Source organism: Streptopelia decaocto (genome assembly GCF_964273445.1).
Source record: "Streptopelia decaocto genome assembly, chromosome: 22".
NCBI lineage: Eukaryota > Metazoa > Chordata > Aves > Columbiformes > Columbidae > Streptopelia > Streptopelia decaocto.
This window is the reverse complement of record NC_138677.1, coordinates 105,031-249,209: the sequence shown is the minus strand read 5'-3', so window position 1 is coordinate 249,209 and position 144,179 is coordinate 105,031.

The window sequence follows — 144,179 nt, the reverse complement described above, 5'->3', positions numbered from 1 at the left end:
AAGTTTTGAAGGGAACTCCAAATATGTCAACATTGATTTTAAGAATCTCCACTGGAGGTTGAGAGATTTTGACGTGGAAGTGTCACCATTTTGCCGGGGATTTGGAACATTTCCTGAGCATTTCCAAAGTTTCCCCAGGATTTCCTAAATTTTGGAGGGAACTCCAAACATGTCACTATTGATTTTAAGAATCTCCACTGGAGTTTGAGAGATTTTGACGTGAAAGTGTCACCATTTTGTCGGGGATTTGGAACATTTCCTGAGAATATCTAAAGTTTCCCCGGGATTTCCCAAATTTTGAAACGAACTCCAAACATGTCACTATTGATTTTAAGAATCTCCACTGGAGTTTGAGAGATTTTGACGTGAAAGTGTCACCATTTTGTTGGGGACAAACATTTCCTGAGAATTCCTGAGCACGTTTCCGGAGAATTTCCAAAGTTTCCTCGGGATTTCCCAAATTTTGGCGGAACTCCAAATATGTCAACATTGATTTTAAGAATCTCCACTGGAGTTTGTGAGATTTTGACGTGAAAGTTTCACCATTTTATCGGGGATTTGGAACATTTCCTGAGAATTTCCAAAGTTTCCCCGGGATTTTCCAAATTTTGAAGGGAACTCCAAGCATGTCAATATTGATTTTAAGAATCTCCACTGGAGTTTGAGAGATTTTGACGTGCAAGTGTCACCATTTTGTCGGGGATTTGGAACATTTCAGGAGAATATCAAAATTTTCCCCAAGATTTCCCACATTTTGAAGGGAACTCCAAACATGTCACCGTTGATTTTAAGAATCTCCACTGGAGTTTGAGAGATTTTGACGTGAAAGTGTCACCATTTTGTCGGGTATTTGAAACATTTCCTGAGAATTTCCAAAGTTTCCCCGGGATTTCCAAAATTTTGAAGGGAACTCCAAACATGCCACCATTGATTTTAAGAATCTCTACTGGAGTTTGAAAGATTTTGACTTGAAAGTGTCATCATTTTGTCGGGGATTTGGAACATTTCCTGAGAATTTCCAAAGTTTCCCCGGGATTTCCCAAATTTTGGAGGGAACTCCAAACATGTCACCATTGATTTTAAGAATCCCCACTGGAGATTGAGAGATTTTGACGTGCAAGTGTCACCATTTTGTCGGGGATTTGGAACATTTCCTGAGAATTTCCAAAGTTTCCCCGGAATTTTCCAAATTTTGAAGGGAACTCCAAGCATGTCAATATTGATTTTAAGAATCTCCACTGGAGTTTGAGAGATTTTGACGTGCAAGTGTCACCATTTTGTCGGGGATTTGGAACATTTCCTGAGAACTTCAAAAGTTTCCCCAAGATTTCCCACATTTTGAAGGGAACTCCAAATATGTCAACATTGATTTTAAGAATCTCCACTGGAGTTTGAGAGATTTTGACGTGAAAGTTTCACCATTTTGTCGGGGATTTGGAACATTTCCTGAGCATTTCCAAATTTTCCCCGAGATTTCCCACATTTTGAAGGGAACTCCAAGCATGTCAACATTGATTTTAAGAATCTCCACTGGAGTTTGAGAGATTTTGACGTGCAAGTGTCAGCATTTTGTCGGGGATTTGGAACATTTCCGAAGAATTTCTGAAGTTTCCCCGGGATTTCCCAAATTTTGAAGGGAACTCCAAACATGTCACCATTGATTTTAAGAATCTCCACTGGAGTTTGAGAGATTTTGACCTGAAAGTGTCACCATTTCGTCGGGGATTTGGAACATTCCCTGAGAATTTCCAAAGTTTCCCTGGGATTTCCCAAATTTTGGAGGGAACTCCAAACATGTCACCATTGATTATAAGAATCTCCACTGGATTTGGAGAGATTTTGACGTGAAAGTGTCACCATTTTGTCGAGATTTTGAGCATTTCCTGAGAATTTCCAAAGTTTCCCCGGGATTTCCCAAATTTTGAAGGGAACTCCAAACATGTCAGCATTGATTTTAAGAATCTCTACTGGAGTTTGAGAGATTTTGACGTGGAAGTGTCACCATTTTGTCAGGGATTTGGAACATTTCCTGAGAATTTCCAAAGTTTCCCTGGGATTTCCCAAATTTTGGAGGGAACTCCAAACATGTCACCATGGATTTTAAGAATCTCCACTGGAGTTTGAGAGATTTTGACGTGAAAGTGCCACCATTTTGTCGGGGATTTGGAACATTTCCGGAAAATTTCCAAAGATTCCCCTGGATTTCCCAAATTTTGGAGTGAACTCCAAACATGTCAACATTGATGTTAAGAATCTCCACTGGATTTTGACAGATTTTGACGTGAATGTGTCACCATTTTGTCGGGGATTTGGAATATGTCTGGAGAATTTCCAAAGTTTCCCGAGATTTCCCAAATTTTGGCGGAACTCCAAATATGTCAACATTGATTTTAAGAATCTCCACTGGAGTTTGAGAGATTTTGACGTGAAAGTGTCACCATTTTGTCGAGGATTTGGAACATTTCCTGAGCATTTCCAAATTTTCCCCGAGATTTCCCACATTTTGAAGGGAACTCCAAGCATGTCAACATTGTTTTTAAGAATCTCCACTGGAGTTTGAGAGATTTTGACGTGAAAGTGTCACCATTTTGTCGGGGATTTGGAACATTTCCGAAGAATTTCTGAAGTTTCCCAGGGATTTCCCAAATTTTGAAGGGAACTCCAAGCATGTCAATATTGATTTTAAGAATCTCCACTGGAGTTTGAGAGATTTTGACGTGCAAGTGTCACCATTTTGTCGGGGATTTGGAACATTTCCTGAGAATTTCAAAAGTTTCCCCAAGATTTCCCACATTTTGAAGGGAACTCCAAACATGTCGCCGTTGATTTTAAGAATCTCCACTGGAGTTTGAGAGATTTTGACTTGAAAGTGTCACCATTTTGTCGGGGATTTGGAACATTTCCTGAGAATTTCCAAAGTTTCCCCGGGATTTCCAAAATTTTAAAGGGAACTCCAAACATGCCACCATTGATTTTAGGAATCTCTACTGGTGTTTGAGAGATTTTGACTTGAAAGTGTCACCATTTTGTCGGGGATTTGGAACATTTCCTGAGAATTTCCAAAGTTTCCCCGGGATTTCCAAAATTTTGGAGGGAGCTCCAAACATGGCACCATGGATTTTAAGAATCTCCACTGGAGTTTGATAGATTTTGACGTGGAACTGTCAACATTTTGTGGGGATTTGGAACCTTTCTTGAGAACTTCCAGAGTTTCTCTGGGATTTCCCAAATTTTGGCGGGAACTCCAAACATGTCAACATTGATGTTAAGAATCTCCACTAGAGTGTGAGAGATTTTGACGTGAAAGTGTCAGCATTTTTTCGGGGATTTGGAACATTTCCTGAGAATTTCCAAAGTTTCCCCGGGATTTCCCAAAATTTGGAGGGAACTCCAAACATGTCACCATTGATTTTAAGAATCCCCACTGGAGATTGAGAGATTTTGTCGTGAAAGTGTCACCATTTTGTCGAGGATTTGGAACATTTCCTGAGAATTTCTAAATGTTCCCCGGGATTTTCTAATTTTTGAAGGGAACTCCAAGCATGTCAACATTGATTTTAAGAATCTCCACTGGAGTTTGAGAGATTTTGACTTGTAAGTGTCACCATTTTCTCGGGGATTTGGAACATTTCCTGAGAATTTCCAAAGTTTCCCGGGATTTCCCATATTTTGGATGGGACTCCAAATAAGTCAACATTGATTTTAAGAATCTCCACTGGAGTTTGAGAGATTTTGACATGAAAGTGTAACAATTTTGTCGGGGATTTGGAACATTTCCGGAGGATTTCCGAAGTTTTCCCCCGGATTGTCCCGAATTTTGAAGGGAACTCCAAATGTGTCAACATTGATTTTAAGAATCTCCACTGGAGTTTGAGAGATTTTGACGTGAAAGTGTCACCATTTTGTCGGGGATTTGGAACATTTCCTGAGAATTTCCAAAGATTCCCCTGGATTTCCCACATTTTGGAGGGAACTCCAAACATGTCACCATTGATTTTAGGAATCTCCACTGGAGTTTGAGAGATTTTGACGTGAAAGTGTCACCATTTTGGCGGGGATTTGGAACATTTCCTGAGCATTTCCAAATTTTCCCCAAGATTTCCCACATTTTGAAGGGAACTCCAAGCATCTCCACATTGATTTTAAGAATCTCCACTGGAGTTTGAGAGATTTTGACGTGAAAGTGTCACCATTTTGTTGGGGACAAACATTTCCTGAGAATTCCTGAGCACGTTTCCGGAGAATTTCCAAAGTTTCCTCGGGATTTCCCAAATTTTGGCGGAACTCCAAATATGTCAACATTGATTTTAAGAATCTCCACTGGAGTTTGTGAGATTTTGACGTGAAAGTGTCACCATTTTGTCGGGGATTTGGAACATTTCCTGAGAATTTCCAAAGTTTCCCCGGGATTTTCCAAATTTTGAAGGGAACTCCAAGCATGTCAATATTGATTTTAAGAATCTCCACTGGAGTTTGAGAGATTTTGACGTGCAAGTGTCACCATTTTGTCGGGGATTTGGAACATTTCAGGAGAATATCAAAATTTTCCCCAAGATTTCCCACATTTTGAAGGGAACTCCAAACATGTCACCGTTGATTTTAAGAATCTCCACTGGAGTTTGAGAGATTTTGACGTGAAAGTGTCACCATTTTGTCGGGTATTTGAAACATTTCCTGAGAATTTCCAAAGTTTCCCCGGGATTTCCAAAATTTTGAAGGGAACTCCAAACATGCCACCATTGATTTTAAGAATCTCTACTGGAGTTTGAAAGATTTTGACTTGAAAGTGTCATCATTTTGTCGGGGATTTGGAACATTTCCTGAGAATTTCCAAAGTTTCCCCGGGATTTCCCAAATTTTGGAGGGAACTCCAAACATGTCACCATTGATTTTAAGAATCCCCACTGGAGATTGAGAGATTTTGACGTGCAAGTGTCACCATTTTGTCGGGGATTTGGAACATTTCCTGAGAATTTCCAAAGTTTCCCCGGAATTTTCCAAATTTTGAAGGGAACTCCAAGCATGTCAATATTGATTTTAAGAATCTCCACTGGAGTTTGAGAGATTTTGACGTGCAAGTGTCACCATTTTGTCGGGGATTTGGAACATTTCCTGAGAACTTCAAAAGTTTCCCCAAGATTTCCCACATTTTGAAGGGAACTCCAAATATGTCAACATTGATTTTAAGAATCTCCACTGGAGTTTGAGAGATTTTGACGTGAAAGTTTCACCATTTTGTCGGGGATTTGGAACATTTCCTGAGCATTTCCAAATTTTCCCCGAGATTTCCCACATTTTGAAGGGAACTCCAAGCATGTCAACATTGATTTTAAGAATCTCCACTGGAGTTTGAGAGATTTTGACGTGCAAGTGTCAGCATTTTGTCGGGGATTTGGAACATTTCCGAAGAATTTCTGAAGTTTCCCCGGGATTTCCCAAATTTTGAAGGGAACTCCAAACATGTCACCATTGATTTTAAGAATCTCCACTGGAGTTTGAGAGATTTTGACCTGAAAGTGTCACCATTTCGTCGGGGATTTGGAACATTCCCTGAGAATTTCCAAAGTTTCCCTGGGATTTCCCAAATTTTGGAGGGAACTCCAAACATGTCACCATTGATTATAAGAATCTCCACTGGATTTGGAGAGATTTTGACGTGAAAGTGTCACCATTTTGTCGAGATTTTGAGCATTTCCTGAGAATTTCCAAAGTTTCCCTGGGATTTCCAAAATTTTGACGGGAACTCCAAGCATGTCAACATTGATTTTAAGAATCTCCACTGGAGTTTGAGAGATTTTGACGTTAAAGTGTCACCATTTTGCCGGGGATTTGGAACATTTCCTGAGCATTTCCAAAGTTTCCCCGGGATTTCCCAAATTTTGAAGGGAACTCCAAACATGTCAGCATTGATTTTAAGAATCTCTACTGGAGTTTGAGAGATTTTGACGTGGAAGTGTCACCATTTTGTCAGGGATTTGGAACATTTCCTGAGAATTTCCAAAGTTTCCCTGGGATTTCCCAAATTTTGGAGGGAACTCCAAACATGTCACCATGGATTTTAAGAATCTCCACTGGAGTTTGAGAGATTTTGACGTGAAAGTGCCACCATTTTGTCGGGGATTTGGAACATTTCCGGAAAATTTCCAAAGATTCCCCTGGATTTCCCAAATTTTGGAGTGAACTCCAAACATGTCAACATTGATGTTAAGAATCTCCACTGGATTTTGACAGATTTTGACGTGAATGTGTCACCATTTTGTCGGGGATTTGGAATATGTCTGGAGAATTTCCAAAGTTTCCCGAGATTTCCCAAATTTTGGCGGAACTCCAAATATGTCAACATTGATTTTAAGAATCTCCACTGGAGTTTGAGAGATTTTGACGTGAAAGTGTCACCATTTTGTCGAGGATTTGGAACATTTCCTGAGCATTTCCAAATTTTCCCCGAGATTTCCCACATTTTGAAGGGAACACCAAGCATGTCAACATTGTTTTTAAGAATCTCCACTGGAGTTTGAGAGATTTTGACGTGAAAGTGTCACCATTTTGTCGGGGATTTGGAACATTTCCGAAGAATTTCTGAAGTTTCCCAGGGATTTCCCAAATTTTGAAGGGAACTCCAAGCATGTCAATATTGATTTTAAGAATCTCCACTGGAGTTTGAGAGATTTTGACGTGCAAGTGTCACCATTTTGTCGGGGATTTGGAACATTTCCTGAGAATTTCAAAAGTTTCCCCAAGATTTCCCACATTTTGAAGGGAACTCCAAACATGTCGCCGTTGATTTTAAGAATCTCCACTGGAGTTTGAGAGATTTTGACTTGAAAGTGTCACCATTTTGTCGGGGATTTGGAACATTTCCTGAGAATTTCCAAAGTTTCCCCGGGATTTCCAAAATTTTAAAGGGAACTCCAAACATGCCACCATTGATTTTAGGAATCTCTACTGGTGTTTGAGAGATTTTGACTTGAAAGTGTCACCATTTTGTCGGGGATTTGGAACATTTCCTGAGAATTTCCAAAGTTTCCCCGGGATTTCCAAAATTTTGGAGGGAGCTCCAAACATGGCACCATGGATTTTAAGAATCTCCACTGGAGTTTGATAGATTTTGACGTGGAACTGTCAACATTTTGTGGGGATTTGGAACCTTTCTTGAGAACTTCCAGAGTTTCTCTGGGATTTCCCAAATTTTGGCGGGAACTCCAAACATGTCAACATTGATGTTAAGAATCTCCACTAGAGTGTGAGAGATTTTGACGTGAAAGTGTCAGCATTTTTTCGGGGATTTGGAACATTTCCTGAGAATTTCCAAAGTTTCCCCGGGATTTCCCAAAATTTGGAGGGAACTCCAAACATGTCACCATTGATTTTAAGAATCCCCACTGGAGATTGAGAGATTTTGTCGTGAAAGTGTCACCATTTTGTCGAGGATTTGGAACATTTCCTGAGAATTTCTAAATGTTCCCCGGGATTTTCTAATTTTTGAAGGGAACTCCAAGCATGTCAACATTGATTTTAAGAATCTCCACTGGAGTTTGAGAGATTTTGACTTGTAAGTGTCACCATTTTCTCGGGGATTTGGAACATTTCCTGAGAATTTCCAAAGTTTCCCGGGATTTCCCATATTTTGGATGGGACTCCAAATAAGTCAACATTGATTTTAAGAATCTCCACTGGAGTTTGAGAGATTTTGACATGAAAGTGTAACAATTTTGTCGGGGATTTGGAACATTTCCGGAGGATTTCCGAAGTTTTCCCCCGGATTGTCCCGAATTTTGAAGGGAACTCCAAATGTGTCAACATTGATTTTAAGAATCTCCACTGGAGTTTGAGAGATTTTGACGTGAAAGTGTCACCATTTTGTCGGGGATTTGGAACATTTCCTGAGAATTTCCAAAGATTCCCCTGGATTTCCCACATTTTGGAGGGAACTCCAAACATGTCACCATTGATTTTAGGAATCTCCACTGGAGTTTGAGAGATTTTGACGTGAAAGTGTCACCATTTTGTCGGGGATTTGGAACATTTCCTGAGCATTTCCAAATTTTCCCCAAGATTTCCCACATTTTGAAGGGAACTCCAAGCATCTCCACATTGATTTTAAGAATCTCCACTGGAGTTTGAGAGATTTTGACGTGAAAGTGTCACCATTTTGTCGGGGATTTGGAACATTTCCTGAGCATTTCCTAAGTTTCCCCGGGATTTCCAAAATTTTGAAGTGATCTACAAACATGTCAACATTGATTTTAAGAATCTCCACTGGAGTTTGAGAGATTTAGACATGAAAGTGTCACCATTTTGTCGGGGATTTGGAACATTTCCTGAGAATTTCCAAAGTTTCCCCGGCATTTCCCAAATTTTGGAGGGAACTCCAAACATGTCACCATGGATTTTAAGAATCTCCACTGGAGTTTGAGAGATTTTGACGTGAAAGTGTCACCATTTTGTCGGGGATTTGGAACATTTCCTGAGAATTTCCAAAGATTCCCGGGGATTTCCCAAATTTTGGAGTGAACTCCAAACATGTCACCATTGATGTGAAGAATCTCCACTGGAGTTTGAGAGATTTTGACGTGAAAGTATTGCCATTTTGTCGGGGATTTGGAGCATTTCCTGAGAATTTCCAAAGTTTCCCCGGGATTTCCCAAATTTTGCAGGGAACTCCAAGCATGTCACCATTGATTTTAAGAATCTCCACTGGAGTTTGAGAGATTTTGACGTGAAAGTGTCACCATTTTGTCGGGGATTTGGAACATTTCCTGAGCATTTCCAAAGTTTCCCCGGGATTTCCCAAATTTTGGAGGGAACTCCAAACATGTCAACATTGATTTTAAGAACCTCCACTGGAGTTTGAGAGATTTTGACGTGAAAATGTCACCATTTTATCGGGGATTTGGAACATTTCCTGAGAATTTCCAAAGTTTACCCGGGATTTCCCAAATTTTGAAGGGAACTCCAAACATGTCAACATTGATTTTAAGAATCTCCACTGGAGTTTGGGAGATTTTGACGTGAAAGTTTCACCATTTTGTTGGGGACAAACATTTCCGGAGAATTCCTGAGAACATTTCCTGAGAATTTCCAAAGTTTCCCCGGGATATCCCAAATTTTGGAGAGAACTCCAAACATGTCAGCATTGATTTTAAGAATCTCCACTGGAGTTTGAGAGATTTTGACGTGAAAGTGTCACCATTCTGTCGGGGATTTGGAACATTTCCTGAGCATTTCCAAAGTTTCCCCGGGATTTCATAACTTTTGGAGGGTACTCCAAACATGTCAACATTGATTTTAAGAATCTTCACTGGAGGTTGAGAGATTTTGACGTGAAAGTGTCACCATTTTCTCGGGGATTTGGAACATTTCCTGAGAATATCTAAAGTTTCCCTTGGATTTCCCAAATTTTGAAACGTACTCCAAACATGACACTATTGATTTTAAGAATCTCCACTGGAGTTTGAGAGATTTTGCCGTTAAAGTGTCACCATTTTGTTGGGGATCTGGAACATTTCCTGAGAATGCCTGAGAACATTTCCGGAGAATTTCCAAAGTTTCCCCGGTATTTTCCAAATATTGAAGGGAACTCCAAGCATGTCAATATTGATTTTAAAAATCTCCACTGGAGTTTGAGAGGTTTTGACGTGAAAGTGTCACCATTTTGTCGGGGATTTGGAACATTTCCTGAGAATTTCCGAAGTTTCCCCGGGATTTCCCAAATTTTGAAGGGAACTCCAGACATGTCACCATTGATTTTAAGAATCTCCACTGGAGTTTGAGAGATTTTGACGTGAAAGTGTCACCATTTTGTCGGGGATTTGGAACATTTCCTGAGCATTTCCAAAGATTGCCCGGGATTCCCAAATTTTCGAGGGAACACCAAACATGTCACGATGGATTTTAAAAATCTCCACTGGAGTTTGAGACATTTTGACCTGGAAGTGTCACCATTTTGTCGGGGATTTGGAACATGTCCTGAGAATTTCCAAAGTTCTTCCTGGATTCCCCACATTTTGAAGGGAACTCCAAACATGTCAGCATTGATTTTAAGAATCTCCACTGGAGTTTGAGAGATTTTGACGTGAAAGTGTCACCATTTTCTCGGGGATTTAGAACATTTCCGGAGAATTTCCAAAGTTTCCCCAGGATTTCCCAAATTTGTAAGGGAACTCCAAACTCGTCAACATTGATTTTAAGAATCTCCACTGGAGTTTGAGAGATTTTGACGTGGAAGTGTCACCATTTTGTCGGGGATTTGGAACATTTCCTGAGAATTTCCAAAGTTTCCCCGGGATTTCCCAAATTTTGGAGGGAACTCCAAACATGCCACCATTGATTTTAAGAATCTCCACTGGGGCTTGAGAGATTTTGACGTGAAAGTGTCACCATTTTGTCGGGGATTTGGAACATTTCCTGAGCATTTCCAAAGTTTCCCCGGGATTTCCCAAATTTTGGAGGGAACTCCAAACATGTCACCATGGATTTTAAGAATCTCCACTGGAGTTTGAGAGATTTTGACGTGAAAGTGTCACCATTTTGTCGGGGATTTGGAACATTTCCTGAGCATTTCCAAAGTTTCCCCGGGATTTCCCAAATTTTGGAGGGAACTCCAAACATGTCACCATTGATTTTAAGAATCTCCACCGGAGTTTGAGAGATTTTGACGTTAAAGTGTCACCATTTTGCCGGGTATTTGGAACATTTCCTGAGCATTTCCAAAGATTACGCGGGATTTCCCAAATTTTGAAGGGAACTCCAAACATGTCACCATTGATTATAAGAATCTCCACTGGATTTGGAGAGATTTTGACGTGAAAGTGTCACCATTTTGTCGAGATTTTGAGCATTCCCTGAGAATTTCCAAAGTTTCCCTGGGATTTCCCAAATTTTGGAGGGAACTCCAAACATGTCACCATTGATTATAAGAATCTCCACTGGATTTGGAGAGATTTTGACGTGAAAGTGTCACCATTTTGTCGAGATTTTGAGCATTTCCTGAGAATTTCCAAAGTTTCCCTGGGATTTCCAAAATTTTGACGGGAACTCCAAGCATGTCAACATTGATTTTAAGAATCTCCACTGGAGTTTGAGAGATTTTGACGTTAAAGTGTCACCATTTTGCCGGGGATTTGGAACATTTCCTGAGCATTTCCAAAGTTTCCCCGGGATTTCCCAAATTTTGAAGGGAACTCCAAACATGTCAGCATTGATTTTAAGAATCTCTACTGGAGTTTGAGAGATTTTGACGTGGAAGTGTCACCATTTTGTCAGGGATTTGGAACATTTCCTGAGAATTTCCAAAGTTTCCCTGGGATTTCCCAAATTTTGGAGGGAACTCCAAACATGTCACCATGGATTTTAAGAATCTCCACTGGAGTTTGAGAGATTTTGACGTGAAAGTGCCACCATTTTGTCGGGGATTTGGAACATTTCCGGAAAATTTCCAAAGATTCCCCTGGATTTCCCAAATTTTGGAGTGAACTCCAAACATGTCAACATTGATGTTAAGAATCTCCACTGGATTTTGACAGATTTTGACGTGAATGTGTCACCATTTTGTCGGGGATTTGGAATATGTCTGGAGAATTTCCAAAGTTTCCCGAGATTTCCCAAATTTTGGCGGAACTCCAAATATGTCAACATTGATTTTAAGAATCTCCACTGGAGTTTGAGAGATTTTGACGTGAAAGTGTCACCATTTTGTCGAGGATTTGGAACATTTCCTGAGCATTTCCAAATTTTCCCCGAGATTTCCCACATTTTGAAGGGAACTCCAAGCATGTCAACATTGTTTTTAAGAATCTCCACTGGAGTTTGAGAGATTTTGACGTGAAAGTGTCACCATTTTGTCGGGGATTTGGAACATTTCCGAAGAATTTCTGAAGTTTCCCAGGGATTTCCCAAATTTTGAAGGGAACTCCAAGCATGTCAATATTGATTTTAAGAATCTCCACTGGAGTTTGAGAGATTTTGACGTGCAAGTGTCACCATTTTGTCGGGGATTTGGAACATTTCCTGAGAATTTCAAAAGTTTCCCCAAGATTTCCCACATTTTGAAGGGAACTCCAAACATGTCGCCGTTGATTTTAAGAATCTCCACTGGAGTTTGAGAGATTTTGACTTGAAAGTGTCACCATTTTGTCGGGGATTTGGAACATTTCCTGAGAATTTCCAAAGTTTCCCCGGGATTTCCAAAATTTTAAAGGGAACTCCAAACATGCCACCATTGATTTTAGGAATCTCTACTGGTGTTTGAGAGATTTTGACTTGAAAGTGTCACCATTTTGTCGGGGATTTGGAACATTTCCTGAGAATTTCCAAAGTTTCCCCGGGATTTCCAAAATTTTGGAGGGAGCTCCAAACATGGCACCATGGATTTTAAGAATCTCCACTGGAGTTTGATAGATTTTGACGTGGAACTGTCAACATTTTGTGGGGATTTGGAACCTTTCTTGAGAACTTCCAGAGTTTCTCTGGGATTTCCCAAATTTTGGCGGGAACTCCAAACATGTCAACATTGATGTTAAGAATCTCCACTAGAGTGTGAGAGATTTTGACGTGAAAGTGTCAGCATTTTTTCGGGGATTTGGAACATTTCCTGAGAATTTCCAAAGTTTCCCCGGGATTTCCCAAAATTTGGAGGGAACTCCAAACATGTCACCATTGATTTTAAGAATCCCCACTGGAGATTGAGAGATTTTGTCGTGAAAGTGTCACCATTTTGTCGAGGATTTGGAACATTTCCTGAGAATTTCTAAATGTTCCCCGGGATTTTCTAATTTTTGAAGGGAACTCCAAGCATGTCAACATTGATTTTAAGAATCTCCACTGGAGTTTGAGAGATTTTGACTTGTAAGTGTCACCATTTTCTCGGGGATTTGGAACATTTCCTGAGAATTTCCAAAGTTTCCCGGGATTTCCCATATTTTGGATGGGACTCCAAATAAGTCAACATTGATTTTAAGAATCTCCACTGGAGTTTGAGAGATTTTGACATGAAAGTGTAACAATTTTGTCGGGGATTTGGAACATTTCCGGAGGATTTCCGAAGTTTTCCCCCGGATTGTCCCGAATTTTGAAGGGAACTCCAAATGTGTCAACATTGATTTTAAGAATCTCCACTGGAGTTTGAGAGATTTTGACGTGAAAGTGTCACCATTTTGTCGGGGATTTGGAACATTTCCTGAGAATTTCCAAAGATTCCCCTGGATTTCCCACATTTTGGAGGGAACTCCAAACATGTCACCATTGATTTTAGGAATCTCCACTGGAGTTTGAGAGATTTTGACGTGAAAGTGTCACCATTTTGTCGGGGATTTGGAACATTTCCTGAGCATTTCCAAATTTTCCCCAAGATTTCCCACATTTTGAAGGGAACTCCAAGCATCTCCACATTGATTTTAAGAATCTCCACTGGAGTTTGAGAGATTTTGACGTGAAAGTGTCACCATTTTGTCGGGGATTTGGAACATTTCCTGAGCATTTCCTAAGTTTCCCCGGGATTTCCAAAATTTTGAAGTGATCTACAAACATGTCAACATTGATTTTAAGAATCTCCACTGGAGTTTGAGAGATTTAGACATGAAAGTGTCACCATTTTGTCGGGGATTTGGAACATTTCCTGAGAATTTCCAAAGTTTCCCCGGCATTTCCCAAATTTTGGAGGGAACCCCATACATGTCACCATGGATTTTAAGAATCTCCACTGGAGTTTGAGAGATTTTGACGTGAAAGTGTCACCATTTTGTCGGGGATTTGGAACATTTCCTGAGAATTTCCAAAGATTCCCGGGGATTTCCCAAATTTTGGAGTGAACTCCAAACATGTCACCATTGATGTGAAGAATCTCCACTGGAGTTTGAGAGATTTTGACGTGAAAGTATTGCCATTTTGTCGGGGATTTGGAGCATTTCCTGAGAATTTCCAAAGTTTCCCCGGGATTTCCCAAATTTTGCAGGGAACTCCAAGCATGTCACCATTGATTTTAAGAATCTCCACTGGAGTTTGAGAGATTTTGACGTGAAAGTGTCACCATTTTGTCGGGGATTTGGAACATTTCCTGAGCATTTCCAAAGTTTCCCCGGGATTTCCCAAATTTTGGAGGGAACTCCAAACATGTCAACATTGATTTTAAGAACCTCCACTGGAGTTTGAGAGATTTTGACGTGAAAATGTCACCATTTTATCGGGGATTTGGAACATTTCCTGAGAATTTCCAAAGTTTACCCGGGATTTCCCAAATTTTGAAGGGAACTCCAAACATGTCAACATTGATTTTAAGAATCTCCACTGGAGTTTGGGAGATTTTGACGTGAAAGTTTCACCATTTTGTTGGGGACAAACATTTCCGGAGAATTCCTGAGAACATTTCCTGAGAATTTCCAAAGTTTCCCCGGGATATCCCAAATTTTGGAGAGAACTCCAAACATGTCAGCATTGATTTTAAGAATCTCCACTGGAGTTTGAGAGATTTTGACGTGAAAGTGTCACCATTCTGTCGGGGATTTGGAACATTTCCTGAGCATTTCCAAAGTTTCCCCGGGATTTCATAACTTTTGGAGGGTACTCCAAACATGTCAACATTGATTTTAAGAATCTTCACTGGAGGTTGAGAGATTTTGACGTGAAAGTGTCACCATTTTCTCGGGGATTTGGAACATTTCCTGAGAATATCTAAAGTTTCCCTTGGATTTCCCAAATTTTGAAACGTACTCCAAACATGACACTATTGATTTTAAGAATCTCCACTGGAGTTTGAGAGATTTTGCCGTTAAAGTGTCACCATTTTGTTGGGGATCTGGAACATTTCCTGAGAATGCCTGAGAACATTTCCGGAGAATTTCCAAAGTTTCCCCGGTATTTTCCAAATATTGAAGGGAACTCCAAGCATGTCAATATTGATTTTAAAAATCTCCACTGGAGTTTGAGAGGTTTTGACGTGAAAGTGTCACCATTTTGTCGGGGATTTGGAACATTTCCTGAGAATTTCCGAAGTTTCCCCGGGATTTCCCAAATTTTGAAGGGAACTCCAGACATGTCACCATTGATTTTAAGAATCTCCACTGGAGTTTGAGAGATTTTGACGTGAAAGTGTCACCATTTTGTCGGGGATTTGGAACATTTCCTGAGCATTTCCAAAGATTGCCCGGGATTCCCAAATTTTCGAGGGAACACCAAACATGTCACGATGGATTTTAAAAATCTCCACTGGAGTTTGAGACATTTTGACCTGGAAGTGTCACCATTTTGTCGGGGATTTGGAACATGTCCTGAGAATTTCCAAAGTTCTTCCTGGATTCCCCACATTTTGAAGGGAACTCCAAACATGTCAGCATTGATTTTAAGAATCTCCACTGGAGTTTGAGAGATTTTGACGTGAAAGTGTCACCATTTTCTCGGGGATTTAGAACATTTCCTGAGAATTTCCAAAGTTTCCCCGGGATTTCCCAAATTTTGGAGGGAACTCCAAACATGTCACCATGGATTTTAAGAATCTCCACTGGAGTTTGAGAGATTTTGACGTGAAAGTGTCACCATTTTGTCGGGGATTTGGAACATTTCCTGAGCATTTCCAAAGTTTCCCCGGGATTTCCCAAATTTTGGAGGGAACTCCAAACATGTCACCATTGATTTTAAGAATCTCCACCGGAGTTTGAGAGATTTTGACGTTAAAGTGTCACCATTTTGCCGGGTATTTGGAACATTTCCTGAGCATTTCCAAAGATTACGCGGGATTTCCCAAATTTTGAAGGGAACTCCAAACATGACACCATGGATTTTAAGAACCTCCACTGGAGTTTGAGAGATTTTGACGTGAAAATGTCACCATTTTATCGGGGATTTGGAACATTTCCTGAGAATTTCCAAAGTGTACCCGGGATTTCCCAAATTTTGAAGGGAACTCCAAACATGTCAACATTGATTTTAAGAATCTCCACTGGAGTTTGGGAGATTTTGACGTGAAAGTTTCACCATTTTGTTGGGGACAAACATTTCCGGAGAATTCCTGAGAACATTTCCTGAGAATTTCCAAAGTTTCCCCGGGATATCCCAAATTTTGGAGAGAACTCCAAACATGTCAACATTGATTTTAAGAATCTCCACTGGATTTTGAGAGATTTTGACCTGAAAGTGTCACCATTTTGTCGGGGATTTGGAACATTTCCTGAGAATATCCAAAATTTCCCCAGAATTTCCCAAAATTTGGAGGGAACTCCAAACATGTCAACATTGATTTTCAGAATCTCCACTGGAGTTTGAGAGATTTTGACGTGAAAGTGTCACCATTCTGTCGGGGATTTGGAACATTTCCTGAGCATTTCCAAAGTTTCCCCGGGATTTCATAACTTTTGGAGGGTACTCCAAACATGTCAACATTGATTTTAAGAATCTCCACTGGAGGTTGAGAGATTTTGACATGAAAGTGTCACCATTTTCTCAGGGATTTGGAACATTTCCTGAGAATATCTAAAGTTTCCCCGGGATTTCCCAAATTTTGAAACGTACTCCAAACATGACACTATTGATTTTAAGAATCTCCACTGGAGTTTGAGAGATTTTGCCGTTAAAGTGTCACCATTTTGTTGGGGATCTGGAACATTTCCTGAGAATGCCTGAGAACATTTCCGGAGAATTTCCAAAGTTTCCCCGGTATTTTCCAAATATTGAAGGGAACTCCAAGCATGTCAATATTGATTTTAAAAATCTCCACTGGAGTTTGAGAGGTTTTGACGTGAAAGTGTCACCATTTTGTCGGGGATTTGGAACATTTCCTGAGAATTTCCGAAGTTTCCCCGGGATTTCCCAAATTTTGAAGGGAACTACAGACATGTCACCATTGATTTTAAGAATCTCCACTGGAGTTTGAGAGATTTTGACGTGAAAGTGTCACCATTTTGTCGGGGATTTGGAACATTTCCTGAGCATTTCCAAAGATTGCCCGGGATTCCCAAATTTTCGAGGGAACTCCAAACATGTCACGATGGATTTTAAAAATCTCCACTGGAGTTTGAGACATTTTGACCTGGAAGTGTCACCATTTTGTCGGGGATTTGGAACATGTCCTGAGAATTTCCAAAGTTCTTCCTGGATTCCCCACATTTTGAAGGGAACTCCAAACATGTCAGCATTGATTTTAAGAATCTCCACTGGAGTTTGAGAGATTTTGACGTGAAAGTGTCACCATTTTCTCGGGGATTTAGAACATTTCCTGAGAATTTCCAAAGTTTCCCCGGGATTTCCCAAATTTTGGAGGGAACTCCAAACATGCCACCATTGATTTTAAGAATCTCCACTGGGGCTTGAGAGATTTTGACGTGAAAGTGTCACCATTTTGTCGGGGATTTGGAACATTTCCTGAGAAATCCCAAAGGTTACCCCGGGATTTCCCATATTTTGGACGGGACTCCAAGCATGTCAACATTGATTTTAAGAATCTCCACTGGAGTTTGAGAGATTTTGACATGAAAGTGTCACCATTTTGTCGGGGATTTGGAACATTTCCTGAGAATATCCAAAGTTTCCCCCGGATTTCCCAAATTTTGCAGGGAACTCCAAACATGTCACCATTGATTATAAGAATCTCCACTGGATTTTGAGAGATTTTGACGTGAAAGTGTCACCATTTTGTCGAGATTTTGAGCATTTCCTGAAAATTTCCAAAGTTTCCCTGGGATTTCCAAAATTTTGAAGGGAACTCCAAACATGTCACCATTGATTATAAGAATCTCCACTGGAGGTTGAGAGATTTTGACGTGAAAGTTTCACCGTTTTGTCGGGGATTTGGAACATTTCCTGAGAATATCCAAAGTTTCCCCAGAATTTCCCAAAATTTGGAGGGAACTCCAAACATGTCAACATTGATTTTAAGAATCTCCACTGGAGTTTGAGAGATTTTGACGTGAAAGTGTCAGCATTTTTTCGGGGATTTGGAACATTTCCTGAGCATTTCTAAAGTTTCCCTGGGATTTCATAAATTTTGGAGGGTACTCCAAACATGTCAACATTGATTTTAAGAATCTCCACTGGAGTTTGAGAGATTTTGACGTGAATGTGTCACCATTTTGTCGGGGATTTGGAATATGTCTGGAGATTTTCCAAAGTTTCCCCAAGATTTCCCAAATTTTGAAGGGAACTCCAAGCATGTCAACATTGATTTTAAGAATCTCCACTGGAGTTTGAGAGATTTTGACGTGAAAGTGTCACCATTCTGTCTGGGATTTGGAACATTTCCTGAGAATTTCCAAAGTTTCCCTGGGATTTCCCAAATTTTGAAGGGAACTCCAAACATGCCACCATTGATTTTAAGAATCTCCACTGGAGCTTGAGAGATTTTGACGTGAAAGTGTCACCATTTTGTTGGGGATTTGGAACATTTCCTGAGAATTTCCAAAGTTACCCCGGGATTTCCCATATTTTGGACGGGACTCCAAGCATGTCAACATTGATTTTAAGAATCACTACTGGAGGTTGAGAGATTTTGACATGAACGTGTCACCATTTTGTCGGGGATTTGGAACATTTCCTGAGAATATCCAAAGTTTCCCTGGGATTTCCCAAATTTTGGAGGGAACTGCAAACATGTCAACATTGATTTTAAGAATCTCCACTGGATTTGGAGAGATTTTGACGTGAAAGTGTCACCATTTTGTTGGGGACAAACATTTCCTGAGAATTCCTGAGAACATTTCAGGAGGATTTCCAAAGTTTCCCCGGGATTTCCCAAATTTTGAAGGGAACTCCAAACATGTCACCATTGATTATAAGAATCTCCACTGGAGTTTGAGAGATTTTGACGTGAAAGTGTCACCATTTTGTCGAGATTTTGAGCATTTCCTGAGAGTTTCCAAAGTTTCCCTGGGATTTCCAAAATTTTGAAGGGAACTCAAAATATGTCAACATTGATTTTAAGAATCTCCACTGGATTTTGAGAGATTTTGACGTGAATGTGTCACCATTTTGTCGGGGATTTGGAATATGTCTGGAGAATTTCCAAAGTTTCCTGAGATTTCCCAAATTTTGGCGGAACTCCAAATATGTCAACATTGATTTTAAGAATCTCCACTGGAGTTTGAGAGATTTTGACGTGAAAGTGTCACCAATTTTGTCGGGGATTTGGAACATTTCCTGAGAATTTCCAAAGTTTCCCCAAGATTTTACCACATTTTGAAGGGAACTCCAAGCATGTCAACATTGATTTTAAGAATCTCCACTGGAGTTTGAGAGATTTTGACGTGAAAGTGTCACCATTTTGTCGGGGATTTGGAACATTTCCGGAGAATTTCTGAAGTTTCCCCGGGATTTCCCAAATTTTGAAGGGAACTCCAAACATGTCAATATTGATTTTAAGAATCTCCACTGGAGTTTGAGAGATTTTGACGTGAAAGTGTCACCATTTTGCCGGGGATTTGGAACATTTCCTGAGAATTTCAAAAGTTTCCCCAAGATTTCCCACATTTTGAAGAGAACTCCAAACATGTCACCGTTGATTTTAAGAATCTCCACTGGAGTTTGAGAGATTTTGACTTGAAAGTGTCACCATATTGTCGGGGATTTGGAACATTTCCTGAGAATTTCCAAAGTTTCCCCGGGATTTCCAAAATTTTAAAGGGAACTCCAAACATGCCACCATTGATTTTAAGAATCTCCACTGGAGTTTGAGAGATTTTGATATGAAAATGTCAACATATAGTCGGGGATTTGGAACATTTCCTGAGAATTTCCAAAGGTTCCCCGGGATTTACCAAATTTTGGAGGGAGCTCCAAACATGGCACCATGGATTTTAAGAATCTCCACTGGAGTTTGAGAGATTTTGACGTGGAACTGTCAACATTTTGTGGGGATTTGGAACCTTTCCTGAGAACTTCCAAAGTTTCTCTGGGATTTCCCAAATTTTGGCGGGAACTCCAAACATTTCAACATTGATGTTAAGAATCTCCACTGGAGTGTGAGAGATTTTGACGTGAAAGTGTCACCATTTTTTCGGGGATTTGGAACATTTCCTGAGAATTTCCAAAGTTTCCCCGGGATTTCCCAAATTTTGGAGGGAACTCCAAACATGTCACCATTGATTTTAAGAATCCCCACTGGAGATTGAGAGATTTTGACGTGAAAATGTCACCATTTTGTCGAGGATTTGGAACATTTCCTGAGAATTTCCAAAGTTTCCCCGGGATTTTCTAAATTTTGAAGGGAACTCCAAGCATGTCAATATTGATTTTAAGAATCTCCACTGGAGTTTGAGAGATTTTGACGTGCACGTGTCACAATTTTGTCGGGGATTTGGAACATTTCCTGAGAATTTCAAAAGTTTCCCCGAGATTTCCCAAATTTTGAAGGGAATTCCAAACATGTCACCGTTGATTTTAAGAATCTCCACTGGAGGTTGAGAGATTTTGACATGAAAGTGTCAGCATTTTGTCGGGGATTTGGAACATTTCCGGAGGATTTCCGAAGTTTTCCCCGGGATTTCCCAAATTTTGAAGGGAACTCCAAACATGTCACCATTGATTTTAAGAATCTCCACTTGAGTTTGAGAGATTTTGACGTGAAAGTGTCACCATTTTGTCGGGGATTTGGAACATTTCCTGAGAATTTCCAAAGTTTCCCTGTGATTTCCCACATTTTGGAGGGAACTCCAAGCATGTCTCCATTGATTTTAGGAATCTCCACTGGAGTTTGAGAGATTTTGACGTGAAAGTGTCACCATTTTGTCGGGGATCTGGAACATTTCCTGAGCATTTCCAAATTTTCCCCAAGATTTCCCACATTTTGAAGGGAACTCCAAGCATCTCCACATTGATTTTAAGAATCTCCAATGGAGTTTGAGAGATTTTGACGTGAAAGTGTCACCATTTTGTCGGTGATTTGGAACATTTCCTGAGAATTTCCAAAGTTTCCCCGGGTTTTTCCAAATTTTGAAGGGAACTCCAAACATGTCACCATTGATTTTCAGAATCTCCAATGGAGTTTGAGAGATTTTGACGAGAAAGTGTCACCACTTTGTCGGGGATTTGGAACATTTCCTGAGCATTTCCTAAGTTTCCCCGGGATTTCCCAAATTTTGAAGGGATCTACAAACATGTCAACATTGATTTTAAGAATCTCCACTGGAGTTTGAGAGATTTAGACATGAAAGTGTCACCATTTTGTCGGGGATTTGGAACATTTCCTGAGAATTTCCAAAGTTTCCCATGGATTTCCCAAATTTTGGAGTGAACTCCAAACATGTCACCATTGATGTTAAGAATCTCCACTGGAGTTTGAGAGATTTTGACGTGAAAGTATTGCCATTTTGTCGGGGATTTGGAGCATTTCCTGAGAATTTCCAAAGTTTCCCTGGGATTTCCCAAATTTTGCAGGGAACTCCAAGCATGTCACCATTGATTTTAAGAATCTCCACTGGAGTTTGGGAGATTTTGACGTGAAAGTTTCACCATTTTGTTGGGGACAAACATTTCCTGAGAATTCCTGAGAACATTTCCTGAGAATTTCCAAAGTTTCCCCGGGATATCCCAAATTTTGGAGAGAACTCCAAACATGTCAGCATTGATTTTAAGAATCTCCACTGGAGTGTGAGAGATTTTGACCTGAAAGTGTCACCATTTTGTCGGGGATTTGGAACATTTCCTGAGAATATCCAAAATTTCCCCAGAATTTCCCAAAATTTGGAGGGAACTCCAAACATGGCAACATTGATTTTCAGAATCTCCACTGGAGTTTGAGAGATTTTGACGTGAAAGTGTCACCATTCTGTCGGGGATTTGGAACATTTCCTGAGCATTTCCAAAGTTTCCCCGGGATTTCATAACTTTTGGAGGGTACTCCAAACATGTCAACATTGATTTTAAGAATCTCCACTGGAGGTTGAGAGATTTTGACATGAAAGTGTCACCATTTTCTCGGGGATTTGGAACATTTCCTGAGAATATCTAAAGTTTCCCCGGGATTTCCCAAATTTTGAAACGTACTCCAAACATGTCACTATTGATTTTCAGAATCTCCACTGGAGTTTGAGAGATTTTGACGTGAAAGTGTCACCATTTTGTTGGGGACAAACATTTCCTGAGAATGCCTGAGAACATTTCCGGAGAATTTCCAAAGTTTCCCCCGGATTTCCCAAATTTTGGAGGGAACTCCAAACATGTCACCATTGATTTTAAGAATCTCCACTGGATATTGAGAGATTTTGACGTGAAAGTGTCAGCATTTTGTCGGAGATCTGGAACATTTCCTGAGCATTTCCAAATTTTCCCCAAGATTTCCCACATTTTGAAGTGAACTCCAAGCATGTCAACATTGATTTTAAGAATCTCCACTGGAGTTTGAGAGATTTTGACGTGAAAGTGTCACCATTTTGTCGGGGATTTGGAACATTTCCTGAGAATTTCCAAAGTTTCCCCGGGATTTTCCAAATATTGAAGGGAACTCCAAACATGTCAACATTGATTTTCAGAATCTCCACTGGAGTTTGAGAGATTTTGACGTGAAAGTGTCACCATTCTGTCGGGGATTTGGAACATTTCCTGAGCATTTCCAAAGTTTCCCCGGGATTTCATAACTTTTGGAGGGTACTCCAAACATGTCAACATTGATTTTAAGAATCTCCACTGGAGGTTGAGAGATTTTGACATGAAAGTGTCACCATTTTCTCGGGGATTTGGAACATTTCCTGAGAATATCTAAAGTTTCCCCGGGATTTCCCAAATTTTGAAACGTACTCCAAACATGACACTATTGATTTTAAGAATCTCCACTGGAGTTTGAGAGATTTTGCCGTTAAAGTGTCACCATTTTGTTGGGGATCTGGAACATTTCCTGAGAATGCCTGAGAACATTTCCGGAGAATTTCCAAAGTTTCCCCGGTATTTTCCAAATATTGAAGGGAACTCCAAGCATGTCAATATTGATTTTAAAAATCTCCACTGGAGTTTGAGAGGTTTTGACGTGAAAGTGTCACCATTTTGTCGGGGATTTGGAACATTTCCTGAGAATTTCCGAAGTTTCCCCGGGATTTCCCAAATTTTGAAGGGAACTACAGACATGTCACCATTGATTTTAAGAATCTCCACTGGAGTTTGAGAGATTTTGACGTGAAAGTGTCACCATTTTGTCGGGGATTTGGAACATTTCCTGAGCATTTCCAAAGATTGCCCGGGATTCCCAAATTTTCGAGGGAACTCCAAACATGTCACGATGGATTTTAAAAATCTCCACTGGAGTTTGAGACATTTTGACCTGGAAGTGTCACCATTTTGTCGGGGATTTGGAACATTTCCTGAGCATTTCCAAAGATTACCCGGGATTTCCCAAATTTTGAAGGGAACTCCAGACATGTCACCATTGATTTTAAGAATCTCCACTGGAGTTTGAGAGATTTTGACGTGAAAGTGTCACCATTTTGTCGGGGAATGGAACATTTCCTGAGCATTTCCAAAGATTACCCGGGATTTCCCAAATTTTGGAGGGAACTCCAAACATGTCACCATTGATTTTAAAAATCTCCACTTGAGTTTGAGAGATTTTGACGTGGAAGTTTCACCATTTTGTCGGGGATTTGGAACATTTCCTGAGCATTTCCTAAGTTTCCCCGGGATTTCCCAAATTTTGAAGGGATCTACAAACATGTCAACATTGATTTTAAGAATCTCCACTGGAGTTTGAGAGATTTAGACATGAAAGTGTCACCATTTTGTCGGGGATTTGGAACATTTCCTGAGAATTTCCAAAGTTTCCCCTGGATTTCCCAAATTTTGGAGTGAACTCCAAACATGTCACCATTGATGTTAAGAATCTCCACTGGAGTTTGAGAGATTTTGACGTGAAAGTATTGCCATTTTGTCGGGGATTTGGAGCATTTCCTGAGAATTTCCAAAGTTTCCCTGGGATTTCCCAAATTTTGCAGGGAACTCCAAGCATGTCACCATTGATTTTAAGAATCTCCACTGGAGTTTGGGAGATTTTGACGTGAAAGTTTCACCATTTTGTTGGGGACAAACATTTCCTGAGAATTCCTGAGAACATTTCCTGAGAATTTCCAAAGTTTCCCCGGGATATCCCAAATTTTGGAGAGAACTCCAAACATGTCAGCATTGATTTTAAGAATCTCCACTGGAGTGTGAGAGATTTTGACCTGAAAGTGTCACCATTTTGTCGCGGATTTGGAACATTTCCTGAGAATATCCAACATTTCCCCAGAATTTCCCAAAATTTGGAGGGAACTCCAAACATGGCAACATTGATTTTCAGAATCTCCACTGGAGTTTGAGAGATTTTGACGTGAAAGTGTCACCATTCTGTCGGGGATTTGGAACATTTCCTGAGCATTTCCAAAGTTTCCCCGGGATTTCATAACTTTTGGAGGGTACTCCAAACATGTCAACATTGATTTTAAGAATCTCCACTGGAGGTTGAGAGATTTTGACATGAAAGTGTCACCATTTTCTCGGGGATTTGGAACATTTCCTGAGAATATCTAAAGTTTCCCCGGGATTTCCCAAATTTTGAAACGTACTCCAAACATGTCACTATTGATTTTCAGAATCTCCCCTGGAGTTTGAGAGATTTTGACGTGAAAGTGTCACCATTTTGTTGGGGACAAACATTTCCTGAGAATGCCTGAGAACATTTCCGGAGAATTTCCAAAGTTTCCCCCGGATTTCCCAAATTTTGGAGGGAACTCCAAACATGTCACCATTGATTTTAAGAATCTCCACTGGATATTGAGAGATTTTGACGTGAAAGTGTCAGCATTTTGTCGGAGATCTGGAACATTTCCTGAGCATTTCCAAATTTTCCCCAAGATTTCCCACATTTTGAAGTGAACTCCAAGCATGTCAACATTGATTTTAAGAATCTCCACTGGAGTTTGAGAGATTTTGACGTGAAAGTGTCACCATTTTGTCGGGGATTTGGAACATTTCCTGAGAATTTCCAAAGTTTCCCCGGGATTTTCCAAATATTGAAGGGAACTCCAAACATGTCAACATTGATTTTCAGAATCTCCACTGGAGTTTGAGAGATTTTGACGTGAAAGTGTCACCATTCTGTCGGGGATTTGGAACATTTCCTGAGCATTTCCAAAGTTTCCCCGGGATTTCATAACTTTTGGAGGGTACTCCAAACATGTCAACATTGATTTTAAGAATCTCCACTGGAGGTTGAGAGATTTTGACATGAAAGTGTCACCATTTTCTCGGGGATTTGGAACATTTCCTGAGAATATCTAAAGTTTCCCCGGGATTTCCCAAATTTTGAAACGTACTCCAAACATGACACTATTGATTTTAAGAATCTCCACTGGAGTTTGAGAGATTTTGCCGTTAAAGTGTCACCATTTTGTTGGGGATCTGGAACATTTCCTGAGAATGCCTGAGAACATTTCCGGAGAATTTCCAAAGTTTCCCCGGTATTTTCCAAATATTGAAGGGAACTCCAAGCATGTCAATATTGATTTTAAAAATCTCCACTGGAGTTTGAGAGGTTTTGACGTGAAAGTGTCACCATTTTGTCGGGGATTTGGAACATTTCCTGAGAATTTCCGAAGTTTCCCCGGGATTTCCCAAATTTTGAAGGGAACTACAGACATGTCACCATTGATTTTAAGAATCTCCACTGGAGTTTGAGAGATTTTGACGTGAAAGTGTCACCATTTTGTCGGGGATTTGGAACATTTCCTGAGCATTTCCAAAGATTGCCCGGGATTCCCAAATTTTCGAGGGAACTCCAAACATGTCACGATGGATTTTAAAAATCTCCACTGGAGTTTGAGACATTTTGACCTGGAAGTGTCACCATTTTGTCGGGGATTTGGAACATTTCCTGAGCATTTCCAAAGATTACCCGGGATTTCCCAAATTTTGAAGGGAACTCCAGACATGTCACCATTGATTTTAAGAATCTCCACTGGAGTTTGAGAGATTTTGACGTGAAAGTGTCACCATTTTGTCGGGGAATGGAACATTTCCTGAGCATTTCCAAAGATTACCCGGGATTTCCCAAATTTTGGAGGGAACTCCAAACATGTCACCATTGATTTTAAAAATCTCCACTTGAGTTTGAGAGATTTTGACGTGGAAGTTTCACCATTTTGTCGGGGATTTGGAACATTTCCTGAGCATTTCCTAAGTTTCCCCGGGATTTCCCAAATTTTGAAGGGATCTACAAACATGTCAACATTGATTTTAAGAATCTCCACTGGAGTTTGAGAGATTTAGACATGAAAGTGTCACCATTTTGTCGGGGATTTGGAACATTTCCTGAGAATTTCCAAAGTTTCCCCTGGATTTCCCAAATTTTGGAGTGAACTCCAAACATGTCACCATTGATGTTAAGAATCTCCACTGGAGTTTGTGAGATTTTGACGTGAAAGTATTGCCATTTTGTCGGGGATTTGGAGCATTTCCTGAGAATTTCCAAAGTTTCCCTGGGATTTCCCAAATTTTGCAGGGAACTCCAAGCATGTCACCATTGATTTTAAGAATCTCCACTGGAGTTTGGGAGATTTTGACGTGAAAGTTTCACCATTTTGTTGGGGACAAACATTTCCTGAGAATTCCTGAGAACATTTCCTGAGAATTTCCAAAGTTTCCCCGGGATATCCCAAATTTTGGAGAGAACTCCAAACATGTCAGCATTGATTTTAAGAATCTCCACTGGAGTGTGAGAGATTTTGACCTGAAAGTGTCACCATTTTGTCGGGGATTTGGAACATTTCCTGAGAATATCCAAAATTTCCCCAGAATTTCCCAAAATTTGGAGGGAACTCCAAACATGGCAACATTGATTTTCAGAATCTCCACTGGAGTTTGAGAGATTTTGACGTGAAAGTGTCACCATTCTGTCGGGGATTTGGAACATTTCCTGAGCATTTCCAAAGTTTCCCCGGGATTTCATAACTTTTGGAGGGTACTCCAAACATGTCAACATTGATTTTAAGAATCTCCACTGGAGGTTGAGAGATTTTGACATGAAAGTGTCACCATTTTCTCGGGGATTTGGAACATTTCCTGAGAATATCTAAAGTTTCCCCGGGATTTCCCAAATTTTGAAACGTACTCCAAACATGTCACTATTGATTTTCAGAATCTCCACTGGAGTTTGAGAGATTTTGACGTGAAAGTGTCACCATTTTGTTGGGGACAAACATTTCCTGAGAATGCCTGAGAACATTTCCGGAGAATTTCCAAAGTTTCCCCCGGATTTCCCAAATTTTGGAGGGAACTCCAAACATGTCACCATTGATTTTAAGAATCTCCACTGGATATTGAGAGATTTTGACGTGAAAGTGTCAGCATTTTGTCGGAGATCTGGAACATTTCCTGAGCATTTCCAAATTTTCCCCAAGATTTCCCACATTTTGAAGGGAACTCCAAGCATGTCAACATTGATTTTAAGAATCTCCACTGGAGTTTGAGAGATTTTGACGTGAAAGTGTCACCATTTTGTCGGGGATTTGGAACATTTCCTGAGAATTTCCAAAGTTTCCCCGGGATTTTCCAAATATTGAAGGGAACTCCAAACATGTCAACATTGATTTTAAGAATCTCCACTGGAGTTTGAGAGATTTTGACGTGAAAGTGTCACCATTTTGTCGGAGATCTGGAACATTTCCTGAGCATTTCCAAATTTTCCCCAAGATTTCCCAAATTTTTAAGGGAACTCCAAGCATGTCAACATTGATTTTAAGAATCTCCACTGGAGTTTGAGAGATTTTGACGTGAAAGTGTCACCATTTTGTCGGGGATTTGGAACATTTCCTGAGCATTTCCAAAGATTACCCGGGATTTCCCAAATTTTGAAGGGAACTCCAGACATGTCACCATTGATTTTAAGAATCTCCACTGGAGTTTGAGAGATTTTGACGTGAAAGTGTCACCATTTTGTCGGGGAATGGAACATTTCCTGAGCATTTCCAAAGATTACCCGGGATTTCCCAAATTTTGGAGGGAACTCCAAACATGTCACCATTGATTTTAAAAATCTCCACTTGAGTTTGAGAGATTTTGACGTGGAAGTTTCACCATTTTGTCGGGGATTTGGAACATTTCCTTAGAATTTCCCAAGTTTTCCAGGATTTCGCAAATTTTGAAGGGAACTCCAAGCATGTCAATATTGATTTTCAGAATCTCCACTGGAGTTTGAGAGATTTTGACGTGAAAGTGTCACTATTTTGTCGGGGATTTGGAACATTTCCTGAGCATTTCCAAAATTTCCCCGGGATTTTCCAAATTTTGAAGGGATCTCCAAACATGTCAACATTGATTTTAAGAATCTCCACTGGAGTTTGAGAGATTTTGACGTGAAAGTGTCACCATTTTGTCGGGGATTTGGAACATTTCCGGAGAATTTCAGACGTTTTCCCAAGATTTCCCACATTTTGAATGGAACTCCAAACATGTCAACATTGATTTTAAGAATCTCCACTGGAGTTTGAGAGATTTTGACGTGAAAGTGTCACCATTTTGTTGGGGACAAACATTTCCTGAGAATTCCTGAGAACATTTCCTGAGAATTTCCAAAGTTTCCCCGGGATATCCCAAATTTTGGAGAGAACTCCAAACATGTCAGCATTGATTTTAAGAATCTCTACTGGAGTTTGAGAGATTTTGACGTGGAAGTGTCACCATTTTGTCAGGGATTTGGAACATTTCCTGAGAATTTCCAAAATTTCCCCAGAATTTCCCAAAATTTGGAGGGAACTCCAAACATGGCAACATTGATTTTCAGAATCTCCACTGGAGTTTGAGAGATTTTGACGTGAAAGTGTCACCATTCTGTCGGGGATTTGGAACATTTCCTGAGCATTTCCAAAGTTTCCCCGGGATTTCATAACTTTTGGAGGGTACTCCAAACATGTCAACATTGATTTTAAGAATCTCCACTGGAGGTTGAGAGATTTTGACATGAAAGTGTCACCATTTTCTCGGGGATTTGGAACATTTCCTGAGAATATCTAAAGTTTCCCCGGGATTTCCCAAATTTTGAAACGTACTCCAAACATGTCACTATTGATTTTCAGAATCTCCACTGGAGTTTGAGAGATTTTGACGTGAAAGTGTCACCATTTTGTTGGGGACAAACATTTCCTGAGAATGCCTGAGAACATTTCCGGAGAATTTCCAAAGTTTCCCCCGGATTTCCCAAATTTTGGAGGGAACTCCAAACATGTCACCATTGATTTTAAGAATCTCCACTGGATATTGAGAGATTTTGACGTGAAAGTGTCAGCATTTTGTCGGAGATCTGGAACATTTCCTGAGCATTTCCAAATTTTCCCCAAGATTTCCCACATTTTGAAGGGAACTCCAAGCATGTCAACATTGATTTTAAGAATCTCCACTGGAGTTTGAGAGATTTTGACGTGAAAGTGTCACCATTTTGTCGGGGATTTGGAACATTTCCTGAGAATTTCCAAAGTTTCCCCGGGATTTTCCAAATATTGAAGGGAACTCCAAACATGTCAACATTGATTTTAAGAATCTCCACTGGAGTTTGAGAGATTTTGACGTGAAAGTGTCACCATTTTGTCGGAGATCTGGAACATTTCCTGAGCATTTCCAAATTTTCCCCAAGATTTCCCAAATTTTTAAGGGAACTCCAAGCATGTCAACATTGATTTTAAGAATCTCCACTGGAGTTTGAGAGATTTTGACGTGAAAGTGTCACCATTTTGTCGGGGATTTGGAACATTTCCTGAGCATTTCCAAAGATTACCCGGGATTTCCCAAATTTTGAAGGGAACTCCAGACATGTCACCATTGATTTTAAGAATCTCCACTGGAGTTTGAGAGATTTTGACGTGAAAGTGTCACCATTTTGTCGGGGAATGGAACATTTCCTGAGCATTTCCAAAGATTACCCGGGATTTCCCAAATTTTGGAGGGAACTCCAAACATGTCACCATTGATTTTAAAAATCTCCACTTGAGTTTGAGAGATTTTGACGTGGAAGTTTCACCATTTTGTCGGGGATTTGGAACATTTCCTTAGAATTTCCCAAGTTTTCCAGGATTTCGCAAATTTTGAAGGGAACTCCAAGCATGTCAATATTGATTTTCAGAATCTCCACTGGAGTTTGAGAGATTTTGACGTGAAAGTGTCACTATTTTGTCGGGGATTTGGAACATTTCCTGAGCATTTCCAAAATTTCCCCGGGATTTTCCAAATTTTGAAGGGATCTCCAAACATGTCAACATTGATTTTAAGAATCTCCACTGGAGTTTGAGAGATTTTGACGTGAAAGTGTCACCATTTTGTCGGGGATTTGGAACATTTCCGGAGAATTTCAGACGTTTTCCCAAGATTTCCCACATTTTGAATGGAACTCCAAACATGTCAACATTGATTTTAAGAATCTCCACTGGAGTTTGAGAGATTTTGACGTGAAAGTGTCACCATTTTGTCAGGGATTTGGAAAATTTCCTGAGAATTTCCAAAGTTTTCCCTGGATTCCCCACATTTTGAAGGAAACTCCAAACATGTCACCATTGATTTTAAGAATCTCCACTGGATTCTGAGAGATTTTGATGTGAAAGTGTCAACACATTGTCGGGGATTTAGAACATTTCCTGAGAATTTCCAAAGGTTCCCCGGGATTTACCAAATTTTGGAGGGAGCTCCAAACATGGCACCATGGATTTTAAGAATCTCCACGGGAGTTTGAGAGATTTTGACGTGGAAGTGTCAACATTTTGTGGGGATTTGGAACATTTCCTGACAATTTGCAAAGGTTCCCAGGGATTTCCCAAATTTTGGAGGGAACTCCAAACATGTCACCATTGATTTTAAGAATCTCCACTGGAGTTTGAGAAATTTTGACGTGAAAGTGTCACCATTTTGTCGGGGATTTGGAACATTTCCTGAGAATTTACAAAGATTCCCCGGGATTTCATAACTTTTGGAGGGTACTCCAAACATGTCAACATTGATTTTAAGAATCTCCACTGGAGGTTGAGAGATTTTGACATGAAAGTGTCACCATTTTCTCGGGGATTTGGAACATTTCCTGAGAATATCTAAAGTTTCCCCGGGATTTCCCAAATTTTGAAACGTACTACAAACATGTCACTATTGATTTTCAGAATCTCCACTGGAGTTTGAGAGATTTTGACGTGAAAGTGTCACCATTTTGTTGGGGACAAACATTTCCTGAGAATGCCTGAGAACATTTCCGGAGAATTTCCAAAGTTTCCCCCGGATTTCCCAAATTTTGGAGGGAACTCCAAACATGTCACCATTGATTTTAAGAATCTCCACTGGATATTGAGAGATTTTGACGTGAAAGTGTCAGCATTTTGTCGGAGATCTGGAACATTTCCTGAGCATTTCCAAATTTTCCCCAAGATTTCCCACATTTTGAAGGGAACTCCAAGCATGTCAACATTGATTTTAAGAATCTCCACTGGAGTTTGAGAGATTTTGACGTGAAAGTGTCACCATTTTGTCGGGGATTTGGAACATTTCCTGAGAATTTCCAAAGTTTCCCCGGGATTTTCCAAATATTGAAGGGAACTCCAAACATGTCAACATTGATTTTAAGAATCTCCACTGGAGTTTGAGAGATTTTGACGTGAAAGTGTCACCATTTTGTCGGAGATCTGGAACATTTCCTGAGCATTTCCAAATTTTCCCCAAGATTTCCCAAATTTTTAAGGGAACTCCAAGCATGTCAACATTGATTTTAAGAATCTCCACTGGAGTTTGAGAGATTTTGACGTGAAAGTGTCACCATTTTGTCGGGGATTTGGAACATTTCCTGAGCATTTCCAAAGATTACCCGGGATTTCCCAAATTTTGAAGGGAACTCCAGACATGTCACCATTGATTTTAAGAATCTCCACTGGAGTTTGAGAGATTTTGACGTGAAAGTGTCACCATTTTGTTGGGGAATGGAACATTTCCTGAGCATTTCCAAAGATTACCCGGGATTTCCCAAATTTTGGAGGGAACTCCAAACATGTCACCATTGATTTTAAAAATCTCCACTTGAGTTTGAGAGATTTTGACGTGGAAGTTTCACCATTTTGTCGGGGATTTGGAACATTTCCTTAGAATTTCCCAAGTTTTCCAGGATTTCGCAAATTTTGAAGGGAACTCCAAGCATGTCAATATTGATTTTCAGAATCTCCACTGGAGTTTGAGAGATTTTGACGTGAAAGTGTCACTATTTTGTCGGGGATTTGGAACATTTCCTGAGCATTTCCAAAATTTCCCCGGGATTTTCCAAATTTTGAAGGGATCTCCAAACATGTCAACATTGATTTTAAGAATCTCCACTGGAGTTTGAGAGATTTTGACGTGAAAGTGTCACCATTTTGTCGGGGATTTGGAACATTTCCGGAGAATTTCAGACGTTTTCCCAAGATTTCCCACATTTTGAATGGAACTCCAAACATGTCAACATTGATTTTAAGAATCTCCACTGGAGTTTGAGAGATTTTGACGTGAAAGTGTCACCATTTTGTCAGGGATTTGGAAAATTTCCTGAGAATTTCCAAAGTTTTCCCTGGATTCCCCACATTTTGAAGGAAACTCCAAACATGTCACCATTGATTTTAAGAATCTCCACTGGATTCTGAGAGATTTTGATGTGAAAGTGTCAACACATTGTCGGGGATTTAGAACATTTCCTGAGAATTTCCAAAGGTTCCCCGGGATTTACCAAATTTTGGAGGGAGCTCCAAACATGGCACCATGGATTTTAAGAATCTCCACGGGAGTTTGAGAGATTTTGACGTGGAAGTGTCAACATTTTGTGGGGATTTGGAACATTTCCTGACAATTTGCAAAGGTTCCCAGGGATTTTCCAAATTTTGGAGGGAACTCCAAACATGTCACCATTGATTTTAAGAATCTCCACTGGAATTTGAGAAATTTTGACGTGAAAGTGTCACCATTTTGTCGGGGATTTGGAACATTTCCTGAGAATTTACAAAGATTCCCCTGGATTTCCCAAATTTTGGAGTGAACTCCAAACATGTCACCATTGATTTTAAGAATCTCCACTGGAGTTTGGGAGATTTTGACGTGAAAGTATTGCCATTTTGTCGGGGATTTGGAGCATTTCCTGAGAATTTCCAATGTTTCCCTGGGATTTTTCAAATTTTGCAGGGAACTCCAAGCATGTCACCATTGATTTCAAGAATCTCCACTGGAGTTTGAGAGATTTTGACGTGAAAGTGTCACCATTTTGTCGGAGATCTGGAACATTTCCTGAGCATTTCCAAATTTTCCCCAAGATTTCCCACATTTTGAAGGGAACTCCAAGCATGTCAACATTGATTTTAAGAATCTCCACTGGAGTTTGAGAGATTTTGACTTGAAAGTGTCACCATTTTTTCGGGGATTTGGAACATTTCCTGAGAATTTCCAAAGTTTCCCCGGTATTTTCCAAATATTGAAGGGAACTCCAAGCATGTCAATATTGATTTTAAAAATCTCCACTGGAGTTTGAGAGGTTTTGACGTGAAAGTGTCACCATTTTGTCGGGGAATGGAACATTTCCTGAGCATTTCCAAAGATTACCCGGGATTTCCCAAATTTTGGAGGGAACTCCAAACATGTCACCATTGATTTTAAAAATCTCCACTTGAGTTTGAGAGATTTTGACGTGGAAGTTTCACCATTTTGTCGGGGATTTGGAACATTTCCTGAGAATTTCCCAAGTTTCCCAGGATTTCGCAAATTTTGAACGGAACTCCAAGCATGTCAATATTGATATTCAGAATCTCCACTGGAGTTTGAGAGATTTTGACGTGAAAGTGTCACGATTTTGTCGGGGATTTGGAACATTTCCTGAGCATTTCCAAAGTTTCCCCGGGATTTCCCAAATTTTGGAGGGAACTCCAAACATGTCACCATTGATTTTAAGAATCCCCACTGGAGTTTGAGAGATTTTGACGTGAAAGTTCACCATTTTTTCGAGGATTTGGAACATTTCCTGAGAATTTCCAAAGTTTCCCCGGGATTTTCCAAATTTTGAAGGGAACTCCAAGCATGTCAATATTGATTTTAAGAATCTCCACTGGAGTTTGAGAGATTTTGACGTGCAAGTGTCACCATTTTGTCGGGGATTTGGAACATTTCCTGAGAATTTCAAAAGTTTCCCCAAGATTTCCCACATTTTGAAGGGAACTCCAAACATGTCACCGTTGATTTTAAGAATCTCCACTGGAGTTTGAGAGATTTTGACTTGAAAGTGTCACCATTTTGTCGGGGATTTGGAACATTTCCTGAGAATTTCCAAAGTTTCCCCGGGATTTCCCATATTTTGGATGGGACTCCAAATACGTCAACATTGATTTTAAGAATCTCCACTGGAGTTTGAGAGATATTGACATGAAAGTGTCACCATTTTGTCGGGGATTTGGAACATTTCCGGAGGATTTCCGAAGTTTCCCCGGGATTTCCCAAATTTTAGAAGGGAACTCCAAGCATCTCAACATTGATTTTAAGAATCTCCACTGGAGTTTGAGAGATTTTGACGTGAAAGTGTCACCATTTTGTCGGGGATTTGGAACATTTCCTGAGAATTTCCAAAATTTCCCCGGGTTTTTCCAAATTTTGAAGGGAACTCCAAACATGTCAACATTGATTTTAAGAATCTCCACTGGAGTTTGAGAGATTTTGACGTGAAAGTGTCTCCATTTTGTCGGGGATTTGGAACATTTCCTGAGCATTTCCTAAGTTTCCCCGGGATTTCCCAAATTTTGAAGGGATCTACAAACATGTCAACATTGATTTTAAGAATCTCCACTGGAGTTTGAGAGATTTTGACGTGGAAGTGTCACCATTTTGTCGGGGATTTGGAACATTTCCTGAGAATTTCCAAAGATTACCCGGGATTTCCCAAATTTTCGAGGGAACTCCAAACATGGCTCCATGGATTTTAAGAACCTCCACTGGAGTTTGAGAGATTTTTACGTGAAAATGTCACCATTTTATCGGGGATTTGGAACATTTCCTGAGAATTTCCAAAGTTTCCCCGGGATTTCCCAAATTTTGAAGGGAACTCCAAACATGTCAACATTGATTTTAAGAATCTCCACTGGAGTTTGGGAGATTTTGACGTTAAAGTTTCACCATTTTTTTGGGGAAAAACATTTCCTGAGAATTCCTGAGACCATTTCCTGAGAATTTCCAAAGTTTCCCCGGGATATCCCAAATTTTGGAGAGAACTCCAAACATGTCAACATTGATTTTAAGAATCTCCACTGGAGTTTGAGAGATTTTGACCTGAAAGTGTCACCATGTTGTCGGGGATTTGGAACATTTCCTGAGAATATCTAAAGTTTCCCCGGGATTTCCCAAATTTTGGAGTGAACTCCAAACATGTCACTATTGATTTTAAGAATCTCCACTGGAGTTTGAGAGATTTTGACGTGAAAGTGTCACCATTTTGTTGGGGACAAACATTTCCTGAGAATGCCTGAGAACATTTCCTGAGAATTTCCAAAGTTTCCCCGGGATTTCCCAAATTTTGGAGGGAACTCCAAACATGTCACCATTGATTTTAAGAATCTCCACTGGAGTTTGAGAGATTTTGACGTGAATGTGTCACCATTTTGTCGGGGATTTCGAATATGTCTGGAGAATTTCCAAAGTTTCCCCGAGATTTCCCAAATTTTGGCGGAACTCCAAACATGTCAACATTGATTCTAAGAATCTCCACTGGAGTTTGAGAGATTTTGACGTGAAAGTGTCACCATTTTGTCGGGGATTTGGAACATTTCCTGAGAATTTCCGAAGTTTCCCCGGGATTTCCCAAATTTTGAAGGGAACTCCAGACATGTCACCATTGATTATAAGAATCTCCACTGGAGTTTGAGACATTTTGACGTGAAAGTGTCACCATTTTGTCAGGGAATGGAACATTTCCTGAGCATTTCCAAAGATTACCCGGGATTTCCAAAATTTTGGAGGGAACTCCAAACATGTCACCATTGATTTTAAAAATCTCCACTGGAGTTTGAGAGATTTTAACGTGGAAGTTTCACCATTTTGTCGGGGATTTGGAACATTTCCTTAGAATTTCCCAAGTTTCCCAGGATTTCGCAAATTTTGAAGGGAACTCCAAGCATGTCAATATTGATTTTCAGAATCTCCACTGGAGTTTGAGAGATTTTGACGTGAAAGTGTCACCATTTTGTCGGGGATTAGGAACATTTCCTGAGCATTTCCAAAGATTACCCGGGATTTCCTAAATTTTCGAGGGAACTCCAAACATGGCACCATGGATTTTAAGAACCTCCACTGGAGTTTGAGAGATTTTTACGTGAAAATGTCACCATTTTTTCGGGGATTTGGAACATTTCCTGAGAATTTCCAAAGTTTCCCCGGGGTTTCCCAATTTTTGGAGGGGACTCCAAACATGTCAACATTGATTTTAAGAATCTCCACTGGAGTTTGAGAGATTTTGACGTGAAAGTGTCACCATTTTGTCGGGGATTTGGAACATTTCCTGAGAATTTCCAAAGTTTCCCCAAGATTTCCCACATTTTGAAGGGAACTCCAAACACGTCACCGTTGATTTTAAGAATCTCCACTGGATTTTGAGAGGTTTTGACCTGAAAGTGTCACCATTTTGTCAGGGATTTGGAAAATTTCCTGAGAATTTCCAAAGTTTCCCCGGGATTTCCCAAATTTTGGAGAGAACTCCAAACATGTCAACATTGATTTTAAGAATCTCCACTGGAGGTTGAGAGATTTTGACCTGAAAGTTTCACCATTTTGTCGGGGATTTGGAACATTTCCTGACAATTTCCAAAACTTCCCCAGAATTTCCCAAAATTTGGAGGGAACTCCAAACATGTCACCATTGATATTAAGAATCTCCACTGGAGTTTGAGAGATTTTGATGTGAAAGTGTCACCATTTTGTCGGGGATTTGGAACATTTCCTGAGCATTTCCAAAGTTTCCCCGGGATTTCCTAACTTTTGGAGGGTACTCCAAACATGTCAACATTGATTTTAAGAATCTCCACTGGAGTTTGAGAGATTTTAACATGAAAGTGTCACCATTTTCTCGGGGATTTGGAACATTTCCTGAGAATATCTAAAGTTACCCCGGGATTTCCCAAATTTTGAAACGAACTCCAAACATGTCACTATTGATTTTAAGAATCTCCACTGGATTTTGAGAGATTTTGACGTGAAAGTGTCACCATTTTGTCGGGGATTTGGAATATGTCTGGAGAATTTCCAAAGTTTCCCCGGTATTTTCGAAATATTGAAGGGAACTCCAATCATGTCAATATTGATTTTAAGAATCTCCACTGGAGTTTGAGAGGTTTTGACGTGAAAGTGTCACCATTTTGTCGGGGATTTGGAACATTTCCTGAGAATATCCAAAGTTAACCCCGGGATTTCCCATATTTTGGAGGGGACTCCAAACACGTCAACATTGATTTTAAGAATCTCCACTGGAGTTTGAGAGATTTTGATGTGAAAGTGTCACCATTTTGTCGGGGATTTGGAACATTTCCTGAGCATTTCCGAAGTTTCCCCGGGATTTCCCAAATTTTGAAGGGAACTCCAGACATGTCACCATTGATTTTCAGAATCTACACTGGAGTTTGAGAGATTTTGACGTGAAAGTGTCAGCATTTTGTCGGGGATTTGGAACATTTCCGAGAATTTCCAAAGTTTCCCCGGCATTTCCCAGATTTTGGAGGGAACTCCAAACATGTCACCATTGATTTTAAGAATCTCCACTGGAGATTGAGAGATTTTGATGTGAAAGTGTCACCATTTTGTCGGGGATTTGGAACATTTCCTGAGAATTTCCAAAGTTTCCCCGGGATTTCCCAAATTTTGGACGGAACTCCAAACATGTCAACATTGATTTTAAGAATCTCCACTGGATTTTGAGAGATTTTGACCTGAAAGTGTCACCATTTTGTCGGAGATCTGGAACATTTCCTGAGCATTTCCAAAGTTCTCCCTGGATTCCCCACATTTTGAAGGGAACTCCAAACATGTCACCATTGATTTTAAGAATCTCCACTGGAGTTTGAGAGATTTTGGCGTGAAAGTGTCACCATTTTTTCGGGGATTTGGAACATTTCCTGAGAATTTCCAAAGTTTCCCCGGCATTTCCCAGATTTTGGAGGGAACTCCAAACATGTCACCATTGATTTTAAGAATCTCCACTGGAGATTGAGAGATTTTGAGGTGAAAGTGTCACCATTTTGTCGGGGATTTGGAACATTTCCTGAGAATTTCCAAAGTTACCCCGGGATTTCCCATATTATGGATGGGACTCCAAATATGTCAACATTGATTTTAAGAATCTCCACTGGAGTTTGGGAGATTTTGACGTGAAAGTATTGCCATTTTGTCGGGGATTTGGAGCATTTCCTGAGAATTTCCAATGTTTCCCTGGGATTTTTCAAATTTTGCAGGGAACTCCAAGAATGTCACCATTGATTTCAAGAATCTCCACTGGAGTTTGAGAGATTTTGACTTGAAAGTGTCACCATTTTTTCGGGGATTTGGAACATTTCCTGAGAATTTCCAAAGTTTCCCCGGTATTTTCCAAATATTGAAGGGAACTCCAAGCATGTCAATATTGATTTTAAAAATCTCCACTGGAGTTTGAGAGGTTTTGACGTGAAAGTGTCACCATTTTGTCGGGGAATGGAACATTTCCTGAGCATTTCCAAAGATTACCCGGGATTTCCCAAATTTTGGAGGGAACTCCAAACATGTCACCACTGATTTTAAAAATCTCCACTTGAGTTTGAGAGATTTTGACGTGGAAGTTTCACCATTTTGTCGGGGATTTGGAACATTTCCTGAGAATTTCCCAAGTTTCCCAGGATTTCGCAAATTTTGAACGGAACTCCAAGCATGTCAATATTGATATTCAGAATCTCCACTGGAGTTTGAGAGATTTTGACGTGAAAGTGTCACTATTTTGTCGGGGATTTGGAACATTTCCTGAGCATTTCCAAAGTTTCCCCGGGATTTCCCAAATTTTGGAGGGAACTCCAAACATGTCACCATTGATTTTAAGAATCCCCACTGGAGTTTGAGAGATTTTGACGTGAAAGTTCACCATTTTTTCGAGGATTTGGAACATTTCCTGAGAATTTCCAAAGTTTCCCCGGGATTTTCCAAATTTTGAAGGGAACTCCAAGCATGTCAATATTGATTTTAAGAATCTCCACTGGAGTTTGAGAGATTTTGACGTGCAAGTGTCACCATTTTGTCGGGGATTTGGAACATTTCCTGAGAATTTCAAAAGTTTCCCCAAGATTTCCCACATTTTGAAGGGAACTCCAAACATGTCACCGTTGATTTTAAGAATCTCCACTGGAGTTTGAGAGATTTTGACTTGAAAGTGTCACCATTTTGTCGGGGATTTGGAACATTTCCTGAGAATTTCCAAAGTTTCCCCGGGATTTCCCATATTTTGGATGGGACTCCAAATACGTCAACATTGATTTTAAGAATCTCCACTGGAGTTTGAGAGATATTGACATGAAAGTGTCACCATTTTGTCGGGGATTTGGAACATTTCCGGAGGATTTCCGAAGTTTCCCCGGGATTTCCCAAATTTTAGAAGGGAACTCCAAGCATCTCAACATTGATTTTAAGAATCTCCACTGGAGTTTGAGAGATTTTGACGTGAAAGTGTCACCATTTTGTCGGGGATTTGGAACATTTCCTGAGAATTTCCAAAATTTCCCCGGGTTTTTCCAAATTTTGAAGGGAACTCCAAACATGTCAACATTGATTTTAAGAATCTCCACTGGAGTTTGAGAGATTTTGACGTGAAAGTGTCTCCATTTTGTCGGGGATTTGGAACATTTCCTGAGAATTTCGAAAGTTTCCCCGGGATTTCCCAAATTTTGAAGGGATCTACAAACATGTCAACATTGATTTTAAGAATCTCCACTGGAGTTTGAGAGATTTTGACGTGGAAGTGTCACCATTTTGTCGGGGATTTGGAACATTTCCTGAGAATTTCCAAAGATTACCCGGGATTTCCCAAATTTTCGAGGGAACTCCAAACATGGCTCCATGGATTTTAAGAACCTCCACTGGAGTTTGAGAGATTTTTACGTGAAAATGTCACCATTTTATCGGGGATTTGGAACATTTCCTGAGAATTTCCAAAGTTTCCCCGGGATTTCCCAAATTTTGAAGGGAACTCCAAACATGTCAACATTGATTTTAAGAATCTCCACTGGAGTTTGGGAGATTTTGACGTTAAAGTTTCACCATTTTTTTGGGGAAAAACATTTCCTGAGAATTCCTGAGACCATTTCCTGAGAATTTCCAAAGTTTCCCCGGGATATCCCAAATTTTGGAGAGAACTCCAAACATGTCAACATTGATTTTAAGAATCTCCACTGGAGTTTGAGAGATTTTGACCTGAAAGTGTCACCATGTTGTCGGGGATTTGGAACATTTCCTGAGAATATCTAAAGTTTCCCCGGGATTTCCCAAATTTTGGAGTGAACTCCAAACATGTCACTATTGATTTTCAGAATCTCCACTGGAGTTTGAGAGATTTTGACGTGAAAGTGTCACCATTTTGTTGGGGACAAACATTTCCTGAGAATGCCTGAGAACATTTCCTGAGAATTTCCAAAGTTTCCCCGGGATTTCCCAAATTTTGGAGGGAACTCCAAACATGTCACCATTGATTTTAAGAATCTCCACTGGAGTTTGAGAGATTTTGACGTGAATGTGTCACCATTTTGTCGGGGATTTCGAATATGTCTGGAGAATTTCCAAAGTTTCCCCGAGATTTCCCAAATTTTGGCGGAACTCCAAACATGTCAACATTGATTCTAAGAATCTCCACTGGAGTTTGAGAGATTTTGACGTGAAAGTGTCACCATTTTGTCGGGGATTTGGAACATTTCCTGAGAATTTCCGAAGTTTCCCCGGGATTTCCCAAATTTTGAAGGGAACTCCACACATGTCACCATTGATTATAAGAATCTCCACTGGAGTTTGAGACATTTTGACGTGAAAGTGTCACCATTTTGTCAGGGAATGGAACATTTCCTGAGCATTTCCAAAGATTACCCGGGATTTCCCAAATTTTGGAGGGAACTCCAAACATGTCACCATTGATTTTAAAAATCTCCACTGGAGTTTGAGAGATTTTAACGTGGAAGTTTCACCATTTTGTCGGGGATTTGGAACATTTCCTTAGAATTTCCCAAGTTTCCCAGGATTTCGCAAATTTTGAAGGGAACTCCAAGCATGTCAATATTGATTTTCAGAATCTCCACTGGAGTTTGAGAGATTTTGACGTGAAAGTGTCACCATTTTGTCGGGGATTAGGAACATTTCCTGAGCATTTCCAAAGATTACCCGGGATTTCCTAAATTTTCGAGGGAACTCCAAACATGGCACCATGGATTTTAAGAACCTCCACTGGAGTTTGAGAGATTTTTACGTGAAAATGTCACCATTTTTTCGGGGATTTGGAACATTTCCTGAGAATTTCCAAAGTTTCCCCGGGGTTTCCCAATTTTTGGAGGGGACTCCAAACATGTCAACATTGATTTTAAGAATCTCCACTGGAGTTTGAGAGATTTTGACGTGAAAGTGTCACCATTTTGTCGGGGATTTGGAACATTTCCTGAGAATTTCCAAAGTTTCCCCAAGATTTCCCACATTTTGAAGGGAACTCCAAACACGTCACCGTTGATTTTAAGAATCTCCACTGGATTTTGAGAGGTTTTGACCTGAAAGTGTCACCATTTTGTCAGGGATTTGGAAAATTTCCTGAGAATTTCCAAAGTTTCCCCGGGATTTCCCAAATTTTGGAGAGAACTCCAAACATGTCAACATTGATTTTAAGAATCTCCACTGGAGGTTGAGAGATTTTGACCTGAAAGTTTCACCATTTTGTCGGGGATTTGGAACATTTCCTGACAATTTCCAAAACTTCCCCAGAATTTCCCAAAATTTGGAGGGAACTCCAAACATGTCACCATTGATATTAAGAATCTCCACTGGAGTTTGAGAGATTTTGATGTGAAAGTGTCACCATTTTGTTGGGGATTTGGAACATTTCCTGAGCATTTCCAAAGTTTCCCCGGGATTTCCTAACTTTTGGAGGGTACTCCAAACATGTCAACATTGATTTTAAGAATCTCCACTGGAGTTTGAGAGATTTTAACATGAAAGTGTCACCATTTTCTCGGGGATTTGGAACATTTCCTGAGAATATCTAAAGTTACCCCGGGATTTCCCAAATTTTGAAACGAACTCCAAACATGTCACTATTGATTTTAAGAATCTCCACTGGATTTTGAGAGATTTTGACGTGAAAGTGTCACCATTTTGTCGGGGATTTGGAATATGTCTGGAGAATTTCCAAAGCTTCCCCGGTATTTTCGAAATATTGAAGGGAATTCCAATCATGTCAATATTGATTTTAAGAATCTCCACTGGAGTTTGAGAGGTTTTGACGTGAAAGTGTCACCATTTTGTCGGGGATTTGGAACATTTCCTGAGAATATCCAAAGTTAACCCCGGGATTTCCCATATTTTGGAGGGGACTCCAAACACGTCAACATTGATTTTAAGAATCTCCACTGGAGTTTGAGAGATTTTGATGTGAAAGTGTCACCATTTTGTCGGGGATTTGGAACATTTCCTGAGCATTTCCGAAGTTTCCCCGGGATTTCCCAAATTTTGAAGGGAACTCCAGACATGTCACCATTGATTTTCAGAATCTACACTGGAGTTTGAGAGATTTTGACGTGAAAGTGTCAGCATTTTGTCGGGGATTTGGAACATTTCCGAGAATTTCCAAAGTTTCCCCGGCATTTCCCAGATTTTGGAGGGAACTCCAAACATGTCACCATTGATTTTAAGAATCTCCACTGGAGATTGAGAGATTTTGATGTGAAAGTGTCACCATTTTGTCGGGGATTTGGAACATTTCCTGAGAATTTCCAAAGTTTCCCCGGGATTTCCCAAATTTTGGACGGAACTCCAAACATGTCAACATTGATTTTAAGAATCTCCACTGGATTTTGAGAGATTTTGACCTGAAAGTGTCACCATTTTGTCGGAGATCTGGAACATTTCCTGAGCATTTCCAAAGTTCTCCCTGGATTCCCCACATTTTGAAGGGAACTCCAAACATGTCACCATTGATTTTAAGAATCTCCACTGGAGTTTGAGAGATTTTGGCGTGAAAGTGTCACCATTTTTTCGGGGATTTGGAACATTTCCTGAGAATTTCCAAAGTTTCCCCGGCATTTCCCAGATTTTGGAGGGAACTCCAAACATGTCACCATTGATTTTAAGAATCTCCACTGGAGATTGAGAGATTTTGAGGTGAAAGTGTCACCATTTTGTCGGGGATTTGGAACATTTCCTGAGAATTTCCAAAGTTACCCCGGGATTTCCCATATTATGGATGGGACTCCAAATATGTCAACATTGATTTTAAGAATCTCCACTGGAGTTTGAGAGATTTTGACGTGAAAGTGTCACCATTTTGTCGGGGATTTGGAACATTTCCTGTGAATTTCTGAAGTTTCCCCGGGATTTCCCAAATTTTAAAGGGAACTCCAAACATGTCAACATTGATTTTAAGAATCTCCACTGGATTTTGAGAGATTTTGACGTGAAAGTGTCACCATTTTATCGGGGATTTGGAACATTTCCTGAGAATTTCCAAAGATTCCCCTGGATTTCCCACATTTTGGAGGGAACTCCAAGCATGTCTCCATTGATTTTAAGAATCTCCACTGGAGTTTGAGAGATTTTGACGTGAAAGTGTCACCATTTTGTCGGGGATCTGGAACATTTCCTGAGCATTTCCAAAGTTTCCCCAAGATTTCCCACATTTTGAAGGGAACTCCAAGCATGTCAACATTGATTTTAAGAATCTCCACTGGAGTTTGAGAGATTTTGACGTGGAAGTGTCACCATTTTGTCGGGGATTTGGAACATTTCCTGAGAATATCCAAAGTTACCCCGGGATTTCCCATATTTTGGAGGGGACTCCAAACATGTCAACATTGATTTTAAGAATCTCCACTGGAGTTTGAGAGATTTTGACGTGCAAGTGTCACCATTTTGTCGGGGATTTGGAACATTTCCTGAGAATTTCCAAAGTTTCCCCAGGATTTCCAAAATTTTGAAGGGAACTCCAAACATATCAGCATTGATTTTAAGAATCTCTACTGGAGTTTGAGAGATTTTGACGTGAAAGTGTCACCATTTTGTTGGCGATTTGGAACATTTCCTGAGAATTTCCAAAGTTTCCCCTGGATTTCCTAAATTTTGGAGGGAACTCCAAACATGTCAACATAGATTTTAAGAATCTCCACTGGATTTTGAGAGATTTTGACCTGAAAGTGTCACCATTTTGTCAGGGATTTGGAAAATTTCCTGAGAATTTCCAAAGTTCTCCCTGGATTCCCCACATTTTGAAGGGAACTCCAAACATGTCAACATTGATTTTAAGAATCTCCACTGGAGTTTGAGAGATTTTGACGTGAAAGTGTAACCATTTTGTTGGGGATTTGGAACATTTCCGGAGAATTTCTGAAGTTTCCCCGGGATTTCCCAAATTTTGAAGGGAACTCCAAACATGTCAACATTGATTTTAAGAATCTCCACTGGAGTTTGAGAGATTTTGATGTGAAAGTGTCACCATTTTATCGGGGATTTGGAACATTTCCTGAGAATTTCCAAAGATTCCCCTGGATTTCCCACATTTTGGAGGGAGCTCCAAGCATGTCTCCATTGATTTTAGGAATCTCCACTGGAGTTTGAGAGATTTTGACGTGAAAGTGTCACCATTTTGTCGGGGAACTGGAACATTTCCTGAGCATTTCCAAAATTTCCCCAAGATTTCACACATTTTGAAGGGAACTCCAAGCATGTCAACATTGATTTTAAGAATCTCCACTGGAGTTTGAGAGATTTTGATGTGAAAGTGTCACCATTTTATCGGGGATTTGGAACATTTCCTGAGAATTTCCAAAGATTCCCCTGGATTTCCCACATTTTGGAGGGAGCTCCAAGCATGTCTCCATTGATTTTAGGAATCTCCACTGGAGTTTGAGAGATTTTGACGTGAAAGTGTCACCATTTTGTCGGGGAACTGGAACATTTCCTGAGCATTTCCAAAATTTCCCCAAGATTTCACACATTTTGAAGGGAACTCCAAGCATGTCAACATTGATTTTAAGAATCTCCACTGGAGTTTGAGAGATTTTGACGTGAAACTGTCACCATTTTGTCGGATATTTGGAATATTTCCTGATAATTTCCAAAGTTTCCACGGGATTTCCAAAATTTTGAAGGGAACTCCAAACATGTCAGCATTGATTTTAAGAATCTCTACTGGAGTTTGAGAGATTTTTACGTGAAAGTGTCACCATGTTGTCGGGGATTTGGAACATTTCCTGAGCATTTCCAAAGTTTCCCCGGGATTTCATAACTTTTGGAGGGTACTCCAAACATGTCAACATTGATTTTAAGAATCTCCACTGGAGTTTGAGAGATTTTGACATGAAAGTGTCACCATTTTCTCGGGGATTTGGAACATTTCCTGAGAATATCTAAAGTTTCCCCGGGATTTCCCAAATTTTGAAACGAACTCCAAACATGTCACTATTGATTTTAAGAATCTCCACTGGATTTTGAGAGATTTTGACGTGAAAGTGTCACGATTTTGTCAGGGATTTGGAACATTTCCTGAGAATTTCCAAAGTTTCCCCAAGATTTCCCACATTTTGAAGGGAAATCCAAGCATGTCAACATTGATTTTAAGAATCTCCACTGGAGTTTGAGAGATTTTGACGTGAAAGTATCACCATTTTGTCGAGATTTTCAGCATTTCCTGAGAATTTCCAAAGTTTCCCTGGGATTTCCAAAATTTTGACGGGAACTCCAAGCATGTCAACATTGATTTTAAGAATCTCCACTGGAGTTTGAGAGATTTTGACGTGAAAGTGTCACCATTTTGTCGGGGATTTGGAACATTTCCTGAGCATTTCCAAAGTTTCCCCGGGATTTCATAACTTTTGGAGGGTACTCCAAACATGTCACCATTGATTTTAAGAATCTCCACTGGAGTTTGAGAGATTTTGACCTGAAAGTGTCACCATTTTGTCAGGGATTTGGAAAATTTCCTGAGAATTTCCAAAGATCTCCCTGGATTCCCCACATTTTGAAGGGAACTCCAAACATGTCACCATTGATGTTAAGAATCTCCACTGGAGTCTGAGAGATTTTGATGTGAAAGTGTCACCATTTTGTCGGGGATTTGGAACATTTCCGGAGAATTTCCAAAGTTACCCCGGGATTTCCCATATTATGGATGGGACTCCAAATATGTCAACATTGATTTTAAGAATCTCCACTGGAGTTTGAGAGATTTTGACGTGAAAGTGTAACCATTTTGTTGGGGATTTGGAACATTTCCGGAGAATTTCTGAAGTTTCCCCGGGATTTCCCAAATTTTGGAGGGAACTCCAAACATGTCAACATTGATTTTAAGAATCTCCACTGGAGTTCGAGAGATTTTGATGTGAAAGTGTCACCATTTTATCGGGGATTTGGAACATTTCCTGAGAATTTCCAAAGATTCCCCTGGATTTCCCACATTTTGGAGGGAGCTCCAAGCATGTCTCCATTGATTTTAGGAATCTCCACTGGAGTTTGAGAGATTTTGACGTGAAAGTGTCACCATTTTGTCGGGGAACTGGAACATTTCCTGAGCATTTCCAAAATTTCCCCAAGATTTCACACATTTTGAAGGGAACTCCAAGCATGTCAGCATTTATTTTAAGAATCTCCACTGGAGTTTGAGAGATTTTGACGTGAAACTGTCACCATTTTGTCGGATATTTGGAATATTTCCTGATAATTTCCAAGGTTTCCACGGGATTTCCAAAATTTTGAAGGGAACTCCAAACATGTCAGCATTGATTTTAAGAATCTCTACTGGAGTTTGAGAGATTTTTACGTGAAAGTGTCACCATGTTGTCGGGGATTTGGAACATTTCCTGAGCATTTCCAAAGTTTCCCCGGGATTTCATAACTTTTGGAGGGTACTCCAAACATGTCAACATTGATTTTAAGAATCTCCACTGGAGTTTGAGAGATTTTGACATGAAAGTGTCACCATTTTCTCGGGGATTTGGAACATTTCCTGAGAATATCTAAAGTTTCCCCGGGATTTCCCAAATTTTGAAACGAACTCCAAACATGTCACTATTGATTTTAAGAATCTCCACTGGATTTTGAGAGATTTTGATGTGAAAGTGTCACCATTTTGTCAGGGATTTGGAAAATTTCCTGAGAATTTCCAAAGATCTCCCTGGATTCCCCACATTTTGAAGGGAACTCCAAAGATGTCACCATTGATGTTAAGAATCTCCACTGGAGTCTGAGAGATTTTGATGTGAAAGTGTCAACATATTGTCGGGGATTTGGAACATTTCCTGAGAATTTCCAAAGGTTCCCCGGGATTTACCAAATTTTGGAGGGAGCTCCAAACATGGCACCATGGATTTTAAGAATCTCCACTGGAGTTTGAGAGATTTTGACGTGAAAGTGTCACCATTTTGTCAGGGATTTGGAACATTTCCTGAGAATTTCCAAAGTTTCCCCAAGATTTCCCATATTTTGAAGGGAAATCCAAGCATGTCAACATTGATTTTAAGAATCTCCACTGGAGTTTGAGAGATTTTGACATGAAAGTGTCACCATTTTCTCGGTGATTTGGAACATTTCCTGAGAATTTCCAAAGTTTCCCTGGGATTTCCCAAATTTTGGAGGGAACTCCAAACATGTCACCATTGATTATAAGAATCTCCACTGGATTTTGGAGATTTTGACGTGAAAGTGTCACCATTTTGTCGAGATTTTGAGCATTTCCTGAGAATTTCCAAAGTTTCCCTGGGATTTCCTAAATTTTGGAGGGAACTCCAAACATGTCAACATTGATTTTAAGAATCTCCACTGGATTTTGAGAGATTTTGACCTCAAAGTGTCACCATTTTGTCGGCGTTTTGGAGCATTTCCTGAGAATTTCCAAAGTTCTCCCTGGATTCCCCACATTTTGAAGGGAACTCCAAACATGTCACCATTGATTTTAAGAATCTCCACTGGAGTCTGAGAGATTTTGATGTGAAAGTGTCACCATTTTGTCGGGGATTTAGAACATTTCCTGAGAATTTCCAAAGTTTCCCCGGGATTTCCCAAATTTTGGAGGGAACTCCAAACATGTCACCATGGATTTTAAGAATCTCCACTGGAGTTTGAGAGATTTTGATGTGAAAGTGTCACCATTTTGTCGGGGATTTGGAACATTTCCGGAGAATTTCCAAAGTTACCCCGGGATTTCCCGTATTACGGATGGGACTCCAAATATGTCAACATTGATTTTCAGAATCTCCACTGGAGTTTGAGAGATTTTGACGTGAAAGTGTCACCATTATCTTGGGGACAAACATTTCCTGAGAATTCCTGAGAACATTTCCGGAGGATTTCCAAAGTTTCCCTGGGATTTCCCAAATTTTGAACGGAAATCCAAACATGTCACCATTGATTTTAAGAATCTCCACGGGAGTTTGAGAGATTTTGACGTGGAAGTGTCACCATTTTGTCGGTGATTTGGAACATTTCCTGAGAATTTCCAAAGTTTCCCTGGGATTTCCAAAATTTTGGAGGGAACTCCAAACATGTCACCATTGATTATAAGAATCTCCACTGGATTTTGAGAGATTTTGACGTGAAAGTGTCACCATTTTGTCGAGATTTTGAGCATTTCCTGAGAATTTCCAAAGTTTCCCTGGGATTTCCAAAATTTTGACGGAAACTCCAAGCATGTCAACATTGATTTTAAGAATCTCCACTGGAGTTTGAGAGATTTTGACGTGAAAGTGTCAGCATTTTTTCGGGGATTTGGAACATTTCCTGAGCATTTCCAAAGTTTCCCCGGGATTTCCCAAATTTTGAAGGGAACTCCAAACATGTCAACATTGATTTTAAGAATCTCCACTGGATTTTGAGAGATTTTGACGTGAAAGTGTCACCATTTTGTCGAGATTTTGAGCATTTCCTGAGAATTTCCAAAGTTTCCCTGGGATTTCCAAAATTTTGACGGGAACTCCAAGCATGTCAACATTGATTTTAAGAATCTCCACTGGAGTTTGAGAGATTTTGACGTGAAAGTGTCACCATTTTCTCGGGGATTTGGAACATTTCCTGAGCATTTCCAAAGTTTCCCCGGGATTTCCCAAATTTTGAAGGGAACTCCAAACATGTCAGCATTGATTTTAAGAATCTCCACTCGAGTTTGAGAGATTTTGACGTGAAAGTGTCACGATTTTGTCAGGGATTTGGAACATTTCCTGAGAATTTCCAAAGTTTCCCCGGGAATTCCCAAATTTTGAAAGGGAACTCCAAACATGTCACCATGGATTTTAAGAATCTCCAGTGGAGTTTGAGAGATTTTGACCTGAAACTGTCACCATTTTGTCGGGGATTTGGAACATTTCCTGAGAATTTCCAAAGATTCCCCTGGATTTCCCAAATTTTGGAGTGAACTCCAAACATGTCAACATTGATGTTAAGAATCTCCACTGGAGTTTGAGAGATTTTGACCTGAAAGTATCGCCATTTTGTCGGGGATTTGGAGCATTTCCTGTGAATTTCCAAATTTTCCCTGGGATTTCCCAAATTTTGAAGGGAACTCCAAGCATGTCACCATTGATTTTAAGAATCTCCACTTGAGTTTGAGAGATTTTGATGTGAAAGTGTCACCATTTTGTCGGGGATTTGGAACATTTCCTGAGCATTTCCAAAGTTTCCCCGGGATTTCATAACTTTTGGAGGGTACTCCAAACATGTCAACATTGATTTTAAGAATCTCCACTGGAGTTTGAGAGATTTTGACGTGAAAGTGTCACCATTTTGTTGGGGACAAACTTTTCCTGAGAATTCCTGAGAACATTTCCGGAGAATTTCCAAAGTTGCCCCGGGATTTCCCAAATTTTGGAGGGTACTCCAAACATGTCACCATTGATTTTAAGAATCTCCACTGGATTTTGAGAGATTTTGACCTGAAAGTGTCACCATTTTGTCAGGGATTTGGAAAATTTCCTGAGAATTTCCAAAGATCTCCCTGGATTCCCCACATTTTGAAGGGAACTCCAAACATGTCACCATTGATTTTAAGAATCTCCACTGGAGTTTGAGAGATTTTGATGTGAAAGTGTCACCATTTTGTCGGGGATTTGGAACATTTCCTGAGCATTTCCAAAGTTTCCCCGGGATTTCATAACTTTTGGATGGTACTCCAAACATGTCAGCATTGATTTTAAGAATCTCCACTGGAGTTTGAGAGATTTTGACGTGAAAATCTCACCATTTTGTTGGGGACAAACATTTCCTGAGAATTCCTGAGAACATTTCCGGAGAATTTCCAAAGTTTCCCCGGGATTTCCCCAATTTTGGAGGGTACTCCAAACATGTCACCATTGATTTTAAGAATCTCCACTGGAGGTTGAGAGATTTTGACCTGAAAGTTTCACCATTTTGTCAGGGATTTGGAACATTTCTTGAGAATATCCAAAATTTCCCCAGAATTTCCCAAAATTTGGAGGGAACTCCAAACATGTCAACATTGATTTTAAGAATCTCCACTGGAGTTTGAGAGATTTTGACGTGAAAGTGTCACCATTTTGTCGGGGATTTGGAACATTTCCTGAGCATTTCCAAAGTTTCCCCGGGATTTCCCAAATTTTGGAGGGAACTCCAAACATGTCACCATTGATTTTAAGAATCTCCACTGGAGTTTGAGAGATTTTGACGTGAAAGTGTCACCATTTTGTCGGGGATTTGGAACATTTCCGGAGAATTTCTGAAGTTTCCCCGGGATTTCCCAAATTTTGAAGAGAAATCCAAACATGTCAACATTGATTTTAGGAATCTCCACTGGAGTTTGTAAGATTTTGATGTGATAGTGTCACCATTAGGTCGGGGATTTGGAACATTTCCTGAGAATTTCCAAAGATTCCCCTGGATTTCCCACCTTTTGGAGGGAACTCCAAGCATGTCTCCATTGATTTTAAGAATCTCCACTGGAGTTTGAGAGATTTTGACCTGAAAGTGTCACCATTTTGTCGGGGATTTGGAACATTTCCTGAAAATATCCAAAGTTTCCCCAGGAGTTCCCAAATTTTGGAGGGAACTCCAAACATGTCACCATTGATTTTAAGAATCTCCACTGGAGTTTGAGAGATTTTGACCTGAAAGTGTCACCATTTTCTTTGGGACAAACATTTCCTGAGAATTCCTGAGAACATTTCCGGAGGATTTCCAAAGTTTCCCTGGGATTTCCCAAATTTTGAAGGGAACTCCAAATATGTCAACATTGATTTTAAGAATCTCCACTGGAGTTTGAGAGATTTTGATGTGAAAGTGTCACCATTTTATCGGGGATTTGGAACATTTCCTGAGAATTTCCAAAGATTCCCCTGGATTTCCCACATTTTGGAGGGAACTCCAAGCATGTCTCCATTGATTTTAAGAATCTCCACTGGAGTTTGAGAGATTTTGACGTGAAAGTGTCACCATTTTGTCAGGGATCTGGAACATTTCCTGAGCATTTCCAAATTTTCCCCAAGATTTCTCACATTTTGAAGGGAACTCCAAGCATGTCAACATTGATTTTAAGAATCTCCACTGGATTTTGAGAGATTTTGACCTGAAAGTGTTCACCATTTTGTCAGGGATTTGGAAAATTTCCTGAGAATTTCCAAAGTTCTCCCTGGATTCCCCACATTTTGACGGGAACTCCAAACATGTCAACATTGATTTTAAGAATCTCCACTGGAGTCTGAGAGATTTTGATGTGAAAGTGTCAACATATTGTCGGGGATTTAGAACATTTCCTGAGAATTTCCAAAGGTTCCCCGGGATTTACCAAATTTTGGAGGGAGCTCCAAACATGGCACCCTGGATTTTAAGAATCTCCCCTGGAGTTTGAGAGATTTTGACATGAAAGTGTCACCATTTTGTGGGGGATTTGGAACATTTCCTGAGAATTTCCAAAATTTCTCCGGGATTTTCACAAATTTTGAAGGGAACTCCAAACATGTCAACATTGATTTTAAAAATCTCCACTGGAGTTTGAGAGATTTTGACGTGGAAGTGTCACCATTTTGTCGGTGATTTGGAACATTTCCTGAGAATTTCCAATGTTTCCCTGGGATTTCCCAAATTTTGGAGGGAACTCCAAACATTTCACCATTGATTTTAAGAATCTCCACTGGAGTTTGAGAGATTTTGACCTGAAAGTGTCACCATTTTCTTGGGGACAAACATTTCCTGAGAATTCCTGAGAACATTTCCGGAGGATTTCCAAAGTTTCCCTGGTATTTCCCAAATTTTGAAGGGAACTCCAAACACGTCAACATTGATTTTAAGAATCTCCACTGGAGTTTGAGAGATTTGGACGTGAAAGTGTCAGCATTTTGTCGGGGATTTGGAACATTTCCTGAGAATTTCCAAAGTTTCCCCGGGATTTCCTAAATTTTGGAGGGAACTCCAAACATGTCAACATTGATTTTAAGAATCTCCACTGGATTTTGAGAGATTTTGACCTGAAAGTGTCACCATTTTGTCAGGGATTTGGAAAATTTCCTGAGAATTTCCAAAGTTCTCCCTGGATTCCCCACATTTTGAAGGGAACTCCAAACATGTCACCATTGATATTAAGAATCTCCACTGGAGTCTGAGAGATTTTGACGTGAAAGTGTCACCATTTTCTCGGGGATTTAGAACATTTCCTGAGAATTTCCAAAGGTTCCCCGGGATTTACCAAATTTTGGAGGGAGCTCCAAACATGGCATTATGGATTTTAAGAATCTCCACTGGAGTTTGAGAGATTTTGACATCAAAGTGTCACCATTTTGTGGGGGATTTGGAACATTTCCTGAGAATTTCCAAAGTTTCCCCGGGATTTCCCAAATTTTGGAGGGAACTCCAAACATGTCACCATTGATTTTAAGAATCTCCACTGGAGTTTGAGAGATTTTGACGTGCAAGTGTCACCATTTTGTCGGGCATTTGGAACATTTCCGGAGAATTTCTGAAGTTTCCCCGGGATTTCCCAAATTTTGAAGGGAACTCCAAACATGTCAACATTGATTTTAAGAATCTCCACTGGAGGTTGAGAGATTTTGACATGAAAGTGTCACCATTTTCTCGGGGATTTGGAACATTTCCTGAGAATATCTAAAGTTTCCCCGGAATTTCCCAAATTTTGAAACGAACTCCAAACATGTCACCATTGATTTTAAGAATCTCCACTGGAGTTTGAGAGATTTTGACGTGAAAGTGTCACCATTTTTTTTTCAGACAAATATTTCCTGAGAATTCCTGAGAACATTTCCTGAGAATTTCCTAAGTTTCCCCGGGATTTCCCAAATTTTGGAGGGAACTCCAAACATGTCACCATTGATTTTAAGAATCTCCACTGGATTTTGAGAGATTTTGACGTGAATGTGTCACCATTATGTCGGGGATTTGGAATATGTCTGGAGAATTTCCAAAGTTTCCCCGAGATTTCCCAAATTTTGGCGGAACCCCAAACATGTCAACATTTATTTTAAGAATCTCCACAGGAGTTTGAGAGATTTTGACGTGAAAGTGTCACCATTTTGTCAGAGATCTGGAACATTTCCTGAGCATTTCCAAAGTTTCCCCGGGATTTTCCAAATTTTGAAGGGAACTCCAAGCATGTCAACATTGATTTTAAGAATCTCCACTGGAGTTTGAGAGATTTTGACGTGAAAGTGTCACCATTTTGTCGGGGATTTGGAACATTTCCTGAGCATTTCCAAAGTTTCCCCGGGATTTTCCAAATTTTGAAAAAAACTCCAAGCATGTCAACATTGATTTTAAGAATCTCCACTGGAGTTTGAGAGATTTTGACGTGAAAGTGTCACCATTTTGTCGGGGATTTGGAACATTTCCTGAGAATTTCCATTGGTTCCCCGGGATTTCCCAAATTTTGGAGGCAACTACAAACATGTCACCATTGATTTTCAGAATCTCCACTGGATTTTGAGAGATTTTGACGTGAAAGTGTCTGCATTTTGTCGGGGATTTGGAACATTTCCGGAGAATTTCCAAAGTTACCCCGGGATTTCCCATATTTTGGATGGGACTCCAAACATGTCAACATTGATTTTAAGAATCTCCACTGGAGTTTGAGAGATTTTGACCTAAAGTGTCACCATTTTCTCGGGGATTTGGAACATTTCCTGAGAATTTCCAAAGATTCTCCTGGATTTCCCAAATTTTGGAGTGAACTCGAAAAATGTCAACATTGTTTTTAAGAATCTCCACTGGAGTTTGAGAGATTTTGATGTGAAAGTGTCACCATTTTGTCGGGGATTTGGAACATTTCCTGAGCATTTCCAAAGTTTCTTCGGGATTTCCCACATTTTGGACGGAACCCCAAACATGTCACCATTGATTTTCAGAATCTCCACTGGAGTTTGAGAGATTTTGACGTGAAAGTATCACCATTTTGTCGGGGATTTGGAACATTTCCTGAGAATTTCCAAAGTTTCCCCGGGATTTCCCAAATTTTGAAGGGAACTCCAAACATGTCAACAATGATTTTAAGAATCTCCACTGGAGTTTGGGAGTTTTTGACGTGAAAGTTTCACCATTTTGTTGGGGACAAACATTTCCTGAGAATTCCTGAGAACATTTCCTGAGAATTTCCAAAGTTTCCCCGGGATTTCCCAAATTTTGGAGAGAACTCCAAACATGTCAACATTGATTTTAAGAATCTCCACTGGAGGTTGAGAGATTTTGACATGAAAGTGTCACCATTTTCTCGGGGATTTGGAACATTTCCTGAGAATATCTAAAGTTTCCCCGGAATTTCCCAAATTTTGAAACGAACTCCAAACATGTCACCATTGATTTTAAGAATCTCCACTGGAGTTTGAGAGATTTTGACGTGAAAGTGTCACCATTTTGTTGCGGACAAATATTTCCTGAGAATTCCTGAGAACATTTCCTGAGAATTTCCAAAGTTTCCCCGGGATTTCCCAAATTTTGGAGGGAACTCCAAACATGTCACCATTGATTTTAAGAATCTCCACTGGATTTTGACAGATTTTGACGTGAATGTGTCACCATTATGTCGGGGATTTGGAATATGTCTGGAGAATTTTCAACGTTTCCCCGAGATTTCCCAAATTTTGGCGGAACTCCAAACATGTCAACATTGATTTTAAGAATCTCCACTGGAGTTTGAGAGATTTTGACGTGAAAGTGTCACCATTTTGTCGGGGATTTGGAACATTTCCTGAGAATTTCCAAAGTTTCCCTGGGATTTTCCAAATTTTGAAGGGAACTCCAAGCATGTCAACATTGATTTTAAGAATCTCCACTGGAGTTTGAGAGATTTTGACGTGAAAGTGTCACCATTTTGTCGGGGATTTGGAACATTTCCTGAGAATTTCCAAAATTTCCCCGGGAGTTTCCAAATTTTGAAGGGAACTCCAAGCATATCAATATTGATTTTAAGATTCTCCACTGGAGTTTGAGAGATTTTGACCTGAAAGTGTCACCATTTTGTCCGGGATTTGGAACATTTCCTGAGAATTTCCAAAGTTTCCCCGGGATTTCCCAAATTTTGGAGGGAACTCCAAACATGTCACCATTGATTTTAAGAATCTCCACTGGAGTTTGAGAGATTTTGACGTGAAAGTGTCACCATTTTGTCGTGGATTTGGAACATTTCCGAAGAATTTCCAAAGTTACCCCGGGATTTCCCAAATTTTGGAGGGGACTCCAAACACGTCAACATTGATTTTCAGAATCTCCACTGGAGTTTGAGAGATTTTGACGTGAAAGTGTCACCATTTTGTCGGGGATTTGGAACATTTCCTGAGAATTTCCAAAGTTTCCCCGGGATTTCCCAAATTTTGAAGGGAACTCCAAACATGTCACCATTGATTTTAAGAATCTCCACTGGAGTTTGAGAGATTTTGACGTGAAAGTGTCACCATTTTGTCGGGTATCTGGAACATTTCCTGAGTATTTCCAAAGTTTCCCCGGGATTTCTCAAATTTTGGAAGGAACTCCAAACATGTCACCATGGATTTTAAGAATCTCCACTGGAGTTTGAGAGATTTTGACCTGAAAGTGTCACCATTTTGTCGGGGATTTGGAACATTTCCTGAGAATTTCCAAAGATTCCCCTGGATTTCCCAAATTTTGGAGTGAACTCGAAAAATGTCAACATTGTTTTTAAGAATCTCCACTGGAATTTTAGAGATTTTGACGTGAAACTATTGCCATTTTGTCGGGGATTTGGAGCATTTCCTGAAAATTTCCAAAGTTTCCCTGGGATTTCCCAAATTTTGCAGGGAACTCCAAGCATGTCACCATTGATTTTAAGAATCTCCACTGGAGTTTGAGAGATTTTGATGTGAAAGTGTCACCATTTTGTCGGGGATTTGGAACATTTCCTGAGCATTTAGAAGTTTCTTCGGGATTTCCCACATTTTGGAGGGAACTCCAAACATGTCACCATTGATTTTCAGAATCTCCACTGGAGTTTGAGAGATTTTGACGTGAAAGTGTCACCATTTTGTCGGGGATTTGGAACATTTCCTGAGAATTTCGAAAGTTTCCCCGGGATTTCCCAAATTTTGAAGGGAACTCCAAACATGTCAACAATGATTTTAAGAATCTCCACTGGAGTTTGAGAGATTTTGACGTGAAAGTGTCACCATTTTGTCGGGGATTTGGAACATTTCCTGAGAATTTCGAAAGTTTCCCCGGGATTTCCCAAATTTTGAAGGGAACTCCAAGCATGTCAACATTGATTTTAAGAATCTCCACTGGAGTTTGAGAGATTTTGACGTGAAAGTGTCACCATTTTGTCGGGGATTTGGAACATTTCCTGAGAATTTCCAAAGTTTCCCCGGGAGTTTCCAAATTTTGAAGGGAAATCCAAGCATATCAATATTGATTTTAAGAATCTCCACTGGAGTTTGAGAGATTTTGACCTGAAAGTGTCACCATTTTGTCGGGGATTTGGAACATTTCCTGAGAATTTCCAAAGTTTCCCCGGGATTTCCCAAATTTTGGAGGGAACTCCAAACATGTCACCATTGATTTTAAGAATCTCCACTGGAGTTTGAGAGATTTTGACGTGAAAGTGTCACCATTTTGTCGTGGATTTGGAACATTTCCGAAGAATTTCCAAAGTTACCCCGGGATTTCCCAAATTTTGGAGGGGACTCCAAACACGTCAACATTGATTTTCAGAATCTCCACTGGAGTTTGAGAGATTTTGACGTGAAAGTGTCACCATTTTTTCGGGGATTTGGAACATTTCCTGAGAATTTCCAAAGTTTCCCCGGGATTTCCCAAATTTTGAAGGGAACTCCAAACATGTCACCATTGATTTTCAGAATCTCCACTGGAGTTTGAGAGATTTTGACGTGAAAGTGTCACCATTTTGTCGGGTATCTGGAACATTTCCTGAGTATTTCCAAAGTTTCCCGGGGATTTCCCAAATTTTGGAAGGAACTCCAAACATGTCACCATGGATTTTAAGAATCTCCACTGGAGTTTGAGAGATTTTGACTTGAAAGTGTCACCATTTTGTCGGGGATTTGGAACATTTCCTGAGAATTTCCAAAGATTCCCCTGGATTTCCCAAATTTTGGAGTGAACTCGAAAAATGTCAACATTGTTTTTAAGAATCTCCACTGGAATTTTAGAGATTTTGACGTGAAACTTTTGCCATTTTGTCGGGGATTTGGAGCATTTCCTGAGAATTTCCAAAGTTTCCCTGGGATTTCCCAAATTTTGGAGGGAACTCCAAGCATGTCACCATTGATTTTAAGAATCTCCACTGGAGTTTGAGAGATTTTGACCTGAAAGTGTCACCATTTTGTCGGGGATTTGGAACATTTCCTGAGCATTTAAAAGTTTCTTCGGGATTTCCCACATTTTGGAGGGAACTCCAAACATGTCACCATTGATTTTCAGAATCTCCACTGGAGTTTGAGAGATTTTGACGTGAAAGTGTCACCATTTTGTCGGGGATTTGGAACATTTCCTGAGAATTTCGAAAGTTTCCCCGGGATTTCCCAAATTTTGCAGGGAACTCCAAGCATGTCACCATGGATTTTAAGAATCTCCACTGGAGTTTGAGAGATTTTGACGTGAAAGTGTCACCATTTTGTCGGGGATTTGGAACATTTCCTTAGCATTTCCAAAGTTTCCCCGGGATTTCCCAAATTTTGGAGGGAACTCCAAACATGTCACCATTGATTTTCAGAATCTCCACTGGAGTTTGAGAGATTTTGACGTGAAAGTGTCACCATTTTGTCAGGGATTTGGAACATTTCCTGAGAATTTCCAAAGTTTCCCCGGGATTTCCCAAATTTTGAAGGGAACTCCAAACATGTCAACAATGATTTTAAGAATCTCCACTGGAGTTTGGGAGATTTTGACGTGAAAGTTTCACCATTTTGTTGGGGACAAACATTTCCTGAGAATTCCTGAGAACATTTCCTGAGAATTTCCAAAGTTTCCCCGGGATTTCCCAAATTTTGGAGAGAACTCCAAACATGTCAGCATTGATTTTAAGAATCTCCACTGGAGTTTGAGAGATTTTGACGTGAAAGTGTCACCATTTTGTCGGGGATTTGGAACATTTCCTGAGAATTTCCAAAGTTACCCCGGGATTTCCCATATTTTGGAGGGGACTCCAAACACGTCAACATTGATTTTAAGAATCTCCACTGGAGTTTGAGAGCTTTTGACGTGAAAGTGTCACCATTTTGTCGGGGATTTGGAACATTTCCTGAGAATTTCCATTGGTTCCCCGGGATTTCCCAAATTTTGGAGGGAACTCCAAACATGTCACCATTGATTTTCAGAATCTCCACTGGAGTTTGAGAGATTTTGACGTGAAAGTGTCAGCATTTTGTCGGGGATTTGGAACATTTCCTGAGAATTTCCAAAGTTTCCCCGGGATTTCCCAAATTTTGGAGGGAACTCCAAACATGTCACCATTGATTTTAAGAATCTCCACTAGAGTTTGAGAGATTTTGACGTGAAAGTGTCAGCATTTTGTCGGGGATTTGGAACATTTCCTGAGAATTTCCAAAGTTTCCCCGGGATTTTCCAAATTTTGGAGGGAACTCCAAACATGTCACCATTGATTTTAAGAATCTCCACTGGAGTTTGAGAGATTTTGACGTGAAAGTGTCACCATTTTGTCGGGTATCTGGAACATTTCCTGAGTATTTCCAAAGTTTCCCCGGGATTTCCCAAATTTTGGAGGGAACTCCAAACATGTCACCATGGATTTTAAGAATCTCCACTGGAGTTTGAGAGATTTTGAACTGAAAGTGTCACCATTTTCTCGGGGATTTGGAACATTTCCTGAGAATTTCCAAAGATTCCCCTGGATTTCCCAAATTTTGGAGTGAACTCGAAAAATGTCAACATTGTTTTTAAGAATCTCCACTGGAATTTTAGAGATTTTGACGTGAAACTATTGCCATTTTGTCGGGGATTTGGAGCATTTCCTGAGAATTTCCAAAGTTTCCCTGGGATTTCCCAAATTTTGCAGGGAACTCAAAGCATGTCACCATTGATTTTAAGAATCTCCACTGGAGTTTGAGAGATTTTGACGTGAAAGTGTCACCATTTTGTCGGGGATTTGGAACATTTCCTTAGCATTTCCAAAGTTTCCCCGGGATTTCCCAAATTTTGGAGGGAACTCCAAACATGTCACCATTGATTTTCAGAATCTCCACTGGAGTTTGAGAGATTTTGACGTGAAAGTGTCACCATTTTGTCGGGGATTTGGAACATTTCCTGAGAATTTCCATTGGTTCCCCGGGATTTCCCAAATTTTGGAGGCAACTACAAACATGTCACCATTGATTTTCAGAATCTCCACTGGATTTTGAGAGATTTTGACGTGAAAGTGTCTGCATTTTGTCGGGGATTTGGAACATTTCCGGAGAATTTCCAAAGTTACCCCGGGATTTCCCATATTTTGGATGGGACTCCAAACATGTCAACATTGATTTTAAGAATCTCCACTGGAGTTTGAGAGATTTTGACCTAAAGTGTCACCATTTTCTCGGGGATTTGGAACATTTCCTGAGAATTTCCAAAGATTCTCCTGGATTTCCCAAATTTTGGAGTGAACTCGAAAAATGTCAACATTGTTTTTAAGAATCTCCACTGGAGTTTGAGAGATTTTGATGTGAAAGTGTCACCATTTTGTCGGGGATTTGGAACATTTCCTGAGCATTTCCAAAGTTTCTTCGGGATTTCCCACATTTTGGACGGAACCCCAAACATGTCACCATTGATTTTCAGAATCTCCACTGGAGTTTGAGAGATTTTGACGTGAAAGTATCACCATTTTGTCGGGGATTTGGAACATTTCCTGAGAATTTCCAAAGTTTCCCCGGGATTTCCCAAATTTTGAAGGGAACTCCAAACATGTCAACAATGATTTTAAGAATCTCCACTGGAGTTTGGGAGTTTTTGACGTGAAAGTTTCACCATTTTGTTGGGGACAAACATTTCCTGAGAATTCCTGAGAACATTTCCTGAGAATTTCCAAAGTTTCCCCGGGATTTCCCAAATTTTGGAGAGAACTCCAAACATGTCAACATTGATTTTAAGAATCTCCACTGGAGGTTGAGAGATTTTGACATGAAAGTGTCACCATTTTCTCGGGGATTTGGAACATTTCCTGAGAATATCTAAAGTTTCCCCGGAATTTCCCAAATTTTGAAACGAACTCCAAACATGTCACCATTGATTTTAAGAATCTCCACTGGAGTTTGAGAGATTTTGACGTGAAAGTGTCACCATTTTGTTGCGGACAAATATTTCCTGAGAATTCCTGAGAACATTTCCTGAGAATTTCCAAAGTTTCCCCGGGATTTCCCAAATTTTGGAGGGAACTCCAAACATGTCACCATTGATTTTAAGAATCTCCACTGGATTTTGACAGATTTTGACGTGAATGTGTCACCATTATGTCGGGGATTTGGAATATGTCTGGAGAATTTCCAACGTTTCCCCGAGATTTCCCAAATTTTGGCGGAACTCCAAACATGTCAACATTGATTTTAAGAATCTCCACTGGAGTTTGAGAGATTTTGACCTGAAAGTGTCACCATTTTGTCGGGGATTTGGAACATTTCCTGAGAATTTCCAAAGATTCCCCTGGATTTCCCAAATTTTGGAGTGAACTCGAAAAATGTCAACATTGTTTTTAAGAATCTCCACTGGAATTTTAGAGATTTTGACGTGAAACTATTGCCATTTTGTCGGGGATTTGGAGCATTTCCTGAGAATTTCCAAAGTTTCCCTGGGATTTCCCAAATTTTGCAGGGAACTCCAAGCATGTCACCATTGATTTTAAGAATCTCCACTGGAGTTTGAGAGATTTTGATGTGAAAGTGTCACCATTTTGTCGGGGATTTGGAACATTTCCTGAGCATTTAGAAGTTTCTTCGGGATTTCCCACATTTTGGAGGGAACTCCAAACATGTCACCATTGATTTTCAGAATCTCCACTGGAGTTTGAGAGATTTTGACGTGAAAGTGTCACCATTTTGTCGGGGATTTGGAACATTTCCTGAGAATTTCGAAAGTTTCCCCGGGATTTCCCAAATTTTGAAGGGAACTCCAAACATGTCAACAATGATTTTAAGAATCTCCACTGGAGTTTGAGAGATTTTGACGTGAAAGTGTCACCATTTTGTCGGGGATTTGGAACATTTCCTGAGAATTTCGAAAGTTTCCCCGGGATTTCCCAAATTTTGAAGGGAACTCCAAGCATGTCAACATTGATTTTAAGAATCTCCACTGGAGTTTGAGAGATTTTGACGTGAAAGTGTCACCATTTTGTCGGGGATTTGGAACATTTCCTGAGAATTTCCAAAGTTTCCCCGGGAGTTTCCAAATTTTGAAGGGAACTCCAAGCATATCAATATTGATTTTAAGAATCTCCACTGGAGTTTGAGAGATTTTGACCTGAAAGTGTCACCATTTTGTCGGGGATTTGGAACATTTCCTGAGAATTTCCAAAGTTTCCCCGGGATTTCCCAAATTTTGGAGGGAACTCCAAACATGTCACCATTGATTTTAAGAATCTCCACTGGAGTTTGAGAGATTTTGACGTGAAAGTGTCACCATTTTGTCGTGGATTTGGAACATTTCCGAAGAATTTCCAAAGTTACCCCGGGATTTCCCAAATTTTGGAGGGGACTCCAAACACGTCAACATTGATTTTCAGAATCTCCACTGGAGTTTGAGAGATTTTGACGTGAAAGTGTCACCATTTTTTCGGGGATTTGGAACATTTCCTGAGAATTTCCAAAGTTTCCCCGGGATTTCCCAAATTTTGAAGGGAACTCCAAACATGTCACCATTGATTTTCAGAATCTCCACTGGAGTTTGAGAGATTTTGACGTGAAAGTGTCACCATTTTGTCGGGTATCTGGACCGTTTCCTGAGTATTTCCAAAGTTTCCCCGGGATTTCCCAAATTTTGGAGGGAACTCCAAACATGTCACCATGGATTTTAAGAATCTCCACTGGAGTTTGAGAGATTTTGACCTGAAAGTGTCACCATTTTCTCGGGGATTTGGAACATTTCCTGAGAATTTCCAAAGATTCCCCTGGATTTCCCAAATTTTGGAGTGAACTCGAAAAATGTCAACATTGTTTTTAAGAATCTCCACTGGAATTTTAGAGATTTTGACGTGAAACTATTGCCATTTTGTCGGGGATTTGGAGCATTTCCTGAGAATTTCCAAAGTTTCCCTGGGATTTCCCAAATTTTGCAGGGAACTCAAAGCATGTCACCATTGATTTTAAGAATCTCCACTGGAGTTTGAGAGATTTTGACGTGAAAGTGTCACCATTTTGTCGGGGATTTGGAACATTTCCTTAGCATTTCCAAAGTTTCCCCGGGATTTCCCAAATTTTGGAGGGAACTCCAAACATGTCACCATTGATTTTCAGAATCTCCACTGGAGTTTGAGAGATTTTGACGTGAAAGTGTCACCATTTTGTCGGGGATTTGGAACATTTCCTGAGAATTTCCAAAGTTTCCCCGGGATTTCCCAAATTTTGAAGGGAACTCCAAACATGTCAACAATGATTTTAAGAATCTCCACTGGAGTTTGGGAGATTTTGACGTGAAAGTTTCACCATTTTGTTGGGGACAAACATTTCCTGAGAATTCCTGAGAACATTTCCTGAGAATTTCCAAAGTTTCCCCGGGATTTCCCAAATTTTGGAGAGAACTCCAAACATGTCAACATTGATTTTAAGAATCTCCACTGGAGGTTGAGAGATTTTGACATGAAAGTGTCACCATTTTCTCGGGGATTTGGAACATTTCCTGAGAATATCTAAAGTTTCGCCGGAATTTCCCATATTTTGGAGGGAACTCCAAACATGTCACCATTGATTTTAAGAATCTCCACTGGATTTTGACAGATTTTGACGTGAATGTGTCACCATTATGTCGGGGATTTGGAATATGTCTGGAGAATTTCCAAAGTTTCCCGAGATTTCCCAAATTTTGGCGGAACTCCAAACATGTCAACATTGATTTTAAGAATCTCCACTGGAGTTTGAGAGATTTTGACGTGAAAGTGTCACCATTTTGTCGGAGATCTGGAACATTTCCTGAGCATTTCCAAATTTTCCCCAAGATTTCCCACATTTTGAAGGGAACTCCAAGCATGTCAACATTGATTTTAAGAATCTCCACTGGAGTTTGAGAGATTTTGACGTGAAAGTGTCACCATTTTGTCGGGGATTTGGAACATTTCCTGAGAATTTCCAAAGTTTCCCCGGGATTTTCCAAATTTTGAAGGGAACTCCAAGCATGTCAACATTGATTTTAAGAATCTCCACTGGAGTTTGAGAGATTTTGACGTGAAAGTGTCACCATTTTGTCGGGGATTTGGAACATTTCCTGAGAATTTCCAAAGTTACCCCGGGATTTCCCATATTTTGGAGGGGACTCCAAACACGTCAACATTGATTTTAAGAATCTCCACTGGAGTTTGAGAGATTTTGACGTGAAAGTGTCACCATTTTGTCTGGGATTTGGAACATTTCCTGAGAATTTCCAAAATTTCCCCGGGAGTTTCCAAATTTTGAAGGGAACTCCAAGCATATCAATATTGATTTTAAGAATCTCCACTGGAGTTTGAGAGATTTTGACCTGAAAGTGTCACCATTTTGTCGGGGATTTGGAACATTTCCTGAGCATTTCCAAAGTTTCCCCGGGATTTCCCAAATTTTGGAGGGAACTCCAAACATGTCAACATTGATTTTCAGAATCTCCACTGGAGTTTGAGAGATTTTGACGTGAAAGTGTCACCATTTTGTCGGGGATTTGGAACATTTCCTGAGCATTTCCAAAGTTTCCCCGGGATTTCCCAAATTTTGGAGGGAACTCCAAACATGTCACCATTGATTTTCAGAATCTCCACTGGAGTTTGAGAGATTTTGACGTGAAAGTGTCACCATTTTGTTGCGGACAAATATTTCCTGAGAATTCCTGAGAACATTTCCTGAGAATTTCCAAAGTTTCCCCGGGATTTCCCAAATTTTGGAGGGAACTCCAAACATGTCACCATTGATTTTAAGAATCTCCACTGGAGTTTGAGAGATTTTGACGTGAATGTGTCACCATTATGTCGGGGATTTGGAATATGTCTGGAGAATTTCCAAAGTTTCCCCGAGATTTCCCAAATTTTGGCGGAACCCCAAACATGTCAACATTGATTTTAAGAATCTCCACTGGAGTTTGAGAGATTTTGACGTGAAAGTGTCACCATTTTGTCGGGGATTTGGAACATTTCCTGAGAATTTCCAATGTTACCCCGGGATTTCCCATATTTTGGAGGGGACTCCAAACACGTCAACATTGATTTTAAGAATCTCCACTGGAGTTTGAGAGCTTTTGACGTGAAAGTGTCACCATTTTGTCGGGGATTTGGAACATTTCCTGATAATTTCCATTGGTTCCCCGGGATTTCCCAAATTTTGGAGGGAACTCTAAACATGTCACCATTGATTTTCAGAATCTCCACTGGAGTTTGAGAGATTTTGACGTGAAAGTGTCAGCATTTTTTCGGGGATTTGGAACATTTCCTGAGAATTTCCAAAGTTTCCCCGGGATTTCCCAAATTTTGGAGGGAACTCCAAACATGTCACCATTGATTTTAAGAATCTCCACTGGAGTTTGAGAGATTTTGACGTGAAAGTGTCACCATTTTGTCGGGGATTTGGAACATTTCCTGAGAATTTCCAAAGTTTCCCCGGGATTTTCCAAATTTTGAAGGGAACTCCAAGCATGTCAACATTGATTTTAAGAATCTCCACTGGAGTTTGAGAGATTTTGACGTGAAAGTGTCACCATTTTGTCGGGGATTTGGAACATTTCCTGAGCATTTCCAAAGTTACCCCGGGATTTCCCATATTTTGGAGGGGACTCCAAACACGTCAACATTGATTTTAAGAATCTCCACTGGAGTTTGAGAGATTTTGACGTGAAAGTGTCACCATTTTGTCCGGGATTTGGAACATTTCCTGAGAATTTCCAAAATTTCCCCGGGAGTTTCCAAATTTTGAAGGGAACTCCAAGCATATCAATATTGATTTTAAGAATCTCCACTGGAGTTGGAGAGATTTTGACCTGAAAGTGTCACCATTTTGTCGGGGATTTGGAACATTTCCTGAGCATTTCCAAAGTTTCCCCGGGATTTCCCAAATTTTGGAGGGAACTCCAAACATGTCACCATTGATTTTCAGAATCTCCACTGGAGTTTGAGAGATTTTGACGTGAAAGTGTCACCATTTTGTTGCGGACAAATATTTCCTGAGAATTCCTGAGAACATTTCCTGAGAATTTCCAAAGTTTCCCCGGGATTTCCCAAATTTTGGAGGGAACTCCAAACATGTCACCATTGATTTTAAGAATCTCCACTGGATTTTGAGAGATTTTGACGTGAATGTGTCACCATTATGTCGGGGATTTGGAATATGTCTGGAGAATTTCCAAAGTTTCCCCGAGATTTCCCAAATTTTGGCGGAACCCCAAACATGTCAACATTGATTTTAAGAATCTCCACTGGAGTTTGAGAGATTTTGACGTGAAAGTGTCACCATTTTGTCGGAGATCTGGAACATTTCCTGAGCATTTCCAAATTTTCCCCAAGATTTCCCACATTTTGAAGGGAACTCCAAGCATGTCAACATTGATTTTAAGAATCTCCACTGGAGTTTGAGAGATTTTGACGTGAAAGTGTCACCATTTTGTCGGGGATTTGGTACATTTCCTGAGCATTTCCAAAGTTTCCCTGGGATTTCCCAAATTTTGGAGAGAACTCCAAACATGTCAGCATTGATTTTAAGAATCTCCACTGGAGGTTGAGAGATTTTGACATGAAAGTGTCACCATTTTCTCGGGGATTTGGAACATTTCCTGAGAATATCTAAAGTTTCCCCGGAATTTCCCAAATTTTGAAACGAACTCCAAACATGTCACCATTGATTTTAAGAATCTCCACTGGAGTTTGAGAGATTTTGACGTGAAAGTGTCACCATTTTGTTGCGGACAAATATTTCCTGAGAATTCCTGAGAACATTTCCTGAGAATTTCCAAAGTTTCCCCGGGATTTCCCAAATTTTGGAGGGAACTCCAAACATGTCACCATTGATTTTAAGAATCTCCACTGGATTTTGAGAGATTTTGACGTGAATGTGTCACCATTATGTCGGGGATTTGGAATATGTCTGGAGAATTTCCAAAGTTTCCCCGAGATTTCCCAAATTTTGGCGGAACCCCAAACATGTCAACATTGATTTTAAGAATCTCCACTGGAGTTTGAGAGATTTTGACGTGAAAGTGTCACCATTTTGTCGGGGATTTGGAACATTTCCTGAGAATTTCCAATGTTACCCCAGGATTTCCCATATTTTGGAGGGGACTCCAAACACGTCAACATTGATTTTAAGAATCTCCACTGGAGTTTGAGAGCTTTTGACGTGAAAGTGTCACCATTTTGTCGGGGATTTGGAACATTTCCTGATAATTTCCATTGGTTCCCCGGGATTTCCCAAATTTTGGAGGGAACTCTAAACATGTCACCATTGATTTTCAGAATCTCCACTGGAGTTTGAGAGATTTTGACCTGAAAGTGTCACCATTTTGTCGGGGATTTGGAACATTTCCTGAGAATTTCCAAAGTTTCCCCGGGATTTCCCAAATTTTGGAGGGAACTCCAAACATGTCACCATTGATTTTAAGAATCTCCACTGGAGTTTGAGAGATTTTGACGTGAAAGTGTCACCATTTTGTCGTGGATTTGGAACATTTCCGAAGAATTTCCAAAGTTACCCCGGGATTTCCCAAATTTTGGAGGGGACTCCAAACACGTCAACATTGATTTTAAGAATCTCCACTGGAGTTTGAGAGATTTTGACGTGAAAGTGTCACCATTTTGTCGGGGATTTGGAACATTTCCTGAGAATTTCCAAAGTTTCCCCGGGATTTCCCAAATTTTGAAGGGAACTCCAAACATGTCACCATTGATTTTCAGAATCTCCACTGGAGTTTGAGAGATTTTGACGTGAAAGTGTCACCATTTTGTCGGGTATCTGGATCATTTCCTGAGTATTTCCAAAGTTTCCCCGGGATTTCCCAAATTTTGGAGGGAACTCCAAACATGTCACCATGGATTTTAAGAATCTCCACTGGAGTTTGAGAGATTTTGACCTGAAAGTGTCACCATTTTCTCGGGGATTTGGAACATTTCCTGAGAATTTCCAAAGATTCCCCTGGATTTCCCAAATTTTGGAGTGAACTCGAAAAATGTCAACATTGTTTTTAAGAATCTCCACTGGAATTTTAGAGATTTTGACGTGAAACTATTGCCATTTTGTCGGGGATTTGGAGCATTTCCTGAGAATTTCCAAAGTTTCCCTGGGATTTCCCAAATTTTGCAGGGAACTCAAAGCATGTCACCATTGATTTTAAGAATCTCCACTGGAGTTTGAGAGATTTTGACGTGAAAGTGTCACCATTTTGTCGGGGATTTTGAACATTTCCTGAGCATTTCCAAAGTTTCCCCGGGATTTCCCAAATTTTGGAAGGAAATCCAAACATGTCACCATTGATTTTCAGAATCTCCACTGGAGTTTGAGAGATTTTGACGTGAAAGTGTCACCATTTTGTCGGGGATTTGGAACATTTCCTGAGAATTTCCAAAGTTTCCCCGGGATTTCCCAAATTTTGAAGGGAACTCCAAACATGTCAACAATGATTTTAAGAATCTCCACTGGAGTTTGTTAGATTTTGACGTGAAAGTTTCACCATTTTGTTGGGGACAAACATTTCCTGAGAATTCCTGAGAACATTTCCTGAGAATTTCCAAAGTTTCCCCGGGATTTCCCAAATTTTGGAAAGAACTCCAAACATGTCACCATTGATTTTAAGAATCTCCACTGGATTTTGACAGATTTTGACGTGAATGTGTCACCATTATGTCGGGGATTTGGAATATGTCTGGAGAATTTCCAAAGTTTCCCCGAGATTTCCCAAATTTTGGCGGAACTCCAAACATGTCAACATTGATTTTAAGAATCTCCACTGGAGTTTGAGAGATTTTGACGTGAAAGTGTCACCATTTTGTCGGAGATCTGGAACATTTCCTGAGCATTTCCAAATTTTCCCCAAGATTTCCCACATTTTGAAGGGAACTTCAAGCATGTCAAGATTGATTTTAAGAATCTCCACTGGAGTTTGAGAGATTTTGACGTGAAAGTGTCACCATTTTGTTGCGGACAAATATTTCCTGAGAATTCCTGAGAACATTTCCTGAGAATTTCCAAAGTTTCCCCGGGATTTCCCAAATTTTGGAGGGAACTCCAAACATGTCACCATTGATTTTAAGAATCTCCACTGGATTTTGAGAGATTTTGACGTGAATGTGTCACCATTATGTCGGGGATTTGGAATATGTCTGGAGAATTTCCAAAGTTTCCCCGAGATTTCCCAAATTTTGGCGGAACCCCAAACATGTCAACATTGATTTTAAGAATCTCCACTGGAGTTTGAGAGATTTTGACGTGAAAGTGTCACCATTTTGTCGGAGATCTGGAACATTTCCTGAGCATTTCCAAATTTTCCCCAAGATTTCCCACATTTTGAAGGGAACTCCAAGCATGTCAAGATTGATTTTAAGAATCTCCACTGGAGTTTGAGAGATTTTGACGTGAAAGTGTCACCATTTTGTCGGGGATTTGGTACATTTCCTGAGCATTTCCAAAGTTTCCCTGGGATTTCCCAAATTTTGGAGAGAACTCCAAACATGTCAGCATTGATTTTAAGAATCTCCACTGGAGGTTGAGAGATTTTGACATGAAAGTGTCACCATTTTCTCGGGGATTTGGAACATTTCCTGAGAATATCTAAAGTTTCCCCGGAATTTCCCAAATTTTGAAACGAACTCCAAACATGTCACCATTGATTTTAAGAATCTCCACTGGAGTTTGAGAGATTTTGACGTGAAAGTGTCACCATTTTGTTGCGGACAAATATTTCCTGAGAATTCCTGAGAACATTTCCTGAGAATTTCCAAAGTTTCCCCGGGATTTCCCAAATTTTGGAGGGAACTCCAAACATGTCACCATTGATTTTAAGAATCTCCACTGGAGTTTGAGAGATTTTGACGTGAATGTGTCACCATTATGTCGGGGATTTGGAATATGTCTGGAGAATTTCCAAAGTTTCCCCGAGATTTCCCAAATTTTGGCGGAACCCCAAACATGTCAACATTGATTTTAAGAATCTCCACTGGAGTTTGAGAGATTTTGACGTGAAAGTGTCACCATTTTGTCGGGGATTTGGAACATTTCCTGAGAATTTCCAATGTTACCCCGGGATTTCCCATATTTTGGAGGGGACTCCAAACACGTCAACATTGATTTTAAGAATCTCCACTGGAGTTTGAGAGCTTTTGACGTGAAAGTGTCACCATTTTGTCGGGGATTTGGAACATTTCCTGATAATTTCCATTGGTTCCCCGGGATTTCCCAAATTTTGGAGGGAACTCTAAACATGTCACCATTGATTTTCAGAATCTCCACTGGAGTTTGAGAGATTTTGACGTGAAAGTGTCAGCATTTTTTCGGGGATTTGGAACATTTCCTGAGAATTTCCAAAGTTTCCCCGGGATTTCCCAAATTTTGGAGGGAACTCCAAACATGTCACCATTGATTTTAAGAATCTCCACTGGAGTTTGAGAGATTTTGACGTGAAAGTGTCACCATTTTGTCGTGGATTTGGAAAATTTCCGAAGAATTTCCAAAGTTACCCCGGGATTTCCCAAATTTTGGAGGGGACTCCAAACACGTCAACATTGATTTTAAGAATCTCCACTGGAGTTTGAGAGATTTTGACGTGAAAGTGTCACCATTTTGTCGGGGATTTGGAACATTTCCTGAGAATTTCCAAAGTTTCCCCGGGATTTCCCAAATTTTGAAGGGAACTCCAAACATGTCACCATTGATTTTCAGAATCTCCACTGGAGTTTGAGAGATTTTGACGTGAAAGTGTCACCATTTTGTCGGGGATTTGGATCATTTCCTGAGTATTTCCAAAGTTTCCCCGGGATTTCCCAAATTTTGGAGGGAACTCCAAACATGTCACCATGGATTTTAAGAATCTCCACTGGAGTTTGAGAGATTTTGACCTGAAAGTGTCACCATTTTCTCGGGGATTTGGAACATTTCCTGAGAATTTCCAAAGATTCCCCTGGATTTCCCAAATTTTGGAGTGAACTCGAAAAATGTCAACATTGTTTTTAAGAATCTCCACTGGAATTTTAGAGATTTTGACGTGAAACTATTGCCATTTTGTCGGGGATTTGGAGCATTTCCTGAGAATTTCCAAAGTTTCCCTGGGATTTCCCAAATTTTGCAGGGAACTCAAAGCATGTCACCATTGATTTTAAGAATCTCCACTGGAGTTTGAGAGATTTTGACGTGAAAGTGTCACCATTTTGTCGGGGATTTGGAACATTTCCTGAGCATTTCCAAAGTTTCCCCTGGATTTCCCAAATTTTGGAGGGAACTCCAAACATGTCACCATTGATTTTCAGAATCTCCACTGGAGTTTGAGAGATTTTGACGTGAAAGTGTCACCATTTTGTCGGGGATTTGGAACATTTCCTGAGAATTTCCAAAGTTTCCCCGGGATTTCCCAAATTTTGAAGGGAACTCCAAATATGTCAACAATGATTTTAAGAATCTCCACTGGAGTTTGGGAGATTTTGACGTGAAAGTTTCACCATTTTGTTGGGGACAAACATTTCCTGAGAATTCCTGAGAACATTTCCTGAGAATTTCCAAAGTTTCCGCGGGATTTCCCAAATTTTGGAAAGAACTCCAAAGATGTCACCATTGATTTTAAGAATCTCCACTGGATTTTGACAGATTTTGACGTGAATGTGTCACCATTATATCGGGGATTTGGAATATGTCTGGAGAATTTCCAAAGTTTCCCCGACATTTCCCAAATTTTGGCGGAACTCCAAACACGTCAACATTGATTTTAAGAATCTCCACTGGAGTTTGAGAGATTTTGACGTGAAAGTGTCACCATTTTGTCGGAGATCTGGAACATTTCCTGAGCATTTCCAAATTTTCCCCAAGATTTCCCACATTTTGAAGGGAACTCCAAGCATGTCAAGATTGATTTTAAGAATCTCCACTGGAGTTTGAGAGATTTTGACGTGAAAGTGTCACCATTTTGTCGGGGATTTGGAACATTTCCTGAGAATTTCCAAAGTTACCCCGGGATTTCCCATATTTTGGAGGGGACTCCAAACACGTTAACATTGATTTTAAGAATCTCCACTGGAGTTTGAGAGATTTTGACGTGAAAGTGTCACCATTTTGTCCGGGATTTGGAACATTTCCTGAGAATTTCCAAAATTTCCCCGGGAGTTTCCAAATTTTGAAGGGAACTCCAAGCATGTCAACATTGATTTTCAGAATCTCCACTGGAGTTTGAGAGATTTTGACCTGAAAGTGTCACCATTTTGTCGGGGATTTGGAACATTTCCTGAGCATTTCCAAAGTTTCCCCGGGATTTCCCAAATTTTGGAGGGAACTCCAAACATGTCAACATTGATTTTCAGAATCTCCACTGGAGTTTGAGAGATTTTGACGTGAAAGTGTCACCATTTTGTCGGGGATTTGGAACATTTCCTGAGCATTTCCAAAGTTTCCCCGGGATTTCCCAAATTTTGGAGGGAACTCCAAACATGTCACCATTGATTTTCAGAATCTCCACTGGAGTTTGAGAGATTTTGACGTGAAAGTGTCACCATTTTGTTGGGGATTTGGAACATTTCCTGAGAATTTCCAAAGTTTCCCCGGGATTTCCCAAATTTTGAAGGGAACTCCAAACATGTCAACAATGATTTTAAGAATCTCCACTGGAGTTTGAGAGATTTTGACGTGAAAGTGTCACCATTTTGTCGGGGATTTGGAACATTTCCTGAGAATTTCCAAAGATTCTCCTGGATTTCCCACATTTTGGAGGGAACTCCAAGCATGTCTCCATTGATTTTAAGAATCTCCACTGGAGTTTGAGAGATTTTGACGTGAAAGTGTCACCATTTTGTCGGGGATCTGGAACATTTCCTGAGCATTTCCAAATTTTCTTCAAGATTGCCCACATTTTGAAGGGAACTCCAAGCATGTCAACATTGATTTTAAGAATTTCCACTGGAGTTTGAGAGATTTTGACGTGAAAGTGTCACCATTTTCTCGGGGATTTGGAACATTTCCTGAGAATATCTAAAGTTTCCCCGGAATTTCCCAAATATTGAAACGAACTCCAAACATGTCACCATTGATTTTAAGAATCTCCACTGGAGTTTGAGAGATTTTGACGTGAAAGTGTCACCATTTTGTTGCGGACAAATATTTCCTGAGAATTCCTGAGAACATTTCCTGAGAATTTCCAAAGTTTCCCCGGGATTTCCCAAATTTTGGAGGGAACTCCAAACATGTCACCATTGATTTTAAGAATCTCCACTGGATTTTGAGAGATTTTGACGTGAATGTGTCACCATTATGTCGGGGATTTGGAATATGTCTGGAGAATTTCCAAAGTTTCCCCGAGATTTCCCAAATTTTGGCGGAACCCCAAACATGTCAACATTGATTTTAAGAATCTCCACTGGAGTTTGAGAGATTTTGACGTGAAAGTGTCACCATTTTGTCGGAGATCTGGAACATTTCCTGAGCATTTCCAAAGTTTCCCCGGGATTTTCCAAATTTTGAAGGGAACTCCAAGCATGTCAACATTGATTTTAAGAATCTCCACTGGAGTTTGAGAGATTTTGACGTGAAAGTGTCACCATTTTGTCGGGGATTTGGAACATTTCCTGAGAATTTCCATTGGTTCCCCGGGATTTCCCAAATTTTGGAGGGAACTCCAAACATGTCACCATTGATTTTCAGAATCTCCACTGGAGTTTGAGAGATTTTGACGTGAAAGTGTCTGCATTTTTTCGGGGATTTGGAACATTTCCTGAGAATTTCCAAAGTTTCCCCGGGATTTCCCAAATTTTGGAGGGAACTCCAAACATGTCAATATTGATTTTAAGAATCTCCACTGGAGTTTGAGAGATTTTGACGTGAAAGTGTCACCATTTTGTCGGGGATTTGGAACATTTCCTGAGCATTTCCAAAGTTTCCCCGGGATTTCCCAAATTTTGGAGGGAACTCCAAACATGTCACCATTGATTTTCAGAATCTCCACTGGAGTTTGAGAGATTTTGACGTGAAAGTGTCACCATTTTGTCGGGGATTTGGAACATTTCCTGAGAATTTCCAAAGTTTCCCCGGGATTTCCCAAATTTTGAAGGGAACTCCAAACATGTCAACAATGATTTTAAGAATCTCCACTGGAGTTTGAGAGATTTTGACGTGAAAGTGTCACCATTTTGTCGGGGACAAACATTTCCTGAGAATTCCTGAGAACATTTCCTGAGAATTTCCAAAGTTTCCCCGGGATTTCCCAAATTTTGGAGAGAACTCCAAACATGTCAACATTGATTTTAAGAATCTCCACTGGAGGTTGAGAGATTTTGACATGAAAGTGTCACCATTTTCTCGGGGATTTGGAACATTTCCTGAGAATATCTAAAGTTTCCCCGGAATTTCCCAAATTTTGAAACGAACTCCAAACATGTCACCATTGATTTTAAGAATCTCCACTGGAGTTTGAGAGATTTTGACGTGAAAGTGTCACCATTTTGTTGCGGACAAATATTTCCTGAGAATTCCTGAGAACATTTCCTGAGAATTTACAAAGTTTCCCCGGGATTTCCCAAATTTTGGAGGGAACTCCAAACATGTCACCATTGATTTTAAGAATCTCCACTGGATTTTGAGAGATTTTGACGTGAATGTGTCACCATTATGTCGGGGATTTGGAATATGTCTGGAGAATTTCCAAAGTTTCCCCGAGATTTCCCAAATTTTGGCGGAACCCCAAACATGTCAACATTTATTTTAAGAATCTCCACTGGAGTTTGAGAGATTTTGACGTGAAAGTGTCACCATTTTGTCGGAGATCTGGAACATTTCCTGAGCATTTCCAAAGTTTCCCCGGGATTTTCCAAATTTTGAAGGGAACTCCAAGCATGTCAACATTGATTTTAAGAATCTCCACTGGAGTTTGAGAGATTTTGACGTGAAAGTGTCACCATTTTGTCGGGGATTTGGAACATTTCCTGAGCATTTCCAAAGTTTCCCCGGGATTTTCCAAATTTTGAAGGGAACTCCAAGCATGTCAACATTGATTTTAAGAATCTCCACTGGAGTTTGAGAGATTTTGACGTGAAAGTGTCACCATTTTGTCGGGGATTTGGAACATTTCCTGAGAATTTCCAAAGTTTCCCCGGGATTTCCCAAATTTTGGAGGGAACTCCAAACATGTCAATATTGATTTTAAGAATCTCCACTGGAGTTTGAGAGATTTTGACCTGAAAGTGTCACCATTTTGTCGGGGATTTGGAACATTTCCTGAGCATTTCCAAAGTTTCCCCGGGATTTCCCAAATTTTGGAGGGAACTCCAAACATGTCACCATTGATTTTCAGAATCTCCACTGGAGTTTGAGAGATTTTGACGTGAAAGTGTCACCATTTTGTCGGGGATTTGGAACATTTCCTGAGCATTTCCAAAGTTTCCCCGGGATTTCCCAAATTTTGGAGGGAACTCCAAACATGTCACCATTGATTTTCAGAATCTCCACTGGAGTTTGAGAGATTTTGACGTGAAAGTGTCACCATTTTGTCGGGGATTTGGAACATTTCCTGAGAATTTCCAAAGTTTCCCCGGGATTTCCCAAATTTTGAAGGGAACTCCAAACATGTCAACAATGATTTTAAGAATCTCCACTGGAGTTTGAGAGATTTTGACGTGAAAGTGTCACCATTTTGTCGGGGACAAACATTTCCTGAGAATTCCTGAGAACATTTCCTGAGAATTTCCAAAGTTTCCCCGGGATTTCCCAAATTTTGGAGAGAACTCCAAACATGTCAACATTGATTTTAAGAATCTCCACTGGAGGTTGAGAGATTTTGACATGAAAGTGTCACCATTTTCTCGGGGATTTGGAACATTTCCTGAGAATATCTAAAGTTTCCCCGGAATTTCCCAAATTTTGAAACGAACTCCAAACATGTCACCATTGATTTTAAGAATCTCCACTGGAGTTTGAGAGATTTTGACGTGAAAGTGTCACCATTTTGTTGCGGACTAATATTTCCTGAGAATTCCTGAGAACATTTCCTGAGAATTTACAAAGTTTCCCCGGGATTTCCCAAATTTTGGAGGGAACTCCAAACATGTCACCATTGATTTTAAGAATCTCCACTGGATTTTGAGAGATTTTGACGTGAATGTGTCACCATTATGTCGGGGATTTGGAATATGTCTGGAGAATTTCCAAAGTTTCCCCGAGATTTCCCAAATTTTGGCGGAACCCCAAACATGTCAACATTTATTTTAAGAATCTCCACTGGAGTTTGAGAGATTTTGACGTGAAAGTGTCACCATTTTGTCGGAGATCTGGAACATTTCCTGAGCATTTCCAAAGTTTCCCCGGGATTTTCCAAATTTTGAAGGGAACTCCAAGCATGTCAACATTGATTTTAAGAATCTCCACTGGAGTTTGAGAGATTTTGACGTGAAAGTGTCACCATTTTGTCGGGGATTTGGAACATTTCCTGAGCATTTCCAAAGTTTCCCCGGGATTTTCCAAATTTTGAAGGGAACTCCAAGCATGTCAACATTGATTTTAAGAATCTCCACTGGAGTTTGAGAGATTTTGACGTGAAAGTGTCACCATTTTGTCGGGGATTTGGAACATTTCCTGAGAATTTCCATTGGTTCCCCGGGATTTCCCAAATTTTGGAGGGAACTCCAAACATGTCACCATTGATTTTCAGAATCTCCACTGGAGTTTGAGAGATTTTGACGTGAAAGTGTCTGCATTTTTTCGGGGATTTGGAACATTTCCTGAGAATTTCCAAAGTTTCCCCGGGATTTCCCAAATTTTGGAGGGAACTCCAAACATGTCAACATTGATTTTCAGAATCTCCAGTGGAGTTTGAGAGATTTTGACGTGAAAGTGTCTGCATTTTTTCGGGGATTTGGAACATTTCCTGAGAATTTCCAAAGTTACCCCGGGATTTCCCATATTTTGGATGGGACTCCAAACATGTCAACATTGATTTTAAGAATCTCCACTGGAGTTTGAGAGATTTTGACGTGAAAGTGTCACCATTTTCTCGGGGATTTGGAACATTTCCTGAGAATTTCCAAAGATTCCCCTGGATTTCCCAAATTTTGGAGTGAACTCCAAACATGTCACCATTGATGTTAAGAATCTCCACTGGAGTTTGAGAGATTTTGACGTGAAAGTGTCACCATTTTGTCGGGGATTTGGAACATTTCCTGAGAATTTCCAAAGATTCTCCTGGATTTCCCACATTTTGGAGGGAACTCCAAGCATGTCTCCATTGATTTTAAGAATCTCCACTGGAGTTTGAGAGATTTTGACGTGAAAGTGTCACCATTTTGTCGGGGATCTGGAACATTTCCTGAGCATTTCCAAATTTTCTTCAAGATTGCCCACATTTTGAAGGGAACTCCAAGCATGTCAACATTGATTTTAAGAATTTCCACTGGAGTTTGAGAGATTTTGACGTGAATGTGTCACCATTTTCTCGGGGATTTGGAACATTTCCTGAGAATATCTAAAGTTTCCCCGGAATTTCCCAAATATTGAAACGAACTCCAAACATGTCACCATTGATTTTAAGAATCTCCACTGGAGTTTGAGAGATTTTGACGTGAAAGTGTCACCATTTTGTTGCGGACAAATATTTCCTGAGAATTCCTGAGAACATTTCCTGAGAATTTCCAAAGTTTCCCCGGGATTTCCCAAATTTTGGAGGGAACTCCAAACATGTCACCATTGATTTTAAGAATCTCCACTGGATTTTGAGAGATTTTGACGTGAATGTGTCACCATTATGTCGGGGATTTGGAATATGTCTGGAGAATTTCCAAAGTTTCCCCGAGATTTCCCAAATTTTGGCGGAACCCCAAACATGTCAACATTGATTTTAAGAATCTCCACTGGAGTTTGAGAGATTTTGACGTGAAAGTGTCACCATTTTGTCGGAGATCTGGAACATTTCCTGAGCATTTCCAAAGTTTCCCCGGGATTTTCCAAATTTTGAAGGGAACTCCAAGCATGTCAACATTGATTTTAAGAATCTCCACTGGAGTTTGAGAGATTTTGACGTGAAAGTGTCACCATTTTGTCGGGGATTTGGAACATTTCCTGAGCATTTCCAAAGTTTCCCCGGGATTTTCCAAATTTTGAAGGGAACTCCAAGCATGTCAACATTGATTTTAAGAATCTCCACTGGAGTTTGAGAGATTTTGACGTGAAAGTGTCACCATTTTGTCGGGGATTTGGAACATTTCCTGAGAATTTCCATTGGTTCCCCGGGATTTCCCAAATTTTGGAGGGAACTCCAAACATGTCACCATTGATTTTCAGAATCTCCACTGGAGTTTGAGAGATTTTGACGTGAAAGTGTCTGCATTTTTTCGGGGATTTGGAACATTTCCTGAGAATTTCCAAAGTTTCCCCGGGATTTCCCAAATTTTGGAGGGAACTCCAAACATGTCAACATTGATTTTAAGAATCTCCACTGGAGTTTGAGAGATTTTGACGTGAAAGTGTCAGCATTTTTTTGGGGATTTGGAACATTTCCTGAGAATTTCCAAAGTTACCCCGGGATTTCCCATATTTTGGATGGGACTCCAAACATGTCAACATTGATTTTAAGAATCTCCACAGGAGTTTGAGAGATTTTGACGTGAAAGTGTCACCATTTTCTCGGGGATTTGGAACATTTGCTGAGAATTTCTAAAGATTCCCCTGGATTTCCCAAATTTTGGAGCGAACTCCAAACATGTCACCATTGATGTTAAGAATCTCCACTGGAGTTTGAGAGATTTTGACGTGAAAGTGTCACCATTTTGTCGGGGATTTGGAACATTTCCTGAGAATTTCCAAAGATTCCCCTGGATTTCCCACATTTTGGAGGGAACTCCAAGCATGTCTCCATTGATTTTCAGAATCTCCACTGGAGTTTGAGAGATTTTGACGTGAAAGTGTCACCATTTTGTCGGGGATCTGGAACATTTCCTGAGCATTTCCAAATTTTCTTCAAGATTTCCCACATTTTGAAGGGAACTCCAAGTATGTCAACATTGATTTTAAGAATTTCCACTGGAGTTTGAGAGATTTTGACGTGAAAGTGTCACCATTTTGTCGGGGATTTGGAACATTTCCTGAGCATTTCCAAAGTTTCCCCGGGATTTCCCAAATTTTGGAGAGAACTCCAATCATGTCACCATTGATTTTAAGAATCTCCACTGGAGTTTGAGAGCTTTTGACGTGAAAGTGTCAGCATTTTTTCGGGGATTTGGAACATTTCCTGAGAATTTCCAAAGTTTCCCCGGGATTTCCCAAATTTTGAAGGGAACTCCAAACATGTCAACAATGATTTTAAGAATCTCCACTGGAGTTTGGGAGATTTTGACGTGAAAGTTTCACCATTTTGTTGGGGATAAACATTTCCTGAGAATTCCTGAGAACATTTCCTGAGAATTTCCAAAGTTTCCCCGGGATTTCCCAAATTTTGGAGAAAACTCCAAACATGTCAACATTGATTTTAAGAATCTCCACTGGAGGTTGAGAGATTTTGACATGAAAGTGTCACCATTTTCTCGGGGATTTGGAACATTTCCTGAGAATATCTAAAGTTTCCCCGGAATTTCCCAAATTTTGAAACGAACTCCAAACATGTCACCATTGATTTTAAGAATCTCCACTGGAGTTTGAGAGATTTTGACGTGAAAGTGTCACCATTTTGTTGCGGACAAATATTTCCTGAGAATTCCTGAGAACATTTTTTGAGAATTTACAAAGTTTCCCCGGGATTTCCCAAATTTTGGAGGGAACTCCAAACATGTCACCATTGATTTTAAGAATCTCCACTGGATTTTGACAGACTTTGACGTGAATGTGTCACCATTATGTCGGGGATTTGGAATATGTCTGGAGAATTTCCAAAGTTTCCCCGAGATTTCCCAAATTTTGGCGGAACTCCAAACATGTCAACATTGATTTTAAGAATCTCCACTGGAGTTTGAGAGATTTTGACGTGAAAGTGTCACCATTTTGTCGGAGATCTGGAACATTTCCTGAGCATTTCCAAATTTTCCCCAAGATTTCCCACATTTTGAAGGGAACTCCAAGCATGTCAACATTGATTTTAAGAATCTCCACTGGAGTTTGAGAGATTTTGACGTGAAAGTGTCACCATTTTGTCGGGGATTTGGAACATTTCCTGAGCATTTCCAAAGTTTCCCCGGGAGTTTCCAAATTTTGAAGGGAACTCCAAGCATATCAATATTGATTTTAAGAATCTCCACTGGAGTTTGAGAGATTTTGACCTGAAAGTGTCACCATTTTGTCGGGGATTTGGAACATTTCCTGAGAATTTCCAAAGTTTCCCCGGGATTTCCCAAATTTTGGAGGGAACTCCAAACATGTAACCATGGATTTTAAGAATCTCCACTGGAGTTTGAGAGATTTTGACCTGAAAATGTCACCATATTCTCGGGGATTTGGAACATTTCCTGAGAATTTCCAAAGATTCTCCTGGATTTCCCAAATTTTGGAGTGAACTCGAAAAATGTCAACATTGTTTTTAAGAATCTCCACTGGAATTTTAGAGATTTTGACGTGAAACTATTGCCATTTTGTCGGGGATTTGGAGCATTTCCTGAGAATTTCCAAAGTTTCTCTGGGATTTCCCAAATTTTGAAGGGAACTCCAAGCATGTCACCATTGATTTTAAGAATCTCCACTGGAGTTTGAGAGATTTTGACGTGAAAGTGTCACCAGTTTGTCGGAGATCTGGAACATTTCCTGAGCATTTCCAAATTTTCCCCAAGATTTCCCACATTTTGAAGGGAACTCCAAGCATGTCAACATTGATTTTAAGAATCTCCACTGGAGTTTGAGAGATTTTGACGTGAAAGTGTCACCATTTTGTCGGGGATTTGGAACATTTCCTGAGCATTTCCAAAGTTTCCCCGGGATTTTCCAAATTTTGGAGGGAACTCCAAACATGTCACCATTGATTTTAAGAATCTCCACTGGAGTTTGAGGGATTTTGACGTGAAAGTGTCACCATTTTGTCAGGGATTTGGAACATTTCCTGAGAATTTCCAAAGTTACCCCGGGATTTCCCATATTTTGGAGGGGACTCCAAACACGTCAACATTGATTTTAAGAATCTCCACTGGAGTTTGAGAGATTTTGACGTGAAAGTGTCACCATTTCGTCGGGGATTTGGAACATTTCCTGAGAATTTCCAAAGTTTCCCCGGGAGTTTCCAAATTTTGAAGGGAACTCCAAGCATATCAATATTGATTTTAAGAATCTCCACTGGAGTTGGAGAGATTTCGACCTGAAAGTGTCACCATTTTGTCGGGGATTTGGAACATTTCCTGAGCATTTCCAAAGTTTCCCCGGGATTTCCCAAATTTTGGAGGGAACTCCAAACATGTCACCATTAATTTTCAGAATCTCCACTGGAGTTTGAGAGATTTTGACGTGAAAGTGTCACCATTTTGTCGGGGATTTGGAACATTTCCTGAGAATTTCCAAAGTTTCCCCGGGATTTCCCAAAGTTTGAAGGGAACTCCAAACATGTCAACAATGATTTTAAGAATCTCCACTGGAGTTTGGGAGATTTTGACGTGAAAGTTTCACCATTTTGTTGGGGACAAACATTTCCTGAGAATTCCTGAGAACATTTCCTGAGAATTTCCAAAGTTTCCCCGGGATTTCCCAAATTTTGGAGAGAACTCCAAACATGTCAACATTGATTTTAAGAATCTCCACTGGAGGTTGAGAGATTTTGACATGAAAGTGTCACCATTTTCTCGGGGATTTGGAACATTTCCTGAGAATATCTAAAGTTTCCCCGGAATTTCCCAAATTTTGAAACGAACTCCAAACATGTCACCATTGATTTTAAGAATCTCCACTGGAGTTTGAGAGATTTTGACGTGAAAGTGTCACCATTTTGTTGCGGACAAATATTTCCTGAGAATTCCTGAGAACATTTCCTGAGAATTTCCAAAGTTTCCCCGGGATTTCCCAAATTTTGGAGGGAACTCCAAACATGTCACCATTGATTTTAAGAATCTCCACTGGAGTTTGAGAGATTTTGACGTGAAAGTGTCACCATTTTGTTGCGGACAAATATTTCCTGAGAATTCCTGAGAACATTTTCTGAGCATTTCCAAAGTTTCCCCGGGATTTCCCAAATTTTGGAGGGAACTCCAAACATGTCACCATGGATTTTAAGAATCTCCACTGGAGTTTGAGAGATTTTGACCTGAAAATGTCACCATTTTCTCGGGGATTTGGAACATTTCCTGAGAATTTCCAAAGATTCTCCTGGATTTCCCAAATTTTGGAGCGAACTCGAAAAATGTCAACATTGTTTTTAAGAATCTCCACTGGAATTTTAGAGATTTTGACGTGAAACTATTGCCATTTTGTCGGGGATTTGGAGCATTTCCTGAGAATTTCCAAAGTTTCCCTGGGATTTTCAAATTTTGAAGGGAACTCCAAGCATGTCACCATTGATTTTAAGAATCTCCACTGGAGTTTGAGAGATTTTGACGTGAAAGTGTCACCATATTGTCGGGGATTTGGAACATTTCCTGAGAATTTCCAAAGTTTCCCCGGGATTTCCCAAATTTTGGAGGGAACTCCAAACATGTCACCATTGATTTTAAGAATCTCCACTGGATTTTGAGAGATTTTGACGTGAATGTGTCACCATTATGTCGGGGATTTGGAATATGTCTGGAGAATTTCCAAAGTTTCCCCGAGATTTCCCAAATTTTGGCGGAACACCAAACATGTCAACATTGATTTTAAGAATCTCCACTGGAGTTTGAGAGATTTTGTCGTGAAAGTGTCACCATTTTGTCGGAGATCTGGAACATTTCCTGAGCATTTCCAAATTTTCCCCAAGATTTCCCACATTTTGAAGGGAACTCCAAGCATGTCAACATTGATTTTAAGAATCTCCACTGGAGTTTGAGAGATTTTGACGTGAAAGTGTCACCATTTTGTCGGGGATTTGGAACATTTCCTTAGAATTTCCAAAGTTTCCCCGGGATTTCCCAAATTTTGAAGGGAACTCCAAACATGTCAACAATGATTTTAAGAATCTCCACTGGAGTTTGGGAGATTTTGACGTGAAAGTTTCACCATTTTGTTGGGGACAAACATTTCCTGAGAATTCCTGAGAACATTTCCTGAGAATTTCCAAAGTTTCCCCGGGATTTCCCAAATTTTGGAGAGAACTCCAAACATGTCAACATTGATTTTAAGAATCTCCACTGGAGGTTGAGAGATTTTGACATGAAAGTGTCACCATTTTCTCGGGGATTTGGAACATTTCCTGAGAATATCTAAAGTTTCCCCGGAATTTCCCAAATTTTGAAACGAACTCCAAACATGTCACCATTGATTTTAAGAATCTCCACTGGAGTTTGAGAGATTTTGACGTGAAAGTGTCACCATTTTGTTGCGGACAAATATTTCCTGAGAATTCCTGAGAACATTTCCTGAGAATTTCCAAAGTTTCCCCGGGATTTCCCAAATTTTGGAGGGAACTCCAAACATGTCACCATTGATTTTAAGAATCTCCACTGGATTTTGACAGATTTTGACGTGAATGTGTCACCATTATGTCGGGGATTTGGAATATGTCTGGAGAATTTCCAAAGTTTCCCCGAGATTTCCCAAATTTTGGCGGAACTCCAAACATGTCAACATTGATTTTAAGAATCTCCACTGGAGTTTGAGAGATTTTGACGTGAAAGTGTCACCATTTTGTCGGAGATCTGGAACATTTCCTGAGCATTTCCAAATTTTCCCCAAGATTTCCCACATTTTGAAGGGAACTCCAAGCATGTCAACATTGATTTTAAGAATCTCCACTGGAGTTTGAGAGATTTTGACGTGAAAGTGTCACCATTTTGTCGGGGATTTGGAACATTTCCTGACAATTTCCAAAGTTTCCCCGGGATTTTCCAAATTTTGAAGGGAACTCCAAGCATGTCAACATTGATTTTAAGAATCTCCACTGGAGTTTGAGAGATTTTGACGTGAAAGTGTCACCATTTTGTCGGGGATTTGGAACATTTCCTGAGAATTTCCAAAGTTTCCCCGGGATTTTCCAAATTTTGAAGGGAACTCCAAGCATGTCAATATTGATTTTCAGAATCTCCACTGGAGTTTGAGAGATTTTGACGTGAAAGTGTCACCATTTTGTCGGGGATTTGGAACATTTCCTGAGTATTTCCAAAGTTTCCCCGGGATTTCCCAAATTTTGGAGGGAACTCCAAACATGTCACCATGGATTTTAAGAATCTCCACTGGAGTTTGAGAGATTTTGACGTGAAAGTGTCACCATTTTCTCGGGGATTTGGAATATTTCCTGAGAATTCCCAAAGATTCCCCGGGATTTCCCAAATTTTGGAGTGAACTCGAAAAATGTCAACATTGTTTTTAAGAATCTCCACTGGAATTTTAGAGATTTTGACGTGAAACTATTGCCATTTTGTCAGGGATTTGGAGCATTTCCTGAGAATTTCCAAAGTTTCCCTGGGATTTCCCAAATTTTGAAGGGAACTCCAAGCATGTCACCATTGATTTTAAGAATCTCCACTGGAGTTTGAGAGATTTTGATGTGAAAGTGTCACCATTTTCTCGGGGATTTGGAACATTTCCTGAGAATATCTAAAGATTCCCCGGAATTTCCCAAATTTTGAAACGAACTCCAAACATGTCACCATTGATTTTAAGAATCTCCACTGGAGTTTGAGAGATTTTGACGTGAAAGTGTCACCATTTTGTTGCGGACAAATATTTCCTGAGAATTCCTGAGAACATTTCCTGAGAATTTCCAAAGTTTCCCCGGGATTTCCCAAATTTTGGAGGGAACTCCAAACATGTCACCATTGATTTTAAGAATCTCCACTGGATTTTGAGAGATTTTGACGTGAATGTGTCACCATTATGTCGGGGATTTGGAATATGTTTGGAGAATTTCCAAAGTTTCCCCGAGATTTCCCAAATTTTGGCGGAACCCCAAACATGTCAACATTGATTTTAAGAATCTCCACTGGAGTTTGAGAGATTTTGACGTGAAAGTGTCACCATTTTGTCGGAGATCTTGAACATTTCCTGAGCATTTCCAAAGTTTCCCTGGGATTTTCCAAATTTTGAAGGGAACTCCAAGCATGTCAATATTGATTTTCAGAATCTCCACTGGAGTTTGAGAGATTTTGACGTGAAAGTGTCACCATTTTGTCGGGGATTTGGAACATTTCCTGAGTATTTCCAAAGTTTCCCCGGGATTTCCCAAATTTTGGAGGGAACTCCAAACATGTCACCATGGATTTTAAGAATCTGCACTGGAGTTTTAGAGATTTTGACCTGAAAGTGTCACCATTTTCTCGGGGATTTGGAACATTTCCTGAGAATTTCCAAAGATTCCCCTGGATTTCCCAAATTTTGGAGTGAACTCGAAAAATGTCAACATTGTTTTTAAGAATCTCCACTGGAATTTTAGAGATTTTGACGTGAAACTATTGCCATTTTGTCGGGGATTTGGAGCATTTCCTGAGAATTTCCAAAGTTTCCCTGGGATTTCCCAAATTTTGAAGGGAACTCCAAGCATGTCACCATTGATTTTAAGAATCTCCACTGGAGTTTGAGAGATTTTGACGTGAAAGTGTCACCATTTTGTCGGGGATTTGGAACATTTCCTGAGAATTTCCAAAGTTTCCCCGGGATTTCCCAAATTTTGAAGGGAACTCCAAACATGTCAACAATGATTTTAAGAATCTCCACTGGAGTTTGGGAGATTTTGACGTGAAAGTTTCACCATTTTGTTGGGGACAAACATTTCCTGAGAATTCCTGAGAACATTTCCTGAGAATTTCCAAAGTTTCCCCGGGATTTCCCAAATTTTGGAGAGAACTCCAAACATGTCAACATTGATTTTAAGAATCTCCACTGGAGGTTGAGAGATTTTGACATGAAAGTGTCACCATTTTCTCGGGGATTTGGAACATTTCCTGAGAATATCTAAAGTTTCCCCGGAATTTCCCAAATTTTGAAACGAACTCCAAACATGTCACCATTGATTTTAAGAATCTCCACTGGAGTTTGAGAGATTTTGACGTGAAAGTGTCACCATTTTTTTTGCAGACAAATATTTCCTGAGAATTCCTGAGAACATTTCCTGAGAATTTCCTAAGTTTCCCCGGGATTTCCCAAATTTTGGAGGGAACTCCAAACATGTCACCATTGATTTTAAGAATCTCCACTGGATTTTGACAGATTTTGACGTGAATGTGTCACCATTATGTCGGGGATTTGGAATATGTCTGGAGAATTTCCAAAGTTTCCCCGAGATTTCCCAAATTTTGGCGGAACCCCAAACATGTCAACATTGATTTTAAGAATCTCCACTGGAGTTTGAGAGATTTTGACGTGAAAGTGTCACCATTTTGTCAGAGATCTGGAACATTTCCTGAGCATTTCCAAAGTTTCCCCGGGATTTTCCAAATTTTGGAGGGAACTCCAAGCATGTCAACATTGATTTTAAGAATCTCCACTGGAGTTTGAGAGATTTTGACGTGAAAGTGTCACCATTTTGTCGGGGATTTGGAACATTTCCTGAGAATTTCCATTGGTTCCCCGGGATTTCCCAAATTTTGGAGGGAACTCCAAACATGTCACCATTGATTTTCAGAATCTCCACTGGAGTTTGAGAGATTTTGACGTGAAAGTGTCTGCATTTTGTCGGGGATTTGGAACATTTCCGGAGAATTTCCAAAGTTACCCCTGGATTTCCCATATTTTGGATGGGACTCCAAACATGTCAACATTGATTTTAAGAATCTCCACTGGAGTTTGAGAGATTTTGACCTAAAGTGTCACCATTTTCTCGGGGATTTGGAACATTTCCTGAGAATTTCCAAAGATTCTCCTGGATTTCCCAAATTTTGGAGTGAACTCGAAAAATGTCAACATTGTTTTTAAGAATCTCCACTGGAATTTTAGAGATTTTGACGTGCAACTATTGCCATTTTGTCGGGGATTTGGAGCATTTCCTGAGAATTTCCAAAGTTTCCCTGGGATTTCCCAAATTTTGCAGGGAACTCCAATCATGTCACCATTGATTTTAAGAATCTCCACTGGAGTTTGAGAGATTTTGACGTGAAAGTGTCACCATATTGTCGGGGATTTGGAACATTTTCTGAGCATTTCCAAAGTTTCCCCGGGATTTCCCAAATTTTATAGGGAACTCCAAACATGTCAACATTGATTTTAAGAATCTCCACTGGAGTTTGAGAGATTTTGACGTGAAAGTGTCACCATTTTGTCGGGGATTTGGAATATTTCCTGAGAATTTCCAAAGTTTCCCCGGGATTTCCCAAATTTTGAAGGGAACTCCAAACATGTCAATAATGATTTTAAGAATCTCCACTGGAGTTTGGGAGATTTTGACGTGAAAGTTTCACCATTTTGTTGGGGACAAACATTTCCTGAGAATTCCTGAGAACATTTCCTGAGAATTTCCAAAGTTTCCCCGGGATTTCCCAAATTTTGGAGAGAACTCCAAACATGTCACCATTGATTTTAAGAATCTCCACTGGAGGTTGAGAGATTTTGACATGAAAGTGTCACCATTTTCTCGGGGATTTGGAACATTTCCTGAGAATATCTAAAGTTTCCCCGGAATTTCCCAAATTTTGAAACGAACTCCAAACATGTCACCATTGATTTTAAGCATCTCCACTGGATTTTGAGAGATTTTGACGTGAATGTGTCACCATTATGTCGGGGATTTGGAATATGTCTGGAGAATTTCCAAAGTTTCCCCGAGATTTCCCAAATTTTGGCGGAACCCCAAATATGTCAACATTGATTTTAAGAATCTCCACTGGAGTTTGAGAGATTTTGACGTGAAAGTGTCACCATTTTGTCGGAGATCTGGAACATTTCCTGAGCATTTCCAAATTTTCCCCAAGATTTCCCACATTTTGAAGGGAACTCCAAGCATGTCAACATTGATTTTAAGAATCTCCACTGGAGTTTGAGAGATTTTGACGTGAAAGTGTCACCATTTTGTCGGGGATTTGGAACATTTCCTGAGCATTTCCAAAGTTTCCCCGGGATTTCCCAAATTTTGGAGAGAATTCCAAACATGTCAGCATTGATTTTAAGAATCTCCACTGGAGGTTGAGAGATTTTGACATGAAAGTGTCACCATTTTGTCGGGGATTTGGAACATTTCCTGAGAATATCTAAAGTTCCCCGGAATTTCCCAAATTTTGAAACGAACTCCAAACATGTCACCATTGATTTTAAGAATCTCCACTGGAGTTTGAGAGATTTTGACGTGAAAGTGTCACCATTTTTTTTTGCAGACAAATATTTCCTGAGAATTCCTGAGAACATTTCCTGAGAATTTCCTAAGTTTCCCCGGGATTTCCCAAATTTTGGAGGGAACTCCAAACATGTCACCATTGATTTTAAGAATCTCCACTGGATTTTGACAGATTTTGACGTGAATGTGTCACCATTATGTCGGGGATTTGGAATATGTCTGGAGAATTTCCAAAGTTTCCCCGAGATTTCCCAAATTTTGGCGGAACCCCAAACATGTCAACATTGATTTTAAGAATCTCCACTGGAGTTTGAGAGATTTTGACGTGAAAGTGTCACCATTTTGTCAGAGATCTGGAACATTTCCTGAGCATTTCCAAAGTTTGCCCGGGATTTTCCAAATTTTGAAGGGATCTCCAAGCATGTCAACATTGATTTTAAGAATCTCCACTGGAGTTTGAGAGATTTTGACGTGAAAGTGTCACCATTTTGTCGGGGATTTGGAACATTTCCTGAGCATTTCCAAAGTTTCCCCGGGATTTTCCAAATTTGAAAAAAACTCCAAGCATGTCAACATTGATTTTAAGAATCTCCACTGGAGTTTGAGAGATTTTGACGTGAAAGTGTCACCATTTTGTCGGGGATTTGGAACATTTCCTGAGAATTTCCATTGGTTCCCCGGGATTTCCCAAATTTTGGAGGGAACTCCAAAAATGTCACCATTGATTTTCAGAATCTCCACTGGAGTTTGAGAGATTTTGACGTGAAAGTGTCTGCATTTTGTCGGGGATTTGGAACATTTCCGGAGAATTTCCAAAGTTACCCCGGGATTTCCCATATTTTGGATGGGACTCCAAACATGTCAACATTGATTTTAAGAATCTCCACTGGAGTTTGAGAGATTTTGACCTAAAGTGTCACCATTTTCTCGGGGATTTGGAACATTTCCTGAGAATTTCCAAAGATTCTCCTGGATTTCCCAAATTTTGGAGTGAACTCGAAAAATGTCAACATTGTTTTTAAGAATCTCCACTGGAATTTTAGAGATTTTGACGTGCAACTATTGCCATTTTGTCAGGGATTTGGAGCATTTCCTGAGAATTTCCAAAGTTTCCCTGGGATTTCCCAAATTTTGGAGGGAACTCCAAACATGTCACCATTGATTTTCAGAATCTCCACTGGAGTTTGAGAGATTTTGACGTGAAAGTGTCACCATTTTGTCGGGGATTTGGAACATTTTCTGAGCATTTCCAAAGTTTCCCCGGGATTTCCCAAATTTTGGAGGGAACTCCAAACATGTCACCATTGATTTTAAGAATCTCCACTGGAGTTTGAGAGATTTTGACGTGAAAGTGTCACCATTTTGTCGGGGATTTGGAATATTTCCTGAGAATTTCCAAAGTTTCCCCGGGATTTCCCAAATTTTGAAGGGAACTCCAAACATGTCAATAATGATTTTAAGAATCTCCACTGGAGTTTGGGAGATTTTGACGTGAAAGTTTCACCATTTTGTTGGGGACAAACATTTCCTGAGAATTCCTGAGAACATTTCCTGAGAATTTCCAAAGTTTCCCCGGGATTTCCCAAATTTTGGAGAGAACTCCAAACATGTCACCATTGATTTCCCGAATCTCCACTGGAGGTTGAGAGATTTTGACATGAAAGTGTCACCATTTTCTCGTAGATTTGGAACATTTCCTGAGAATATCTAAAGTTTCCCCGGAATTTCCCAAATTTTGAAACGAACTCCAAACATGTCACCATTGATTTTAAGCATCTCCACTGGATTTTGAGAGATTTTGACGTGAATGTGTCACCATTATGTCGGGGATTTGGAATATGTCTGCAGAATTTCCAAAGTTTCCCCGAGATTTCCCAAATTTTGGCGGAACCCCAAACATGTCAACATTGATTTTAAGAATCTCCACTGGAGTTTGAGAGATTTTGACGTGAAAGTGTCACCATTTTGTCGGAGATCTGGAACATTTCCTGAGCATTTCCAAATTTTCCCCAAGATTTCCCACATTTTGAAGGGAACTCCAAGCATGTCACCATTGATTTTAAGAATCTCCACTGGAGTTTGAGAGATTTTGACGTGAAAGTGTCACCATTTTGTCGGGGATCTGGAACATTTCCTGAGCATTTCCAAAGTTTCCCCGGGATTTCCCAAATTTTGGAGAGAACTCCAAACATGTCAGCATTGATTTTAAGAATCTCCACTGGAGGTTGAGAGATTTTGACATGAAAGTGTCACCATTTTGTCGGGGATTTGGAACATTTCCTGAGAATATCTAAAGTTTCCCCGGAATTTCCCAAATTTTGAAACGAACTCCAAACATGTCACCATTGATTTTAAGAATCTCCACTGGAGTTTGAGAGATTTTGACGTGAATGTGTCACCATTATGTCGGGGATTTGGAATATGTCTGGAGAATTTCCAAAGTTTCCCCGAGATTTCCCAAATTTTGGCGGAACCCCAAACATGTCAACATTGATTTTAAGAATCTCCACTGGAGTTTGAGAGATTTTGACGTGAAAGTGTCACCATTTTGTCGGAGATCTGGAACATTTCCTGAGCATTTCCAAATTTTCCCCAAGATTTCCCACATTTTGAAGGGAACTCTAAGCATGTCAACATTGATTTTAAGAATCTCCACTGGAGTTTGAGAGATTTTGACGTGAAAGTGTCACCATTTTGTCGGGGATTTGGAACATTTCCTGAGCATTTCCAAAGTTTCCCCGGGATTTTCCAAATTTTGAAAAAAAACTCCAAGCATGTCAACATTGATTTTAAGAATCTCCACTGGAGTTTGAGAGATTTTGACGTGAAAGTGTCACCATTTTGTCGGGGATTTGGAACATTTCCTGAGAATTTCCATTGGTTCCCCGGGATTTCCCAAATTTTGGAGGGAACTCCAAACATGTCACCATTGATTTTCAGAATCTCCACTGGAGTTTGAGAGATTTTGACGTGAAAGTGTCTGCATTTTGTCGGGGATTTGGAACATTTCCGGAGAATTTCCAAAGTTACCCCGGGATTTCCCATATTTTGGATGGGACTCCAAACATGTCAACATTGATTTTAAGAATCTCCACTGGAGTTTGAGAGATTTTGACCTAAAGTGTCACCATTTTCTCGGGGATTTGGAACATTTCCTGAGAATTTCCAAAGATTCCCCTGGATTTCCCAAATTTTGGAGTGAACTCGAAAAATGTCAACATTGTTTTTAAGAATCTCCACTGGAATTTTAGAGATTTTGACGTGAAACTATTGCCATTTTGTCAGGGATTTGGAGCATTTCCTGAGAATTTCCAAAGTTTCCCTGGGATTTCCCAAATTTTGAAGGGAACTCCAATCATGTCACCATTGATTTTAAGAATCTCCACTGGAGTTTGAGAGATTTTGACGTGAAAGTGTCACCATTTTGTCGGGGATTTGGAACATTTTCTGAGCATTTCCAAATTTTCCCCAAGATTTCCCACATTTTGAAGGGAACTCCAAGCATGTCAACATTGATTTTAAGAATCTCCACTGGAGTTTGAGAGATTTTGACGTGAAAGTGTCACCATTTTGTCGGGGATCTGGAACATTTCCTGAGCATTTCCAAAGTTTCCCCGGGATTTCCCAAATTTTGGAGAGAACTCCAAACATGTCAGCATTGATTTTAAGAATCTCCACTGGAGGTTGAGAGATTTTGACATGAAAGTGTCACCATTTTGTCGGGGATTTGGAACATTTCCTGAGAATATCTAAAGTTTCCCCGGAATTTCCCAAATTTTGAAACGAACTCCAAACATGTCACCATTGATTTTAAGAATCTCCACTGGAGTTTGAGAGATTTTGACGTGAATGTGTCACCATTATGTCGGGGATTTGGAATATGTCTGGAGAATTTCCAAAGTTTCCCCGAGATTTCCCAAATTTTGGCGGAACCCCAAACATGTCAACATTGATTTTAAGAATCTCCACTGGAGTTTGAGAGATTTTGACGTGAAAGTGTCACCATTTTGTCGGAGATCTGGAACATTTCCTGAGCATTTCCAAATTTTCCCCAAGATTTCCCACATTTTGAAGGGAACTCCAAGCATGTCAACATTGATTTTAAGAATCTCCACTGGAGTTTGAGAGATTTTGACGTGAAAGTGTCACCATTTTGTCGGGGATTTGGAACATTTCCTGAGAATTTCCATTGGTTCCCCGGGATTTCCCAAATTTTGGAGGGAACTCCAAACATGTCACCATTGATTTTCAGAATCTACACTGGAGTTTGAGAGATTTTGACGTGAAAGTGTCTGCATTTTGTCGGGGATTTGGAACATTTCCGGAGAATTTCCAAAGTTACCCCGGGATTTCCCATATTTTGGATGGGACTCCAAACATGTCAACATTGATTTTAAGAATCTCCACTGGAGTTTGAGAGATTTTGACCTAAAGTGTCACCATTTTCTCGGGGATTTGGAACATTTCCTGAGAATTTCCAAAGATTCTCCTGGATTTCCCAAATTTTGGAGTGAACTCGAAAAATGTCAACATTGTTTTATAAGAATCTCCACTGGAATTTTAGAGATTTTGACGTGCAACTATTGCCATTTTGTCAGGGATTTGGAGCATTTCCTGAGAATTTCCAAAGTTTCCCTGGGATTTCCCAAATTTTGAAGGGAACTCCAATCATGTCACCATTGATTTTAAGAATCTCCACTGGAGTCTGAGAGATTTTGACGTGAAAGTGTCACCATTTTGTCGGGGATTTGGAACATTTTCTGAGCATTTCCAAAGTTTCCCCGGGATTTCCCAAATTTTGGAGGGAACTCGAAACATGTCACCATTGATTTTAAGAATCTCCACTGGAGTTTGAGAGATTTTGACGTGAAAGTGTCACCATTTTGTCGGGGATTTGGAATATTTCCTGAGAATTTCCAAAGTTTCCCCGGGATTTCCCAAATTTTGAAGGGAACTCCAAACATGTCAATAATGATTTTAAGAATCTCCACTGGAGTTTGGGAGATTTTGACGTGAAAGTTTCACCATTTTGTTGGGGACAAACATTTCCTGAGAATTCCTGAGAACATTTCCTGAGAATTTCCAAAGTTTCCCCGGGATTTCCCAAATTTTGGAGAGAACTCCAAACATGTCAACATTGATTTTAAGAATCTCCACTGGAGGTTGAGAGATTTTGACATGAAAGTGTCACCATTTTCTCGGGGATTTGGAACATTTCCTGAGAATATCTAAAGTTTCCCCGGAATTTCCCAAATTTTGAAACGAACTCCAAACATGTCAACATTGATTTTAAGAATCTCCACTGGATTTTGAGACATTTTGACGTGAATGTGTCACCATTATGTCGGGGATTTGGAATATGTGTGGAGAATTTCCAAAGTTTCCCCGAGATTTCCCAAATTTTGGCGGAACCCCAAACATGTCAACATTGATTTTAAGAATCTCCACTGGAGTTTGAGAGATTTTGACGTGAAAGTGTCACCATTTTGTCAGAGATCTGAAACATTTCCTGAGCATTTCCAAATTTTCCCCAAGATTTCCCACATTTTGAAGGGAACTCCAAGCATGTCAACATTGATTTTCAGAATCTCCACTGGAGTTTGAGAGATTTTGACGTGAAAGTGTCACCATTTTGTCGGGGATTTGGAACATTTCCTGAGCATTTCCAAAGTTTCCCCGGGATTTCCCAAATTTTGGAGAGAACTCCAAACATGTCAGCATTGATTTTAAGAATCTCCACTGGAGGTTGAGAGATTTTGACATGAAAGTGTCACCATTTTGTCGGGGATTTGGAACATTTCCTGAGAATATCTAAAGTTTCCCCGGAATTTCCCAAATTTTGAAACGAACTCCAAACATGTCACCATTGATTTTCAGAATCTCCACTGGAGTTTGAGAGATTTTGACGTGAAAGTGTCACCATTTTGTTGCGGACAAATATTTCCTGAGAATTCCTGAGAACATTTCCTGAGCATTTCCAAAGTTTCCCCGGGATTTCCCAAATTTTGGAGGGAACTCCAAACATGTCACCATTGATTTTCAGAATCTCCACTGGAGTTTGAGAGATTTTGACGTGAAAGTGTCACCATTTTGTCGGGGATTTGGAACATTTCCTGAGAATATCCAAAGTTTCCCCGGGATTTCCCAAATTTTGAAGGGAACTCCAAACATGTCAACAATGATTTTAAGAATCTCCACTGGAGTTTGAGAGCTTTTGACGTGAAAGTGTCACCATTTTGTCGGGGATTTGGAACATTTCCTGAGAATTTCCAAAGTTACCCCGGGATTTCCCATATTTTGGAGGGGACTCCAAACACGTCAACATTGATTTTAAGAATCTCCACTGGAGTTTGAGAGCTTTTGACGTGCACGTGTCACAATTTTGTCGGGGATTTGGAACATTTCCTGAGTATTTCCAAAGTTTCCCCGGGATTTCCCAAATTTTGGAGTGAACTCGAAAAATGTCAACATTGTTTTTAAGAATCTCCACTGGAATTTTAGAGATTTTGACGTGAAACTATTGCCATTTTGTCGGGGATTTGGAGCATTTCCTGAGAATTTCCAAAGTTTCCCTGGGATTTCCCAAATTTTGCAGGGAACTCCAAGCATGTCACCATTGATTTTAAGAATCTCCACTGGAGTTTGAGAGATTTTGATGTGAAAGTGTCACCATTTTGTCGGGGATTTGGAACATTTCCTGAGCATTTCCAAAGTTTCCCCGGGATTTCCCAAATTTTGAAGGGAACTCCAAACATGTCAACAATGATTTTAAGAATCTCCACTGGAGTTTGGGAGATTTTGACGTGAAAGTTTCACCATTTTGTTGGGGACAAACATTTCCTGAGAATTCCTGAGAACATTTCCTGAGAATTTCCAAAGTTTCCCCGGGATTTCCCAAATTTTGGAGAGAACTCCAAACATGTCAACATTGATTTTAAGAATCTCCACTGGAGGTTGAGAGATTTTGACGTCAAAGTGTCACCATTTTCTCGGGGATTTGGAACATTTCCTGAGAATATCTAAAGTTTCCCCGGAATTTCCCAAATTTTGAAACGACCTCCAAACATGTCACCATTGATTTTAAGAATCTCCACTGGAGTTTGAGAGATTTTGACGTGAAAGTGTCACCATTTTGTTGCGGACAAATATTTCCTGAGAATTCCTGAGAACATTTCCTGAGAATTTCCAAAGTCTCCCCGGGATTTCCCAAATTTTGGAGGGAACTCCAAACATGTCACCATTGATTTTAAGAATCTCCACTGGATTTTGACAGATTTTGACGTGAATGTGTCACCATTATGTCGGGGATTTGGAATATGTCTGGAGAATTTCCAAAGTTTCCCCGAGATTTCCCAAATTTTGGCGGAACTCCAAACATGTCAACATTGATTTTAAGAATCTCCACTGGAGTCTGAGAGATTTTGACGTGAAAGTGTCACCATTTTGTCGGAGATCTGGAACATTTCCTGAGCATTTCCAAATTTTCCCCAAGATTTCCCACATTTTGAAGGGAACTCCAAGCATGTCAACATTGATTTTAAGAATCTCCACTGGAGTTTGAGAGATTTTGACGTGAAAGTGTCACCATTTTGTCGGGGATTTGGAACATTTCCTGAGAATTTCCAAAGTTTCCCCGGGATTTTCCAAATTTTGAAGGGAACTCCAAGCATGTCAACATTGATTTTAAGAATCTCCACTGGAGTTTGAGAGATTTTGACGTGAAAGTGTCACCATTTTGGCGGGGATTTGGAACATTTCCTGAGAATTTCCAAAGTTACCCCGGGATTTCCCATATTTTGGAGGGGACTCCAAGCACGTCAACATTGATTTTAAGAATCTCCACTGGAGTTTGAGAGATTTTGACCTGAAAGTGTCACCATTTTGTCCGGGATTTGGAACATTTCCTGAGAATTTCCAAAATTTCCCCGGGAGTTTCCAAATTTTGAAGGGAACTCCAAGCATATCAATATTGATTTTAAGAATCTCCACTGGAGTCTGAGAGATTTTGACGTGAAAGTTTCACCATTTTGTCGGGGATTTGGAACATTTCCTTAGAATTTCCAAAGTTTCCCCGGGATTTCCCAAATTTTGGAGGGAACTCCAAACATGTCACCATTGATTTTCAGAATCTCCACTGGAGTTTGAGAGATTTTGACGTGAAAGTGTCACCATTTTGTCGGGGATTTGGAACATTTCCTGAGAATTTCCAAAGTTTCCCCGGGATTTTCCAAATTTTGAAGGGAACTCCAAGCATGTCAACATTGATTTTAAGAATCTCCACTGGAGTTTGAGAGATTTTGACGTGAAAGTGTCACCATTTTGTCGGGGATTTGGAACATTTCCTGAGAATTTCCAAAGTTACCCCGGGATTTCCCATATTTTGGAGGGGACTCCAAACACGTCAACATTGATTTTAAGAATCTCCACTGGAGTTTGAGAGATTTTGACGTGAAAGTGTCACCATTTTGTCCGGGATTTGGAACATTTCCTGAGAATTTCCAAAATTTCCCCGGGAGTTTCCAAATTTTGAAGCGAACACCAAACATATCAATATTCATTTTAAGAATCTCCACTGGAGTTTGAGAGATTTTGACGTGAAAGTTTCACCATTTTGTCGGGGATTTGGAACATTTCCTGATAATTTCCATTGGTTCCCTGGGATTTCCCAAATTTTGGAGGGAACTCAGAATATCTAAAGTTTCCCCGGAATTTCCCAAATTTTGAAACGAACTCCAAACATGTCACCATTGATTTTCAGAATCTCCACTGGAGTTTGAGAGATTTTGACGTGAAAGTGTCAGCATTTTGTCGGGGATTTGGAACATTTCCTGAGCATTTCCAAAGTTTCCCCGGGATTTCCCAAATTTTGGAGGGAACTCCAAACATGTCACCATTGATTTTAAGAATCTCCACTGGAGTTTGAGAGATTTTGACGTGAAAGTGTCAGCATTTTGTCGGAGATCTGGAACATTTCCTGAGAATTTCCAAAGTTTCCCCGGGATTTTCCAAATTTTGGAGGTTACTCCAAACATGTCACCATTGATTTTAAGAATCTCCACTGGAGTTTGAGAGATTTTGACGTGAAAGTGTCACCATTTTGTCGTGGATTTGGAACATTTCCGAAGAATTTCCAAAGTTACCCCGGGATTTCCCAAATTTTGGAGGGGAATCCAAACACGTCACATAGATTTTAAGAATCTCCACTGGAGTTTGAGAGATTTTGACGTGAAAGTGTCTGCATTTTGTCGGGGATTTGGAACATTTCCTTAGAATTTCCAAAGTTTCCCCGGGATTTCCCAAATTTTGAAGGGAACTCCAAACATGTCACCATTGATTTTCAGAATCTCCACTGGAGTTTGAGAGATTTTGACGTGAAAGTGTCACCATTTTGTCGGGTATCTGGAACATTTCCTGAGTATTTCCAAAGTTTCCCCGGGATTTCCCAAATTTTGGAGGGAACTCCAAACATGTCACCATGGATTTTAAGAATCTCCACTGGAGTTTGAGAGATTTTGACGTGAAAGTGTCACCATTTTGTCGGGGATTTGGAACATTTCCTGAGAATTTCCTAAGTTTCCCCGGGATTTCCCAAATTTTGAAGGGAACTCCAAGCATGTCAATATTGATTTTCAGAATCTCCACTGGAGTTTGAGAGATTTTGACGTGAAAGTGTCACCATTTTGTCGGGGATTTGGAACATTTCCTGAGTATTTCCAAAGTTTCCCCGGGATTTCCCAAATTTTGGAGGGAACTCCAAACATGTCACCATGGATTTTAAGAATCTCCACTGGAGTTTGAGAGATTTTGACGTGAAAGTGTCACCATTTTGTCGGGGATTTGGAATATTTCCTGAGAATTCCCAAAGATTCCCCTGGATTTCCCAAATTTTGGAGTGAACTCGAAAAATGTCAACATTGTTTTTAAGAATCTCCACTGGAATTTTAGAAATTTTGACGTGAAACTATTGCCATTTTGTCAGGGATTTGGAGCATTTCCTGAGAATTTCTAAAGTTTCCCTGGGATTTCCCAAATTTTGAAGGGAACTCCAAGCATGTCACCATTGATTTTAAGAATCTCCACTGGAGTTTGAGAGATTTTGATGTGAAAGTGTCACCATTTTCTCGGGGATTTGGAACATTTCCTGAGAATATCTAAAGATTCCCCGGAATTTCCCAAATTTTGAAACGAACTCCAAACATGTCACCATTGATTTTAAGAATCTCCACTGGAGTTTGAGAGATTTTGACGTGAAAGTGTCACCATTTTGTTGCGGACAAATATTTCCTGAGAATTCCTGAGAACATTTCCTGAGAATTTCCAAAGTTTCCCCGGGATTTCCCAAATTTTGGAGGGAACTCCAAACATGTCACCATTGATTTTAAGAATCTCCACTGGATTTTGAGAGATTTTGACGTGAATGTGTCACCATTATGTCGGGGATTTGGAATATGTTTGGAGAATTTCCAAAGTTTCCCCGAGATTTCCCAAATTTTGGCGGAACTCCAAACATGTCAACATTGATTTTAAGAATCTCCACTGGAGTTTGAGAGATTTTGACGTGAAAGTGTCACCATTTTGTCGGAGATCTGGAACATTTTCTGAGCATTTCCAAAGTTTCCCTGGGATTTTCCAAATTTTGAAGGGAACTCCAAGCATGTCAATATTGATTTTCAGAATCTCCACTGGAGTTTGAGAGATTATGACGTGAAAGTGTCACCATTTTGTCGGGGATTTGGAACATTTCCTGAGTATTTCCAAAGTTTCCCCGGGATTTCCCAAATTTTGGAGGGAACTCCAAACATGTCACCATGGATTTTAAGAATCTGCACTGGAGTTTGAGAGATTTTGACCTGAAAGTGTCACCATTTTCTCGGGGATTTGGAACATTTCCTGAGAATTTCCAAAGATTCCCCTGGATTTCCCAAATTTTGGAGTGAACTCGAAAAATGTCAACATTGTTTTTAAGAATCTCCACTGGAATTTTAGAGATTTTGACGTGAAACTATTGCCATTTTGTCGGGGATTTGGAGCATTTCCTGAGAATTTCCAAAGTTTCCCTGGGATTTCCCAAATTTTGAAGGGAACTCCAAGCATGTCACCATTGATTTTAAGAATCTCCACTGGAGTTTGAGAGATTTTGACGTGAAAGTGTCACCATTTTGTCGGGGATTTGGAACATTTCCTGAGAATTTCCAAAGTTTCCCCGGGATTTCCCAAATTTTGAAGGGAACTCCAAACATGTCAACAATGATTTTAAGAATCTCCACTGGAGTTTGGGAGATTTTGACGTGAAAGTTTCACCATTTTGTTGGGGACAAACATTTCCTGAGAATTCCTGAGAACATTTCCTGAGAATTTCCAAAGTTTCCCCGGGATTTCCCAAATTTTGGAGAGAACTCCAAACATGTCAACATTGATTTTAAGAATCTCCACCGGAGGTTGAGAGATTTTGACATGAAAGTGTCACCATTTTGTGGGGGATTTGGAACATTTCCTGAGAATATCTAAAGTTTCCCCGGAATTTCCCAAATTTTGAAACGAACTCCAAACATGTCACCATTGATTTTAAGAATCTCCACTGGAGTTTGAGAGATTTTGACGTGAAAGTGTCACCATTTTTTTTGCAGACAAATATTTCCTGAGAATTCCTGAGAACATTTCCTGAGAATTTCCTAAGTTTCCCCGGGATTTCCCAAATTTTGGAGGGAACTCCAAACATGTCACCATTGATTTTAAGAATCTCCACTGGATTTTGACAGATTTTGACGTGAATGTGTCACCATTATGTCGGGGATTTGGAATATGTCTGGAGAATTTCCAAAGTTTCCCCGAGATTTCCCAAATTTTGGCGGAACCCCAAACATGTCAACATTGATTTTAAGAATCTCCACTGGAGTTTGAGAGATTTTGACGTGAAAGTGTCACCATTTTGTCAGAGATCTGGAACATTTCCTGAGCATTTCCAAAGTTTCCCCGGGATTTTCCAAATTTTGGAGGGAACTCCAAGCATGTCAACATTGATTTTAAGAATCTCCACTGGAGTTTGAGAGATTTTGACGTGAAAGTGTCACCATTTTGTCGGGGATTTGGAACATTTCCTGAGCATTTCCAAAGTTTCCCCGGGATTTCCCAAATTTTGGAGGGAACTCCAAACATGTCAACATTGATTTTCAGAATCTCCACTGGAGTTTGAGAGATTTTGACGTGAAAGTGTCTGCATTTTGTCGGGGATTTGGAACATTTCCGGAGAATTTCCAAAGTTACCCCGGGATTTCCCATATTTTGGATGGGACTCCAAACATGTCAACATTGATTTTAAGAATCTCCACTGGAGTTTGAGAGATTTTGACCTAAAGTGTCACCATTTTCTCGGGGATTTGGAACATTTCCTGAGAATTTCCAAAGATTCTCCTGGATTTCCCAAATTTTGGAGTGAACTCGAAAAATGTCAACATTGTTTTTAAGAATCTCCACTGGAATTTTAGAGATTTTGACGTGCAACTATTGCCATTTTGTCGGGGATTTGGAGCATTTCCTGAGAATTTCCAAAGTTTCCCTGGGATTTCCCAAATTTTGCAGGGAACTCCAATCATGTCACCATTGATTTTAAGAATCTCCACTGGAGTTTGAGAGATTTTGACGTGAAAGTGTCACCATATTGTCGGGGATTTGGAACATTTTCTGAGCATTTCCAAAGTTTCCCCGGGATTTCCCAAATTTTATAGGGAACTCCAAACATGTCAACATTGATTTTAAGAATCTCCACTGGAGTTTGAGAGATTTTGACGTGAAAGTGTCACCATTTTGTCGGGGATTTGGAATATTTCCTGAGAATTTCCAAAGTTTCCCCGGGATTTCCCAAATTTTGAAGGGAACTCCAAACATGTCAATAATGATTTTAAGAATCTCCACTGGAGTTTGGGAGATTTTGACGTGAAAGTTTCACCATTTTGTTGGGGACAAACATTTCCTGAGAATTCCTGAGAACATTTCCTGAGAATTTCCAAAGTTTCCCCGGGATTTCCCAAATTTTGGAGAGAACTCCAAACATGTCAACATTGATTTTAAGAATCTCCACTGGAGGTTGAGAGATTTTGACATGAAAGTGTCACCATTTTCCCGGGGATTTGGAACATTTCCTGAGAATATCTAAAGTTTCCCCGGAATTTCCCAAATTTTGAAACGAACTCCAAACATGTCACCATTGATTTTAAGCATCTCCACTGGATTTTGAGAGATTTTGACGTGAATGTGTCACCATTATGTCGGGGATTTGGAATATGTCTGGAGAATTTCCAAAGTTTCCCCGAGATTTCCCAAATTTTGGCGGAACCCCAAACATGTCAACATTGATTTTAAGAATCTCCACTGGAGTTTGAGAGATTTTGACGTGAAAGTGTCACCATTTTGTCGGAGATCTGGAACATTTCCTGAGCATTTCCAAATTTTCCCCAAGATTTCCCACATTTTGAAGGGAACTACAAGCATGTCAACATTGATTTTAAGAATCTCCACTGGAGTTTGAGAGATTTTGACGTGAAAGTGTCACCATTTTGTCGGGGATTTGGAACATTTCCTGAGCATTTCCAAAGTTTCCCCGGGATTTCCCAAATTTTGGAGAGAACTCCAAACATGTCAGCATTGATTTTAAGAATCTCCACTGGAGGTTGAGAGATTTTGACATGAAAGTGTCACCATTTTCTCGGGGATTTGGAACATTTCCTGAGAATATCTAAAGTTTCCCCGGAATTTCCCAAATTTTGAAACGAACTCCAAACATGTCACCATTGATTTTAAGAATCTCCACTGGAGTTTGAGAGATTTTGACGTGAAAGTGTCACCATTTTTTTTTGCAGACAAATATTTCCTGAGAATTCCTGAGAACATTTCCTGAGAATTTCCTAAGTTTCCCCGGGATTTCCCAAATTTTGGAGGGAACTCCAAACATGTCACCATTGATTTTAAGAATCTCCACTGGATTTTGAGAGATTTTGACGTGAATGTGTCACCATTTTCTCGGGGATTTGGAATATGTCTGGAGAATTTCCAAAGTTTCCCCGAGATTTCCCAAATTTTGGCGGAACCCCAAACATGTCAACATTGATTTTAAGAATCTCCACTGGAGTTTGAGAGGTTTTGACGTGAAAGTGTCACCATTTTGTCGGAGACCTGGAACATTTCCTGAGCATTTCCAAAGTTTGCCCGGGATTTTCCAAATTTTGAAGGGATCTCCAAGCATGTCAACATTGATTTTAAGAATCTCCACTGGAGTTTGAGAGATTTTGACGTGAAAGTGTCACCATTTTGTCGGGGATTTGGAACATTTCCTGAGCATTTCCAAAGTTTCCCCGGGATTTTCCAAATTTTGAAAAAAACTCCAAGCATGTCAACATTGATTTTAAGAATCTCCACTGGAGTGTGAGAGATTTTGACGTGAAAGTGTCACCATTTTGTCGGGGATTTGGAACATTTCCTGAGAATTTCCATTGGTTCCCCGGGATTTCCCAAATTTTGGAGGGAACTCCAAAAATGTCACCATTGATTTTCAGAATCTCCACTGGAGTTTGAGAGATTTTGACGTGAAAGTGTCACCATTTTGTCGGAGATCTGGAACATTTCCTGAGCATTTCTAAATTTTCCCCAAGATTTCCCACATTTTGAAGGGAACTCCAAGCATGTCAACATTGATTTTAAGAATCTCCACTGGAGTTTGAGAGATTTTGACCTAAAGTGTCACCATTTTCTCGGGGATTTGGAACATTTCCTGAGAATTTCCAAAGATTCTCCTGGATTTCCCAAATTTTGGAGTGAACTCGAAAAATGTCAACATTGTTTTTAAGAATCTCCACTGGAATTTTAGAGATTTTGACGTGCAACTATTGCCATTTTGTCGGGGATTTGGAGCATTTCCTGAGAATTTCCAAAGTTTCCCTGGGATTTCCCAAATTTTGAAGGGAACTCCAATCATGTCACCATTGATTTTAAGAATCTCCACTGGAGTTTGAGAGATTTTGACGTGCAAGTGTCACCATATTTTCGGGGATTTGGAACATTTTCTGAGCATTTCCAAAGTTTCCCCGGGATTTCCCAAATTTTGGAGGGAACTCCAAACATGTCACCATTGATTTTAAGAATCTCCACTGGAGTTTGAGAGATTTTGACGTGAAAGTGTCTGCATTTTGTCGGGGATTTGGAACATTTCCGGAGAATTTCCAAAGTTACCCCGGGATTTCCCATATTTTGGATGGGACTCCAAACATGTCAACATTGATTTTAAGAATCTCCACTGGAGGTTGAGAGATTTTGACATGAAAGTGTCACCATTTTCTCGGGGATTTGGAACATTTCCTGAGAATATCTAAAGTTTCCCCGGAATTTCCCAAATTTTGAAACGAACTCCAAACATGTCACCATTGATTTTAAGAATCTCCACTGGAGTTTGAGAGATTTTGACGTGAAAGTGTCACCATTTTTTTTGCAGACAAATATTTCCTGAGAATTCCTGAGAACATTTCCTGAGAATTTCCTAAGTTTCCCCGGGATTTCCCAAATTTTGGAGGGAACTCCAAACATGTCACCATTGATTTTAAGAATCTCCACTGGATTTTGACAGATTTTGACGTGAATGTGTCACCATTATGTCGGGGATTTGGAATATGTCTGGAGAATTTCCAAAGTTTCCCCGAGATTTCCCAAATTTTGGCGGAACCCCAAACATGTCAACATTGATTTTAAGAATCTCCACTGGAGTTTGAGAGATTTTGACGTGAAAGTGTCACCATTTTGTCAGAGATCTGGAACATTTCCTGAGCATTTCCAAAGTTTCCCCGGGATTTTCCAAATTTTGAAAAAAACTCCAAGCATGTCAACATTGATTTTAAGAATCTCCACTGGAGTTTGAGAGATTTTGACGTGAAAGTGTCACCATTTTGTCGGGGATTTGGAACATTTCCTGAGAATTTCCATTGGTTCCCCGGGATTTCCCAAATTTTGGAGGGAACTCCAAACATGTCACCATTGATTTTCAGAATCTCCACTGGAGTTTGAGAGATTTTGACGTGAAAGTGTCTGCATTTTGTCGGGGATTTGGAACATTTCCGGAGAATTTCCAAAGTTACCCCGGGATTTCCCATATTTTGGATGGGACTCCAAACATGTCAACATTGATTTTAAGAATCTCCACTGGAGTTTGAGAGATTTTGACCTAAAGTGTCACCATTTTCTCGGGGATTTGGAACATTTCCTGAGAATTTCCAAAGATTCTCCTGGATTTCCCACATTTTGGAGTGAACTCGAAAAATGTCAACATTGTTTTTAAGAATCTCCACTGGAATTTTAGAGATTTTGACGTGCAACTATTGCCATTTTGTCAGGGATTTGGAGCATTTCCTGAGAATTTCCAAAGTTTCCCTGGGATTTCCCAAATTTTGAAGGGAACTCCAATCATGTCACCATTGATTTTAAGAATCTCCACTGGAGTTTGAGAGATTTTGACGTGAAAGTGTCACCATTTTGTCGGGGATTTGGAACATTTTCTGAGCATTTCCAAAGTTTCCCCGGGATTTCCCAAATTTTGGAGGGAACTCCAAACATGTCACCATTGATTTTAAGAATCTCCACTGGAGTTTGAGAGATTTTGACGTGAATGTGTCACCATTTTGTTGGGGATTTGGAATATTTCCTGAGAATTTCCAAAGTTTCCCCGGGATTTCCCAAATTTTGAAGGGAACTCCAAACATGTCAATAATGATTTTAAGAATCTCCACTGGAGTTTGGGAGATTTTGACGTGAAAGTTTCACCATTTTGTTGGGGACAAACATTTCCTGAGAATTCCTGAGAACATTTCCTGAGAATTTCCAAAGTTTCCCCAGAATTTCCCAAATTTTGGAGAGAACTCCAAACATGTCAACATTGATTTTAAGAATCTCCACTGGAGGTTGAGAGATTTTGACATGAAAGTGTCACCATTTTCTCGGGGATTTGGAACATTTCCTGAGAATTTCCAAAGTTTCCCCGGAATTTCCCAAATTTTAAAACGAACTCCAAACATGTCAACATTGATTTTAAGAATCTCCACTGGAGTTTGAGACATTTTGACGTGAATGTGTCACCATTATGTCGGGGATTTGGAATATGTGTGGAGAATTTCCAAAGTTTCCCCGAGATTTCCCAAATTTTGGCGGAACCCCAAACATGTCAACATTGATTTTAAGAATCTCCACTGGAGTTTGAGAGATTTTGACGTGAAAGTGTCACCATTTTGTCGGAGATCTGAAACATTTCCTGAGCATTTCCAAATTTTCCCCAAGATTTCCCACATTTTGAAGGGAACTCCAAGCATGTCAACATTGATTTTAAGAATCTCCACTGGAGTTTGAGAGATTTTGACGTGAAAGTGTCACCATTTTGTCGGGGATTTGGAACATTTCCTGAGCATTTCCAAAGTTTCCCCGGGATTTCCCAAATTTTGGAGAGAACTCCAAACATGTCAGCATTGATTTTAAGAATCTCCACTGGAGGTTGAGAGATTTTGACATGAAAGTGTCACCATTTTCTCGGGGATTTGGAACATTTCCTGAGAATATCTAAAGTTTCCCCGGAATTTCCCAAATTTTGGAGAGAACTCCAAACATGTCACCATTGATTTTCAGAATCTCCACTGGAGTTTGAGAGATTTTGACGTGAAAGTGTCACCATTTTGTTGCGGACAAATATTTCCTGAGAATTCCTGAGAACATTTCCTGAGAATTTCCAAAGTTTCCCCGGGATTTCCCAAATTTTGGAGGGAACTCCAAACATGTCACCATTGATTTTCAGAATCTCCACTGGAGTTTGAGAGATTTTGACGTGAAAGTGTCACCATTTTGTCGGGGATTTGGAACATTTCCTGAGAATATCCAAAGTTTCCCCGGGATTTCCCAAATTTTGAAGGGAACTCCAAACATGTCAACAATGATTTTAAGAATCTCCACTGGAGTTTGAGAGATTTTGACGTGAAAGTGTCACCATTTTGTCGGGGATTTGGAACATTTCCTGAGAATTTCCAAATTTACCCCGGGATTTCCCATATTTTGGAGGGGACTCCAAACACGTCAACATTGATTTTAAGAATCTCCACTGGAGTTTGAGAGCTTTTGACGTGAAAGTGTCACCATTTTGTCGGCTATCTGGAACATTTCCTGAGAATTTCCATTGGTTCCCCGGGAGTTCCCAAATTTTGGAGGGAACTCCAAACATGTCACCATGGATTTTAAGAATCTCCACTGGAGTTTGAGAGATTTTGACCTGAAAGTGTCACCATTTTCTCGGGGATTTGGAACATTTCCTGAGAATTTCCAAAGATTCCCCTGGATTTCCCAAATTTTGGAGTGAACTCGAAAAATGTCAACATTGTTTTTAAGAATCTCCACTGGAATTTTAGAGATTTTGACGTGAAACTATTGCCATTTTGTCGGGGATTTGGAGCATTTCCTGAGAATTTCCAAAGTTTCCCTGGGATTTCCCAAATTTTGCAGGGAACTCCAAGCATGTCACCATTGATTTTAAGAATCTCCACTGGAGTTTGAGAGATTTTGATGTGAAAGTGTCACCATTTTGTCGGGGATTTGGAACATTTCCTGAGCATTTCCAAAGTTTCCCCGGGATTTCCCAAATTTTGAAGGGAACTCCAAACATGTCAACAATGATTTTAAGAATCTCCACTGGAGTTTGGGAGATTTTGACGTGAAAGTTTCACCATTTTGTTGGGGACAAACATTTCCTGAGAATTCCTGAGAACATTTCCTGAGAATTTCCAAAGTTTCCCCGGGATTTCCCAAATTTTGGAGAGAACTCCAAACATGTCAACATTGATTTTAAGAATCTCCACTGGAGGTTGAAAGATTTTGACGTCAAAGTGTCACCATTTTCTCGGGGATTTGGAACATTTCCTGAGAATATCTAAAGTTTCCCCGGAATTTCCCAAATTTTGAAACGACCTCCAAACATGTCACCATTGATTTTAAGAATCTCCACTGGAGTTTGAGAGATTTTGACGTGAAAGTGTCACCATTTTGTTGCGGACAAATATTTCCTGAGAATTCCTGAGAACATTTCCTGAGAATTTCCAAAGTCTCCCCGGGATTTCCCAAATTTTGGAGGGAACTCCAAACATGTCACCATTGATTTTAAGAATCTCCACTGGATTTTGACAGATTTTGACGTGAATTTGTCACCATTATGTCGGGGATTTGGAATATGTCTGGAGAATTTCCAAAGTTTCCCCGAGATTTCCCAAATTTTGGCGGAACTCCAAACATGTCAACATTGATTTTAAGAATCTCCACTGGAGTTTGAGAGATTTTGACGTGAAAGTGTCACCATTTTGTCTGAGATCTGGAACATTTCCTGAGCATTTCCAAATTTTCCCCAAGATTTCCCACATTTTGAAGGGAACTCCAAGCATGTCAACATTGATTTTAAGAATCTCCACTGGAGTTTGAGAGATTTTGACGTGAAAGTGTCACCATTTTGTCGGGGATTTGGAACATTTCCTGAGAATTTCCAAAGTTACCCCGGGATTTCCCATATTTTGGAGGGGACTCCAAACACGTCAACATTGATTTTAAGAATCTCCACTGGAGTTTGAGAGATTTTGACGTGAAAGTGTCACCATTTTGTCCGGGATTTGGAACATTTCCTGAGAATTTCCAAAATTTCCCCGGGAGTTTCCAAATTTTGAAGCGAACTCCAAGCATATCAATATTCATTTTAAGAATCTCCACTGGAGTTTGAGAGATTTTGACGTGAAAGTTTCACCATTTTGTCGGGGATTTGGAACATTTCTTGATAATTTCCATTGGTTCCCTGGGATTTCCCAAATTTTGGAGGGAACTCAGAATATCTAAAGTTTCCCCGGAATTTCCCAAATTTTGAAACGAACTCCAAACATGTCACCATTGATTTTCAGAATCTCCACTGGAGTTTGAGAGATTTTGACGTGAAAGTGTCAGCATTTTTTCGGGGATTTGGAACATTTCCTGAGAATTTCCAAAGTTTCCCCGGGATTTCCCAAATTTTGGAGGGAACTCCAAACATGTCACCATTGATTTTAAGAATCTCCACTGGAGTTTGAGAGATTTTGACGTGAAAGTGTCAGCATTTTGTCGGAGATCTGGAACATTTCCTGAGAATTTCCAAAGTTTCCCCGGGATTTTCCAAATTTTGGAGGTTACTCCAAACATGTCACCATTGATTTTAAGAATCTCCACTGGAGTTTGAGAGATTTTGACGTGAAAGTGTCACCATTTTGTCGTGGATTTGGAACATTTCCGAAGAATTTCCAAAGTTACCCCGGGATTTCCCAAATTTTGGAGGGGAATCCAAACACGTCACATAGATTTTAAGAATCTCCAGTGGAGTTTGAGAGATTTTGACGTGAAAGTGTCACCATTTTGTCGGGGATTTGGAACATTTCCTTAGAATTTCCAAAGTTTCCCCGGGATTTCCCAAATTTTGAAGGGAACTCCAAACATGTCACCATTGATTTTCAGAATCTCCACTGGAGTTTGAGAGATTTTGACGTGAAAGTGTCACCATTTTGTCGGGTATCTGGAACATTTCCTGAGTATTTCCAAAGTTTCCCCGGGATTTCCCAAATTTTGGAGGGAACTCCAAACATGTCACCATGGATTTTAAGAATCTCCACTGGAGTTTGAGAGATTTTGACCTGAAAGTGTCACCATTTTCTCGGGGATTTGGAACATTTCCTGAGAATTTCCAAAGATTCCCCTGGATTTCCCAAATTTTGGAGTGAACTCGAAAAATGTCAACATTGTTTTTAAGAATCTCCACTGGAATTTTAGAGATTTTGACGTGAAACTATTGCCATTTTGTCGGGGATTTGGAGCATTTCCTGAGAATTTCCAAAGTTTCCCTGGGATTTCCCAAATTTTGCAGGGAACTCCAAGCATGTCACCATTGATTTTAAGAATCTCCACTGGAGTTTGAGAGATTTTGATGTGAAAGTGTCACCATTTTGTCGGGGATTTGGAACATTTCCTGAGAATTTCCAAAGTTTCCCCGGGATTTCCCAAATTTTGAAGGGAACTCCAAACATGTCAACAATGATTTTAAGAATCTCCACTGGAGTTTGGGAGATTTTGACGTGAAAGTTTCACCATTTTGTTGGGGACAAACATTTACTGAGAATTCCTGAGAACATTTCCTGAGAATTTCCAAAGTTTCCCCGGGATTTCCCAAATTTTGGAGAGAACTCCAAACATGTCAACATTGATTTTAAGAATCTCCACTGGAGGTTGAGAGATTTTGACATGAAAGTGTCACCATTTTCTCGGGGATTTGGAACATTTCCTGAGAATATCTAAAGTTTCCCCGGAATTACCCAAATTTTGAAACGACCTCCAAACATGTCACCATTGATTTTAAGAATCTCCACTGGAGTTTGAGAGATTTTGACGTGAAAGTGTCACCATTTTGTTGCGGACAAATATTTCCTGAGAATTCCTGAGAACATTTCCTGAGAATTTCCAAAGTTTCCCCGGGATTTCCCAAATTTTGGAGGGAACTCCAAACATGTCAACATTGATTTTAAGAATCTCCACTGGAGGCTGAGAGATTTTGACATGAAAGTGTCACCATTTTCTCGGGGATTTGGAACATTTCCTGAGAATATCTAAAGTTTCCCCGGAATTTCCCAAATTTTGAAACGACCTCCAAACATGTCACCATTGATTTTAAGAATCTCCACGGGGGTTTGAGAGATTTTGACGTGAAAGTGTCACCATTTTGTCGGAGATCTGGAACATTTCCTGAGCATTTCCAAATTTTCCCCAAGATTTCCCACATTTTGAAGGGAACTCCAAGCATGTCAACATTGATTTTAAGAATCTCCACTGGAGTTTGAGAGATTTTGACGTGAAAGTGTCACCATTTTGTCGGGGATTTGGAACATTTCCTGAGCATTTCCAAAGTTTCCCCGGGATTTTCCAAATTTTGAAGGGAACTCCAAGCATGTCAACATTGATTTTAAGAATCTCCACTGGAGTTTGAGAGATTTTGACGTGAAAGTGTCACCATTTTGAAGGGGATTTGGAACATTTCCTGAGAATTTCCAAAGTTACCCCGGGATTTCCCATATTTTGGAGGGGACTCCAAACACGTCAACATTGATTTTAAGAATCTCCACTGGAGTTTGAGAGATTTTGACGTGAAAGTGTCACCATTTTGTCGGGGATTTGGAACATTTCCTGAGAATTTCCAAAGTTTCCCCGGGAGATTCCAAATTTTGAAGGGAACTCCAAGCATATCAATATTGATTTTAAGAATCTCCACTGGAGTTTGAGAGATTTTGACCTGAAAGTGTCACCATTTTGTCGGGGATTTGGAACATTTCCTGAGCATTTCCAAAGTTTCCCCGGGATTTCCCAAATTTTGGAGGGAACTCCAAACATTTCACCATTGATTTTCAGAATCTCCACTGTAGTTTGAGAGATTTTGACGTGAAAGTGTCACCATTTTGTCGGGGATTTGGAACATTTCCTGAGCATTTCCAAAGTTTCCCCGGGATTTCCCAAATTTTGAAGGGAACTCCAAACATGTCAACAATGATTTTAAGAATCTCCACTGGAGTTTGAGAGATTTTGACGTGAAAGTTTCACCATTTTGTTGGGGACAAACATTTACTGAGAATTCCTGAGAACATTTCCTGAGAATTTCCAAAGTTTCCCCGGGATTTCCCAAATTTTGGAGAGAACTCCAAACATGTCAACATTGATTTTAAGAATCTCCACTGGAGGTTGAGAGATTTTGACATGAAAGTGTCACCATTTTCTCGGGGATTTGGAACATTTCCTGAGAATATCTAAAGTTTCCCCGGAATTTCCCAAATTTTGAAACGAACTCCAAACATGTCACCATTGATTTTAAGAATCTCCACTGGAGTTTGAGAGATTTTGACGTGAAAGTGTCACCATTTTGTTGCGGACAAATATTTCCTGAGAATTCCTGAGAACATTTCCTGAGAATTTCCAAAGTCTCCCCGGGATTTCCCAAATTTTGGAGGGAACTCCAAACATGTCAACATTGATTTTAAGAATCTCCACTGGATTTTGAGAGATTTTGACGTGAATGTGTCACCATTATGTCGGGGATTTGGAATATGTCTGGAGAATTTCCAAAGTTTCCCCGAGATTTCCCAAATTTTGGCGGAACTCCAAACATGTCAACATTGATTTTAAGAATCTCCACTGGGGTTTGAGAGATTTTGACGTGAAAGTGTCACCATTTTGTCGGAGATCTGGAACATTTCCTGAGCATTTCCAAATTTTCCCCAAGATTTCCCACATTTTGAAGGGAACTCCAAGCATGTCAACATTGATTTTAAGAATCTCCACTGGAGTTTGAGAGATTTTGACGTGAAAGTGTCACCATTTTGTTGGGGATTTGGAACATTTCCTGAGCATTTCCAAAGTTTCCCCGGGATTTTCCAAATTTTGAAGGGAACTCCAAGCATGTCAACATTGATTTTAAGAATCTCCACTGGAGTTTGAGAGATTTTGACGTGAAAGTGTCACCATTTTGAAGGGGATTTGGAACATTTCCTGAGAATTTCCAAAGTTACCCCGGGATTTCCCATATTTTGGAGGGGACTCCAAACACGTCAACATTGATTTTAAGAATCTCCACTGGAGTTTGAGAGATTTTGACGTGAAAGTGTCACCATTTTGTCGGGGATTTGGAACATTTCCTGAGAATTTCCAAAGTTTCCCCAGGAGTTTCCAAATTTTGAAGGGAACTCCAAGCATATCAATATTGATTTTAAGAATCTCCACTGGAGTTTGAGAGATTTTGACGTGAAAGTTTCACCATTTTGTCGGGGATTTGGAACATTTCCTGAGCATTTCCAAAGTTTCCCCGGGATTTCCCAAATTTTGAAGGGAACTCCAAGCATGTCAACATTGATTTTAAGAATCTCCACTGGAGTTTGAGAGATTTTGACGTGAAAGTGTCACCATTTTGTCGGGGATTTGGAACATTTCCTGAGAATTTCCAAAGTTTCCCCGGGATTTCCCAAATTTTGAAGGGAACTCCAAACATGTCAACAATGATTTTAAGAATCTCCACTGGAGTTTGGGAGATTTTGACGTGAAAGTTTCACCATTTTGTTGGGTACAAACATTTACTGAGAATTCCTGAGAACATTTCCTGAGAATTTCCAAAGTTTCCCCGGGATTTCCCAAATTTTGGAGAGAACTCCAAACATGTCAACATTGATTTTAAGAATCTCCACTGGAGGTTGAGAGATTTTGACATGAAAGTGTCACCATTTTCTCGGGGATTTGGAACATTTCCTGAGAATATCTAAAGTTTCCCCGGAATTTCCCAAATTTTGAAACGACCTCCAAACATGTCACCATTGATTTTAAGAATCTCCACTGGAGTTTGAGAGATTTTGACGTGAAAGTGTCACCATTTTGTTGCGGACAAATATTCCCTGAGAATTCCTGAGAACATTTCCTGAGAATTTCCAAAGTTTCCCCGGGATTTCCCAAATTTTGGAGGGAACTCCAAACATGTCAACATTGATTTTAAGAATCTCCACTGGATTTTGACAGATTTTGACGTGAATGTGTCACCATTATGTCGGGGATTTGGAATATGTCTGGAGAATTTCCAAAGTTTCCCCGAGATTTCCCAAATTTTGGCGGAACTCCAAACATGTCAACATTGATTTTAAGAATCTCCACGGGGGTTTGAGAGATTTTGACGTGAAAGTGTCACCATTTTGTCGGAGATCTGGAACATTTCCTGAGCATTTCCAAATTTTCCCCAAGATTTCCCACATTTTGAAGGGAACTCCAAGCATGTCAACATTGATTTTAAGAATCTCCACTGGAGTTTGAGAGATTTTGACCTGAAAGTGTCACCATTTTGTCGGGGATTTGGAACATTTCCTGAGCATTTCCAAAGTTTCCCCGGGATTTTCCAAATTTTGAAGGGAACTCCAAGCATGTCAACATTGATTTTAAGAATCTCCACTGGAGTTTGAGAGATTTTGACGTGAAAGTGTCACCATTTTGAAGGGGATTTGGAACATTTCCTGAGAATTTCCAAAGTTACCCCGGGATTTCCCATATTTTGGAGGGGACTCCAAACACGTCAACATTGATTTTAAGAATCTCCACTGGAGTTTGAGAGATTTTGACGTGAAAGTGTCACCATTTTGTCGGGGATTTGGAACATTTCCTGAGAATTTCCAAAGTTTCCCCAGGAGTTTCCAATTTTTGGAGGGGACTCCAAACATGTCAACATTGATTTTAAGAATCTCCACTGGAGTTTGAGAGATTTTGACGTGAAAGTGTCACCATTTTGTCGGGGATTTGGAACATTTCCGGAGAATTTCCAAAGTTACCACGGGATTTCACATATTTTGGAGGGGACTCCAAACACGTCAACATTGATTTTAAAAATCTCCACTGGAGGTTGAGAGATTTTGACCTGAAAGTGTCACCATTTTGTCGGGGATTTGGAACATTTCCTGAGCATTTCCAAAGTTTCCCCGGGATTTCCCAAATTTTGAAGGGAACTCCAAGCATGTCAACATTGATTTTAAGAATCTCCACTGGAGTTTGAGAGATTTTGACGTGAAAGTGTCACCATTTTGTCGGGGATTTGGAACATTTCCTGAGAATTTCCAAAGTTTCCCCGGGATTTTCCAAATTTTGAAGGGAACTCCAAGCATGTCAATATTGATTTTCAGAATCTCCACTGGAGTTTGAGAGATTTTGACGTGAAAGTGTCACCATTTTCTCGGGGATTTGGAACATTTCCTGAGAATTTCCAAAGATCCTCCTGGATTTCCCAAATTTTGGAGTGAACTCGAAAAATGTCAACATTGTTTTTAAGAATCTCCACTGGAATTTTAGAGATTTTGACGTGCAACTATTGCCATTTTGTCGGGGATTTGGAGCATTTCCTGAGAATTTCCAAAGTTTCCCTGGGATTTCCCAAATTTTGAAGGGAACTCCAAGCATGTCACCATTGATTTTAAGAATCTCCACTGGAGGTTGAGAGATTTTGACGTGAAAGTGTCACCATATTGTCGGGGATTTGGAACATTTTCTGAGCATTTCCAAAGTTTCCCCGGGATTTCCCAAATTTTGGAGGGAACTCCAAACATGTCACCATTGATTTTAAGAATCTCCACTGGAGTTTGAGAGATTTTGACGTGAAAGTGTCACCATTTTGTCGGGGATTTGGAACATTTCCTGAGAATTTCCAAAGTTTCCCCGGGATTTCCCAAATTTTGAAGGGAACTCCAAACATGTCAACAATGATTTTAAGAATCTCCACTGGAGTTTGGGAGATTTTGACGTGAAAGTTTCACCATTTTGTTGGGGACAAACATTTCCTGAGAATTCCTGAGAACATTTCCTGAGAATTTCCAAAGTTTCCCCGGGATTTCCCAAATTTTGGAGAGAACTCCAAGCATGTCAACATTGATTTTAAGAATCTCCACTGGAGTTTGAGAGATTTTGACGTGAAAGTGTCAACATATTGTCGGGGATTTAGAACATTTCCTGAGAATTTCCAATGTTACCCCGGGATTTCGCACATTTTGAAGGGAACTCCAAGCATGTCAACATTGATTTTAAGAATCTCCACTGGAGTTTGAGAGATTTTGACGTGAAAGTGTCACCATTTTGTCGGGGATTTGGAACATTTCCTGAGAATATCTAAAGTTTCCAAGGGATTTCCCAAATTTTGAAACGAACTCCAAACATGTCACCATTGATTTTAAGAATCTCCACTGGAGTTTGAGAGATTTTGCGTGAAAGTGTCACCATTTTGTTGGGGAAAAATATTTCCTGAGAATTCCTGAGAACATTTCCTGAGAATTTACAAAGTTTCCCCGGGATTTCCCAAATTTTGGACGGAACTCCAAACATGTCAACATTGATTTTAAGAATCTCCACTGGAGTTTGAGAGATTTTGACGTGAAAGTGTCACCATTTTGTCGGAGATCTGGAACATTTCCTGAGCATTTCCAAATTTTCCCCAAGATTTCCCACATTTTGAAGGGAAGTCCAAGCATGTCAACATTGATTTTAAGAATCTCCACTGGAGTTTGAGAGATTTTGACGTGCAAGTGTCACCATTTTCTCGGGGATTTGGAACATTTCCTGAGAATTTCCATTGGTTCCCCGGGATTTCCCAAATTTTGGAGGGAACTCCAAACATGTCACCATTGATTTTAAGAATCTCCACTGGAGTTTGAGAGATTTTGACGTGCAAGTGTCACCATTTTGTCGGGGATTTGGAACATTTCCTGAGAATTTCCAAAGTTTCCCCAGGATTTCCCAAATTTTGGAGGGAACTCCAAACATGTCACCATTGATTTTAAGAATCTCCACTGGAGATTGAGAGATTTTGACGTGAAAGTGTCACCATTTTGTCGGGGATTTGGAACATTTCCTGAGTATTTCCAAAGTTACCCCGGGATTTCCCATATTATGGATGGGACTCCAAATATGTCAACATTGATTTTAAGAATCTCCACTGGAGTTTGAGAGATTTTGACGTGAAAGTGTCACCATTTTGTCGGGGATTTGGAACATTTCCGGAGAATTTCTGAAGTTTCCCCGGGATTTCCCACATTTTGAAGGGAACTCCAAACATGTCACCATTGATTTTAAGAATCTCCACTGGAGTTTGAGAGATTTTGACGTGCAAGTGTCACCATTTTGTCGGGGATTTGGAACATTTCCAGAGAATTTCAAAAGTTTCCCCAAGATTTCCCACATTTTGAAGGGAACTCCAAACATGTCAACATTGATTTTAAGAATCTCTACTGGAGTTTGAGAGATTTTGACTTGAAAGTGTCACGATTTTGTCGGGCATTTGGAACATTTCCTGAGAATTTCCAAAGTTTCCCCGGGATTTCCTAAATTTTGGAGGGAACTCCAAACATGTCAACATTGATTTTAAGAATCTCCTCTGGATTTTGAGAGATTTTGACCTGAAAGTGTCACCATTTTGTCAGGGATTTGGAAAATTTCCTGAGAATTTCCAAAGTTCTCCCTGGATTCCCCACATTTTGAAGGGAACTGCAAACATGTCACCATTGATTTTAAGAATCTCCACTGGAGTCTGAGAGATTTTGATGTGAAAGTGTTAACATATTGTCGGGGATTTAGAACATTTCCTGAGAATTTCCAAAGGTTCCCCGGGATTTTCCAAATTTTGGAGGGAGCTCCAAACACGGCACCATGGATTTTAAGAATCTCCACTGGAGTTTGAGAGATTTTGACGTGGAAGTGTCACCATTTTGTCGGGGATTTGGAACATTTCCTGAGCATTTCCAAAGTTTCCCCGGGATTTCCCAAATTTTGGAGGGAACTCCAAACATGTCACCATGGATTTTAAGAATCTCCACTGGAGTTTGAGAGATTTTGACCTGAAAGTGTCACCATTTTCTCGGGAATTTGGAACATTTCCTGAGAATTTCCAAAGATTCCCCTGGATTTCCCAAATTTTGGAGTGAAATCGAAAAATGTCAACATTGATGTTAAGAATCTCCACTGGAATGTGAGAGATTTTGACGTAAAACTATTGCCATTTTGTCGGGGATTTGGAGCATTTCCTGAGAATTTCCAAAGTTTCCCCGGGATTTCCCAAATTTTGGAGGGAACTCCAAACATGTCACCATTGATTTTAAGAATCTCCACTGGAGTTTTAGAGATTTTGACCTGAAAATGTCACCATTTTATCGGGGATTTGGAACATTTCCTGAGAATTTCCAAAGTTTCCCTGGGATTTTCAAAATTTTGGAGGGAACTCCAAACATGGCACCATTGATTTTAAGAATCTCCACTGGAGTTTGAGAGATTTTGACGTGAAAATGTCACCATTTTATCGGGGATTTGGAACATTTCCTGAGAATTTCCAAAGTTTCCCCGGGATTTCTCAAATTTTGAAGGGAACTCCAAACATGTCAACAATGATTTTAAGAATCTCCACTGGAGTTTGGGAGATTTTGACGTGAAAGTTTCACCATTTTGTTGGGGACAAACATTTCCTGAGAATTCCTGAGAACATTTCCTGAGAATTTCCAAAGTTTCCACGGGATTTCCCAAATTTTGGAGAGAACTCCAAACATGTCAACATTGATTTTAAGAATCTCCACTGGAGTTTGAGAGATTTTGACGTGAAAGTGTCACCATTTTGTCGGGGATTTGGAACATTTCCTGAGAATATCCAAAATTTCCCCAGAATTTCCCAAAATTTGGAGGGTACTCCAAACATGTCACCATTGATTTTAAGAATCTCCACTGGAGTTTGAGAGATTTTGACGTGAAAGTGTCACCATTTTGTCGGGGATTTGGAACATTTCCTGAGCATTTCCAAAGTTTCCCCGGGATTTCATAACTTTTGGAGGGAACTCCAAACATATCAACATTGATTTTAAGAATCTCCACTGGAGGTTGAGAGATTTTGACATGGAAGTGTCACCATTTTGTCGGGGATTTGGAACATTTCCTGAGAATATCTAAAGTTTCCCCGGGATTTCCCAAATTTTGAAACGAACTCCAAACATGTCACCATTGATTTTAAGAATCTCCACTGGAGTTTGAGAGATTTTGACGTGAAAGTGTCACCATTTTGTTGGGGACAAATATTTCCTGAGAATTCCTGAGAACATTTCCTGAGAATTTCCAAAGTTTCCCCGGGATTTCCCAAATTTTGGAGGGAACTCCAAACATGTTACCATTGATTTTAAGAATCTCCACTGGATTTTGAGAGATTTTGACGTGAATGTGTCACCATTTTGTCGGGGATTTGGAATATGTCTGGAGAATTTCCAAAGTTTCCCCGAGATTTCCCAAATTTTGGCGGAACTCCAAACATGTCAACATTGATTTTAAGAATCTCCACTGGAGTTTGAGAGATTTTGACGTGAAAGTGTCACCATTTTGTCGGGGATTTGGAACATTTCCTGAAACTTCCAAAGATTCCCCGGGATTTCCAACATTTTGGAGGGAACTCCATGCATGTCTCCATTGATTTTAAGAATCTCCACTGGAGTTTGAGAGATTTTGATGTGCAAGTGTCACCATTTTGTCGGGGATTTGGAACATTTCCGGAGAATTTCAAAAGTTTCCCCAAGATTTCCCACATTTTGAAGGGAACTCCAAACATGTCACCATTGATTTTAGGAATCTCCACTGGAGTTTGAGAGATTTTGACGTGAAAGTGTCAACATATTGTCGGGGATTTAGAATATTTCCTGACAATTTCCAAAGGTTCCCCGGGGTTTCCCAATTTTTGGAGGGGACTCCAAACATGTCAACATTGATTTTAAGAATCTCCACTGGATTTTGAGAGATTTTGACCTGAAAGTGTCACCATTTTGTCAGGGATTTGGAAAATTTCCTGAGAATTTCCAAAGTTCTCCCTGGATTCCCAACATTTTGAAGGGAACTCCAAACATGTCACCATTGATTTTAAGAATCTCCACTGGAGTCTGAGAGATTTTGATGTGAAAGTGTCAACATATTGTCGGGGATTTAGAACATTTCCTGAGAATTTCCAAAGTTACCCCGGGATTTACCAAATTTTGGAGGGATCTCCAAGCATGGCACCATGGATTTTAAGAATCTCCACTGGAGTTTGAGAGATTTTGACGTGAAAGTGTCAGCATTTTGTCGGGGATTTGCAATATTTCCGGAGAATTTCTGAAGTTTCCCCAAGATTTCCCACATTTTGAAGGGAACTCCAAGCATGTCAGCATTGATTTTAAGAATCTCTACTGGAGTTTGAGAGATTTTGACGTGAAAGTGTCACCATTTTCTCGGGGATTTGGAACATTTCCTGAGAATTTCCAAAGATCCTCCTGGATTTCCTAAATTTTGGAGGGAACTCCAAACATGTCAACATTGATTTTAAGAATCTCCACTGGATTTTGAGAGATTTTGACCTGAAAGTGTCACCATTTTGTCAGGGATTTGGAAAATTTCCTGAGAATTTCCAAAGTTCTCCCTGGATTCCCAACATTTTGAAGGGAACTCCAAACATGTCACCATTGATTTTAAGAATCTCCACTGGAGTCTGAGAGATTTTGATGTGAAAGTGTCAACATATTGTCGGGGATTTAGAACATTTCCTGAGAATTTCCACAGTTTCCCCGGGATTTCCCATATCATGGATGGGACTCCAAACATGTCACCATTGATTTTAAGAATCTCCACTGGAGTTTGAGAGATTTTGACGTGAAAGTGTCACCATTTTGTTGGGGACAAATATTTCCTGAGAATTCCTGAGAACATTTCCTGAGAATTTCCAAAGTTTCCCCAGGATTTCCCAAATTTTGGAGGGAACTCCAAACATGTCACCATTGATTTTAAGAATCTCCACTGGATTTTGAGAGATTTTGACGTGAATGTGTCACCATTGTGTCGGGGATTTCGAATATGTCTGGAGAATTTCCAAAGTTTCCCCGAGATTTCCCAAATTTTGGCGGAACTCCAAACATGTCAACATTGATTTTAAGAATCTCCACTGGAGTTTGAGAGATTTTGACGTGAAAGTGTCACCATTCTGTCGGAGATCTGGAACATTTCCTGAGCATTTCCAAATTTTCCCCAAGATTTCCCACATTATGAATGGAACTCCAAGCATGTCAACATTGATTTTAAGAATCTCCACTGGAGTTTGAGAGATTTTGACGTGAAAGTGTCACGATTTGTCGGGGATTTGGAAAATTTCCTGAGAATTTCCAAAGTTTCCCCGGGATTTTCCAAATTTTGAAGGGAACTCCAAGCATGTCAACATTGATTTTAAGAATCTCCACTGGAGTTTGAGAGATTTTGACGTGAAAGTGTCACCATTTTGTCGGGGATTTGGAACATTTCCTGAGAATTTCCAAAGTTACCCCGGGATTTCCCATATTTTGGAGGGGACTCCAAACACGTCAACATTGATTTTAAGAATCTCCACTGGAGTTTGAGAGATTTTGACCTGAAAGTAGTCACCATTTTGTCGGGGATTTGGAACATTTCCTGAGAATTTCCAAAGGTTCCCCGGGATTTCCCAAATTTTGAAGGGAACTCCAAACATGTCACCATTGATTTTAAGAATCTCCACTGGAGTCTGAGAGATTTTGCGTGAAAGTGTCACCATTTTGTCGGGGAATGGAACATTTCCTGAGGATTTCCAAAGATTACCCGGGATTTCCCAAATTTTGGAGGGAACTCCAAACATGTCACCATTGATTTTAAAAATCTCCACTTGAGTGTGAGAGATTTTGACGTGGAAGTTTCACCATTTTGTCGGGGATTTGGAACATTTCCTGAGAATTTCCATTGGTTCCCCGGGATTTCCCAAATTTTGGAGGGAACTCCAAACATGTCACCATTGATTTTAAGAATCTCCACTGGAGTTTGAGAGATTTTGACGTGAAAGTGTCACCATTTTGTCGGGGATTTGGAACATTTCCTGAGAATTTCCAAAGTTTCCCCGGGATTTCCCAGATTTTGGAGGGAACTCCAAACATGTCACCATTGATTTTAAGAATCTCCACTGGAGATTGAGAGATTTTGACGTGAAAGTGTCACCATTTTGTCGGGGATTTGGAACATTTCCTGAGAATTTCCAAAGTTACCCCGGGATTTCCCATATTATGGATGGGACTCCAAATATGTCAACATTGATTTTAAGAATCTCCACTGGGGTTTGAGAGATTTTGACGTGAAAGTGTCACCATTTTGTCGGATATTTGGAACATTTCCTGAGAATTTCTGAAGTTTCCCCGGGATTTCCCAAATTTTGGAGGGAACTCCAAACATGTCAACATTGATTTTAAGAATCTCCACTGGAGTTTGAGAGATTTTGACGTGAAAGTGTCACCATTTTGTCGGAGATCTGGAACATTTCCTGAGCATTTCCAAATTTTCCCCAAGATTTCCCACATTTTGAAGGGAACTCCAAACATGTCACCATTGATTTTAGGAATCTCCACTGGAGTTTGAGAGATTTTGACGTGAAAGTGTCACCATTTTGTTGGGGATTTAGAACATTTCCTGAGAATTTCCAAAGGTTCCCCGGGATTTACCAAATTTTGGAGGGAGCTCCAAACATGTCAACATTGATTTTAAGAATCTCCACTGGATTTTGAGAGATTTTGACATGAAAGTATCACCATTTTCTCGGGGATTTGGAACATTTCCTGACAAATTCCGGAGTTTCCCCGGGGTTTCCCAATTTTTGGAGGGGACTCCAAACATGTCAACATTGATTTTAAGAATCTCCACTGGATTTTGAGAGATTTTGACCTGAAAGTGTCACCATTTTGTCAGGGATTTGGAAAATTTCCTGAGAATTTCCAAAGTTCTCCCTGGATTCCCAACATTTTGAAGGGAACTCCAAACATGTCACCATTGATTTTAAGAATCTCCACTGGAGTCTGAGAGATTTTGATGTGAAAGTGTCAACATATTGTCGGGGATTTAGAACATTTCCTGAGAATTTCCAATGTTACCCCGGGATTTCCCACATTTTGAAGGGAACTCCAAGCATGTCAACATTGATTTTAAGAATCTCCACTGGAGTTTGAGAGATTTTGACGTGAAAGTGTCACCATTTTGTCGGGGATTTGGAACATTTCCTGAGAATATCTAAAGTTTCCAAGGGATTTCCCAAATTTTGAAACGAACTCCAAACATGTCACCATTGATTTTAAGAATCTCCACTGGAGTTTGAGAGATTTTGCGTGAAAGTGTCACCATTTTGTTGGGGAAAAATATTTCCTGAGAATTCCTGAGAACATTTCCTGAGAATTTACAAAGTTTCCCCGGGATTTCCCAAATTTTGGACGGAACTCCAAACATGTCAACATTGATTTTAAGAATCTCCACTGGAGTTTGAGAGATTTTGACGTGAAAGTGTCACCATTTTGTCGGAGATCTGGAACATTTCCTGAGCATTTCCAAATTTTCCCCAAGATTTCCCACATTTTGAAGGGAAGTCCAAGCATGTCAACATTGATTTTAAGAATCTCCACTGGAGTTTGAGAGATTTTGACGTGCAAGTGTCACCATTTTCTCGGGGATTTGGAACATTTCCTGAGAATTTCCATTGGTTCCCCGGGATTTCCCAAATTTTGGAGGGAACTCCAAACATGTCACCATTGATTTTAAGAATCTCCACTGGAGTTTGAGAGATTTTGACGTGCAAGTGTCACCATTTTGTCGGGGATTTGGAACATTTCCTGAGAATTTCCAAAGTTTCCCCAGGATTTCCCAAATTTTGGAGGGAACTCCAAACATGTCACCATTGATTTTAAGAATCTCCACTGGAGATTGAGAGATTTTGACGTGAAAGTGTCACCATTTTGTCGGGGATTTGGAACATTTCCTGAGTATTTCCAAAGTTACCCCGGGATTTCCCATATTACGGATGGGACTCCAAATATGTCAACATTGATTTTAAGAATCTCCACTGGAGTTTGAGAGATTTTGACGTGAAAGTGTCACCATTTTGTCGGGGATTTGGAACATTTCCGGAGAATTTCTGAAGTTTCCCCGGGATTTCCCACATTTTGAAGGGAACTCCAAACATGTCACCATTGATTTTAAGAATCTCCACTGGAGTTTGAGAGATTTTGACGTGCAAGTGTCACCATTTTGTCGGGGATTTGGAACATTTCCAGAGAATTTCAAAAGTTTCCCCAAGATTTCCCACATTTTGAAGGGAACTCCAAACATGTCAACATTGATTTTAAGAATCTCTACTGGAGTTTGAGAGATTTTGACTTGAAAGTGTCACGATTTTGTCGGGCATTTGGAACATTTCCTGAGAATTTCCAAAGTTTCCCCGGGATTTCCTAAATTTTGGAGGGAACTCCAAACATGTCAACATTGATTTTAAGAATCTCCTCTGGATTTTGAGAGATTTTGACCTGAAAGTGTCACCATTTTGTCAGGGATTTGGAAAATTTCCTGAGAATTTCCAAAGTTCTCCCTGGATTCCCCACATTTTGAAGGGAACTGCAAACATGTCACCATTGATTTTAAGAATCTCCACTGGAGTCTGAGAGATTTTGATGTGAAAGTGTTAACATATTGTCGGGGATTTAGAACATTTCCTGAGAATTTCCAAAGGTTCCCCGGGATTTTCCAAATTTTGGAGGGAGCTCCAAACACGGCACCATGGATTTTAAGAATCTCCACTGGAGTTTGAGAGATTTTGACGTGGAAGTGTCACCATTTTGTCGGGGATTTGGAACATTTCCTGAGCATTTCCAAAGTTTCCCCGGGATTTCCCAAATTTTGGAGGGAACTCCAAACATGTCACCATGGATTTTAAGAATCTCCACTGGAGTTTGAGAGATTTTGACCTGAAAGTGTCACCATTTTCTCGGGGATTTGGAACATTTCCTGAGAATTTCCAAAGATTCCCCTGGATTTCCCAAATTTTGGAGTGAAATCGAAAAATGTCAACATTGATGTTAAGAATCTCCACTGGAATGTGAGAGATTTTGACGTAAAACTATTGCCATTTTGTCGGGGATTTGGAGCATTTCCTGAGAATTTCCAAAGTTTCCCCGGGATTTCCCAAATTTTGGAGGGAACTCCAAACATGTCACCATTGATTTTAAGAATCTCCACTGGAGTTTTAGAGATTTTGACCTGAAAATGTCACCATTTTATCGGGGATTTGGAACATTTCCTGAGAATTTCCAAAGTTTCCCTGGGATTTTCAAAATTTTGGAGGGAACTCCAAACATGGCACCATTGATTTTAAGAATCTCCACTGGAGTTTGAGAGATTTTGACGTGAAAATGTCACCATTTTATCGGGGATTTGGAACATTTCCTGAGAATTTCCAAAGTTTCCCCGGGATTTCTCAAATTTTGAAGGGAACTCCAAACATGTCAACAATGATTTTAAGAATCTCCACTGGAGTTTGGGAGATTTTGACGTGAAAGTTTCACAATTTTGTTGGGGACAAACATTTCCTGAGAATTCCTGAGAACATTTCCTGAGAATTTCCAAAGTTTCCACGGGATTTCCCAAATTTTGGAGAGAACTCCAAACATGTCAACATTGATTTTAAGAATCTCCACTGGAGTTTGAGAGATTTTGACGTGAAAGTGTCACCATTTTGTCGGGGATTTGGAACATTTCCTGAGAATATCCAAAATTTCCCCAGAATTTCCCAAAATTTGGAGGGTACTCCAAACATGTCACCATTGATTTTAAGAATCTCCACTGGAGTTTGAGAGATTTTGACGTGAAAGTGTCACCATTTTGTCGGGGATTTGGAACATTTCCTGAGCATTTCCAAAGTTTCCCCGGGATTTCATAACTTTTGGAGGGAACTCCAAACATGTCAACATTGATTTTAAGAATCTCCACTGGAGGTTGAGAGATTTTGACATGGAAGTGTCACCATTTTGTCGGGGATTTGGAACATTTCCTGAGAATATCTAAAGTTTCCCCGGGATTTCCCAAATTTTGAAACGAACTCCAAACATGTCACCATTGATTTTAAGAATCTCCACTGGAGTTTGAGAGATTTTGACGTGAAAGTGTCACCATTTTGTTGGGGACAAATATTTCCTGAGAATTCCTGAGAACATTTCCTGAGAATTTCCAAAGTTTCCCCGGGATTTCCCAAATTTTGGAGGGAACTCCAAACATGTTACCATTGATTTTAAGAATCTCCACTGGATTTTGAGAGATTTTGACGTGAATGTGTCACCATTTTGTCGGGGATTTGGAATATGTCTGGAGAATTTCCAAAGTTTCCCCGAGATTTCCCAAATTTTGGCGGAACTCCAAACATGTCAACATTGATTTTAAGAATCTCCACTGGAGTTTGAGAGATTTTGACGTGAAAGTGTCACCATTTTGTCGGGGATTTGGAACATTTCCTGAAACTTCCAAAGATTCCCCGGGATTTCCAACATTTTGGAGGGAACTCCATGCATGTCTCCATTGATTTTAAGAATCTCCACTGGAGTTTGAGAGATTTTGATGTGCAAGTGTCACCATTTTGTCGGGGATTTGGAACATTTCCGGAGAATTTCAAAAGTTTCCCCAAGATTTCCCACATTTTGAAGGGAACTCCAAGCATGTCAATATTGATTTTCAGAGTCTCCACTGGAGTTTGAGAGATTTTGACGTGAAAGTGTCACCATTTTGTCGGGGATTTGGAACATTTTCTGAGAATTTCCAAAGTTACCCCGGGATTTCCCATATTTTGGAGGGGACTCCAAGCACGTCAACATTGATTTTAAGAATCTCCACTGGAGTCTGAGAGATTTTGACGTGAAAGTGTCAGCATTTTGTCGGGGAATGGAACATTTCCTGAGCATTTCCAAAGATTACCCGGGATTTCCCAAATTTTGGAGGGAACTCCAAACATGTCACCATTGATTTTAAAAATCTCCACTTGAGTGTGAGAGATTTTGACGTGGAAGTTTCACCATTTTGTCGGGGATTTGGAACATTTCCTGAGAATTTCCATTGTTTCCCCGGGATTTCCCAAATTTTGGAGGGAACTCCAAACATGTCACCATTGATTTTAAGAATCTCCACTGGAGTTTGAGAGATTTTGACGTGAAAGTGTCACCATTTTGTCGGGGATTTGGAACATTTCCTGAGAATTTCCATTGGTTCCCCGGGATTTCCCAAATTTTGGAGGGAACTCCAAACATGTCAACATTGATTTTAAGAATCTCCACTGGAGATTGAGAGATTTTGACATGAAAGTGTCACCATTTTCTCGGGGATTTGGAACATTTCCTGAGACTATCTAAAGTTTCCCCGGGATTTCCCAAATTTTGAAACGAACTCCAAACATGTCACCATTGATTTTAAGAATCTCCACTGGAGTTTGAGAGATTTTGACGTGAAAGTGTCACCATTTTGTTGGGCACATATATTTCCTGAGAATTCCTGAGAACATTTCCTGAGAATTTCCAAAGTTTCCCCAGGATTTCCCAAATTTTGGAGGGAACTCCAAACATGTCACCATTGATTTTAAGAATCTCCACTGGATTTTGAGAGATTTTGACGTGAATGTGTCACCATTATGTCGGGGATTTGGAATATGTCTGGAGAATTTCCAATGTTTCCCCGAGATTTCCCAAATTTTGGCGGAACTCCAAATATGTCAACATTGATTTTAAGAATCTCCACTGGAGTTTGAGAGATTTTGACGTGAAAGTGTCACCATTTTGTCGGAGATCTGGAACATTTCCTGAGCATTTCCAAAGTTTCCCCAAGATTTCCCACATTATGAATGGAACTCCAAGCATGTCAACACTGATTTTAAGAATCTCCACTGGAGTTTGAGAGATTTTGACGTGAAAGTGTCACGATTTGTCGGGGATTTGGAACATTTCCTGAGAATTTCCAAAGTTTCCCCGGGATTTTCCAAATTTTGAAGGGAACTCCAAGCATGTCAACATTGATTTTAAGAATCTCCACTGGAGTTTGAGAGATTTTGACCTGAAAGTAGTCACCATTTTGTCGGGGATTTGGAACATTTCCTGAGAATTTCCAAAGGTTCCCCGGGATTTCCCAAATTTTGAAGGGAACTCCAAACATGTCACCATTGATTTTAAGAATCTCCACTGGAGTCTGACAGATTTTGACGTGAAAGTGTCACCATTTTGTCGGGGAATGGAACATTTCCTGAGCATTTCCAAAGATTACACGGGATTTCCCAAATTTTGGAGGGAACTCCAAACATGTCAACATTGATTTTAAAAATCTCCACTTGAGTGTGAGAGATTTTGACGTGGAAGTTTCACCATTTTGTCGGGGATTTGGAACATATCCTGAGAATTTCCATTGGTTACCCGGGATTTCCCAAATTTTGGAGGGAACTCCAAACATGTCACCATTGATTTTAAGAATCTCCACTGGAGTTTGAGAGATTTTGACGTGAAAGTGTCACCATTTTGTCGGGGATTTGGAACATTTCCTGAGAATTTCCAAAGTTTCCCCGGGATTTCCCAAATTTTGGAGGGAACTCCAAACATGTCACCATTGATTTTAAGAATCTCCACTGGAGTCTGACAGATTTTGACGTGAAAGTGTCACCATTTTGTCGGGGATTTGGAACATTTCCTGAGAATTTCCAAAGTTACCCCAGGATTTCCCATATTATGGATGGGACTCCAAATATGTCAACATTGATTTTAAGAATCTCCACTGGGGTTTGAGAGATTTTGACGTGAAAGTGTCACCATTTTGTTGTTGATTTAGAACATTTCCTGAGAATTTCCAAAGGTTCCCCGGGATTTACCAAATTTTGGAGGGAGCTCCAAACATGTCAACATTGATTTTAAGAATCTCCACTGGATTTTGAGAGATTTTGACATGGAAGTGTCACCATTTTCTCGGGGATTTGGAACATTTCCTGACAAATTCCGGAGTTTCCCATGGGTTTCCCAATTTTTGGAGGGGACTCCAAACATGTCAACATTGATTTTAAGAATCTCCACTGGATTTTGAGAGATTTTGACCTGAAAGTGTCACCATTTTGTCAGGGATTTGGAAAATTTCCTGAGAATTTCCAAAGTTCTCCCTGGATTCCCAACATTTTGAAGGGAACTCCAAACATGTCACCATTGATTTTAAGAATCTCCACTGGAGTCTGAGAGATTTTGATGTGAAAGTGTCAACATATTGTCGGGGATTTAGAACATTTCCTGAGAATTTCCAAAGTTACCCCGGGATTTACCAAATTTTGGAGGGATCTCCAAACATGGCACCATGGATTTTAAGAATCTCCACTGGAGTTTGAGAGATTTTGACGTGAAAGTGTCAGCATTTTGTCGGGGATTTGCAATATTTCCGGAGAATTTCTGAAGTTTCCCCTGGATTTCCCAAATCTTGGAGGGAACTCCAAACATGTCAACATTGATTTTAAGAATCTCCACTGGAGTTTGAGAGATGTTGATGTGAAAGTGTCACCATTTTGTCGGGGATTTGGAACATTTCCTGAGAACTTCCAAAGATTCCCCGGGATTTCCCACATTTTGGAGGGAACTCCAAGCATGTCTCCATTGATTTTAAGAATCTCCACTGGAGTTTGAGAGATTTTGACGTGCAAGTGTCACCATTTTGTCGGGGATTTGGAACATTTCCGGAGAATTTCAAAAGTTTCCCCAAGATTTCCCACATTTTGAAGGGAACTCCAAACATGTCACCATTGATTTTAGGAATCTCCACTGGAGTTTGAGAGATTTTGACGTGAAAGTGTCACCATTTTGTCGGGGATTTAGAACATTTCCTGAGAATTTCCAAAGGTTCCCCGGGATTTACCAAATTTTGGAGGGAGCTCCAAACAGGTCAACATTGATTTTAAGAATCTCCTCTGGATTTTGAGAGATTTTGACATGAAAGTGTCACCATTTTCTCGGGGATTTGGAACATTTCCTGACAATTTCCGGAGTTTCCCGGGGGTTTCCCAATTTTTGGAGGGGACTCCAAACATGTCAACATTGATTTTAAGAATCTCCACTGGATTTTGAGAGATTTTGACCTGAAAGTGTCACCATTTTGTCAGGGATTTGGAAAATTTCCTGAGAATTTCCAAAGTTCTCCCTGGATTCCCAACATTTTGAAGGGAACTCCAAACATGTCACCATTGATTTTAAGAATCTCCACTGGAGTCTGAGAGATTTTGATGTGAAAGTGTCAACACATTGTCGGGGATTTAGAACATTTCCTGAGAATTTCCAAAGTTACCCCGGGATTTACCAAATTTTGGAGGGATCTTCAAACATGGCACCATGGATTTTAAGAATCTCCACTGGAGTTTGAGAGATTTTGACGTGAAAGTGTCAGCATTTTGTCGGGGATTTGCAATATTTCCGGAGAATTTCTGAAGTTTCCCCTGGATTTCCCAAATCATGGAGGGAACTCCAAACATGTCTACATTGATTTTAAGAATCTCCACTGGAGTTTGAGAGATTTTGACCTGAAAGTGTCACCATTTTCTCGGGGATTTGGAACATTTCCTGAGAATTTCCAAATTTTCCCCAAGATTTCCCACATTTTGAAGGGAACTCCAAGCATGTCAGCATTGATTTTAAGAATCTCTACTGGAGTTTGAGAGATTTTGACGTGAAAGTGTCACCATTTTCTCGGGGATTTGGAACATTTCTTGAGAATTTCCAAAGTTTCCCCGGGATTTCCTAAATTTTGGAGGGAACTCCAAACATGTCAACATTGATTTTAAGAATCTCCTCTGGATTTTGAGAGATTTTGACGTGCAAGTGTCACCATTTTGTCAGGGATTTGGAACATTTCCTGAGCATTTCCAAAGTTCTCCCTGGATTCCCAACATTTTGAAGGGAACTCCAAACATGTCACCATTGATTTTAAGAATCTCCACTGGAGTCTAAGAGATTTTGATGTGAAAGTGTCAACATATTGTCGGGGATTTAGAACATTTCCTGAGAATTTCCACAGTTTCCCCGGGATTTCCCATATTATGGATGGGACTCCAAATATGTCAACATTGATTTTAAGAATCTCCACTGGAGTTTGAGAGATTTTGACCTGAAAGTGTCACCATTTTGTCGGGGATCTGGAACATTTCCTGAGCATTTCCAAATTTTCCCCAAGATTTCCCACATTTGAAGGGAACTCCGAGCATTTCAACATTGATTTTAAGAATCTCCACTGGAGTTTGAGAGATTTTGACGTGCAAGTGTCACCATTTTGTCGGGGATTTGGAACATTTCCTGAGCATTTCCAAAGGTTCCCCGGGATTTTCCAAATTTTGAAGGGAACTCCAAGCATGTCAATATTGATTTTCAGAGTCTCCACTGGAGTTTGAGAGATTTTGACGTGAAAGTGTCAGCATTTTTTCGGGGATTTGGAACATTTCCTGAGAATTTCCTAACTTTCCCCGGGATTTCCCAAATTTTGAAGGGATCTCCAAACATGTCAACATTGATTTTAAGAATCTCCACTGGAGTTTGAGAGATTTTGACATGAAAGTGTCACCATTTTGTCGGGGATTTGGAACATTTCCTGAGCATTTCCAATGTTTCCCCCGGATTTCCCAATTTTTGGAGGTAACTCCAAACATGTCAACATTGATTTTAAGAATCTCCACTGGTGTTTGAGAGATTTTGACGTGCAAGTGTCACCATTTTGTCGGGGATTTGGAACATTTCCTGAGAATTTCCAAAGTTTCCCCGGGATTTCCCAAATTTTGGAGGAATCTGCAAACATGTCACCATGGATTTTAAGAATCTCCACTGCAGTTTGAGAGATTTTGACCTGAAAGTGTCACCATTTTGTCGGGGATTTTGAGCATTTCCTGAAAATTTCGAAAGTTCCCCCCGGGATTTCCCACATTTTGAAGGGAACTCCAAGCATGTCACCATTGATTTTAAGAATCTCCACTGGAGTTTGAGAGATTTTGACATTAAAGTGTCACTATTTTTTTGGGGATTTGGAACATTTCCTGAGCATTTCCAAAGTTTCCCCGGGATTTCCCAAATTTTGAAGGGAACTCCAAACATGTCAGCATTGATTTTAAGAATCTCTACTGCAGTTTGAGAGATTTTGACCTGAAAGTGTCACCATTTTGTCAGGGATTTGGAATATTTCCTGAGAATTTCCAAAGTTTCCCCAGGATTTCCCAAATTTTGAAGGGAACTCCAAACATGTCACCATTGATTTTAAGAATCTCCACTGGAGTCTGAGAGATTTTGACGTGAAAGTGTCACCATTTTGTCGGGGAATGGAACATTTCCTGAGCATTTCCAAAGATTACCCGGGATTTCCCAAATTTTGGAGGGAACTCCAAACATGTCACCATTGATTTTAAAAATCTCCACTTGAGTGTGAGAGATTTTGACGTGGAAGTTTCACCATTTTGTCGGGGATTTGGAACATTTCCTGAGAATTTCCATTGGTTCCCCGGGATTTCCCAAATTTTGGAGGGAACTCCAAACATGTCACCATTGATTTTAAGAATCTCCACTGGAGTTTGAGAGATTTTGACGTGAAAGTGTCACCATTTTGTCGGGGATTTGGAACATTTCCTGAGAATTTCCAAAGTTTCCCCGGGATTTCCCAAATTTTGGAGGGAACTCCAAACATGTCACCATTGATTTTAAGAATCTCCACTGGAGATTGAGAGATTTTGACGTGAAAGTGTCACCATTTTTTCGGGGATTTGGAACATTTCCTGAGAATTTCCAAAGATTACCCGGGATTTCACATATTATGGATGGGACTCCAAATATGTCAACATTGATTTTAAGAATCTCCACTGGAGTTTGAGAGATTTTGACGTGAAAGTGTCACCATTTTGTCGGGGATTTGGAACATTTCCTGAGAATTTCTGAAGTTTCCCCGGGATTTCCCAAATTTTGGAGGGAACTCCAAACATGTCAACATTGATTTTAAGAATCTCCACTGGAGTTTGAGAGATTTTGACATGAAAGTGTCACCATTTTGTCGGGGATTTGGAACATTTCCTGAGAATTTCCAAAGATTCCCCGGGATTTCCCACATTTTGGAGGGAACTCCAAGCATGTCTCCATTGATTTTAAGAATCTCCACTGGAGTTTGAGAGATTTTGACGTGAAAGTTTCACCATTTTGTCGGGGATCTGGAACATTTCCTGAGCATTTCCAAATTTTCCCCAAGATTTCCCAATTTTTGAAGGGAACTCCAAGCATGTCAGCATTGATTTTAAGTATCTCCACTGGCCTTTGAGAGATTTTGACGTGCAAGTGTCACCATTTTGTCGGGGATTTGGAACATTTCCTGAGAATTTCAAAAGTTTCCCCAAGATTTCCCACATTTTGAAGGGAACTCCAAACATGTCACCATTGATTTTAGGAATCTCCACTGGAGTTTGAGAGATTTTGACGTGAAATTGTCAACATATTGTCGGGGATTTAGAACATTTCCTGAGAATTTCCAAAGTTTCCCCGGGACTTGCCAAATTTTGGAGGGAGCTCCAAACATGTCAACATTGATTTTAAGAATCTCCACTGGATTTTGAGAGATTTTGACATGAAAGTGTCACCATTTTCTCGGGGATTTGGAACATTTCCTGAAAATTTCCGGAGTTTCCCCGGGGTTTCCCAATTTTTGGAGGGGACTCCAAACATGTCAACATTGATTTTAAGAATCTCCACTGGAGTTTGAGAGATTTTGACATGAAAGTGTCACCATTTTGTCGGGGATTTGGAACATTTCCTGAGCATTTCCAAAGTTTCCCCCGGATTTCCCAATTTTTGGAGGGAACTCCAAACATGTCAACATTGATTTTAAGAATCTCCACTGGAGTCTGAGAGATTTTGACGTGAAAGTGTCAGCATTTTGTCGGGGATTTGGAATATTTCCGGAGAATTTCTGAAGTTTCCCCTGGATTTCCCAAATTTTGGAGGGAACTCCAAACATGTCTACATTGATTTTAAGAATCTCCACTGGAGTTTAAGAGATTTTGATGTGAAAGTGTCACCATTTTGTCGGGGATTTGGAACATTTCCTGAGCATTTCCAAATTTTCCCCAAGATTTCCCACATTTTGAAGGGAACTCCAAGCATGTCAGCATTGATTTTAAGAATCTCCACTGGAGTTTGAGAGATTTTGACGTGAAAGTGTCACCATTTTGTCGGGGATTTGGAACATTTCCGGAGAATTTCCAAAGTTTCCCCGGGATTTCCCAAATTTTGGAGGAATCTGCAAACATGTCACCATGGATTTTAAGAATCTCCACTGCAGTTTGAGAGATTTTGACCTGAAAGTGTCACCATTTTGTCGGGGATTTTGAGCATTTCCTGAAAATTTCGAAAGTTCCCCCCGGGATTTCCCACATTTTGAAGGGAACTCCAAGCATGTCACCATTGATTTTTAAGAATCTCCACTGGAGTTTGAGAGATTTTGACGTGAAACTGTCACTATTTTTTTGGGGATTTGTAACATTTCCTGAGCATTTCCAAAGTTTCCCCGGGATTTCCCAAATTTTGAAGGGAACTCCAAACATGTCAGCATTGATTTTAAGAATCTCTACTGCAGTTTGAGAGATTTTGACCTGAAAGTGTCACCATTTTGTCAGGGATTTGGAATATTTCCTGAGAATTTCCAAAGTTTCCCCGGGATTTCCCAAATTTTGGACGGAACTCCAAACATGTCACCATTGATTTTAAGAATCTCCACTGGAGTCTGAGAGATTTTGACGTGAAAGTGTCACCATTTTGTCGGGGAATGGAACATTTCCTGAGCATTTCCAAAGATTACCCGGGATTTCCCAAATTTTGGAGGGAACTCCAAACATGTCACCATTGATTTTAAAAATCTCCACTTGAGTGTGAGATATTTTGACGTGGAAGTTTCACCATTTTGTCGGGGATTTGGAACATTTCCTGAGAATTTCCATTGGTTCCCCGGGATTTCCCAAATTTTGGAGGGAACTCCAAACATGTCACCATTGATTTTAAGAATCTCCACTGGAGTTTGAGAGATTTTGACGTGAAAGTGTCACCATTTTGTCGGGGATTTGGAACATTTCCTGAGAATTTCCAAAGTTTCCCCGGGATTTCCCAAATTTTGGAGGGAACTCCAAACATGTCTCCATTGATTTTAAGAATCTCCACTGGAGTTTGAGAGATTTTGACTTGAAAGTGTCACCATTTTGTCGGGGATTTGGAACATTTCCTGAGAATTTCCAAAGATTACCCGGGATTTCACATATTATGGATGGGACTCCAAATATGTCAACATTGATTTTAAGAATCTCCACTGGAGTTTGAGAGATTTTGACGTGAAAGTGTCACCATTTTGTCGGGGATTTGGAACATTTCCTGAGAATTTCTGAAGTTTCCCCGGGATTTCCCAAATTTTGGAGGGAACTCCAAACATGTCAACATTGATTTTAAGAATCTCCACTGGAGTTTGAGAGATTTTGACATGAAAGTGTCACCATTTTGTCGGGGATTTGGAACATTTCCTGAGAATTTCCAAAGATTCCCCGGGATTTCCCACATTTTGGAGGGAACTCCAAGCATGTCTCCATTGATTTTAAGAATCTCCACTGGAGTTTGAGAGATTTTGACGTGAAAGTTTCACCATTTTATCGGGGATCTGGAACATTTCCTGAGCATTTCCAAATTTTCCCCAAGATTTCCCACATTTTGAAGGGAACTCCAAGCATGTCAGCATTGATTTTAAGTATCTCCACTGGCCTTTGAGAGATTTTGACGTGCAAGTGTCACCATTTATTCGGGGATTTGGAACATTTCCTGAGAATTTCAAAAGTTTCCCCAAGATTTCCCACATTTTGAAGGGAACTCCAAACATGTCACCATTGATTTTAGGAATCTCCACTGGAGTTTGAGAGATTTTGACGTGAAAGTGTCAACATATTGTCGGGGATTTAGAACATTTCCTGAGAATTTCCAAAGTTTCCCCGGGACTTGCCAAATTTTGGAGGGAGCTCCAAACATGTCAACATTGATTTTAAGAATCTCCACTGGAGTTTGAGAGATTTTGACATGAAAGTGTCACCATTTTCTCGGGGATTTGGAAAATTTCCTGAGAATTTCCAAAGTTCTCCCTGGATTCCAAACATTTTGAAGGGAACTCCAAACATTTCACCATTGATTTTAAGAATCTCCACTGGAGTCTGAGAGATTTTGATGTGAAAGTGTCAACATATTGTCGGGGATTTAGAACATTTCCTGAGAATTTCCAAAGTTTCCCCAGGATTTCCCATATTATGGATGGGACTCCAAATATGTCAACATTGATTTTAAGAATCTCCACTGGAGTTTGAGAGATTTTGACGTGAAAGTGTCACCATTTTGTCGGGGATCTGGAACATTTCCTGAGCATTTCCAAATTTTCCCCTGCATTTCCCACATTTGAAGGGAACTCCAAGCATGTCAACATTGATTTTAAGAATCTCCACTGGAGTTTGAGAGATTTTGACGTGAAAGTGTCACCATTTTGTCGGGGATTTGGAACATTTCCTGAGCATTTCCAAAGGTTCCCCGGGATTTTCCAAATTTTGAAGGGAACTCCAAGCATGTCAATATTGATTTTCAGAGTCTCCACTGGAGTTTGAGAGATTTTGACGTGAAAGTGTCACCATTTTGTCGGGGATTTGGAACATTTCCTGAGAATTTCCTAAGTTTCCCCGGGATTTCCCAAATTTTGAAGGGATCTCCAAACATGTCAACATTGATTTTAAGAATCTCCACTGGAGTTTGAGAGATTTTGACATGAAAGTGTCACCATTTTGTCGGGGATTTGGAACATTTCCTGAGCATTTCCAAAGGTTCCCCGGGATTTTCCAAATTTTGAAGGGTACTCCAAGTATGTCAATATTGATTTTCAGAGTCTCCACTGGAGTTTGAGAGATTTTGACATGGAAGTGTCACCATTTTCTCGGGGATTTGGAACATTTCCTGAGCATTTCCAAAGCTGCCCCGGGATTTCCCAATTTTTGGAGGGGACTCCAAACATGTCAACATTGATTTTAAGAATCTCCACTGGATTTTGAGAGATTTTGACCTGAAAGTGTCACCATTTTGTCGGGGATTTGGAAAATTTCCTGAGAATTTCCAAAGTTCTCCCTGGATTCCCAAAATTTTGAAGGGAACTCCAAACATGTCACCATTGATTTTAAGAATCTCCACTGGAGTCTGAGAGATTTTGATGTGAAAGTGTCAACACATTGTCGGGGATTTAGAACATTTCCTGAGAATTTCCAAAGTTACCCCGGGATTTACCAAATTTTGGAGGGATCTCCAAACATGGCACCATGGATTTTAAGAATCTCCACTGGAGTTTGAGAGATTTTGACGTGAAAGTGTCAGCATTTTGTCGGGGATTTGGAATATTTCCGGAGAATTTCTGAAGTTTCCCCTGGATTTCCCAAATTTTGGAGGGACTCCAAACATGTCTACATTGATTTTAAGAATCTCCACTGGAGTTTGAGAGATTTTGATGTGAAAGTGTCACCATTTTGTCGGGGATTTGGAACATTTCCTGAGCATTTCCAAATTTTCCCCAAGATTTCCCACATTTTGAAGGGAACTCCAAGCATGTCAGCATTGATTTTAAGAATCTCTACTGGAGTTTGAGAGATTTTGACGTGAAAGTGTCACCATTTTGTTGGGGATTTGGAACATTTCCTGAGAATTTCCAAAGTTTCCCCGGGATTTCCTAAATTTTGGAGGGAACTCCAAACATGTCAACATTGATTTTAAAAATCTCCACTGGATTTTGAGAGATTTTGACCTGAAAGTGTCACCATTTTGTCAGGGATTTGGAAAATTTCCTGAGAATTTCCAAAGTTCTCCCTGGATTCCCAACATTTTGAAGGGAACTCCAAACATGTCACCATTGATTTTAAGAATCTCCACTGGAGTCTGAGAGATTTTGATGTGAAAGTGTCAACATATTGTCGGGGATTTAGAACATTTCCTGAGAATTTCCAAAGTTTCCCCGGGATTTCCCATATTATGGATGGGACTCCAAATATGTCAACATTGATTTTAAGAATCTCCACTGGAGTTTGAGAGATTTTGACGTGAAAGTGTCACCATTTTGTCGGGGATCTGGAACATTTCCTGAGCATTTCCAAATTTTCGCCAAGATTTCTCACATTTGAAGGGAACTCCAAGCATGTCAACATTGATTTTAAGAATCTCCACTGGAGTTTGAGAGATTTTGACGTGAAAGTGTCACCATTTTGTCGGGTGTGGAGGGGTCTTGATAGATAAAGACCTGTTGCTGAATTAGTCAGGCTCAAAGGAATCTCAAGGCCTCTTCGAGAAGCTGAGATCAGAGTCTGCTGTGAGAAAGAGGGGCGTTCCTCAATCACCGGGGTCCTGGCGTGGCGTGAATCATCGGACGTATCATCAGTGAGACTCCAGAGCACGGACAGCCCACGATACTCATTTAGCGAATCCATGCTTGGAGCGTGGACGCGTGATTAGAATATAGTTACGTATATAAGGAGACTTGTTTCTGTAATAAATGGCTTAGCGTGATTCACATTGAATCGACTGGTTTGGCTAAGTCCTTATCTCGCTCTAACAGTCGGGGATTTGGAACATTTCCTGAGCATTTCCAAAGGTTCCCCGGGATTTTCCAAATTTTGAAGGGAACTCCAAGCATGTCAATATTGATTTTCAGAGTCTCCACTGGAGTTTGAGAGATTTTGACGTGAAAGTGTCACCATTTTGTCGGGGATTTGGAACATTTCCTGAGAATTTCCTAAGTTTCCCCGGGATTTCCCAAATTTTGAAGGGATCTCCAAACATGTCAACATTGATTTTAAGAATCTCCACTGGAGTTTGAGAGATTTTGACATGAAAGTGTCACCATTTTGTCGGGGATTTGGAACATTTCCTGAGCATTTCCAAAGTTTCCCCCGGATTTCCCAATTTTTGGAGGGAACTCCAAACATGTCAACATTGATTTTAAGAATCTCCACTGGAGTCTGAGAGATTTTGACGTGAAAGTGTCAGCATTTTGTCGGGGATTTGGAATATTTCCGGAGAATTTCTGAAGTTTCCCCTGGATTTCCCAAATTTTGGAGGGAACTCCAAACATGTCTACATTGATTTTAAGAATCTCCACTGGAGTTTGAGAGATTTTGATGTGAAAGTGTCACCATTTTGTCGGGGATTTGGAACATTTCCTGAGCATTTCCAAATTTTCCCCAAGATTTCCCACATTTTGAAGGGAACTCCAAGCATGTCAGCATTGATTTTAAGAATCTCTACTGGAGTTTGAGAGATTTTGACGTGAAAGTGTCACCATTTTGTTGGGGATTTGGAACATTTCCTGAGAATTTCCAAAGTTTCCCCGGGATTTCCTAAATTTTGAAGGGAACTCCAAACATGTCAACATTGATTTTAAGAATCTCCACTGGATTTTGAGAGATTTTGACGTGAAAGTTTCACCATTTTGTCAGGGATTTGGAAAATTTCCTGAGAATTTCCAAAGTTCTCCCTGGATTCCCAACATTTTGAAGGGAACTCCAAACATTTCACCATTGATTTTAAGAATCTCCACTGGAGTCTGAGAGATTTTGATGTGAAAGTGTCAACATATTGTCGGGGATTTAGAACATTTCCTGAGAATTTCCAAAGTTTCCCCAGGATTTCCCATATTATGGATGGGACTCCAAATATGTCAACATTGATTTTAAGAATCTCCACTGGAGTTTGAGAGATTTTGACGTGAAAGTGTCACCATTTTGTCGGGGATCTGGAACATTTCCTGAGCATTTCCAAATTTTCCCCTGCATTTCCCACATTTGAAGGGAACTCCAAGCATGTCAACATTGATTTTAAGAATCTCCACTGGAGTTTGAGAGATTTTGACGTGAAAGTGTCACCATTTTGTCGGGGATTTGGAACATTTCCTGAGCATTTCCAAAGGTTCCCCGGGATTTTCCAAATTTTGAAGGGAACTCCAAGCATGTCAATATTGATTTTCAGAGTCTCCACTGGAGTTTGAGAGATTTTGACGTGAAAGTGTCACCATTTTGTCGGGGATTTGGAACATTTCCTGAGAATTTCCTAAGTTTCCCCGGGATTTCCCAAATTTTGAAGGGATCTCCAAACATGTCAACATTGATTTTAAGAATCTCCACTGGAGTTTGAGAGATTTTGACATGAAAGTGTCACCATTTTGTCGGGGATTTGGAACATTTCCTGAGCATTTCCAAAGGTTCCCCGGGATTTTCCAAATTTTGAAGGGTACTCCAAGTATGTCAATATTGATTTTCAGAGTCTCCACTGGAGTTTGAGAGATTTTGACATGGAAGTGTCACCATTTTCTCGGGGATTTGGAACATTTCCTGAGCATTTCCAAAGCTGCCCCGGGATTTCCCAATTTTTGGAGGGGACTCCAAACATGTCAACATTGATTTTAAGAATCTCCACTGGATTTTGAGAGATTTTGACCTGAAAGTGTCACCATTTTGTCGGGGATTTGGAAAATTTCCTGAGAATTTCCAAAGTTCTCCCTGGATTCCCAAAATTTTGAAGGGAACTCCAAACATGTCACCATTGATTTTAAGAATCTCCACTGGAGTCTGAGAGATTTTGATGTGAAAGTGTCAACACATTGTCGGGGATTTAGAACATTTCCTGAGAATTTCCAAAGTTACCCCGGGATTTACCAAATTTTGGAGGGATCTCCAAACATGGCACCATGGATTTTAAGAATCTCCACTGGAGTTTGAGAGATTTTGACGTGAAAGTGTCAGCATTTTGTCGGGGATTTGGAATATTTCCGGAGAATTTCTGAAGTTTCCCCTGGATTTCCCAAATTTTGGAGGGACTCCAAACATGTCTACATTGATTTTAAGAATCTCCACTGGAGTTTGAGAGATTTTGATGTGAAAGTGTCAGCATTTTTTCGGGGATTTGGAACATTTCCTGAGCATTTCCAAATTTTCCCCAAGATTTCCCACATTTTGAAGGGAACTCCAAGCATGTCAGCATTGATTTTAAGAATCTCCACTGGAGTTTGAGAGATTTTGACGTGAAAGTGTCACCATTTTGTTGGGGATTTGGAACATTTCCTGAGAATTTCCAAAGTTTCCCCAGGATTTCCTAAATTTTGGAGGGAACTCCAAACATGTCAACATTGATTTTAAAAATCTCCACTGGATTTTGAGAGATTTTGACCTGAAAGTGTCACCATTTTGTCAGGGATTTGGAAAATTTCCTGAGAATTTCCAAAGTTCTCCCTGGATTCCCAACATTTTGAAGGGAACTCCAAACATGTCACCATTGATTTTAAGAATCTCCACTGGAGTCTGAGAGATTTTGATGTGAAAGTGTCAACATATTGTCGGGGATTTAGAACATTTCCTGAGAATTTCCAAAGTTTCCCCGGGATTTCCCATATTATGGATGGGACTCCAAATATGTCAACATTGATTTTAAGAATCTCCACTGGAGTTTGAGAGATTTTGACGTGAAAGTGTCACCATTTTGTCGGGGATCTGGAACATTTCCTGAGCATTTCCAAATTTTCGCCAAGATTTCTCACATTTGAAGGGAACTCCAAGCATGTCAACATTGATTTTAAGAATCTCCACTGGAGTTTGAGAGATTTTGACGTGAAAGTGTCACCATTTTGTCGGGGATTTGGAACATTTCCTGAGCATTTCCAAAGGTTCCCCGGGATTTTCCAAATTTTGAAGGGAACTCCAAGCATGTCAATATTGATTTTCAGAGTCTCCACTGGAGTTTGAGAGATTTTGACGTGAAAGTGTCACCATTTTGTCGGGGATTTGGAACATTTCCTGAGAATTTCCTAAGTTTCCCCGGGATTTCCCAAATTTTGAAGGGATCTCCAAACATGTCAACATTGATTTTAAGAATCTCCACTGGAGTTTGAGAGATTTTGACATGAAAGTGTCACCATTTTGTCGGGGATTTGGAACATTTCCTGAGCATTTCCAAAGTTTCCCCCGGATTTCCCAATTTTTGGAGGGAACTCCAAACATGTCAACATTGATTTTAAGAATCTCCACTGGAGTCTAGAGATTTTGACGTGAAAGTGTCAGCATTTTGTCGGGGATTTGGAATATTTCCGGAGAATTTCTGAAGTTTCCCCTGGATTTCCCAAATTTTGGAGGGAACTCCAAACATGTCTACATTGATTTTAAGAATCTCCACTGGAGTTTGAGAGATTTTGATGTGAAAGTGTCACCATTTTGTCGGGGATTTGGAACATTTCCTGAGCATTTCCAAATTTTCCCCAAGATTTCCCACATTTTGAAGGGAACTCCAAGCATGTCAGCATTGATTTTAAGAATCTCTACTGGAGTTTGAGAGATTTTGACGTGAAAGTGTCACCATTTTGTTGGGGATTTGGAACATTTCCTGAGAATTTCCAAAGTTTCCCCGGGATTTCCTAAATTTTGAAGGGAACTCCAAACATGTCAACATTGATTTTAAGAATCTCCACTGGATTTTGAGAGATTTTGACGTGAAAGTTTCACCATTTTGTCAGGGATTTGGAAAATTTCCTGAGAATTTCCAAAGTTCTCCCTGGATTCCCAGCATTTTGAAGGGAACTCCAAACATTTCACCATTGATTTTAAGAATCTCCACTGGAGTCTGAGAGATTTTGATGTGAAAGTGTCAACATATTGTCGGGGATTTAGAACATTTCCTGAGAATTTCCAAAGTTTCCCCAGGATTTCCCATATTATGGATGGGACTCCAAATATGTCAACATTGATTTTAAGAATCTCCACTGGAGTTTGAGAGATTTTGACGTGAAAGTGTCACCATTTTGTCGGGGATCTGGAACATTTCCTGAGCATTTCCAAATTTTCCCCTGCATTTCCCACATTTGAAGGGAACTCCAAGCATGTCAACATTGATTTTAAGAATCTCCACTGGAGTTTGAGAGATTTTGACGTGAAAGAGTCACCATTTTGTCGGGGATTTGGAACATTTCCTGAGCATTTCCAAAGGTTCCCCGGGATTTTCCAAATTTTGAAGGGAACTCCAAGCATGTCAATATTGATTTTCAGAGTCTCCACTGGAGTTTGAGAGATTTTGACGTGAAAGTGTCACCATTTTGTCGGGGATTTGGAACATTTCCTGAGAATTTCCTAAGTTTCCCCGGGATTTCCCAAATTTTGAAGGGATCTCCAAACATGTCAACATTGATTTTAAGAATCTCCACTGGAGTTTGAGAGATTTTGACATGAAAGTGTCACCATTTTGTCGGGGATTTGGAACATTTCCTGAGCATTTCCAAAGGTTCCCCGGGATTTTCCAAATTTTGAAGGGAACTCCAAGCATGTCAATATTGATTTTCAGAGTCTCCACTGGAGTTTGAGAGATTTTGACGTGAAAGTGTCACCATTTTGTCGGGGATTTGGAACATTTCCTGAGCATTTCCAAAGGTTCCCCGGGATTTTCCAAATTTTGAAGGGAACTCCAAGCATGTCAATATTGATTTTCAGAGTCTCCACTGGAGTTTGAGAGATTTTGACGTGAAAGTGTCACCATTTTGTCGGGGATTTGGAACATTTCCTGAGAATTTCCTAAGTTTCCCCGGGATTTCCCAAATTTTGAAGGGATCTCCAAACATGTCAACATTGATTTTAAGAATCTCCACTGGAGTTTGAGAGATTTTGACGTGAAAGTGTCACCATTTTGTCAGGGATTTGGAACATTTCCTGAGAATTTCCAAAGGTTCCCCGGGATTTTCCAAATTTTGAAGGGTACTCCAAGTATGTCAATATTGATTTTCAGAGTCTCCACTGGAGTTTGAGAGATTTTGACATGGAAGTGTCACCATTTTCTCGGGGATTTGGAACATTTCCTGAGCATTTCCAAAGCTGCCCCGGGATTTCCCAATTTTTGGAGGGGACTCCAAACATGTCAACATTGATTTTAAGAATCTCCACTGGATTTTGAGAGATTTTGACCTGAAAGTGTCACCATTTTGTCGGGGATTTGGAAAATTTCCTGAGAATTTCCAAAGTTCTCCCTGGATTCCCAAAATTTTGAAGGGAACTCCAAACATGTCACCATTGATTTTAAGAATCTCCACTGGAGTCTGAGAGATTTTGATGTGAAAGTGTCAACACATTGTCGGGGATTTAGAACATTTCCTGAGAATTTCCAAAGTTACCCCGGGATTTACCAAATTTTGGAGGGATCTCCAAACATGGCACCATGGATTTTAAGAATCTCCACTGGAGTTTGAGAGATTTTGACGTGAAAGTGTCAGCATTTTGTCGGGGATTTGCAATATTTCCGGAGAATTTCTGAAGTTTCCCCTGGATTTCCCAAATCATGGAGGGAACTCCAAACATGTCTACATTGATTTTAAGAATCTCCACTGGAGTTTGAGAGATTTTGACCTGAAAGTGTCACCATTTTCTCGGGGATTTGGAACATTTCCTGAGAATTTCCAAATTTTCCCCAAGATTTCCCACATTTTGAAGGGAACTCCAAGCATGTCAGCATTGATTTTAAGAATCTCTACTGGAGTTTGAGAGATTTTGACGTGAAAGTGTCACCATTTTGTTGGGGATTTGGAACATTTCCTGAGAATTTCCAAAGTTTCCCCGGGATTTCCTAAATTTTGGAGGGAACTCCAAACATGTCAACATTGATTTTAAAAATCTCCACTGGATTTTGAGAGATTTTGACCTGAAAGTGTCACCATTTTGTCAGGGATTTGGAAAATTTCCTGAGAATTTCCAAAGTTCTCCCTGGATTCCCAACATTTTGAAGGGAACTCCAAACATTTCACCATTGATTTTAAGAATCTCCACTGGAGTCTGAGAGATTTTGATGTGAAAGTGTCAACATATTGTCGGGGATTTAGAACATTTCCTGAGAATTTCCAAAGTTTCCCCGGGATTTCCCATATTATGGATGGGACTCCAAATATGTCAACATTGATTTTAAGAATCTCCACTGGAGTTTGAGAGATTTTGACGTGAAAGTGTCACCATTTTGTCGGGGATCTGGAACATTTCCTGAGCATTTCCAAATTTTCCCCTGCATTTCCCACATTTGAAGGGAACTCCAAGCATGTCAACATTGATTTTAAGAATCTCCACTGGAGTTTGAGAGATTTTGATGTGAAAGAGTCACCATTTTGTCGGGGATTTGGAACATTTCCTGAGCATTTCCAAAGGTTCCCCGGGATTTTCCAAATTTTGAAGGGAACTCCAAGCATGTCAATATTGATTTTCAGAGTCTCCACTGGAGTTTGAGAGATTTTGACGTGAAAGTGTCACCATTTTGTCGGGGATTTGGAACATTTCCTGAGAATTTCCTAAGTTTCCCCGGGATTTCCCAAATTTTGAAGGGATCTCCAAACATGTCAACATTGATTTTAAGAATCTCCACTGGAGTTTGAGAGATTTTGACATGAAAGTGTCACCATTTTGT